Consider the following 144,179-nt stretch of genomic DNA (forward strand, 5'->3'; position numbering starts at 1 on the left):
TAAAGGTACGAGGTTTCAGAAGGACGGCAGCGAAATTTTGATATTTCTCTTCTGCATGTTGAGGGTCAGTAAGTGCAATGGCGGGAATATGTTAATAAAGTCTTGTTTATCGAGTTGATATGACAAAAGCCTGATAGGACACATCAAGTACACAAAAGAAAGCGTAAAAGCATCTGGACGTTATCACAATAGTATGTATTTGTTGATTATTGCAGGCCTTGTGTGTTTTATTTGTTTAGCTGTTTTATATGTTCAAACATTTGATTTTAAATGTCCTTATTGCTCACATTGTTTAGTCTCAGCTTTACTTTAAAGCTTCAGCTAAACTAGCACATGCTTTCTACACAGTGTTACATTACTAAGCAACAACTGAGTTTGTTGCTGGATTGAACCAATGTTTTGTTGTTACTGGTATTAGCTGATGAGGGTCACGGTTACTAGGCAACGGTTAGTGCAGTCTGTAGATATGCATTCTGCTCCTAGGGGGAGCGGAAAGGGGAGTGTGTATATGTGTGTGTATGGGGGGGGGGTCAAGTTTGTCTGAAAGGGGATTAATATTTTGAGAAAGAGCAGGCAGCGGGTCTGTCCACACTGCTTGTGTCTACATAGTTCACTCCTTGTTACTCCTCTTTGAAGCCTTTGTCATGGCATTTCACGCGTTTCCGAGGAGAAGTGGTGTTGGCCCCCTAAGATACCCAACATATATACAAACTCCACGGCTCACACAGTAACACATTCAACCATACCCTTTAATGGAAATGACTGAACACATGTTAAAGGAAGAGTTCACCTTATTTACGCGCCCTTTTGTCATTTCAAACCTTTATGACTTTCTTCTGTAGAACACAAGAAAGATATTTAGAAGAAAGATATTTAGAACCGAAAACTGTTGGTCCCCATTGACTAACATTGATTTTGTGTCCATACAATAGAAGTCAATGGGGACCAATGGTTTTCATTTACCAAAGTTTATCAAAATATCTTCTTTTGTGTTTTGCAGAAGAAAAAAATCTGGAAAGTTTAAAATGACAACAGGGAGAGTTAATGAGAGTTCATTTTTAGAGGTAAACTATTCCTTTAATAATAAATGTCATGTACGTTTGTGAAGGAGCACCAGTGCAGTCCTATTCTTTTGTGTTCATATTTCTATTGTTAAATAATATTTGATCAAAGTACATATAAATGGTGTAAGATATGACAGGAATGTATCGGAAAACTGCACCGGCTTTCAAAATGGATAATAGAAGAATAAATAGATAAATTACAACTTTCTTATCTTTATAAAAATTATATTTGTGTTCAAAAAGAAAAAGTGCAAGAGTGTGAATGTGAAGGTTGGTAAATGTTGACAGAAGTTTTGGTCAGGTGTGAATCAAATAGGGTGACCACATTTTAATGTAAACATGTGATTTCTGCCACAGATTTCGGTGTTGTAGTGCTTTTTACCCAAAGCTACAAGTAATGAATGTGTTTGGTGAATTTATAATATTAACTGTAATGTCTGAATGGAAAGTAAACATGTTTCTGAATAATGAACGTTTCCATCTGTAGCCAATTTAATTTCATGCACTCTTGCTTTATTACCTCCAGCGCTCTTTTTTTCTACTTCAAACTTGATTCTGTCCCCGTCTTTTTCCCACCCTATTGACCCTTTTCCCTTTACAATTCCCTCTCTCCATCTCTCTTTTCCTCCGTCTCTCTCTCCCTATTGATCGACACATAGTGCGCTCTGTTCTTCACTGTGCTTGCCTCACTTTAATCAATACAGATAATTGTCTGCTCTCTCTCTTTGGCAAATACTCTCTCTCTCTATCAATGAACCCCCTAACCACCCTAAGTCTGGGATTCCCCCTTCTTAATGACCAAAGGTAACGGATTCTCTCTCTTTCTTGCCATCGATTGCCGTGGGAGCGATTGATTCACATGTGTAAACATGGTGCACAGTTGCTGCGTTGAAGTCCCTTGAACTATTCCCATGTGGTTTGTATAGAGACAGACTCCTTTGGTGTTCGGGAACCTGTCTGGTTGGAAATTTAATTATTATTGGCATATTTGTCAGATCAAAGCATTTCTACTATGACTAGAAAAGACAGCCATGTATAGATATATTTAATGCATAATAATAAACATCATGGCATGTCGCATGCCAGATTCATTCTGCACCTCCTACATGGGCACCAAGGCTCAACATTTCTGGAATATGTGCACATGAGGACCGAGGAGATAGAACTCCATATTCCCCAAGGTCATAGTTCAGTCTCTGCAGGTGAGGCCTTTTCACCAAGGTAATAGAGAATTAATATTTATACTATAGCATGTATGATTTTTTGATAGTCAGGGTCAGGGGGTAGCAGAAAGCATTTTCTTGAAAATGACAGTGTTGTGCTGCAGTGAGGTGAGAGAGAGAAGGCAGAGAGGGACGTTGGCGCTCTTGTCTCGCCAAAGTCTGATTTAAAAATCAGGAATTCTGTGAAGAGGGAGATTATAGGTGATAGGTCTCATTCCAATGTGTGAAAGAAGGAAAGTATCCCTCTGGGATTTTAACAGTCAACAAATACACAGAGTGAAATGGCATCGGTCCACTGCCAGACACTATTCACAGCACCTGTCTTCAGTTCTCTATGGAGCAGAATGCTGTTTGTTCATCATAATGTGCATATGTACATGTGAAAGGAGACACTGTATGCACAAACAGATGTCAGAGTCCTATGGTTTCAACCGACAACAAACAAAAGTATTGTGCGATATTAAAAATGTAACAAATAGCAACAAATGAAAAGCGAGTTGAAAGGAACAAGAGATATCTAGGACTTCATGTTTATTCCTAGGTTGTTGAAATATTGATACATTTTCTTTTGCCATACGTCTCTGTTGGGAGCTTTCTCCTGACCAGATAATGTCTCTCCTCTATTTTCTCCCTCTTTCTCAGTCAAGCCTCAAGGAAGAAACCTTGAATTTGAATTTCAGAGGCAATGAAAAGGAGAGAGGGGGGTAGGGTGGGGTTGTGCTCTTAGGGAGCGGTCGTTGAGAAAGTGCCTTTAATGGGCGTCTGTGCGCTCTCCCCCTGCCTGGGGCCCCGATCGATACTGACTCAGAGCAATAAAGCTTTCCCCTGTCATCTCCACAGAATACCAAGCAGTGTGGGGAGAGAGAGAGAGAGAGAGAGGTGAAAAGCTGTTCCGCTAGCCAGACCGATTTCCTAACCCCCCAAACCCCCCTCATCTACCAGCAGTAGAGCCCTTACCCCCCCGTCCCTCGCTCCATCCCATAGTGCTCCTCTCCAATCCCCAAATGTAGTATGGGTCCCCTGTGCTGGCTCCAAGTAGCTTTTGATATCTCCCTGCGCTCAGGAGGAGTCAAATAAATAATGACAGAAGAAACTCTTATTTTAGTTATTATCACAAATACAGAGACAAGGATGGATAGAGTGACGGCCAAGTGGGGCATAAAAGGAAAGGAAATGAAACAATAAAAGAGGTAGGAAGAAAGGGCAATGGGAAATGGATGGATAGACAAAGAGAAAGAGAGAGCTGTGAAATGGAATGGGGGAGAGAAGGGGGAATGAAGTGATACGGGGAGGAAAGGGAAGGAGAGGGGGATTATGGGAGAAAGAGAGATGGATGTTATGATAAAGATGGAGGGTGAGCGGGAATATTGATGAGTAAGAATAACAGACAGGAGGCAGTGAAAAGGAAAAAAAAGTGACGGCAGGCTGGACAGAAGAGGGAAAGGGTGAAAGGGGGTTAAAGGTCAAATTATTCCTGTAACTGAAACCATTGACGTTTAATCACAATGACTACAATGACACTAAGAGAAAAGACAGAAATAGAGCATATGTTTGTTGATGGTAGCTCTAAAGTTCAACTGGAATTACCATTTACAATTTGTATATTTTAGTTGTTTGATATACAGTAAGCCTGTTGTCATGTGCAGGAGGGAAACCAGTTATAAATGATCCTAACTTCGTGACATGACGCGCTTTGCAGCTTGAAATAGTCATTAGTTGTTTAGTACACTTTGTTCATAAAGGGATGAACTTAGTCAGCAACAATACAGCAACAAAATGTGCCAAGGAAATATCCATCACACCATTACACCACCACCAGCAAACTGACCGACGATACAAGGCAGAGTGGATCCATGCATTCATGTACTGTACTTAAAAGGTTAAACAGCTTCATTACATTTTCAAGTTAAATCAAATAAGCTTTATGTGTCAATTGAACTTAAATTATATTTATGTATTTTACACTAAATTAGATTTTTTTAAGTCAGTTAAAAATAATTCAGTTCAATTTACTCATAAGGCTAGTTTAATTTAACTTTTAAAACAATTACAGTGTAGATAGCGAAGATAATCTAGTACCACTGTCAAAATGAGGGTGCTATACAATGCCATACAAAGGTCTCATAAAGAACCTATAGCATCCACAGAACAAGTGTTTTACAGTGGAAAAATATGTATAATAAAAACATATTATACATATGTGACCCTGCCTGTCATTTTGTCATATTATTGTTTTTTTTTACATCAAATCATTCTACATGACCTTTATGCTCATTCTGTCATACTAAGATTATGAGACTTGAGATTTCACAGGCAGGGTGACATCTTATAAACAGGTGAGAAAGAAATGGTTATTTTATGAATCTTTGACTTATAGGGACAGTTCACCCAAAGTTATCATTTACTCATCCTTGAGTTGTTCCAAATCTGTATAAATTATTTGTTGTGATGAACACATAGAAATTTATTTGGAAGAATGCTTGTAACCCAACAGTTCTTGGCCACCATTGACTACCATAGTAGGAAAAATTACAATGGTCATCAAAACTGCCCCAAAACTATTTGCTTTCCTACAATTTTCAAAACAAAGAAATGTACAAAGAAATGTTTCCTTCTATGGTGACCAAGAACTGCTTGGTTACAAACATTCTGAAGTCGGAATTTTCTTTTTTGGGTGAACTGTTCCTTTAAAAGATTCTTTGTATGACACAAAAATGTTATTTTATAGCATTGCTGCGAAAGCACTTATTTTTAAGAGTGTAACTTAACAGCTAGTTGAGCGACATGACCCATCCCTAATGTCACACCATCAGTTCCTCCAAAAAGTGACAGTGTGTCTGTGAATGTGTTTTGTTCTCCATCAGTGTGCAGTTGTTGTTTTGTGTTTGACAGCTCTGGAATCAGTCTGTCATTATGCTGCTGTCAAGCTAATAACATCTCTTCCTCATCCCCGTGAAAACAACAGTTTGTGTGTGTGTGTGTCTCTCATCTCTTTTGTCGTACCGCTTCCCCACCACCACCTTCTCCCCAATTCAATCCCTCATTTCGTCTTTTATTGGAAAAAGATGGGACAAATCCTTCATCTTCTCTCTTGTAATGCTCTTCCTTTATTATCCTGTGCTGCTGTGTTCTGATTACTTCTCCTTCGTCACCACAGAAGGTTGTCAACAGGCTACAAAATATTATACAAATACATACTTGAATCCAGTTCGGACAGCCATTAGCAGTAAGCGCCAGTTTAGTCAAATGCTTTAGCTTACAAGCATTCCCTTCTATTTCTTATCTTTCAAGTTTTCATTTATTTTCTCATCTCTCTCTATCTCCTCCTGTCTTTCTCTTTCCCTGTGAGATTTTACTATCAATTTTCCCACTATGCACTTCGTTTTCGAGTAACTCTCTCTTGTTTCCGTGTTTTTCCGTTGTGCCGTATGAATTCCGCTCAGCTCCCATTATTTCCCTCTCTACCTCTCAGCACAGTAATAATGCTACTGATAGATAGAGGCCTGAGTATGTGTGTGTGTGCGATTATTGTCGTGTCGGGAGTCAGAGGAATCGATCGATGCAGAAATATGAGGGTCTGTGTCAAAAACAATAACCACATATTCCCCAGACACACACACTTTTCTTCACACACAGAGATATTAAATATGCACACACATAAGAAAAAATACACATCCCTCACATGCCCAAATGGCCCATTTCAGATAGGAAACTTATCAGCAGAAAATAATCACTTCGTTTACCATTTTGCTGTCCGTCACAGGGGTAAAAACATACACATAAGCACAGACGCGCGCACACACAGACGTGAAAGACCTTTTGCTGCTGTTGCTTGGCAACGTCGGCCACTGACCAATCACAGCGCAGAGCAGTGTCCAGTGATGTCACGGCGTCTGCTGACCAGCAGTGAGGAAGGAGAAAGAGGAAACGATTGAGCAAATGTCTGAAACAATGTAAAGAGAGTATTCAAATCATTAGGTTGAATGATATTCTGTTTCACAGCTGCTGGAGCGAGTGGGAAGTGAAGAGAATGGACATACAGTATTTGTATTATTCATAGAGGTGTGGAGGTAGACAGAAGCCGGTGTAAAAGCTCAAAAGATGGACAGTGAAAGTAAGGATGAAATGAAATTTTTCTGCAATAATGGCGCTTCATGCACATTTGTTTGTTTTTAGAGGAGGAGAAACTAGTCTCATTCCTGACAAGAACTGTCCTTAGGAGAAAGAAAACTACTAAGTTCTCCACGTTAGTATGAGAGTGTATAGTTTAGCTTGAAATGGGTTCATATCTGAGCTAATATTGAGCTTCTGCTTTAATAAAACAATCAATATTGCACCTGAACTTGACAGCTTTGACATTTTTGTGAAAGAAAGTCAAACTAGTTTTGAGCAACACAAAGGATTTGTAGACGATAACTGAATTTTTAGTGCAACTTTTTTAACATATTTATGTATTTATTGGAAGTTGCATTTAAAACCCACTGGGAAATTGGGCTTCTGAGTATTAAAGACTGACGGGATTTGTATTCAAGTGAACATTATTGTAACTCAGGGCTAAAGAATATTTGCTGTGTGAAATAGTTAGTATCTAATCACTCACGCACACACAGGCGCATACAGCTGTGAGCTGTGACACCTTTAAGATTGATGGTTCTCTTGAGATCTGTGATTCGCTCTCTTAAACAGACAGCTGATCAGATAAATGTGGAAAGAGGAAGAGAGCGAGCGAGAGAGAGAGAGAGAGAGAGAAACATAGATAAAGAAAGGGCTGGAGATGTTTATTTGTTGTTCCCGTTTATTTTGAACATTTATTAAACAGCGGATGATTTGTGTGGTCACACACACCAAATCTGATGTCATATACACTCTCATTTGTAATTATTACCAAGATTGCTTTCCTAGTGAGGTTTCCATGGAAACCATGTTATGTGTTGATGGGGCAGCCAAATGGCCCTAGACCCCTGCGACATACCCTGTGTCGTCTGTGCTGTCTGACCTCCGGGGTCGTGAACTTTCACCCCGGCAGCCGCACAGCACACACACAAAGGCACACAGACTGTGTCAATGACCGTGAACCTGACACACATGACTCTTCTGGTGTTATAGCACGACATATTTAAATGTGACATACAATACAAAAAAGGGATACGAAAGACCAAAATGTTACATTTGTGTTACATTTGTTTATGAAAGTGTGTGCATTTATTGTCTAATAGTCTTTAAAATGAAAATTGGGTTTTCACATTAATTTAAAGTTATTTGGAAAGATTGAACCCTCGGAAACTGATGCTCTTCAATAAGATTGAAATATTGAAAAGAAATCCTCAAAGCGTTCATAAGATGTGGTGAACGAGACAATGCTACCCCCTGGTGTTAACCTTGCAGTATTGCAATTTCTTATATCGCTACTGTAAATCACTTGAGAGCGTTTCCAAATGGCCAGATATAATTAGCCATTACATTGTGCTCTACCCACTGGCGTTTATATATTTATTGTATATTTCATCATATATTTCTGTATGGCTGCCTTTATATATTCACTTTAAAGTTATAGTTCAGTACTTTCTTTCTTCTGCAGAACAAAAAGGAGAAAGGTGGTAACCGAACAGCGCCGGCACCCATTCACTTCTATTGTATGGACACAAAACCAATTCTAATCACACTTCTATGATCAAAAATGTAGAAAAGTAAGAATATAGATGATAATTATAATGTATGTCCAAACCTTTCAACAAAAACTGTATAACAAACAGTAGAACAGTTGAAGTCATGTAAAAACAACACTTTTGCTTATAATGCATTTAGAATCAGAACATGTTCACAGTCATTATTGCTTTCTTTGCTTTGTTTTGGGTTCCCACGGAGTGATTCATGCGCCAGTGTGGATGTGTGAGGTTGGAAAAAGCCTGTGAGCACGCGTCCTCATTCAGTATTTTCTCGTGCTGTGACAGATGTGATGATGTACAGTAGTGATACAAGGCATAAACGAGTACACGAGAGAAAGTGTGTGTAGGTCACCACAGGGCTCGTGAGCGACTCTTTCCAGCAGCCCCAGCACTTTCCAGCTCTCCCCCTCCTTTCACCTCTATCACACGATCTGTTTGTTCTTTCATCTCTCGCTCCTCACCGTCGTCATCCCACCTCTTTCATCCTCTCTCTTTAGCTGACCCTACTTTTCAGCCCACCGCTACTTTAGTTACTTCCTCCTGAAGTAAGTCAAGGTGTTGTTCGCTTTCCTGCCCTGTCTCTCGCCTTCCTCCGTCGGCCGCTTAGCATCACGTACTGCGTCTGATGTTTGGCTGATGAAACGGTGTGTAACATGCTTTCAAATCTTAAAAACCTTCAACATCGTAATGTTTTAATATGCGGTATGTTTACTCTGACCTGCTCCTCTCTTGCGTTCTCGGGGGCAGGAAGTGGAGGAACGGAGGGGGTGGAGGTGTGGGTGGGTACAGCGTAGAAAGGAGGAGACGGAGGGAGGGGAGGAGGAGGAGTGGAGAGTTCACCCCACTTATTATCAGTTTGTTCCTCCTTCTGGCCACATATTGAGACTGAAACAGAGAGTCAGAGAGAGAGAGAGAGAGAGAGAGAGAGTGCATGTGTGAGACGAAGACGAGAGGAGAGGACAACACTGAAGTGCACGTAGATCCATCAACATGACAAAGACAGGCCCTGTGGCATCTATGGATTATTCCCATATGTGGTTGCCAGGTATGTGTCCCGATCATCTGTGTGGTTGCCAGGTTGGTGTTAGTATCAGTTTATTAGATGGTTTCATTGGCAGGAATTGTGCCAAGTGCATTTGTGTTTATCAGATCAAAAAGGTCAACAGGGAGAAAATGAAATGTGTGAAGCTACATAAAAGCTAAAGTTTCTAAATATGACCAAATATAAAGCAATTTATCTTTCTATAGATGTATTACTTCTTAATGGTACAGTGCACAAGAATTGTAACTGAATTTAATGAATTCTTCTAATTCACTGAATCACATATTCTCCTGAACTGACCCCATTGTTTAAAAAATATATATTTTATATTATATAAAATAATAATATATAATAGGCCTAGATATATAGTTAAAATATAATATGCTACAATATGTTGCTTAAAATGCTTTTTGTATTTATATTGGATACATATATTTGGCAGTAATACATTAATATATTTAGATTTAATCAAAAAGTATTTGGATACATTTGTATTAAGTGTTTATAATGAATACACAAACAGGTTTTAAACGTGTTAGATTATGTTTATGACCTGCTATGTTCAACCGGTCCACATACAAAATTGTAAACTGGAGTTGCATTGGGCCATTATAGGACATTCACCTTTATGTTCCTAATATATTCAGCATGATATCATTATCCTAATGAAACAAACATTATTTCTCAGCAGAATACATTTTTGTTGTGTTTCCCTCCATCCAATATAACATTTGCACCATATTTTGATCCGCATTTCGTTAGCTCATTTAGCGAACATGATGAATATTTTTTGTACAAATACTCTTTTGCGACATTATTTTTAAAGGAGCAGTTTCTTTAGTTTCATCAACCTATACAGACATTGATGTCCAGACTACACTGCATTGAATGTATTGTAAATTGGTAAAATGTGAGAACTGATTAATGATACGACGATTGCAAAGCACTGTGGGTGAATTTGCTGATCATTTATGATGGCTGTGCATTTCCTACATAAGGACAAATAGGCAAGCTTGAGAGAGAGAGAGAGAGAGAGAGAGAGAGAGAGAAGAGAGGAGTTTATGAAGTAAAGGTTACTCAAGTGTGAGAGACCCTCTGGGAAACCCAGTGTAAAGTTCTTCATGGGTTTCCCCCATCCTTCAGCTCCAAACTGTATCTTTGACAACTTAGACTAAAGTTCTGTTTGGCATTTCTTGGCATGACAGACTGTTTATACTAATATAATGACAGATGACAGAATGCTCTGTCTGGACCATTGAGAGAAATCTAGTTGACTAACAGTGAAATGTTTGCTAACACTTGCTGTGAGTATAGATAGAGTAATGCTTTCCTGAGATTCATCTGTGTTTACCATGACATTAAAATTGTTTATTTGGCCTTCAAACATAGTCAATTTGACGAGATGTCAGTAGGCAGCATTAAGAGAAAACCTATACATGCATTGATAAAGATTTGTGATTCAGAATTTTGAAAGGTCCTCATTTAAGCTTTACTTTCTTAAAAATACTGTAAAATGCAAAGTGACTGTTAAAATAAGTGACTGATTACTGACATACGACGAGCGTGTGCCGCCTTCCCCCTAACTGACATTATGTGGCAAATAATGACATAAAGAGGTTAACATGCGTATTAAAGTCAAAATGTATTTCTGTGAATCTGTCCTAACCTCAGTATAAACATATTTATAAATCTGCATTACAATAATTGTGCTTGCCAATCATTTACAGTGTGTAAGCATTTTATTCAGTTTTATATTAAGAACACGGATCTGGTTTTATTATATCCATTCAATACAGAAGTTATCAAATGCAGAAGTTCGGAATATGTGTAAGTTTAGAAAGAAAACTGCATGTGTATGCGACTGTCTTAAGACAGTATGATATTAGCACTCTCAACTTTTGATAGTGCCTGTATGTGTATTAATAGCTGTAAAGGTTGGGTTTAACACATTGTGTTTGCCCCAGCCTTAGGGGAAACAGAGAGGGAAGTGAGACATTGACACCAAACCATCAAGCACCCTTTCATATTTACTTCATATGAATGATGAACTGCATATGTATTGTTTATAAAACAAACATTTGGTTCTGGACAAATAATATAAATAGTGTTGCAGTGCTTATTATTGAGTCCGAGAGAGAGCGTTATCAAGTATCAAATTAGTATAAAAACTAAAGCTTATACATGCTTTAAATTATGACCAGACGCATTTATAATCCAAATATGACATGCAAACTGACTCACAGATCAATCAGAATTTGTTCATTACGCAATCTTCAAATATTCTTGAATTTTCAACCGAAACTAATTTTGCAGCTTTTACCAGCAGGACTTTGTGTGGAAACCCAGAAAAACGTATTTTCTCTGTAGATAGACAAGATTTCAGAGGGGGTTTCCTTTCCGTTTTACTTCCTTTTCACCACTGGACACTGGATTTGATTGTCAGAGGAACTCGGCAATTCTTCAGCCTTTTGGTGGCTTTTACGCGAGTTACATAACTGATATTAGTGAAATCTGGTTTCCTGTCTAACTTTATCCGGGCTTTTATTTCATTATGCAGTGATCAAGCTACAAGTGTTTTAGTGTATTGTAAAAGTCGAGGAAGAGAAATATCTCTACTGCCCTCTGGAGTTTGATATCAATGGTCAGTGTCTAGTGAAGGTCTCAGTGCTTAATGTAGCAGTGAGGAATGAAGCATTGATGAAAGGAATGGATGAAGTGTGTGTGTGTGTGTGTGTGTGTGTGAGAGACAGATAGAGCAGAGCAGGAGGGAGATAGCAGCACATGCAGGTGGGCGATATTATTAGTCAGTCGTTGGGTTTATTTGCATCTTTCACAAAAGGGAAGTTACTTCGTTTCTGTGTGTGTCTTATGCATATGTCTGTTTGAGAGTTTTTTCTACTGTCCATGTCCTTAATCCTTATCGGAAACATGCACATTTGTGTAATTATATTTTGTTTATTATTTATTAATTATTTATTTGAATATGGGCAGAATATCATTATCATTACAATATGGTGCAATATTGTTAAAAGGCTTTTTATTGTTTATCATTTTTATATTAACAAATTAACTAACAAATAAAAAAAACTAAAATTCTTTATTTTCATACAGAAAGAATACATTTCAGATGGATTTAGTTGTTGGTATGTTTCTCCGCTGAAAGCCTCTTGGGGATGGCCCCATGGGGACGGTTACAGTTCAAAAAGAAGTGGCACATCTGTAATGCCATTACTATTAACTGGTTGTTTGATTAATCATACACAGACTCCAGTTTTTAAAGAAATATAAACTTGAAGCAAATATTTCTTTAAACTGTGTGCCTCTGTGTCCATTATGTGCTCAGGGTTCTGAAATATGGACAATATGATGCTATAAGAATGAAAACACGCATTAAAGAATGATGATTTTAGTGTTGTTGAAAACTCTACCAGGTCATCTTTCAACACAATTTATTCTTTTTGCGCTTTACAAAATGTTTAGGAAGACATTTATCAACCTGTAGAAATAGATGATCACTCTTTCTTACAACCGTTCTTCTCTCTCTTTCTACAGACATCAGAATGTCAAAACCAGTAGAGGTTGAGAATCCAGCAGCAGACTCTCCGATGGAGACCACAGGTGAACTGGAGATGTGATTTAGTCTGGAGTCTGTAAAAAAAGAGTGTTTAGATCAACATATGAAGAACAACAGTAACCCCCCCCCCTCTCTCTCTCTATCTCTATCTTAGACTCTGAGAGAAATGGCTCAGATTCTAATAATCAGGTAAGTGCACTAAAAATACAAAATTGGGGCCTTCAAACGATTTATTGCATCCAGAATGAAAGTTTGTGTTTACATAATATATGTCTGTGTACTGTGCACATGAATTTTGTATTTATAAACATATGTGCATACATTCAAATTAATAAACATATATATATATCATATACATTATTGGTAAATATAAATAAATACAGGTAAATATTCCTCTATATATGTATAAGAGAATGTGTAAATATATATATATATATATGTGTGTGTGTGTGTGTGTGTTTGTAAATACAAAATTACTATGCACAGTAAACAGACATATATTATGTAAACAAAGTTTTATTCTGGATGCGATTAATTGTTTGACAGCCCTATACAAAATGTAGATCACACTAAAAAACGACATAAATAAATACAAATATAAAAATATGAATTGTAAGTTATTCATATTTATTTACAAAGAATACATTGTGACTTTTATTAGTTCAATGTGTATGCTTACAAAAAAACTCTTATTTCATTTAATGCTTCATTGTGGCAAATTATTATTCATTTATTATTAGTGTTATTTTCAATCTGTACTCTATTTCGGACTTTCTCTCCTCCAACAGGTTCAGCCAATGAAAATCAATCCCTTCTCCCTTTCCCCTACACTGGGCATTGCCACCAAGGTGATTAAACATGTGAATGCATTTGCAGTTTCTGATCTGTTACTGAGTGGATAAGATGAACTCATCCTCATTCTCTGTGTCTCAGGCTAAGGTAGGAGATTGTGGTGAAATGTCTCCTGCTCCTGTACAAACTACACTTGCTCAGACGCCTCTTTCCCATACACAGCTGATGCTAACAGGCGGCCAGCTGGCAGGAGTAAGAGAAACATACAACTACACACACACACACAGTTCATGTTGTGTCATAATTCATGTGTGCTTATGCGTGTTGACCACTCTCCATACGTGAGCGTGCTTGCTTTAGATGTGCTTCCTTTCATCCGCTTCTTCTTTTCACCACATTTGTCTTTATCTGTCTCTCTCGGTCTTCTCTAGTTGACTGCACTTTTGCCTGCACAGCAACAACTGCTCTTACAGCAGGCGCAGCTCCTTGCCGCCGCCATGCAGCAGTCGCACGCGGCCCATGCAGCCAATCAACAGCAAGCACAGCAGCAGGCCGCTCAGACGCAGTCACACAGCCAGTCGCAGAGCACACAAGAGCAAACCGCCGCCCCCGTCCACCCTCCTCCTCACCAGCTCCCTCTTACTCAACCAATCCAACTCACTGCCCAGGTACAGCCAATATATGTTGCTGAGCAGCACACCTGTGAGGGAGAAAGCAATGAAACTGAAATAGCACTCAGAGAAACAATGTTTGTAATTGTATTATTTCTTGAAAAAGCATCATTTCTGTCGGTCTTTCAGGACATTCAGCAGCTGTTGCAGCTTCAGCAGTTAGTTCTCGTACCAGGACACACTCTGCCTTCACCTGCACAGTTTTTTTTACCACAACCACAGCAAGGGCAGCAAGGTGACTTCCTACTTACAGATTGTATGAATATCTTTCTTTTTTTGTGTTACACTAATTCTGGGGACCATTTTAAACAGGTGTCACAAGTTAGGTTAGCTATCGTTTACATTTGATCTATTTCAATTCTAAGATTCAATTCCAAAATTGTTAAAAATGAAGTCAAACATTTTGATATTAGCCTTTATTGTCATTTAGCGTGGTTATTGACTGGTTTACAATATATATTTCAAACCGTTCGATTCCGATTTCGAAGGATTTTCATTTCCCAACCCAACCAAAGTAATTTTGCATTGTTGCAAAGCAGCTTTACATACAATTAAGCAGTGGTTTCTGTTGTAAAGAGAAATAGATCAATTAATAAGAGACACAATATATGGTATTATAATACATGGGACTGTATATTACTGCAGTTTTTCTCAATGCTATGTGCATTGATGAAACTAAACTGGAATAAATACAATATTTTCATCCCACGTGATTTTAGTAATCAGAAGGCTAACAACAATACAAACAATTACAAAAGCACTAAAGTTTTAAAGTCAGACTAATTTGTTTATTTTGATGATATTTTTAATCTAAAGGTTGTGTATGTATGTTTCAGGGCTGCTATCAACACCAAATCTAATTCCACTACCTCAGCAAAACCAAGGAAACCTGCTGGCCGCTCCGCCCAGACTCGGTCTTCAAGCACAGGTACAGCATCTCAGGAAAAGTCACAAGCATGGCCGTAGCCAGCTTCACAGAGGTCCGGACCGCATTCCTTTTTTCATATTAAAAAATAAATCAGCAGTTTAAAACTCTTCTGAGTGTCTTGGTTACACATGTTTAATTATATATACACAGTGGCAGGGGTCTATACACAGTGGCATAACTACAGACAGCTGCACTGGGGCACGGCCCACATCGCAAAGGGCCCATTGCGACTGTCTGACTATATTAATATAAATCTATTATTTACCACTTTTGTGCTTCTGTGGATCGCCTGTTATTTAACACAGACCAGCGAATTTCTTATAAAATTATTTTAGGAACATCGTGATGCTTGGGGTCGCAAATTACACCTATACCATAGTACTTTGAGGAAACTATTAAAAATATTCCACAGAAGGGTCATTCTGAAAAAACTGTGACTTTCTGACTTAAAAGAATTTAATTCAGTTTTCATGCCTACATTTGAGGATTAGTATTCACCGGCATAATTACATTGTTACCAATAATAACGGGCAACTGGAATTATTTTATTTTACTTTTTATTTGTCATTGGTTTAACGCCAGTTACAATAACACCAGTGACATGCTTTTTTTCCAAAAGGATGGCCAAGTCACCTCAAAACTAGCATGATTGGGCACACTAAAATCTGTACATTATACCGATAAACATGTCTTTTTCCAATAAAAATCCTTCACCAATGACGTTTTTAAAGAACCACACCAAAAACCGACATTTTAAAAAAATATTCTAACTTATATAAAGGAAGGGGACACTCCATGTGTGTGCTTGAACAGAGCATCTTCCTTGTTGGTCTTTGACCTTTTAAGGTCTTACTTGCATAGTTTTATTCTTTCAAAATAAAAGTTTGTGTCACCAATAACACAAAATCAAAGGACAGATATATTTGTATTTGTATTAATTAATAATGATTTTGGTTTGCACGTTTATGCATATATTAAGCCCTATACTTGTGTTTAGCTGGTTGACTTCATTAAAAAAAAATGAAAAGGAAATGTTTATACACCATACAAAAGAGGAAGGGGGACATGTGTTTTCTCAAGTACAGATAAAAAAAGGTACAAAACTATAAAGACTTACATAACAATCATCATTATTAAAAGGTGCTGAGTTGTGTATTAATGGCTAAATCGGGTGTATTCTTTTTCATTTGGAAGCTTTTTACATGCCTGTAAAGTGTAGGGACAGGTTTGTGACCATATCTTGAAAATGACCCAGAATAGATCGTCTTGTTTTATTTCATAACATGTAATTTTCCACGACTCCCAAAAGAGGAGAAAAATACTGAGAGTTTTGACATATGTGACTGGCTGCTGTGGCCAGGCGCACGCACACCAGCATTGTGTTCGTGTGTGTTAGAGAGAGACGCACACAAAGAGAATTTTTCAATTTAATATAGGAAGCCGATAAGACACTCATTTTGGTTGGTCTAAATTAAATAGGCTAGCCACACAAATTCACTTGGCCTATAGGGTAAAGGTTGTGTGTGTGTGTGTGTGTGTGTGTGTGTGTTTTGTCTTGAGTATTCAAATAAATTCAAATGTGAAAAACTAGAAACTGCATCTCTTTAGTTTCATACAGATTACATTTCAGGAGAATATTTGTCAATTATTTTATTTAAAAGTAGTCATTTCAAGCTTTCTTCAGACGTATGTTTCATGTTTGTGTGATACTTCGTTGAGTTTCAGTTCATCTTTGACAACTGTTTCAGAAAGATTCTCACAGAGACAGCTGAAAGCACACCTTGTTTATAAGGCTATTTTTATCTTATTTTATACTATGAAAGCACAAATAAAAAGTAGACCATTTATAGTTTATAATGATGTCTTGCAGTAATCTATAGCCAAAAATGATGGAGTATTTTATTTGTTTCCGCTGTCATGGCGCGTTCCTCGTCCAGAGTTGAAAGAAACGTAGCCTAAGTTTCATATTTATGTTTGAATATTAGGCAATAATATATATATTTTTAATTTCATGTTGATAATGAAAAGTGAACAGCATGACATGTTTTTTGATGCATGATCTCACAGCATGACATTGTCAACTTTAGTCATAACATTATTTCCCAAAAACAAAATTGTTGACTGCTTGGTGGCTAGTGTAACGGAGGCCAGCGAAAGAGAGCTGTGCAAGTAAACCTGACTCCCCAACTTCAAGAGGTGTTCTAGTGACAGATGCTTAGTACCTACCTATCGGCCGTTAAAACACTATGTGTAGTATGAATAATTAGACCAGTTATTCTAGTCATTTTGGAAAACGACTAGTCACAGTATCAAGCCCTGTTCATGGGTATACGTTCATCATTTAAAACCATATTTTTCATTATATTTATTCAAGTTGAATGATGATCATTTTATTGGTAATAATAAGTAAAATTATTGACACCCCATCACGGACCCCAATCATTTTCAAAAGTGTAGAACACTTTTTTAAAGCAGTCACTTTAAACACACTTTACTTCGCATCAGTAGCTGAGAAGTGTTTTTTTATATTGATATATACCAACATATGCGTGCATAGTCATATAATTGTATTATACTGTATGACACATTAACATAATATACATTATGTGACAGTAGTATTTTTGACAGAGCAATGTTTATTCTTCAACACAGTAGACTCATGTATGTGTCTATTTGGTTTATATCAGAGAGACAAGCTTGCCGAGAGCAGTGTTACCACAGTAACTCCAGTGACCTCTCACCCTGAGGAACCCAGCGACCTGGAGGAACTGGAGCAATTTGCGCGGACGTTCAAACAGCGAAGAATCAAGTTGGGCTTCACGCAGGTACATCATCAATTTACATACATACATAAACGCTTAAAATAGAGTCTTACGTTTCTTTCATAGCCTTACGAATATTTTGTTTTTCTCTACAGGGTGATGTGGGAATGGCCATGGGGAAGCTTTACGGCAATGATTTCAGTCAAACCACCATCTCTCGATTTGAGGCGCTCAATCTCAGCTTTAAGAACATGTGCAAGCTCAAACCTTTGCTTGAGAAATGGCTCACCGACGCAGGTAACCATCACTAACAACTGCATGATATCATACAGGCTTTGACCAAACCCAAAGCTCATGTACAGGTCTGAGCATAAGGTGTTATTAGATTAAATGTAAATTATTGAAAGACTGAGATGGTGATTTTATGGTCGTAATCAAGGATTCTTTTTACTGCTCTGCTTAGAGATAATGTCGATGGACAGCACCCTGCCAAGTCCCAGCTCCCTCTCCTCTCCTTCACTGGGCATTGACGGTTTGCCTGGCCGCCGCAGGAAGAAACGCACCAGCATTGAGACCAATGTCCGCGTTGCTCTGGAACGCAGCTTTATTACGGTCAGAATTACATGTTTATTACATGTTTTTCTAAAAACATATGTATGCAACTACAGTAAATTGGCATGCATGTCCAATATACTATGTACACTTAAAAAGTCTTTGTCTTTAATTAAGATTTTTCATATATTTGTACTGGCAAACAAGATTAAAAATGTTTTTTGCAGTGTAGTACTGAAATTGATATTTTACTGCTATTTGGTATTGACTACTGAATGTTTGATATAATGACAATCCTTTTTGCAAGTATTTTTTATCAATCAATCACCCTAAATTTGTTGTTTTCTGCTCAGAACCAGAAGCCTACCTCAGAGGAAATCCAACTCATCGCAGACAAGCTCAACATGGAGAAGGAGGTGATCCGCGTCTGGTTCTGCAACCGCAGACAGAAAGAGAAACGTATTAACCCCAACAGTGCCACCCCTCCCTTGCCCAGCCAACCCCAGCCTACCTTGCACAAACCCCCCTGCTACAGCCCGCACATGGTACGACCCGGCTTGCGCCCTTGACCCACACCTCCAGTTCTGACATGGCTCCTGCATGAGCAGACATTGAAAATCATTCCCATTCACCCACCCTGCATTGCTTTGCCCTTTTAAAGCACAATTGTCTTAATTAATACCTTTACCCTTATGAAAATTGGTATTTATTATAGTAAAATGGTAGTAAGCATGCCATTTTCATAAACACAGTTTTACTAGAAATATCATGGTTATACGATGTATAAAAAATTGTGGTTACTATGAATAGTAACAATGAGTGCTTTTCCACCATCGCACTGAATCATGGCGATCCATGCCAGACGTTACGTAAATGGTTTCATTTTCCACCACAGGGTTGATAACGGAAATGTTTAGAAGTTAAACACAAACGCATCATGCACTGCCTTGGTAACACAAGAGACTGAGGTATAACACCTTTGCACGCATTTATTAGCATGATTCAACATGGTAGGCCAACTGAGCCGAAAATTCAGAGCTGAAAACTGTTTGTAATCTGTTGTTTCCAAGGCCGTTTTAGACTGTGCTTAGAACAGTTCGGCACGATGGTGGAAAAACAAGTAAATGAATATTTGCATTAAAGTGACCATAACTCAGTTTCTGCATATCTTATATTAATCTTGAGTACTTACAGAATAGTGTCGTACCCTTCAAATATCAGTGAAGTCTTTAGTTTGATCACATTTATAAAAGGCCGATGCAGCTGTACTATTTCTGATTACATGCGACGCGTGCGGGAATTTAGCTAGAGAGGGGGAAGCGGAACTAAAGCACGTTCGCACTTATTGCCAACAAAACACAGACATATTACTCAGTTTCACTTGCCGCGCGACTTACCACTTACTGCGGTTCATGTCCGGCATCTTTTAGAGCTGGGAGCGCTCCATCTATCAGTTTCAAACGATCTGCAAATCCAGCGTTATATCTACAGTTTATAAAACATTCATCACCCAAATGCAGTGAACAAACAAACACAGCTGAACTTTGCGATCATAGTGCTCTCTCTCACCTCGGTTGATGCATAGGCGCGCCGCATGCTTTTCCTAGGAGAATTGTCCAATAAGAGACTGAGGAAAGTTGTTACGAAACGTATTTTCATGTTCGAAAAAAACTGTCCGAAACCTATACGACAATGGGGGAATGTATCGAGCACAGAAATACAACTTCATACGTCCAACTCTTTTTTTTGACAAGTTGACCATGTTAAGAATCAGAAGCCAGCATGTTTAACATTGTAAATAAGTCAGAATGCATGAAACACTGTAGCATCCCGCCTTTAAAATATGGGTTAATTTTCATAAGCCCTTAAGCACTTTTTGAAACTAGTTCCGTGTGATTGTCATGATTATTTTGGGGGATTCAACCCCTGTTATTATTACTTATGAATGCATATTGCCTGTTTTCCCTAGTCAGTATACTTAAAGTTTGCATAAATGCTTTTCGCTGTTTGACTCCTGCTCCTCTTATTTCTGTCTTTTTCTTTTTCACCCTCCAATTTTTCCCCCTCGATCATATTCTTGTCTTCCCCTGCGTCCTCCTTACAGATGGTCAGTCAGGGTCCATCCCAGATGGTGACCAGTCTCAGTACAGCAGGTATGGTGCACACCTGAAAATCTGTTCGTTACAGAAAGACCAATCTTAAATCTCTTAATAATGAATAAGTCATTTATACTCTGTCAACCTTTTGTCAGTGACCACCATGTCATCAGTTTGCCCATTGACCCAGAGCGGGCCTTCGTTAAGCTCCACCCCATCTCCTGTTACTCCACCTCCCCGCAGTGACACCAGCCCCGCCCCTTCGAGTCACAGCACACTAAGTCTGAACACAGGGTTAGTTTCTCTCTTTCTCTCTCAAACATTAACATACACACGTGTACACCTTATAGCACTAACTCAATACTGCACATCATTTTCATCTTCTGCCTGAGAAAACGTAAGTGACTGCAGTGTCTGTGTGTGCGTGTGCAAATGTATTTTTATGTGTGTGATTTTGTCATCCGCAGTTCTTGGCATAAAAAGAATGGTGACGTTACTAACTACATCAATGATTTTGCTGCGAGTCTGAGGTGAATACAGCCAGCAGAGTCTGTCACACACGCAAATAAACTTACACACACACACACATAAACATTGTTTGTCAAGGAAGATGTAGATGATTTTAAATCCATTTAGATGAAATACCCTGCAAAAATAAATATGGAAAACATAATCAAATATTATCAATAACTGCTAATGTGTCTTTCAGCTCTGCTGTTATTCAAGCTGCACCGCATTAAGAGAAAGACTTCTTGCACTGTTTATACGGCTCTTAACTATGCTTCCTAATACTTCCTTTCTTTCCCTGTGTTCCCCTCCGTTTTCCTTGTTGTCTGTGTTTTTGGGGTGGTTATTTGTTTGTGAATCAGAAATACGATGAGGGGCATTAACGCGGGAATGAACCAAGCTCTTCTTGCCAACAACCCACTTGCTACTATCCAAGGTTTGTGAGACAGGGAGCCAGATAGAGATAAATTCTTTACTCTCAAGCAGAGCTACTCAAGCTTCACTTCATCATTTTTGCATCTATACTGCAGTCTCGGTTTGAAACATAAAATTGCAAGGTTACTTTACATACCTTCAAAGGGGTCAAATGATGTCAAACGTCATTTCCTGCAAAATCACAACCTGAGAGGTCAAATGATAAATCCAATCATTTCTGTATAATCTAATGATTATATACTTGGGTAATAACAAATAGATGGAACATGTGTCGTAGGGTGTGACAGCAAACATTTAGAAAAAAACTAACAATCAAGATAGATCTCTCTTATGATATAAATTTAAAGTTATATACTATTAATATATAGTAATACTATTAACAGTTTGTTTTCTACATTTTTGCTGTAACACCATAGAAGACATGGTACGGTTTATATGTCAACTACCCAAAATATTTACCAAAAAAGTCATATTTTAGTCAAAGAACCTAATCTCACATTTTGCATTTGGCAGATGTTCTTATCTAAAGCGCCTTACAGTACACCTAGTTTATACATGTCTTTATACATGTCTTTTGTCAGTACCCACTATTACTAACACAATGCTCTAAGTGAGCTACAGAGATGAAAAAGTTAATGATAAAATTTGTAGTAGGGCCATTTTTTATCAACTTTGTTGTGGCCCCTGAGCTTTCCAATGTTGAGTAGACCTGTTTGAGTGACATTATCTCAAAAATATTTTCTCCCTCCTCATATCTTTGTCGTCTCCAATCGAGTCTATATGTTGTCCTGCCTTTGCTGACACTCTTATTTTTATTTATCTCACATCTGTCATTTCACACGCTGCTAGGCAATTCATGATGCATGTTTGTTTCACTGACGTTAAAATATCTCTCAATAATAATGTTATATCTTTAAGTCTTTTCCCCTATCTGTCCTCCACAGCACTAGCAGCCAGTGGTGGCCAGCTGCCCATTTCCAGTCTTGAAGGAAGCAGCAAGGTTTTATTCGCTGGTTCTGGGGCCCAAGGAGCAGGTCTAGCCTCTTCTCTTTTCCTCAACCACTCCTCTTTGCTGCCCATGGCAACAGGCACCGGCATGGGATTGGGCGGTTCGGCTATCGCCCATGCAGCCAAAACATCATTCCCTCTCATCGGCGGCATGAGTCCCTCCCCTTGCTCAAGCCCTGCCTCTTCTTGCTGTTCCAGTGATTTGGTACACAGCCCACACTCGATGGGAGGGGCTAAAATTGAGTGACATTGCCCATAGGCCAATCACAGGAGGAGGAGAAGGAGGTGAAACCTCACCTGTCAACCAAAGCATCTTTTGATCTCCTTTCTCCCTTTCATGTCATCCTTCCCACTCTTTTTCTTCCTCTCTCCCACTCTACCGATACCAAAAATACACAGAGTATAAGAGGGGAGAGACGGAGAGACAGAATGGAAGGAGAAAGGAAGGAGGAGGAAATACCAAACCAAAAAAACACCACGAGGCTTAGCAGGACGCAGCCAAATACGTTACCTAAGAGAACTATTAGAGAGAAAAGCGCAGTGTGAAGAGGAGAATGAGATCCTTGGAATCTGTGTGCACCAAAAACAACAAAAGAACTTCAACTGTGTTGTAGACAACGTTAAGAGAGTTTCAACTCTCAAAAGCAAAGGTGTGGAGAACTGAATACCAAAAAGTATAATGGAACTTTTAGAGACTCACTATGACAAAAAAAACAAGCATACCAAAATATCAAATACCAAAAACAAACACCAAAAATACGGATGGAAAAGCTTTATTCAAAGGACCTGTAAATAGCCAACTGTCCAGGACCAGATCCAGTGACATGATCCAGCCATTTCTGAGCTCATCATCTACCATAAAATCCCACTTTCTGTCTTCTGTACATTTCACCATTAAATTGATTTTGCATTAGTTGTACATCATAACTAGTGTAGACTTTCTCTGGTTCTTTCTCTTTCTAGCTAATTTCTCGTATTTTACAGAAGGTAGCAGGTTTGTCATCTTCGTTGAATGTACATAGTATGGACATCATCATCATCATCAGTCTTATCAGCATATAGAGAGCAAGAGTTTCCATAGATTCATCCTGTGAAATGGATGCGGTACATTCAAAGCTGTACTAGTGACACCAATCCTCTCTATTTCTCTCTTTTTCTGTAAGAGTACTCATACCTGTAGTTAAGTGTAAATAATCTCTCACGTCTGTCTTAATAATGCTCATCGCATTTGTCATCCATCACACGTTTCCATTACCCGCGCGACCCTTTTGAATACCAAAGCGATTCATTCACACACGTTCATTATTCAAGCGACGCAGGAAGCGATTGGAAGCCCAGACCTTGGCAACCCCACCCACATATTGTCTTGGTGAAGAGGCTTCCCGTCCTCCTGCTTTCTTTACAAACCAAAAAACGACACTAAACTTCACAGCCAGCCGAACTTCCACTAACCCAGAAAGGAAAACCAAAAAACAAGCCAAATATCGGTGGAGTTTTGAACGAGTCGTTGTACAGAATAAACAGACATCCCTTCATGCATCTGGACCGAGGTCACCCAGAACCGTAGCAAGTGATCAATGCAGTTCCTCTGCCTCATGTCATTCAAAACTCTTTCTGGTCCTGGGTGGCGGGATCTTTGATGACCTCACTGAACTCATCTGAAGAAGATGTTTCGGGTTTGTTTGGGGGTTGGGAGGGTCGTTCTTTTTGGTCTTTTGTTCCGTCTGTGGGGGTTTTCCGCTTCGGTGTGTGTAGATGCTGTACTTCTTCATTTGTGTGCTTTCATTTGGGGAAAGGTATCTCATTTTTTGCGTTCCTTAATTGTTCCTATCTAGTTGTGTTAGAGACTCTTATCAGGTGGTTGAAACAATACTGTGAAAATTCAGTACAGCAGATAATGAACCAGGATAAACACATGCATCCAAAGAACCAAAGTCGAATATAAGCAAGCTTTAAAGAGAACCAAATATCATATACTCTGCAATTTCCATATTCTCATCCACCTAACCGTACAGTTGTATTTATATCGTGCTGAAATCTGTAGCAGGTTCAATGAGGGATGGAAACCATGAACTCACCGTAAAGTCCGAATGGGTCAGCTAGCGCTTCTATAGATTTCGTAGTAAATTATCTATGTTATAATGCTTACTTATTGCTAATGTGTGGAAGAAAAACATTGTGAAAAGATGAAAAAAATGTTGATATTTACTTAGACCAAAAATCCTTCCTCATCTCGCTTTTGAGTTCTTCGTGTTTTCTTCCTCCCCCATTTTAAACGAATTCGATTCTTATTTATTCTCCTCTCGCTGGTGTGCGGAGTTCCTTCATTTTGTAAGATTTCTTTAATATATTCCAAATGCTGTTTTGTAGTGGGTGTGTTTGAGGCACCAGATTGTATTACAATGTAAACTTCCTTTGCCAAGGCAACCTTTCAAACCAAATCCATCGACAAATGCAACCGTCGGTCCTGATCGACTGACCGCGACGGGTCGACGCTCGTCTTCTAAGTCCCTTACTGAGACAGCTTAGCCTGCGGAGGGGTAACCTATCAGGGGAAAAGCAGCACTGTGTTTCAACTGCTGAAATGTTGTGGTAGCTTTCGTTCACAACGTTGAAGTAACCTTCCACAGTAAAAGCATGCACTGCCATGGTTTGGATTAGAACGATGAGGAAGGGGTGAGATTATAATCTACAGAAACGTATCTTTGGACTGTTCACCTGTCTTTATATCTTCTCATGTCTGTCTCACCACAGAGGATGTTAGCCATCGTGTTGCTATAGTTACTGTTGTGAAGGCTACCATGCATGTATGTTGAGCGCAGTGCTGTCGTTAGCCTTGACCTGAAAGCTTTAAACAGCTACAAAACCAAAAACTTAAGGAGAGAAGAGATGGAGGTGTTTGGGTGGAAGGGGTCCCTGGGGGGAGAGCATACAGCAAAATATATGTATATGTATGATAGCCGGCGCTATCTCCATCTTCCTCTCTTTTGCTCTCTGCCTAGCTTCTCTTTTTCCTGTTCCTGCTTTGATTTTTTGTGTATGTTTGTTGTCTCTTAGGTAGAGAGTGTAAAAGAGAGATAGTTCCTCATATACCTCACGCTCTTCGCGGATAAACCAAATAGATGAATGCTTTAAACATTTAGAGAGGCGGGCCGTATTCGAGAATAGGGTACGGAAAGAAGCGTTCTGATTGGGCGGAGCTGAAGGATTATATGCTGAAAGATCATGAGTGGTGATGATGAAAGCCCCGTTGAGAACGAAGAACTCTGGTCTGTTCACTTCCTCTGCCCTGCACCAGCCCCTGGAACCACTTTTCCAGTCACTAAACATAGGGCATGATGTGATAAATATATACACTCATTGTGTATGGCTATATAAATCAGACGGGTGACTGTTGTTGCTAGGTGACAAATTTTTAGTCTAAAAATGGAGATATAGGAAAATAGGGGGATGCCACTTAAACGTTCCCTTGCATTTTATTCACCGTATAGTCAGGCATTGTATTGGTTATCTTAAAAAACTATTTTGATATGCAAGTAATAAACTGCAGTGTTAGGGAGCGTGTTTAAAGTGTGCAGTCTCTTAATGGCGTGAATCTCCAGAGAATGATACCAAAGCAACACCCCATTCTGAGACCAAACACAGCAGACACACTGCCTAAAAATAACTGTTCAGATTCTCCTATTCTCTTTTGTCATACTTTCTTCGGAACTTCATTTGTCATTTAAACATTTTTCATAAAGAGAAATAAACTTTATTTAAAACGTTGATAAATCCTGACCAGGTTAAGAGAACTGTAAGTTACAGAGCTGCTCTTGTTTTAGTCTTCTTACGATGCTTTCTCTGTATTATAATAAAAATGAAAAAGCTTCAGTCCAAAGGTGTTCGAAAATATTTTTTTTAAATAACAACGAACTTAAACACTTCTAGTTAAACCAAAGATCTACACTGACATCCTCAATTGTTTTTATTTTTGGTCTCTTTCCCTGGTCACCTAGCAACCCAGTTTCTGAAGGTACAAACTCAACTACTATACAAAGTAACACAAGGATAAAAAATGATCAAATGTATATTTTTAATAATCCATTATCTGGGGGAAAGCATCATGAGGATGATCTTAAAGTTGGTATGTGTGTGATGATTTTTTTCTTTGGTTAGTGATCTGTCTCAATCTCTTCATGTTCACTGCTCACTCAATGCATAAATGCGAGTCTGTTGTTGTTGTCTGTGTGTACATATATCATGTATGCATGTTACACACTTGGACTCATTTGACAAATGCGGTTATCTTGGTAGTGTGGAAATGTGTGTGAATGTGAGCGTCTGATCTAATGTACGCTGTCACATTTTTACCCTTTCCATTGGCTCTCTTTAATTTTCTTGTTATTCTTGAGTTGAGCAGTACTTTTTCCCTTTTCTTCTGTGTCTCTCTTCCTCCCTACGGTGACAGGTTAGCCTTTTGGTGTAATTATCTCTGAAACCAAAAAATTGTTGACAAATAACTCGCTTGTTCATTGTACAGTGTTGTTCATTTTAAGTCATTTTTGTAACTGAAAGTGTTTCACTCATCTGAATAAAAACAGTAGAGAGAAAAAGAACGCATGAAAATGGTGTCCTTTCATTGTGACTAAGATCCATTTATGAAAATGATTCAGCACTGCAGGGGTATACGTCCCGTTTATATGTTCAGAAACTTTGTCACCTCAATGTGACCGAATATACAACAGACCCTATGATCTTTAGGGCCTTAAGATCGCGGTTTCACAGACAATTGAGGCTTAGCTTGAGACAGGACTATGCCTTTGTAAATTAGGATATTTAAGTCGTTTTTATAAATATGTCTTATAAAAACATTACTGGTGTATATCTTCAGACAAAACAATGGCACTGACATATTTTAAGATACCTCGGGCAAGTTATTTTCATTTAAGACAGCTCAAACATACAGTATTTATAATAATAATAATGCATCCTGTAACCTACTTGATAGAGCATTGTTAGCAAGGATCATGTGCTTGATCAAAAAATTGAAATTAATAAGAGATCTTACTTGACCTCAAGTTAAAACCGCTGTTTCACGTTTGACCACTGGGTGGGAGCATCAGCGTTAACTCCAATCCGTTCTCATTCACATGTGTGAATCATCAATACCAGTTTCTGCCTCCACATGGCACATCAAGTTAGTCACCCTCTCTTCCCCTTCCCTCACTCCCTCTCTCTCTACATCCAGTTTCTCTCTTTTCTCCCGCTTTTTCCACTTTTCACAGTTTCTCATTTGCTCATCTGACTCATAGGACATCTGTTCTTTGCCTTGCAGTGTGTCCTTTAATTATGTTTTGCTCCTCTACAATCCAGACTGTTAAAAAATCATGTTTTTTAAAAAGAATTTTACTTGAATATAGATGCAGATGAACTGCAGGTCTTATAAAGACAAATATCTAACAACTTTAAACCAAGCGAAGGTTTAACTTAAGGTTTAAAAAAGTGTTTGATTGTCAATGTCAAATCAACGTTAAATGACATTAAGTAAAATGTGCAATATGTAGTAGTATATGTAATGTTTAACCTCATTTCAAAGTATGGTTATACATTATATATGGTATATTTTTAATAACTGTAAAAACACAGTGACGTTTTGTAAGGTAAAATTTCATGTAGGCTATTTAAAAATGACATTTTACATGTGCTAGTTCTGTAAAATAAAACAGTATCATTCTGTGAAATGTGTGTTTTTCAGAGTCACCTATAAAGGGCAATTACAATGATGAATACTCCTTGTACATGCTTGTTATAAATCAATACATCCTCAGCTTTTACTAATTTTAATGTAATTCTTTTGCCTATTTGCACTTGTGTTGTCCACAAATTTCCAAGTACCAAAATGCAAACTAAATACGATTTTGTCAAACATTATCACAGAAACTAACTAAACGTACAGTATGTGTGCATCAGCATGACCAGCTAGCCCTTAACTTGTTAACTTGATGCTGCCGTTCAGCACCTTTCAGTGGAGTGCAGGAAAAAATGAAGAAAAGCTGCAATGCAGACATATGAGAGACATTAACATTAAAGGTCCAGTGCATGAAATTTCAACGAATGCCTCCCTCTACCCCTCCCCTTTGAAGCACTACGGTGGCTGACACGATGTTTTCACGTTTTCGCTTTTTTACCGAAGGAGATAACGTATTAACGAAACGCGCTTATGTCGTTAGAAATTGGACAAAACTGTGTGTGCGTGTAAACAAAGCGGATTACGCAAATCTCTAATTTGAACACAAAAAGCAAGATTGTGCACATAAATTAACACTTGCGAGTGGAAATAACAAACCCTCGAATCACAGCAGATCGCTCGCGCACAGTATTGACTACACGCGCAAGTCATTTTGAGTACTAAGGGGGCGGGACCTCCCGTTGCGATTGGCTGTTGCTGATGACAGAACAGGAAAGATGGCAGAGAATTGGGAAAAATAGGATGGGCCGTTGGTGAAACCGCAGTCTTCAGCATCCGTAAGTAATAAGAAGTTATTCTTCTCTTTAATTTGTGTGTATTCTGCCTTTAAATGTCTTAGATTTTCTGTATTCTTTTTTGTTAATAACGTTTAGTATAAAAGATATCACTTTTTAAATGATGTCATATATCCTTATATGATATTGATATAGACTTTATATTATTTTACGTGTTAAAACCAAGATATTTGAGCATGTGAAAGTCTGCTTCCTATTCCGACTGTGGAGGAATTCCTTCGTCTGCTCAGCAGAGACAGACAGATGACTGTGAATCGAGTTGATTTGTATTTTTTGGTTTCAATCATTTTTAAAGATGCAATTTCAAACTTTGCTTATCAGATGACGCTACTCTCTCATCTCAATTTTAGCCCTTTTTTCCATCAAGTTATATTTTAAGACTAACCCTACCTACTTTCATGCATTACATTTCAACATAATTAACATAATTGTATGTTATATTATGAACACTGAATTTATGAACACTCCAACGAAAACACTGGGCCTCCTCACTTTTCACAAAAAAGCATTGCGCCGCCCCCTTTGTGCCAAAAGTCATATTGACTTTGCCTGCTCTGATTTGCTGTCATTCGAGAGTTTGTTATTTCCACTCGCAAGTGTTGACTTATGTTCACAATCTTGGTTATCGTGTTCAAGTTAGAGATTTGCGTTTTCAGTGTGCTCGAGAAGCTGTAATCTGTTTGCGCGATGTGTTTACAGGCTCACATAGTTCTGTTCAATTTCTAACGCCATACAAGCTCTTTAGAGCAGTTTGTTCGTTTAGGGCTACTGTTGAAACAACATGGCGAATTCAATGTAAGGGGACCCGCAGTGTATGTAGATAGAAATAGCTCATTCTAAGTAATATAAAATTACACTTCCTGATGTAAGGTATTATATTGCATTTCTGTCAATAGATCTTTCAAAACAATTACACATTGGGCATTCAAGTAGGGCTAGTAAATAGTGATTTTATAAACTAGAGAATGTCGTAGAGACATTGGGCCAACCACTTAGCAACACCTTAGCAACCAAACAGAAGAATGAAATCCAGTTTAAGACTTGGCTTTTCAAAACCCACTAACCCACAAAACCCAGTCCAGCACATAAAATAAATGTGATCAGTGCTTTTAGTCCCCATGAGCAGTGGGGTGTTTACAGATTGGTCACAGGATGCGTCAGTCATTTCTGCTCCCACTCACAATCTGCCTCGGTCAGACTTTACCCACCCACTCAGAAAGACAGGTGGTCAATCTGTCACTTCCGCGGTACAGGTGTGTGTTTGTGTGACCTTACAGCAATGGACCCGAGAAGGAACATATGACGACGACAATTCAGGTGTGTAACAGGAGCACGGTAAATTCCACAAACATGGGGCTAGAACATATGCTCTTTTGTTTATGTTAGATTAACAAGCATAACACCGTATCTTTGTCTTGAAATCATGTCACACAGCAATTTAACAGTAAAGGAAATTCTCACACCAAGGTAGACTGCAGTCTTGAAAGGAAAGGCAAGAGATATTAGTGTTTTGGTTGATTTTCTCACACAATAACAGAAATTCCTTTACGCTACCTGTCTGCTTTCACACCCTGCCCTTAGCTGCCGCACCTGCACAAAGCTAACACAAATTTGCAAAAGTATTCAACACATGTCAAATTATAAGCAGCTATTGTTATTCACAGACAGAACACACACATTATCAATAATCAGCATAACAAATCACACCTGTCATAAGAATATAAATGTCAATATGTAACAGTTTCATAACATGACAGAAACTTCTCCCACAGTCAACTTACTATCAAAACAGCTGACCTAAACCCTCTTACAATAAGCATTAACTCTATACTAATCTAGACTGTAAAGAAACTTCAAGTTCACTCAATTTTCACATATTTGCCATAATTGAATAAATGGCTGTAAAAAACTTGGGTGTAAAACCTGACTTTTTTTGGCAACCCAAGTATTATAGTTTTTTATAGTTTATTTTTACAGTTATAGTATACTTGTAAGTGTAATATTCAACAATATTTGGGACGTAATTTGCCCTATACTTTTTATATAAGACAGTATGTACAACTGTGAAAAAGTATTTAATAGGCTACTCAGTCAAAAATGTAAACACAACTAAAAGACAAGTATAATTAGAATACCGCTTTACACTTTAAATTAAAAGATTAAGTATTGGTGCAATATGAATATGTTATAGATTTATATTAATATATTGTATTATATATCTTTTAATATAGTATAAGTAGATAAAAAGTACACAGAAGTCAACTTTGTCTCTTTTTTTTGTGAATGTCCACCTGGAGTAATAAATGTTTCGCTCAAGAGTTGAGGGTAATGGACCATCCCTTCCAGGTTAGAAATCCAGAGCTTTGGGTTAGATTGTAAATCACATCGCACCAGCACCTCTTCTCAATAAAACGAGAATGAAACGCATGCACAAATACACAAACAAAACTAAGAAAACATGGGGGTGTCCTACGGTACACATGGACTTGATGAGTCACTAGGAACATCTAGTGCCCGCAGTATAATTTAATACCTACACATATTTCCCATTTCTGCGATTAGCCCACACACGCACGTACAGTAACACTCATCTGTCATAGCATGTTTCTCTCAGGCTACATTTACAGAAGATACCAAAGTGAACACTTACAAATAGCTGTAATACTAAACATTTTCTGTGTCGGGATCTAGTTTAGTATCACAGAACAACAAAGTATGGACCTCTGAATGACAACCAAAGCTGATTCATTCTGACATACAATGTCTTCTATTTATGAAATAAGCTTTTTTGCAGGATGGTTTTTTACAGGTTTCAGGATACACCTTCTGCATCTTCTATAAATCTTATACTGCTGTTCTCTCATGTGATGGGAGTCTGGTGGGTATGGACCTCATAGATGTGGGTTTAGAGCAATCTGAGAAATATTTGTAGCAGAAAAATGTGGACAATGATTCTGTCTAGGTTTGGTATCGTCAAGGCCATCAAAGAGCAACACCGACACCAGCGATATATTCTCAACTGTCCGTTGTTTCCAGAGTGGAGTTTTGCTAACTTTGCAACCACATGCCCTTTCTCCAAATGCCCGCCCTTCAAGGGCATGTCAGCCAATCCGCTGTCAGCTAACCTGACTAGACAAAATGATTCAAAGGCTGAAAGCGTTTCTGACTAGTCCTGTGATTGGCTAACACAATCATGGGCTGACTATGACTATTTGATGCTGTTTACACATTAGACAGTATAGCGATTTCACAGGACACTTTAGAGATACATCTGTTGGGTGATGTGTGATATTCCAAAATCCACAGTACATAAAAACAAGACTTTTTGCAAAGTAATTAAGTAACATTTAATGAACAGAGTTCCAGATCTTTGATATGAATCTAATCCAGAAAACGCAGAGATCCATTTTTGCATATGGTATGTCAAAACCCAAGAACCATCTCTGATCACTATATGAAGTTCAACAGCTGTCAGCGCCGCCGTGACCCCGGTTTATACCCGTCACGCTGCTAAATCGGACCTCCGATTAGCTCCACGCCTCTGAAATGACAGCTGTACCGGATCCAGACCTGTTCGCAGCCAGTGCTCTGGAATGCAGGTATGAAAGCTTGTTCGGAGAGATGAGCCGTAGTGGAAACCGCGAACCGTGCCAATAGGAAGAGTTTGTTCCTAAGCGAGATATCGGAGACACTATCAACACACAGTGTGGGCCTAATATAGCAACTGACAGAACTCTCTTGCTCTCTCGCCCCTGCCTCTCCCTGCTCAGATATCACAGGCCTGTTACTCCGAGGGCTGGATTTCAGGGTGGGTGTACGTTGAAATCTAATTCTGTTTCGCCCATCATCCAATCCGATGTCACTTGCTCGTCAGGCCTTGCAAACTTTTTGCTCCTCTTTTCTTCTCCGCTGCCGTTCCGTTTCCTCCTCGCGACGTGAACCCCCGATCTCATCTCTCTCTCAAACCTGTTCTCCTGTCTTACCCAGTGTCTGTCCTTGGCAGAGCAGTGTGTGGTAATCCTATTACTCTTGTTCAACAACCAGCTGAGAGAGAAAGAAAGGGAGAGCGAGCGAGCGCGGGAGGGAGAAAGAGAGGAGGCAGCGTAGGGGGATTGTCAGTTCTGTGTTACACTGGTGAGAAGACAAAAAGCAGTTTAAACTATGGAACATGACCCTAAAGACGCGGCAAAGAATTAAGAGAGAGGGGAGGGGCAATAAAGGGAGATGATGAGGTTTTTGACAGTTAGAGCGCCAAACTTAAAAGTAAACATTGATGACAAAAGGCCACTGACACGCTCGTTCTCACTTGTTAATGAGGTTTTTGTCATCTGTGATCATCACACTTCATTGTCAGCAGTTACTTCATTTAATTCATGTCACAAAACATGAACAATAAACAGAAACTGAGGTTGTCAAGCTTTAAGGATGTAGTAAAGAAGCATCATGAAAGTGGTCCATGCGATATGTATTGTCATATGATAGCATTATTCAAGGAAAAGGTCGAAATTTATGTTGTAATTTACTGATAGCAACTTGACCACTGTGACTTAATTACTGCTTTTTCAATAAATTGTTCAGACAAAAAACTAAAAAGGTTTTTGGAAGTTAGTGAAGTTAATTTGTCTCAGAAGAAATACTTTACTCGGGATGATATGATAAAAAAACACAGACCGCATCTCTTTAATATTTAAATTATGACTTGACATCAATGAAATTAAATTAGAGCAAATGGAAACTATTTCTACTGAGAAAAAGACCCAGAAAACTCACAAATGCCACAAGAGTTTCAGAAGCTGAAACATACCAACTTAACTCAAGATTTGTCAAGTCTGCAATCTAAAGTCAATGTTATTGAAGATCTCAACATGAACTCAAATCCAGATTATTTCACCTATATAGAACAATACATTCATTTGAACAGTTACTGTATCTTACCATTTACATTATAATTTGTTTTGTGAAGCACTGTATGCTCGGGCATCTGTCCGTCACTTTGATTTAAATGCTGATCGTCTCATAAAACGAAACAGAGAAAATGTTTTGTGTTCGGTGGGTGAGGGGTTGGAAAGGAAAGGGTGATTCTCGATTGTCACGTTTTGCTGCAATTGTGCAACTGTGAAACTTTCATCCGCTTTTCATTTTCATACTTGTACTTAACTACAAATAACCACATGGGAAGACTATTACAGAATCATATTTGGTCAGTTTTTGAAGTTAAAAGATGATAGAAATATTGGATCAGTTAAACGTTTTTTATAAATGCTTAAATCAAAACATACAAATAAAATGCCATATAATACAGTAAATCAAACATCTAAAATAAAAATCATGTTGCGGATCAGTTAAAGGTCTGGGGATTGGTTTTTCCGATGAGTTTTGTAGACATACATAAATTATGCCTATTGATACATTTCTCAACAAAACTATCATTTATGTTTGATAATTTAAGATTTGTATTTTATTACTTTAAATAGATACGTTTGATCAGCCAGTACAGGAAAGGTAGATAAAAAGTGCCTATAAATAAACAAATCTTTCAATGCAGGCAATAAGTAATACAGGTTTGGAATGACACGAGGGTGAATAAATTAATTTACATTTTAGAGTGAACTATCCCTTTAACAGTAATAATAAAGAATAAGTAGGTGTTCAAATGTTTCTTCCCCAGTCACTCCAGTACTTCCCCTGTCTGCTGAGAGAGGTGGATCTGGTGAATGCAGGTAAGCTTGAACATAATCAGAACCGCAGAGGTCAAAAACTCATCTGTCAACTCATACACAAAAAGCGTGGGAGAATGTGAACAATATGGAAGTTTTCTGAGAAACCGATAACCTTGAGCTTATTGTGCTTATCGAGTGACAGACTCGACATAAGTCCAGAAGTAGTGAATAAGTCGGAATGTGGTGGAGAGCAGGTTGATTGCGTGAAATAATGGTGTAGATGAAGAAGACAACACAAAAGTGGAAAAAGAAAACCCACAAGGCAGAAAATAAATTGTGTTTATCAGTAAGCACGACACATTGACAACATTACACTTCATAACAAAAAACATGTAACCAAATGCAATGACATAAAATCAAGACACTAACAAATGCATGACATTGTGTTTTCATGCTTTTCTATGGTTAACCTTCCTTTTTCATTACCTACAGGAGTAGCCCACTGTTGTGATGGTTTCTGCTTTAGCTCACGAGGAAACAGAGACAGGGGCAGATAAAGAGCGAAGGATTTAGACGAAATTGTGAGAGAAGGGAAATGGAAAAAGAGCTAAATTATGTGTAAACACAAGCGTAGATTGTATTTATTGTCCATATGGTCGAAGGAAATTGCCCATCCCGATAACTGCTCTGTTTTCTTTCCTGGGGTAGGGTGGGGGGTTGTCTCGGGCAAAGGTGACAGCAATGGATATTTCCAAAACACACATATACACACATGTTCACACGGTGTGCGGCAGCAGCATTATGGAGCTGAGATGCTTATCTGCGCCACGTCTGTTTCCTGTGACCAGAAATGACTGCTGACACACTACAGCATAACCAGCACAAATAACAACAAGAAGCACAATCATGAGAAGCCCCACAACGGGCTTTACAAGTCACAGCACAATAACACAGGTTTCCTCTCGCAGGACATTGTACAATTGATCAGGTTAAAGCTCGTGAAGGCACACGCCATCCTGTCAGTCACAGACTTGGGAAATTTGATGAATTTAGAACAACAATCATACGCATAACACTGCACACTTTAGGTTTTTCCATGAAATGCTGTCATTAGGACCACCAGAAGAGGATCAATGTTACATCGTTTGTCCATTTTTTTGTTTAATATTTTTTGAGTCCGGCTCTCCTCAGTCCCCTGTTATCTGGCACTAAGGATGCACTGATCTAGAGTCGGAGATATGCTACACTGCTCATGGGTGACATCACATTTATTCTGGAACTACTCTTCAGTGAGGTAGTGAAGGGGGGGTCTTTTTATGGTTCAGGTGCTCAGCTTTAAAACAGGATGTCTGCGCTTGAGAAGATGGATGACACATTCAAATCATACAGGAAACAAGCTAACAAATACACACACTTTCTCACACAGACAGTGGCACTGCAGCATCCATGTATACTCTCATTGGTTTGTGGTCATAACCTCATATGTTTCACTGGTGATTTTGAAAATTAGAAGATGAAAAGAAAGTGCTTAGGAGTCAAATAAAATGATTCTATTTAATCTGTCTCTGATATTTCAGCGCTTAAAGAGATAGTCCACCGAAAAATAATTGACTCAACCTCATGTCATTCAAACCCCGTATTTGCATTAATGCATTTGGCAGACGCTTTCATCCAAAGCGACTAACATTGCATCATCCTATACAATTGTTTCTAAGTATGCGCAATTCCCTGGGATCGAACCCTTGGGCGTTATTACCACTGATCTACAGGAAAGCTATATGTCAGTGTATGAAACGACGCTGTATGTTACCAACGTTCTTCAAAATATCTTCTTATGTGCTCCGCAGAAGAAAGTCATGCAGACTAGGACCGACATGAAGTTGAGTAGCCGAAATGATAAAGCATTTACATTTTTGCATTAACTAAATATCTGTGCTCCAATTATAAACAAATGAATCTTCATACTTTTCATGTGTTAAATCTATATGGGAGGTTTTCACATGCAATTCAAAACTAAAATGAGCATAGGTCATGTGTTTCACGGACTGACATTTGGCCATCCATAATGCACAAAACATTTGCTTTTGTGTTTGATACAATTTCCTGAGTATAGTCTGAAGATCCCTTTATTTAATAAAAACATCCTTGTTTATTCTCGTAAATTTCTAAAATGACCTCTTGAGGCGGTAGGCAATTATCATTAAACGAAAGAGAAACTTGGCTCATTATACAGAAAACCACTTGTTGCTTACGTTAAAGGGCGTGATGACGCTGAATCTCGGTTCTAACGGCCTCGTCGGCCGCGGATGTGACGCCATCATGGACAGCGGCTACGGCGGTCTCCATAGCGACGCCTCGTGCTGCAATGACGCCAACTCGTGGTGAGGGGGCGTGACTCAGCCAATGCCCGAGTCCCCCCTTCACCCGTCCGTGTGGGCGGCCCCGTGCGGCAGCAGCGAGCGAAACACGACACCCGAGAGAGAGAGAGAGAGAGAGAGAGAGAGGGGAGAGAGAGAGAGAAATGGGGGAGGAGACAGAGAGTAGTTTCAGAATAGGGAGAGTGGAGGAAGGAAAAAAAGTCGGTGTGAAAGAGAGAATGGGAAACTGACTGGTATACTGCGAATGGCGAACCTCGGCAGAGCAGATGACAAACTAATACAAGGAAAAAATGTTGCGAAGATCATCAACTCGGCATAGGAAAGCGCACATGTGACAGCGAGACGCGGAGCGTGTTGGGATTGTACCGATCGTTCCCGGGACAGACAGGAAAGCGGTGTTTCGGAACTCCGTTGCGCCCCGTCCCGTGGCGCTAGCTGAAGTGCAGAGCCACTCTTCAAACTCAAAGCTGTCGGGGAATTTTGAGCGATCGTGTAAAGAGGACGATCCGATAGGTGATCGTACAGGAGGGAGCAACAGGAGCGCAGAACATTTGACAAAAGTTTGGCCTTTCGGAGACGGGGGTTGAGGGAGAGGCCGACTCTCGCCGCTGTTGAACTGACAACTTAACCCAGTTTACTGCGTTAGGGTCTGCGAACTTTCAACATGAAAACCCCGGGGGACTCGGGTAAGTTACCCAGGCATTCATTATCATGTGCTGCCACAACTTTGGCCACTGTGTAACGTACTACTGTATGTAAGTCACTATGTTTGGATTTTACTATGGTAATCTTGAGCACAGGGTCTTTATTGTTTGATAACAATGTGACAAATGTGTTCGAGAATGTGGCGTGTTACTCGCTTGCAAACTGACTTTTGCTTTTAAAAGAGAGTTGACAGGGGCAGGCAGTTAAGCGTAATGATTAGGTGTTTCCCCAAGATTTATTACCTTGTCATGCCACATGATTTGCTACTTTGAATCTTTTTGTTTGGTTTATTTGCCTTTTGTTTAAATGATTGTGTTCATTTGTCCTATCGTCTATCGAAATATAATCTATTATTATCGCAGTCATATCACCACAACTAATAATAACGCACGATAGATTCCTTTAAAAATCGGAAGGGTTGTTTATAGAAAGTCTTACTGTGTCAGTCCAGCCCAGTATGTGTTCTTTCTGATAACTAATGCTCGCAAGGTTTGCTTGCAGTCTTTAAAAGTTTCTTTAAAACAATGACTGCTTCATTCCTGTCTCCTGCCAGCAGCGCAAGACACCAAACCGGTTTAATGGCTGCAATGTTCATAGCGCGGCTTGCGCGCTTGTTATTTGCAACATTATAATCAAATATCTAACACATTTCATTACTCTTTCTTTTTTCTGTCTGTCTTTCTTTCTTTCTGTCTTTCGTGTTTGGCCTTGTCAGCTGTGTGAAGATCTAGCGCGAGCTTTGAACGAATTTCACGGCACACTCAAAATGGAAGCCCGCTGTTTAACGTGCGCATTTAATAGACTATGACTTCGTTCATAACTTCACAATGGCTTTGGTGTTGTCATGATTTCCCGTCATATCGCACACGTTTGATATAAATGCTTTCCAGCAGCCCGGTCGTTTTCATAACCTTCAATCACAGTTAGCGTACTTGCCCCGAGTATGCAGTTCGTAACATGTATGCACTTGTCCAGCATGTACCTGTTACTGTCCCGCCAACTAGAGCAAGTTTCAGTAGCAGTGTTCAGAAAGCCTTTTGTAGCATATTCGGGAATCCATTCTCTCGCATTTTCTCTCTCCCAGGCGTAGTTATTTCGCTCACATCACGACTTTCTCAGTGTTTCCACCCCGCCACCCACGTTGCACGAAGTTTAACGGACTTTAACTATTACATTACAAAACCCCAAAAGGTCCTGTTATTATCAACAGAATTGTATGCGTTTGGGAGCGCGCGCGCGCGCGGACTGCTGGTGTTGCATCACAATGCAGACTGTGCTTTAGGATGTGGGTCCCGTGTAGAGCACATGCACCAAGGGTCACTCACTTTTTAAAAAGAACCGTAGACTGTTTTTTAAACTTAACTTTTTGCAGTCTAGTGTTTTCTGTGACCTAAAACGAAATAAAGATAGTACGACAGTTCGCAGTCGTCTCGTTTAGAAGATCCGAGGGATGCAACCATGGGAAAATACACAGTAAATGGACATATCTGAAATCACTGGCCTGCTATTAAATGGGCTGTAACATTCATTTTTTATGTGGCCAAAATAAAGATGAATAAATGTAGATTAATAATATGCGCAGTGAAACCAGTGTTAATGGGATACTTCACCCAAAAATGAACATTCTGTCATCATTTACTTGTTCCAAACTTCTTTGTTCTGCTAAACACACAGGAAGAAATCTGGAATATTGTCAAATCCCCCCTCCCATTGACTCCCATTGTGTTTATTTTCTCCACTATGTCAGTAAATGGTGGGTGAGATCTGACATTCTTCCAAATGTATACAGGTTTGGAACAATCTAAGGTACAATTTGAGTAAATGATGACAGAATTTTAGATGATATCCTATTCTATTCTTTAAATGGAGTGAATTTTAAAACAAAAAAATTCTAAAAGCAAAACATTTATGGTTAACCTTTCGACTTGCTCTGCAAAAACTTTTACATTTTCATTCTCATCAGGGTCTGCATTTTAAGAAATCTTTTTCAGAGGATAGATCTTCTATACACCTTGATGTCTGATGACTTTCTGCTGCTTTGCAACAATGCAAAGTTGTGAAAAGCGCTACAGCAATTTATTTGAATTCAATTGAATTTTGGAAAGTGCCATTTTAATCTATTGTGAACTTGGGAGTGTGATACATAGAAAGGGGCAAATGCTGCTTTGAGTCACAAGCCAATAACTACTACAGGTACCTTGTGGTTTTATCCGTCTACGGCAGAGCGGGCCACATTCTGACCTCGATAGTTACGAGGTGAGCTTAGCTGCTGAGTATGCAGATTAGCGAGCAAGTGTGTGAAATAAGAAAGATACAGTATCGAGTATAGGATGTGGTTTTTAAAGTGCTTAACTCTATCAGAGGTTTGTATCTTCCTAGCCTGTTTTCTTACCTGCAAACACCCACAGCAGTATAAATATATAGCTAGAGCATGTAGAAATCGTGAGAGATTCTTTTCTGTGAAAGCCGTGGTTTGTTATGAGAACGGGACTCGACAGCAGTGTTATCCTGCATTATGATATGTATGTGTATGTCTGTCAGTCGTCATAACACTGACGCTATCAACTTCATCAAAATCCCTGACCACATGAATCACATTAGATAAGAGGTGATGCTCTATCAGTTCCTCACTTTCTGACTGCCGCTTTGCATTAATTCAGAGAACGATTTGTAACTTGTGTCTACACAAATAGGTCTCACCTGACCCTGTCTGATCTCGTTTCCTCTGTAATATCTGAAAGTGTCTGTGGTTTAAATCTGGTTAGGCCTATAGGCGTCCACAAATACACATGTATTTTTATAAACAGAGTTTTTCTTTCTTCGTTTAAAAAAACCCTGCATTCACACGAAACGTCAAAACACGCGAAAAAGCGCTGTCAAAAGCATGCCAAACCAAAGCGATATAACCCTAACCATTAAGTCGTGTTGACCAATCAGAATCCTGGAATCTGATGTCTAACAAAGGAGATAGCGTCACGCATTCAAACGCCATACGCCAAATCACTGGTTTCACCGTCTTACATGACAACACTCAAAAAGTTAAAAAAAATCTTCACCCAGGCAGGACTTTTCTAAAAAGTTTGGTTTCAGTGATCGAGTACTGCGTTTGCGTGTGGACGAAACTGCGCTTCTGAAAATACCTGTGTTCGTGTGGACAGGGCCTTAGTGTTTATCTAGTAGTGCTTGGTCCTGAGTGGCTTATCCTGTTATTTATTTATATTATCTTCTGCAGATATTTTGAAGAATAGTGGTAACCGAACAACGACAAGATCCATTCACTTGCATTAGTTTTGAGAGAAACAGAATTTTCATCCCTTCAAATGGTCAAAATCTGTATTTTCCAGCTAAACCTTTAGCAGGGTTGTGAGAACTTAATCTTTCAATAACTTTTGTTTAAACTGAACTTTTAAGGATTCATCTTTAATTGGTCATATTTGCTGTTTATTTCACATACACTGTTGACACATTATGCATCCATGCACAAGGAATGAAATAACAGTTTATGTTGTTGCATGCATATAATAACAAGTGTTTAGGTGCATGTTGTTGTTCGCTCTCTGTATGCCGGTTGCCATGTACTGGTAATAGATTGTTAATTTGGAACAATTAGCAGCCCTTTATCGCTTGTTCGCATTGTCACACAGGAGACTGTGCGCTCCATTTTAGTTGGTGTTATGCAGCCCCTCAGTAGTTCAGGTCTCTCTGGAACCAGTTCAACATCAACAGCCACCTCTCTGTGTGTTTACATGCTTGTGTATCCTGTTCAGCAGTGTGTGTGTGTGTGAGTGTGCTTTGTATTTTCCCTACTGTCTACTTTCCCATCAGGCCTTTTAAACAAGTGCTCCGTCATGCTATTTCTGTGAACACAAATGAAACCCCTGAACGCGCCTGTAAATGTCACACGCAGAGGCTGGACCGACGTAAACGCCTGAGACCGTATTAAAGATTTCTGCGGTACATCATGTGCCGTAGGTATTAAAAGATGTCAACGTTTTGTTCCCGCTCACCTTGGGAGAAATAGTCCCTTGATTTGGGCGCATCGGGAATAAATGTTTCGCTGGAAGTGTTGGGGTGGTGTGTTTCTAGGGATGAATAAAGTCTTCTGGGGTTGAACAGTATTTTGTTTGTTTTTACCCCGTGAAAACAATAAGAGTGTGTCTAGTCCAGCAGGGACACAGTGGTTTGTGTGTGTTTGCCATGTCAGTGGATTATGGGGGCCAGCGTAGAATACGAACGAAAGTGTCCATGTGTTCGAGTCATTTATGGACTGACAGAAGCACAGAGACCCCTGTGTATAAAAGGGGGGAGGGTGAATATGTGTATGTATGACCCTGACCTAATGAACTTCAATAGCTGCTCCCCTAACCCTGCATTCCATCACACACCCCTGCCCCCGCCAGTCACATGCCAAGCAGCCTGAGGGCCCGATGCCATCTCCTCTATTTGTGAGCGTATATCAGTACTCTAGAGAGCGTATACAATATGTCAGCCCTGTTTCATTTCCCTATCTAATTTCCTACGTTCTGGTGTGTAATTCCCCATTTCTTCAAATCAGAACTACTACAGATTTACACAAAGGTTCCGGTTTGACGTTGTTATCAAGGTCAGATGTCCTCACTTCATCATCTCACCAGTCCTCAAGCATTAAAGCGGCCATTAAGTCGAGGGAAATGACACCGGACCGATTGGCGTCAGACCGGTTATATTACTTAATACTAATAACAGAAGCATTAGTCTTGCCTTTTTATATTGGACCAAAATTTGCAAGCAGGACTTCAAAGGATGTTTCATAGAAGTGTTTTAGAGGTATGCGCACACACGCACAATATCAGTGTATTACACAGAACAGCTTTCAGAGCCGATGTCATGGCAGCTGTTACCCCAAATTCGACCGTTGGTTATCTTAGAATGTGTGTAGCTGAATTCTTATTACCAGCTGTAGGACTGTGATAAAACTGAAAGGAATTCATCTCTGAGTGAGAATCAAACACTACTCCAAAGGCTCTTCCTCTTCTGTTAGGAAGGCCTTGCCCCTTTTTCTGTGTATTCCTTTGGACGGAGATTATTCAAAAACTCTGGAATAGTGACATCACATACCCGGGAAGTAAAGGGCTGTAGTCCGATTCCAGCTGTTCTCTGTAGTCCTTGAAAAGCAAATTCTGGTAAAGAGAATATCTCGCTTGGAATTGAACTTTGAGCTTTATCATTTTGCAGATATTATTATTGCTCTAACAGCAATATTACACACTAACTAAAGTTTGAAAATTGGCATCACAGGGAATGGCGCCTTTAAAGAAATGTGTTGAACTTCTGCTTTTTCCCTAACATATAATATATTCCCTAACATTACATATAACATGCAATATAATACACATAATATGTATAAAGGTGTAAAAGGACCTTACATTATGAAGCATTATGTTTTTATTACTTTTGAGTGAGTTATTTCTATCTACATACACTGCGGGTCCCCTTCCATGTAATTCTCTACATTAGCCCTAAACGGACAAACTGCACCATAGAGCGCGTTTATGAAGATTATGAAGATAGCATTCACAAAAGTTGTATAACAAATTTATGATTCATAATTATTTGTATGTACATGGAATTTAAGCTTTCTTGATCTATTTATATTGTCTGTTCGTCTCATTCTGAGTTGAAGGTACGTCAGAACTGCTGTGAATACGTGTGTAGTAATAAAAATATGAAATAACCATGGAATCTGAAATTAACAATGAACTATAAAAGTGACATTAACGGAATTCACAAAGAAAGCTCACCTTTTATCTTAAGAAGACATTATGTCACCATTCACCACATATGAGATTTCACCTTGACTGATTCACAGGCTTGCAAATTGTGTGACTGGACTGGTTTAACTGACTGGAAGCACTGGGACAGGTGAAAGGTTATCATGTCACTTTACTTTTCACTTATATTATTCTATTTAGGCTGTCACTATTTTATTATACCTCTGCAACAGAAAAAAAACATTGTCCCCAAACTAGAGTTCGACCGATTAATCTGGCCAATTTGGGGATTTTTAAATGAATCGCCATCAATATTTTTATCCTTGTTCTTAATCTAGCCTTGTATTGTATATTTAATTGATTAAATATTATGCTACTTGAGAATGTGAGTTACCTTTTGGAACGCGAGCTTTCAACCACATAGTTTAGGCTACATGTATGCACAGGAACCAAAACCTGGTGACGAGCCCAGCGGCTAAATTATTACCGTGGTCCACATTGTATAGCTAGATCAACTTTGACGTTATCAATACTGTTTCTGTACCAGAGAACTTCTCTCCAACTCACAGTCTGCAGCCATGCCTTGTTAAAAGACTACATTTCTGGCTAAAACGTGCACATTCACTTTTCTGCTTAGATGTTCCTACTTTTTTGGTATTGAGATGGATTTTGGTCCAAAAAGCATCCTTCAGAACAGTCTCAACAGAGAAGGTGCTTAAATGTTTTGAGCAATGCAATGAATTAGACTACTACTGTATCTTGTACCCTGCAATAAACACTTACTCAATCTTTCTCAATCAAGTGCATTGACTTGAAGAGACATGTCTTCAATAAATGATTTATATAAGCAATAGTTTATATCACTTCTTTTTACTTCACTGTAGATTTTATGAGATAAGGGTGGAAAAAAGATAACCGGCCAAACAAATCGACCAAAAACCGGCCGCATATATTGGCCACCCTTGATTTAAAAAAATCTGCATCGGCCAAATGCAAATAAGAGGTTACACACTTTCAGTTGTTTTATCTGTGAATGTACATTTGTGTTTTAATGGCATAGTAAACGTTAAGTGAAAATCTTTCCCCCGATTTTTAAAACCTCTCTCGCTTTATCTGACCACAGTTTACCCTGGCTTTCTATTGTGCTTTCAGAGAAACCTCCATTAGCCTGTTATTACACTTACTCATAATTGCATGGCCCATAGGAGAGTTCAGACATCTGGTTTCACTCATTCAGGACAATGCTGAAGAGTTGCAGTCCTATAGACTCGATATATATATATATTGAGCAAAGTTTATTGATTTTGAATAATGGCCAAAGTGTTGATATTGACGGACAAGCCATTGACAACCGATAATGGGGCAATATTCTCATGGTTCAGCAAACACTCCCTCTTTCAACACCGACAGGCACGCTCTCACCCCGGTTTGTTCCGCGGACCTCCCACATTCCTGCTTAAAGCTTAAATCACTGCAGCCTGTGTGGCATTACTTATTCCAGGAAAAGCTTTCTGCCAAACGCACGCTCGCTCTCTCGCTCATTTACTCAAACACAACTCTTCTTGCGGCATGCCTGTACGTGCGGATGTACACACATACGTTTAGCTTCTCTCTCATATTTCTGCCATTAAAGCTGTGTTTCTGGACTGTTTTCAGCCATTCCTGATAGTTTTTGTGTGGATGCGGCGGCTCATTAGCTCTCAGCTGCTGTTAGACAGCACGCTCTGGGTTCAGACTGTCATCGGGTCTAACAGCTTGTTTGAACCTAATGAAATTCAGGCCGATGTGAAAGAATGCGGCGCTCTCCATGTGTGCAAGTGTGTGTGTCTTTGGAGAGAGAAATGTAATACAGGTAGTTTACAGTGCCTGCATTGTCATGAGCGTGATGCTGCGTAACACCTGCTTCATTGATAATGATACGAGCGTGCATACACGTGCATGTGCAAACAGACCATAACATAGTAGAAGTCGACAGATGATTTTAAATATACAAATCAACAGGTTTGTGTAAGATTTAAGCTTAGGGATTTCAGGGAACGGGAAAAAAATATTATGAGCCTGCCTGGCACGAAATCAATGGAAGTCTATGAGATGTCCTCGCTTGTATAGTGTGTCTGTGTGTGCCTGTGAGCTTGTGATAATGCTGATCAAATAATAAAATGAAAGTCAAACACCTTTCTTTTCACTTCATGACACACATATACAAACTACTGAGTGTGTGTGTGCTCGTGTGGTCAACTGCCGGGAATTCAAATGCTGTCTGGCGCCACTTGAACACCCACCCAGCCCCCCTCCATCGTACCCCGTCCCTTTTCCTTCTCTTCCTAGGAAGATCATGTTCTCTCCTTGTCTCATACTCTCCGCATGTGTTTTAACCTGTTTGTGAGTGTATTGGAGTTTGTTCTGAACTTTGAACCAGTTTGTCACCGGCATTTACTGCACTCATTTGTAATTCATCAGTCAGGCACACCCTGGCTTTGTGTGTGGTCAAGGGATGGTCTTTGCGTGTGTCAGACACGAACAGAAGTGTGTATGCTTGCGCACCTGTGCAATAAGTACTGTTAGTTATATAGAGGACAGGTGGGAAATGTTTCCAGGGCTGCGAGGGGAGAACGGCCGATCCACTTGCTTGCTCGCTGTGTAGACGCAGTATTTGAGTCGCGATATTCTGTTACACGTTCTCGGGAGGCTCTGTTTACATCGCTGACTGGATTTCGGGTGTCACATCTTCTCTATGAAGATTTTAAATGATGCTGTCGATTGGATACGAGTCATCGTTCAGTTAAACGTGTGGTTGCACAGTATGTGAGTCTGTACAGATTTGGCTTTAGACGGTTTTATAACAACAACATAAACAAAGTTACTGCACTTGCACGTTTTTGTGGCCCGAACTTAACGTAAAGTACACATCTGCAAAGAATAAACTAAACTAAAAGGAAACTGAATAACAAATACATTTAATTAGCTAGCAGGTTAAAAGAATGTCTACTAGGGATGCACAATATCATTTCTTTGGCTGATACAGGTTTTAACAAAAAACTCGTCCGATACAGGTATTGGTTAATTGCATAGTACTTTACAATGCAAGCTAGTTTTGTCTGCATTAAACAAACTTGACTAAACGTGAATTGGATCACTTTAACATTTTAAGAGAGGCAGAAGTTAAGATCAAATAGAATAAGGCAACATGGGAATCTTCAAAGGTGATTTTTGCTATCCAATATTTTCATATTTGACTTAACATTGAACATTTCTTTAACAAACTTAAATACATTCTGTGCTGTTGCTATTTAATTATTTTGCATGTGAGTGTTAAGCTCTCCGTCAGAGCGTTTCATTGGTTGAATGTACTGAAAGAATACGCGTCAATTGAGTCAAAATGAGCCTTAATGAAATAGTAAGTACATGGTCTTATATTCTCTGTGTTGCAATAATGCATATCCAGTACTTACTGTACTTTTCTGAAACACGAAGGTAACGACGTGGTTTAATTTAATTTTAGGGTAAAGTGAATAATGTCAAAACAGTTAAATCTTTGTAACCTTTGTAAATTAGTTAAACCAGATAGATTTTAGTAAGGGATATATCGGTCAAAAATGTTTTGCATGAAACCCAAGAGTTGTGTGAGGGTTCAGTTCAGGTTTAGAAAATATCAGTAGCCTGGTTTGAAAATAAAGTATCCGGGTATGTGTTAGATGACCTTATTAATATAGTAAAACAAACCCGTGTGTGCGCATGCGGATCAGGTTCTGACTATAGTGAGGGCACTGATTCTTCCCACAATAATAGCATTCACCTAGATTGTGACTAACATAAACATTCTAACTAGTGTCTACGTGGAAATGTGAAAATGCAGAAAGGTTTGTGTGGAACAAAAATATAACTAAAATAAGTGGAAAGTTCCCTTCACGATAGAAAAACCAACATGTGTGTGTATGTGTGTGATACGTTGAGAGTTTTGTGTTTCATAGTGAGCTACGAAAGAGTGTGTGTTCCTGTGAGGCAAAACCTTTTAAACCATCGATTTCACCTCCATTCTGCCACTCTTCTTACACACACTCGTATAACCTCTCTGTCACTAATCCATGCTGGAATACCCCAGTGGCATCTCATCTTCCATCACTCTCTCTTTCTCTTCGTCTTTTCCCTCCGTCCTTCTCTTGTTTTTAGGGCGGGTATTGGTTGAACCCGCTCGTGCTTTGAGAGCCAGTGGCATATGTGCTTTGTCATCACTTTTTCTGAACACTTTCCCATTCGGTGCAACTCTCTGCATTTCCCCTCTGTAGGGTGCGACCTCTCGGCATATACGTCAGCAAACGAAACGCTAAAGCTCTTAATGCTCTTTCCCTCCTCAACTTATGCACATGGACATACTGTATAATGTCCGTGCTGTTGAATAATACATGTGTGATTGGACCGAGAGCTGCTCTATTTAGGAGACCCTCCTCATCAATTGTTGATGGCATGTTTGGCCATCACAAACAATTGAGCGCGAAACATCTCTTCGTTCTCTCTTTCATTTCTGTGGCTCTAAGCAATGTTGATATTCTGGGCTGAAGATGACATCAGCTTTAAGCTTCTTATTTGTGTGATCTCTGGCCAAAGTGCTTGCCTCATAATTGTTTTAACTGTGCCATATTTAGCCTCAGACATGGTTTGGCTGATTATGCAATGCTCACACGAATGTGGGCCAGATATTGAGAGACACACTCGATTATTCTCTACATACACACACAGAGGCAGGGCAGCTCAGGGCTCGCCTGCGTAACGGTGTGTGATTGTTGTTTTAGGGGATTAAGGTTTATAACGGAGCGGGGCAGGGACCGAGAGGCCCTGAGCACAAGTCTGACACTTTGGCCTTCTGTCTCTCACAGCAACAGTTGCCCTGTGTCACACTGTGTGTCATTTCTCTGATACTTTTATTTTGTTCTAGTGTGGTGTGTAGAGACAACTATATGTGAGCCATTTGCCTGTTGATTTCGAACAAAAACTAGCACTATTGTCTAGGGGTGTGATGAGACACTTATCTCACAAGACGAGACATGAGATTGGGTTCACGAGAGAAGACTTTTAGATTTTTAGACTTTTAAAAAGAAATCCTCATTGATGAAATATAAATTGAAAACATTTTCTTTTTTTCACCTTAAAACAAAAAATGCATAAAATCACCTTGTTCTTTATGAAACAAATTAAACTTGTACTTTAAAGAATTATATTATGCAGTAGTAAACAATATGTAAATGATGCTAAATGTTTTGTCTCAAACTTAACTGACTCGGCTGTAATTGCACAATAAATATGCTTTGTTTTCTTAACAGGCGCAGCTTTTAGTAAAGAGCTTTGTCTGTTTTCTCTATATGCTTTTGCATAGTGCTCGTGTTAGCAGAGGTGACATCATATCATGTCAATCCTCCTTCCTCCACTCACTGAACCCTCACAGCCTTCGGAGAAACAGTTAAAAACTGCATAAACACATATGTTTTATGCTTACATTGCACATATGTAAGAGACAGATGATCCGTTTCTGAAGAGGTTTGCCTGTGAATATGTTTAAAATAACTTAATGTGAGCTTGCAATTGCTATAGTGTAGGCCTACATGTGGGACAGTCAGCTCGCCCGCTCCCCACAGGATGGAAAATCACATTGTCTTTGAATGGCCGGTCACTGTAGCTCACAGCACGCACATACTTTGTGCAGTTATTAGTGTGTTCTCTACAGTAATGAAAACAGGTATTGTTTTTTTTTTCGATACCGGTGCCAAATCGATACTGTTAAAATGGTAACGGAGCTTAAATGGTGACTGTGTTTTTTTTTATCTTACCTGTGTTTGCCAGTTTTGTGTGTATCAGTTCAACAAAGAAATGTTCGAGGATCTGCAGTGGGGTTAAAGGTGTTAGTTTGTGTGTATTCGAGTGACTAAGCAAGGTGTTTTTTTCGAGAACCATAAACGTTCATTGCCTCTTCCTGGGTAATGTAACTTAATGCCTGCTGACGCCGTGTGTCTGGCTGTGAAGGTTGATGTGCTTTTGGTGGGATTCCACTGGGTGGGGTACTGACAGGTCATTTTCCATCCCATACTGTGTGTATTGCTCCCAATGAATGTAGATGATTTTGCTTCTTATCTATGGCCAATGGACTATACTCTCTGTGTGCGTGCGTGCGTGCGTACGTACTGATTCTTCTAGTTACGTAATACTGTTCACAAGCAGCATGTAAGAGGGTTGTAAAATCTAAATCTCTTTCACTCCCTGTTGTACTGATAACCTGGCGATTAGGTCACATCTTCACACCCTCAAGGCATTCTAACTCAATAAGACTTTTTTCTTGAAGAGTATTGCAGTCGAAGAACCTGCGCGTAAACCTGAGGCTTATATTTTTCCGGCAAATGACGGTGACGAAAGCTCCCGGCATCCTATTGGAACAAAACAAAGAAATGCTGCGTTCGTCACCGGAACTTGCCTGCGTCAAAAAAATGATACGTGGTATTATAACTTTGACTGCATTATTCTTCAAGAAGAAAGTCATATTCAGTTAGGATGCCTTGAGGGTTAGTTAAACATGGGGACATTTCTTTGCCTCTGTAATATCCCTTTAATGTTAAGTCTTTGAAAACATCGTATTGATTAAATGTCTATTTGTTGTTTCACTTTTCTCATTATTATATCATTAATTTTTGATAGTTTGTTTTTTAACTCTATACGCAGGAGAATGTGAAGATGAAAATGGCACAGTGATTGCCTTTTGCAAGGTGTACTACTGTTATATAATTTTCCTAATGTAAAACCAATAAGTGTTTTATAGTCTCATCCAAGTAATGAGTTACAAAAATAATTACTATCTACGACAGGAGTATAGTTCTTTTCTATTGTGTAATGTTTCCTGGAAGTCTTTCTCAGAACAAAGAATCATGCAGATAGTACATTTGTACAAAATGTAAATAAAACGCAGTGTTTATTTTTGTACACTGAGTTGACTATTATATTTTCTGAGGGGTCACCACTGATGATGAGTGGTTGTTTTGATTTTCTATGTCCCAGTAGTTGATGCTCAGTATTCATGTGTTTTTAAATGACTGAGGATGGTTACATCATCATTGACTTGCATAATGCAACATCCTTTACTTTCTCTTGCTGAGCAGGGTCATTTTTGCTTGAATGGACTCAAGGGAGAGGGACAAAGAAAGACGAACAGTGCGAGAGAGAGATGGGGAAGAGGACACTGACTGAGAGAGGAAAATGGGACAGGGAGACACATAGGTGGACTTAGGCACAGGGTCTGAAATAGAGAGACCTTGACAAAAAGCAGGTGACAGGTGAGAGAATGACAGGGTTATTGAGTTGGAGAGACAGATAGCGATCGAGAGCGAAAGACAAACATCAGAATGAGAGGAAGATAGATGGATGTGGCGAGATCTGGACTCAGCACTGATAATTCAATCACTTTAGTCATTAATGTGCTATGTGTGTGTGTCATCTAAAGACAGTGATACACACGCGGCAGAAGATAAACAGTGAATATCTGGACAGTCTGAAGAGAGACTGAAGTAATACAGTGTGATCACACACACACACACAGAGAGACGTGCGCAGCGGCTGTATAGCAGTTCTCCCGCAGTGTCAGTGAGGTGAGTGTTACGTAATGATGGAGCAGCAGGACTTTTATCAGCTTCAGCAGATCCATTTAAGCAGCTCTTAGATACAGAGTGCTGTCGTCCTTCTGCTCACCACCACACTACCATCACATAGAGACACGTCTGCATATGTGTGTTTGTGTGATGGTGACAGGCGGTATCTCTGCATGTTTCCCAAGCCTGTGCGTGTTTACCATTGGACACACACACACATGCTGTGTGCAGTCCTCTGTACCCCTTTTACACACGAACACAGACAACATGTTTTATGGGGTCTAAATTCTTTTATGGTGTACAAACTGTATATCTATCTCTTTACTATAGCCCTAAACTTAACCCTCACAGAAAACTTTCTGCAACTTTACATTTTCAAATAAACTATTTATTTTGAATTCTAAGCTATTTTTCTCATGGGGATCACAAATGTGTGGATTCACACACACACACTTAATTATACAAATTGGGACATTCCATAGACTTAAAATACAACCAAACAATTTTTGCACGTTTTCAAAAAAATACTATATTTTATAGAAATTTTACAAATGAGGACGTTCACAAAAGAGTTTCCCTCACTTTTGGGGTACACTTTTGTCCCCAAAATATGGATAAATAGGCCAACACATACACAGAGATCTTAAAGGCCCAAAATGAAAATTCTGTCATAATTTACTCACCCTCAGACAAACCTTTATAAAACCTTTGTTCTGCTAAAAACAAATGAAGATGTTTGAAAGAATGATCAAACCGATCTCATCCCACATTTACTGCTGTAGTAGGGAAAATAAATACTATGGGAGTCAATAGGAGATAAGATCTGTGTGGTTACTGACATTTTTCCAAATATTTTCCTTCGTGTTTAGCAGAACAAAGAAATGTATACAGGTTTGGACAACTTGAGGGTGAGTAAATCGTGACAGAATTTTCATCTTGGGTCACTTTAACAGCTGAACACATTTTGTTTAAAATCTCTCTCTTTTTGACATAGTTCAGTATATTTGTGAAGCATTTTTTAAGATTTGGTCCACTCTAGGATGGCCAAACCTACACACACGCACACACAAACACTCTTCCCGATCTCATATTAAAGTTTCTTACCAACTGTAGGACTGAGAAACACTCGTAAGCCTCTCTTTCTTTTGCTTTCTCAGATTGTTAGCAGATCTGTGGTGGACTTTTTCCCCTCTGTCTAAAATTAGAGAGGTAGAAGAATAGCAGGAAGAGAGAAAGAGCAGGACTGAAGGAGGGGGGGTGGGGAATGGGGTGATGGAGATAAAGAAGAGGGAGTATTTTTGGCCGTTACACGTCACACAGACGCAAATCAGTCTGTCGTACACAAACAAAGATGAGGAAGGTGATAAAAGCGCTGCGCTCTGACAGGAGGGGGGCCGCTGTTTGTGCGGACACTCGTGCAGAGGTGTCACCTTTAAAAAGACACCATTTGTGTTTATTAAATGAAAATTCGGCAAGCGTTTACTCAGCCTCATGATTTTTCCGTACGGTAAACCCGTATGACTTTATGCATTTGGAAGACAAAGGGAGATCCTTTAATGACTATCCAGTTAGGTGGATGTACTGTGACTCACTTGAAAGCAAACAACTGTGTCGGAAAATCATCGGGTAAAAAACTTTAAAAGTTGTGAATGGCGCTGACTACAGGTCTAGTTTGTGACATAAAGTATAGACATATTACTATAAGATTGAGAACCAGAAATTGTCCATGGAACACACTTGCGTTTCTAAAATAATATGATTTGATTTATGCTTTGTTTGATATTCTCTCATGTAATTCATACATCAATTTACACTTTTTTTGCGGCCACCAAAACATACCACGTTACACCTTTGTCACCAGTAAACATGAATGTGAAATTATAAAATTTTCCTTATTTTTATATATTAAAGATACACTTGCTTAGCAGTAGATGTGTGATATACAAGCCTGTCAGAAGTTTTTTTATGTTACAAAATGAATGAAACAACAAATCATGCTATTGTGGAGAGTTCCAGCATTAAACCATCAGGAAGCATTTGCATTTTTTCGTCTTGGGGTGTCAAAATATACCTTTTATAAACACAAATCTTGTTATTGTGATCCTACTTACTTCACATAATATTGTAAATACTTTCAACCCATTTAAAAAAGACAAACACAAATTCAAGATCCATTGACTGATAGCATTTATTTATTTCAATTCAATATATATTGTGATAGTATTGTTATCATAAATTCTTCTGCCCGTGATGATCGTGTAGTGACAATCTCATATCATGACAGCCCTAGTTCAGTTAGAACCTGTCTGTGTATGTTGGTGCGTTCATGTTGCCCGCTTTCTGGCATGTCAGATGTGAGGTCAACAATGTTTTGTGTGAATGTTTTTATTAAAACTATTTTTAATGTGGACATTAAATAAGAGCTGCTGTGCATCACACATCAGGCCACCCGCAGAAATGTTTTATACGCTGAACCTAAGTCACATTTCTCTGCCTGTGTGTTTGTGTTTGAAGACCCTGCAGAGTCCGCTCTCTTCCCAGCAAGCTTAAAAGTTGAGAGTTCACAAAAAAACTAACAAATACCTGTTGCTCGCGCTCTCTCTTTCTCATTTTTCTCTCCTCCGGAGGCTTCGCTTATTTCTCTATCCCCCAACCTCGCTCCTACCTATTCTATTTGAGACTCGGCACTCTGGTGAAAGGATTAATTGTCGTTTATGTTTTATATCTTGTTCTCTTCATTTCTAGGGGTTTATTTTTAGGCCTGAAGTGTCTGGTTGCTAGGAGACGGTGTCCAAGAGAGAGAGGGAGGGAGAGAGGACGGAGAAAGCAAGGGAATGGAGGAGAGAGATTGTTTGCGTTGTGAAGGCTGAATTACAAACACGCTCACGCATTGAGTCAGCGCTGACGCAAACACACACACACACACACTGCCTGTTGCTTGTTTTTCTTTATTATTTTTATCACTTCGTGCAGCTTAACGTTTATGCGTGTGTGTGGCATCCATTTGTGTAACTTTTGAAAGTTTGTGACTTCCATCAAATGTGATTCAGATGAGAGGAAAGTGACATATGTTGTACAGATGTCAAAATCTCTCCCTCTCTCTCCCACACACACACTCGTGTTCACACACACATGCAGGAAACAGAGATGTTGTTGTGGTGCAGAACAGTTGCTAACTTCCTGTACCGCATTGGTGACACATTCCAGGAAACACCCAGTCACACGTACGAATACACACGCATACTCGCTTGCTTTACTGTAACTCTCTAGAGCGTTTAACCCATGCGCTTCTGTTGTACATTTGACTTTCGAACTCGCTGAAATCATTTTGACTGACAGGGACATAATGTGTCATTGATGCTACGTCACTCGGCCCAGCTCTAAAATCGTTTAGCTTTTGCTTTAGCAATGTGACCTCATAAACAAAGTTCAACAGGGGGCGGTCCTGTGTCCACACAAACTAACACAAACGCTTTGAAGTCTGAGCTGTGATGCCTCAGAGGGTTAACTTTACTCGCAGTTTCTCACCTACCAGTTGGAACATAAACACTTACTGAGAGCCTGGTGTGGGTTTGTGTGTGTGTGGCGGTTTGGATATTCTTGTGAGGGCTAAATGTTTGAAAAATGTCTTTACAAATTTAGTGAAACTCGAAACTCACATTTGATGTAGGGTTTAGTATTTGAAAGGCTCGAAAATAGACCAAACCGTGTTTTGCTTTTATTCTAATAAAATCAGCAGGATTGTGTGGGGGTTGAGGGGTATCGTAAATATTCTTAATATTTATGTTAATTATTGTCTATCAGACGTAAAGACTAATATCAGAATTGTAATTCTGTTTATTGGTCAATTAAGTTGTGCTTGCAAGAAATGTCTCTGTGCTTTGTTGTAACAAGTAGTCATGTCTTATCAGGTGCTTTTGATTGTAAAATCTGTGTATACGTGTGACAGAGAAAAAGAAAAACGAGTGTTTGCATGACTTTAATGTTTAGGGTTTTGAAAGGTATGTTAGGAAAGCGAGAGAATAGACGGATAATGAGTAGAAGAGAAGGGAGACAAATTTACTCTCCGCTTTGGGACTCTGCTCTCCTCTGAGTCCTTATATTTTGCACATACTCAACTCTCATAACACATAAAAGGAGTACAGATTTGGTTTAGGTGGTCCTCGCTAGTTAATCGTGTCTTACCATATAGTCAAATGTTTATGAAAAAGTTACTACTATTCACATATGGTGGTTTGGGAAAATCTCAATAGCTTCAAGCTAGGATGAAACCATTGGAAGACTTTAATAAACATGTGTGTGTGAAGGACACGCTTTGCTGCTTAAAGGAGTAGTTCACCAAACATTACAAATCTTCATTGTAACAGGCCTGTAACGTTTTCTTTATCGTTATCTTTTCGCTGGAACGAAGAAAGAGATGAAAATTTTTGCTTGCAAAACACATCACAACATGACGCAAAGTGTTTGCCGTCTTTTATGTCAAACTTAGCACCACACTTCGAGACACTATTCACTTTGAATAACGTGCAAGAGTCAAATCTTGACTCATTTACTTTGTTTCAATCTTTTAAATACAATGAAGTGCTTATCATCTACTTTTTGTGTTTATTGGGGGGGGGAAAGTCACATTGGTTTGGAGGTTCATGAGTGTGAGAAAGTGTTTTACATATTTGGGCGAGGTACTCCAGGTGCTGTCGTGTTTCTGTGTTAAGAATTTGTGGAGAAATTAGGCAAACATTTGGTATGTTTATAGATTTCCACCTCTGCCCTTTCTCTCTTTTTTCCTTTGCAATGTTCCTGGAAAGAGCTATACATGGTTGTTTAGAAGTACTGGACTGTGAAAGAGAAAAGTTGTTTAAAGGTGTGAAACCTTGTAACTTGTCTGTTCTTTCTTTCTTATTTTCTTTCCTCGCTCTCTCTTTCTCCGTCTCTCTCTCGCTCTCTCTCACTCTCTCTCGAACAATAACCCCAGTGTGTTTGCTTCTATTTTTGGCGCTTCAAGGCCACTGCTAACCCCCCGGTCTTATTTCTAAGTTCTCCAAGGCACATCACAAAACAGCACTCGCTCTTTCTCTCACACACCACATGTTTGTATGTGTCTGTATGTGCGAATACAGTGTTTATGGTGTGATTATAATAGCATTGTGCCATCCTCAAGTGCTCATTCATCTATTCTAATACATTTTAATTCATAAGTTTTAATGCACTTTAATTCTCATTTCCGACATGCCTCTCTCTCTCTCTCTACTGTACTCACCGAGGGAATTCTGCACCTTGTGACAATTCTGCTGAGAAATAAGCTTTGCCGTTACTAAATATTTGCATGGATATTGCCAAAGCTCGCTTGAATTTGTTTTAGATCATTAGATATGATGTTCTGAGATCTAAAACCAGTTGTCTTCAGGAAGAACCACATTTATAATGAAATGTGATGTGGCTTCAGTTTATTTCGATTGATTATTTATTTTAATTCATTATTTAAATCTTGGTCCATCAATACCAGTTTCTCACGAAGGCACCGAAATAATGTACTTAAAATATGTATGTTAAAGTATGTTCTCAAAACTAAGACTTGTAAACACACAACAGAAGTCGGTCTCAGCAGCCCATCCAAGCACACAAACACAGTGAGAAGTCATGAACTTTTGACACGCAGTCTTCTGAATGTCTTCGCTGTGCTAAAATCAGCCCTCACACTTACCTGTTAAACCAACGATGATCTCTCCTTACAGTCAGCTATTTACTATCAGTTTACATGACTAAACACACACAGTCTAAGCAGGGGGGTAAGTCCCACGTCCAGCATTTTCTGTCCTGTTATATTCACAGATCGAGTGCTACTGATATCACAGGAAATGAAGTTCTGCTCATCTTGTGCAGTCCTATTATAAATGGAAGAAAAGGCCTCGGCACACCAGAATGTAATTCACTTGATGTATATATGAATCCTTTTTCCAAACTCTCTTTGTTGGCCGATTCTATGTGAGAGAAGGATTAAGAGCTATCATTATTTGTTCTCTTTCCCTTCTGACAGCTCTGTGCTGCCTGACAGAAACTGCTTCAGGAACTTTTTGATAAGTTATTTGAGTCTCTCTCTCTATTCTGTTCAACTTTCCGTTCAAGTTCAGAAATGGATATACAGCAGGAACAGTTGAAACTAGGATTATTTAAAAGATATGTCTTCATGCTTTTATATGGTATGTCATTTTTGCAGTGCGACACACAAATGAGTTTCAGGGGTCCTTCAGGTTACGATGTGTCATATCTCCCAATATAATTCAAATTTGTTCAGTTTCAGGTAGTTGAGGTTGCCTAGCATTTGGTGAAAACATGTTTCTGATCAACTTCATTTTTCTCTTTCTTTGTCACTACACAGAGCTGAGATAAAGTCTTCCTCACATACTCTGAATTCTTTAAATACTTCCTATGTAAAGACTTAAGTGCAGGAGAGTCCAGAGTCTACAAGATTTACAAGATGAATCGATTCCTGAGAAAGGTGGGGGGGGCAATTTGACCTGAGTGACAACAGACTACGAGAGGAGCTATGATCTCATCCCTCTCTCTCTCTCTCTCTCTCTCACCCCATCCCCCTTTCCCTCTTTTTATTGTCTCCCTATCCCACTCCCTCCTCAGGCCCCTCTTCTTGTCCTCCTTGTTCTCTTCTTTCTTTTCTCCTCTCTCGATCTCTCGTCTCTTTGACATCTCGGTTTGTATTTTCCAAGTTCTTCTCTATTTCATAATTTATGAATAGGGTACAAAACTGAACCTAAAACAAATTTTCAATAAATCATCTCAGGTCTTTTAATTTTTTGAAACCCCCTCTAAAAAGATCTAGAAGAGTTAAATATTACGTTTGAGGTCATTTGAATAATATTTAAATAATATGTAAGATTTAATCAAATAAATTAGTTATTCACATTCTATAGTTAATTAAATTATGATATGTAAAAAACATTTATTTTTATATATTTTTTATTTATACAGGCAAATGTGTTGGAATTTCATTGTTGGGTAGACATCTGATGTCTAATAGTTATCACAGCCAAACATTTAATTTGGGCTTTAAAAGGTCAAGCAAACCAAACTGTAGCGTATTTGTAGAAAGTGCCTCTCACAATGCGACACACACTTTAATGTTCCAGGACAGAGAGAAGCCTATCTCCAAAAACACGAAGGCTGTCAGGCTGTTGCATTATTGATGTGGTGTGTGTGTGTGTGTGTGTGTGTGTGGGTCTATCTTCTCTCTTCTGTAATGGGGATCTAGTGTCTTCCCCTGGGGTGGGGCACAAAGAGAGGGAGAGAAAGAGGTGTATTGGGGGGGCGGAGGTCACAAAGGTTAAGTAGGGTGGGGGATGAGGTCATATACTCTCAAACAGCACACCGTGTTATTAACACACTCACACAACTTGTCATATTTGTGTCTTATAAAGTGTGATGTGCCAATATTCCAGCAGAAAGTGATCAATCTATTCAGACATCTAAACGCAGACATGACAACATTTTAGAAACGATAAGATTTTACATTTTTTGATGGGCGGGGCTAACCAGCACAAAGCCACAAAAAACAAACGAAAACCAAACGATTAACAAAACATCCATAGTCTTGGTCGGTGTGGTGTCAAAGCTGGGGGCGTGGCCTGGGGTGGAGTCGGCGTGGGGGAAAGCATTCTTTCCCTCTTCATTGGAAGTGCTTGGCGTTAGCCAGTATGGTCTACATAAAATTACTTTTTCCATTCAACAGAGCAAGATACATAGAAAAACCGAGCCATATTGGGTGGCAGACTCCGTGCAGTATCTGTGACTGAAGGAAAGACCCAACGGAATGGCCTTGAGGTGTCGGTTCGCGACATTTTTTATACCAGATTGAGTCTCCAGCTAGGCGACAACTGTAATATCAGTTTCCCAGGGTCATTCAGCAGTCTATATTTTTATCCTATGTTTATTAAAGCTATAACATAAAAGACTAACGTGTACATTTTATGCACAGTTTAACTGTAGCACGCAACGGTTTCCACACAGAAGTCCATTATAAGGAAACAGCTTAAGGTTGCTCGAGGCAGCGATAAACTAAGAACACAGAATTTTCTGTTATTATGTTGATGTTTGACATCAGTGGTAAAGGAACTTATTTCATTAGTTTTTGTGGCCATTCCCAGCTATGCCGACCAAGCCTATTCGCTCGCCGCAGCTGGTTAGGACAAGTTCTCTGATTTACATGCAACAGCTTTATAGCTTTACCCCGTCACGCTGGTTAGGACACAGTGTAAACATGTGTGCACAACTAATGTTAGAGTCAGGCTTTGAGTATGAGCGTGTTCCCATGCTGTGGAGGATCGGTAAATATAGAAGTTTGTGCGTCTGAACACGGGCAGGTACTTCTGAGAAATGCTCATGTTTAACGTCGCGAGTGCAAACGGCCGTAAGAAGGCATTGATATTGAAACCTTCTCTTATGATTAATACTTCGCACAAACACACACAGACGGTGCCTGAAGAGGTTTCATCCTAACACATGAGCTCATTGTCATTACAGTTTCACTACATATGGAACAGCCGCCCACCTTGAGACTGCCAACAGCAACCAGCCGTGCCATTGACATCAAAACCTGAATCGTGATGTTTCTGCATGAATTGAAATATGTGTCAAATTGTGACAATTCGAATGTGGTTGAGTGAGTTTACATCAATGTTTTTTATGTGTCCTTCGAGCAGTAACTGTATCTGTTTTGGCCTTTTGTGTGTGTGTGTGTGTGTGACTCATGGAGTCTCTTCTTCATTGTTCATCAGGGAGTTTGACAGACATATTGAATTTGGCTCAGACTTCTTAGCAAGGATCCTTTTCATGCGTGTGCACGTGCGTGTGAGAATGTGAGCTTTGAAACCAGATCCCTGTCTGCAGTTTCTGAAGACAGACTTCGCTCTCTGGTGCATCGTACATTTGACCTCTTCAAGGAGCAATCTGATGGGCCCTTTAAAGTGTGTTTGTTATATTTAGAGAGATGGTTGAGGTTACATTTCATTGTATTTCTTTTCTTTTGCACAAGGTTAAATGTTTGAAGCTCATTTACTAAAAAAGTAAATGCATTGCCACGTTTCCTCTAACAGGGTTCCTGTTTAGGTTGTTGACAGGTAGAAACAGGAAAAACAGGTGACGGTGTGTGATGAGTCAGCAACAGGAAATGAGTCGTCCGTTTTCTAAGAAGAGTTGTTGAATAAAGTGCTTTGAGCAACGTGCAGTTGATAATGTTTAATAGAGACGAAACATGAACATGAAGACCTTAGGAAATCAAAATAGGACTTTTGCTCATTTTATTCCACATTTGTTAGCGCTGCCTTCTACGACTAAATTAATCTTTAGCAGATGTACGCGTTTAAAATGTGCAGTCTTTGTCTTGTGGGAAAATGTAAAAAAAAATGATGACTCATCTTGCACTATGCAGATTGTTTTATCCAATCAAAATTGTTCTCATGGTTAATTAAAGTCTACAAACTTTGATCAAAATATACATTTTAAATCCAATAAAGGTCTCTTTACTTATAACATACGTTTTGTAAGTGTAAATAAAAGATAAACACAAATAAAACACAAATAAAAGATTTTCAAAAATCACCTGCATTGATAACATCATCTGATGCTAATGTTTTTCAGATTGGACAAATATCATCGTATTTGTCAGCCAATAAGCCAATAACACTTGTCTGCAATCACCCAGCGTCACAACAAAACTTTATTTGGTTTGACTATAAGGTTTGTTTATGTTGTGAAAATACTCTGATTTGAGGAGAACATCTTTTTGTTCAGTTTTGCAGGAACTTTCATAATATAGTCTAGAACAGTGGTTCTCAAACCCCTTCCTAAGGTCAAAAACTCTGCGATAACGTCATGTCCGAATGAATTATCCAAGTAAATTATTTGTCCTTCTGTATACATCTAAAGCTGCAACAAAAGTGATTGTTTACTTGCCACGATCACTGCTATTGCTTCTCAGCGTACAACACGAGATGCTTCTTCTTCGGCTGTTGTCTTGGTTACACAAGCAACACGAGCGTGGACACTGACGCCTAGTGGACAGTGACGCACAAGTATAACGAAAACCGGCACGTTGCCTACGGTGTATATTTTGACCTTAGTGTGTGTGTGTGTGCGTGTGTGAGACTGTTAGGAGTGTAAAGAAGGTCAGCTGTAGACTTTACAGCCGTTACCCCATCTAACCTTAATCAGTCTCAGCCTCAGCCTCACCTGACCCTTCCTGAACCCCATTTCACCCTGTTTACCCTCAGTGACTGGACACCACTTCTTCTCACTGCAACCTTTTCTTATCAAACCCAAAAGCTTCACAGGAGTAAGTTTTACTCCTATTGTCTTTGGACAGGGAAATCACCCCTTAAGTGTCATACTTAGGGGAAAAAACTTAAGGTGCTTTATGCAACCAGGCCCTGTCCTGTAACTGCCTAGAGGTGTATGATGTTATGGGTTGTGCCAATATAAGTTTTAGCAGATATGATGGTATACTTTTTTCTCTGCTGATTGTTGGGGACAGTGTTAAAAATGTTGTGCAATAAACATTTTAGTTATTTCAGAATAGTAATAACAGTTTGCCATGCTATATACAAAGGAATAGTTTGTAGTTGTAGTTTACTAAATGTAGTTTACCTTCAAAATGAAGAAAAGCGTGGGTCCCCATTGACTTGCATTGGTTTCGTGTTCATACAATAGAAGTCAATGGGGAGCAACGGTTTTTGTTACCAAAATGTTTCTAAATATCTTCTTTTGAGTTTTGCTGAAGAAAGAAAATCTCACCAACAAGGTGGCTAAATGATGATAGAATTTTCATTTTGAAGGTAAACTATTCAGAATCTGGCATCAAACATTTTATTGTTGAGTAGATATGCTAGTTTTGTACATCACAGATGATCAGCTATACCTTGTGAATTCTTGCTGATGAAAATCATGGTGTTGATGGACAACCAGTTCACCCAATAAACAACATAAACCAAAAATCATCAGGACAAAAAAAGATCCAGCATCTGATCTCTTCTTTTTCTCTCTCTCTCTCTCTGCTTCCGTAGGGTTAGCATTCCCAGACTGGGCCTATAAACCTGAGTCCAGTCCTGGCTCCAGACAGATCCAGCTGTGGCATTTTATCCTGGAGCTGCTGAGGAAGGAGGAGTATCATGATGTGATTGCCTGGCAGGGGGACTACGGGGAGTTTGTGATCAAAGACCCTGATGAGGTGGCCAGGCTATGGGGCGCCCGCAAGTGTAAACCTCAGATGAACTATGACAAACTCAGCAGAGCTCTCAGGTAATAATGTGGCACTTGTGCATTTTTTGTATGCATTAACTAAAGCGATGTGATGATATTATTCACAAACTGTTGACATTGAAACAGAACATTGTTGAGGAAAGTTTCTGTTTTAGTAAAGGTTTGATCTTTTCGAACATGACTTAACAGTTTCTTGTTGTTTTTTTGTAAATGATTACTTTGTAAGTCATTTGAATTTGAAACAATGTACAATACACTTATTTCAGTCCAAACCCCATTTGAGCAATCTGGGTTTAACTAAATTTGGCACACAATGGAAATAGCTCATGGATTGCCTCTTATTAGGTTGTAACTTACCTTTCGGGGAGATCTGTCACCACTAAACCAACCCAACCCAACCAAAGACTCTTTAAAGGAATAACTCAATCAAATATGAAAATCTCACAAAATGTACTCACGCTTACATCCAAAACATCTGTTCGTCAAGTTTTCAGAAACAGATTTTGACAACAGTTTGTTAAAATTGACTTTTTCTTAGCAAAATATAACATAAAAAGTAGTTAATGGACAAAAATTTATTAAGTGATAGTTCAACAAAAAATGGCAATTCTGTTATCATTTACTCACCCTCTTGTATGACTTTCTTTCTCCGCAGAACACAAAATAATATATTTTGAAGAATGTTTTTACCTGGTCCCCATTCAATTGCATTGGTTAGGTGTCCATACAATAGAAATAAATGGGGGCCAGTGCCGATCGGTTACCAACTTTCTTTTGCGGAAGAAAGAAAGCCATAAAGGTTTGAAATGATGACAGAATTTTCATTTTTGGGTGAACGATCACTTTATTTCTACAGCTTTCAATTGCCACTTTTTGCTGACCATCCCATCATATCTTGGCCCATCTCAAACACGTCAGATTCTTTAATCATTTACTATTTAAAAACTAAACCCTTTAGCACAGATTTAGTTTGGCCAATGAAGACTAAAGTCTATTTCTGTTCAATCTAAATGGAGAACAGTGTCACACTGACCAGCTTTTGTGTTGTTTTATCGGATTGACCCTCGCACTGGTGGAGTTATTACAGTGCAGTCTGATCTCTCTGTAATCCTAGTCTCTTTACCTGTACAGGATCTGATCTCATTAGAGGACAGACAGGTGAATGTATTCTAAGCGCTGGCTGGCAGGGGGACAGATGACAAGTTTAGCCTCCGCTGTATTTCCGACCTGATCTGCATTCGTTGCGGTTATAACTTTATTTTGGTCTCTGACTTGGCCTCTTTAAGAGATCAGCGCTGATCCTAAAAACGGATGCAGGGTGAACTTTATTTGAGAGTATTCTGAGGACAATTAGTATTCTGAGTGATGTCACATAAGGCTTTAGCGTTGGATGTAATCAATCATACTCTCTATTGATTATAGTGCACTTAACAAACCACTACAGTGGATGTGATGTTTATATTTTTGGTGCTAGATAATGGAAACAGGACTTTGAATGCACTTTTGAGTAAACAATTATGAAAATGAAGTTTTGTTAATTTCAAATAATTTCCAGGCACATCTGATAAATACAATTTGTATTTGTGTAGTATCTATGAAGTGTTAGCATGTATTTATAGACCACTTCACAAAACTGTAAGTACTGGTCCACCTGCCAGTTTAATTTTTTATCTTACATGTACAATATAGTAACACCTTAAAGATACGTTTTGATTCGGTTATAAATGTTCTGTGGGTTGATTTTTGTTTTAACATTTGTGAAGTGTTAAAACTGAAACAGGAAGTTCTTCTGGAGTGGACCATCATTGTTTACGTTTTCAGAAGTGGTCTATTCTCTTAAGGTGTGAAGACAGACTATGAAACATAGAAGTGGAAACATCTCATAGTAAATTATTAACCCAGTGTTCGTGTATTTTTCCACAGTCATCCAGAATACACTCTATTACAATCTCTTTGGTAATCCAAGTTATACTTTTCTTTTTGTATTCTTTTACAAATAACTGTTTACCGGCTGTACTGATTAGCTTTTTCATTAATATCACTGCTGTGAGCGTGTGACTGTGTGAAAAGTTCATGTGACCATAGCGCAAATTGTAGCCATGTTGTTTTGACTTTTCCCATTCCAGATTGACACAAGCTGCGTTTCCATTTCCCTTCAAAAAGAGCAAATTTAAATAGGGCATTGAAAATACGGCCAACGGAAACACGTCAATTTCGCAAAGACTCCCATGTATTGTTTTTCTGGCAATACGAAAAAGGCAGATTTTGCAAAACTGCTAAGGAAATACTTATGCCGTATTTTTGCAGGTTACGTGTTGTAGGAAAAAGTCACATGACCAGTCGCGGTATATTTGGGTAGAACATTTGGAAAGATAAGATGTAAGGAATTCACATTAAGTAATGTATTATGTGATGGCCCAAATGCAGGAAACGAGTGAGTGCAGTGTGGAGATTTATGAGTAACAGTGAGGTAATATAAAAAATATAGGGAAATATAGACATTTCTATTCAGTAGGTGGCAATATGCACCTCTAACGTTTGTTTGCAACCTGCCATAACACCAAAAAGATGAAGTATGGCCAGAATGACTAAACGCAAGAAGAAAAAAATAAACTTCAGTCGCATAACAACAGTTAATGGAAACGGCGTCATTCCGCAATATTTTTAATCAACATTTAGAAATTATCGGTAAAGTTTTGTGCAGATCTGTAATGGAAACCTGGCTACAGACACAGTGTGTGTGAGTAATGAAACTAGAACCTGGTCATTTTCGGATTGGGGTGGATTCGCTGTCAGGAAGAAAGCCGATCTTTTGATCAATTTTCCTCAGTCCGTTCTAGGCTGGAAATTTTTGCATTGCCCCATCTGAGGGTCAGGCGGCCTCATATTACTTCTTATTCTGTCCCCGGATTTACAGATTTTGCCAACATTATGCTGGATTACACTTTTACAAATCTGAACAGATTTATAATACTAGGCATCACACACTTGCTGACTTATTGAAAATCTCTTGCTGACATTTAAAGGCACATTACAATCATGCACTTACAGTGGGTGTCTATAAGCAAGCCATTCTGAAGGGTTTAGCAGTGTAGCTTAAAGTGTAGCTGTTTAAGCACTTTTTCATATTCATTTTTTCCACTAAAAGGTATAGATCTAAATCTTAGCTGTATTCCTGCTGAAGTCAGAATTCACATTAGTCCCAACATAATAGCAAAACTGTACATGATAAAAATGCATTTTAATGCATTTACCAAAACAACAGAAGTGTTTTTTACCAGCAGGCATGGAACAACCACTGAGCCAAGCCAAGTCTTGTAATAGCTGAATATGGGAAATGCCAGCAGTTTCTCGCATAATGATATCAATGAAATTTCAGTGCACTTAACAACAGACCAATAATTCACAGAGCAAAACCACATTGTGGTCGGCATATAAACCATATTTGTCCTTGCTGCACCTAAACCCATATTTAACATAGTCTGTTTCTAATACATTTATAACATATGACACATGAAGTCAAAAACAAAAGAAAATCATATATTTCTTTAAGTTACAGAATCGGGTAATTTACGATCTAAACGGCTGTATGGTAAGCTTGCACTGTTCTAGTCACACGAGGTTATACAGGCGTTACAGATTTACATTCCTGTCACTGGATTTTAAAACGTTTTTGTATCGAGGCTTGTGTTGTGTGAAAGTTACATGGCGTCCAATATTGAATATGATCATTACACAAGATATAATTGTGCGCAGGTAAAGCTACAGTACGTAGTGATTTTATCTCCCTAATGATGACACAAATTGTGTTTAAATCTTGTGGTTATACTTTTAAAGTGGTGTGTATAGTAACAGTTTCATCCAGTGCCCTTTAGACTTCCATTGGATGCGCTTTACTGTAAAACCCAATTTGTTTTCCAAACATAATTTTCTGTCTGTCGATAGAGCTTAACTTGAACATTCCTGTAAAACAGCACATATTGAACGGACCGCACTTCAAGTCTCTTTATGTTCCGATCGTATTAAATGTGCCGTCTGATATCTGCTTTTCTTTCTTCATTTTCTCATCTCTTCTTGATCCGCTTTCTTCTCCCATCTTATTTCCAATCCTTCAATCTCTTCTTCACGATGTCAATGACTCACTGTCGTTCCTCCACATCTCCACCGCCTCCCCACCCCACAATCCCACACTGCACTCCTCCATCTGATTCATACCTTCAATCTGACACTTCAGAACTCACAACAGACCTTTCAGAATGAACCCAGCACACTCGTGACTTACGGTTATTCTGACAATTGCAGCTTTTCAGGTCACTCTGTGACATGTATTGAAATTGTGACTAATGCCGCTGAGCTCTAATCCTAACTGGAATTTGACTTGATGTTGGCCGAGTCGGGTTGTTGTTTCAATGATGTTTTCCTGTGGACGTCCCGCTGGGACTTTGGCTCATCACCTTCCTGACACACGCGTGTGGAAACTCCACAAAAATGGAATTCTATTGTCCCGCTGTTGATGTTCCATGAAACATCAGGACACAGAGACATTACAAGTTTCCCGTCTGGCTCAGTCCATGGCGGACCCCCAGCCACACGCTCCCCTCCCTCGCCTTATCTCATCCAGCTCTTGTTAAAACCTGTTTGGGACATATTCAGCCACAGAAATCACTGGAGCTAAAATCCACAGTGGCTATGCTAATGCTTTTTCCTTGGCATTGAAATTGCAAATGTAGTCATGTGATGGATTCGAATCAAGTGGCCCATTTTTCTTTCCTCCTACTATTGTTTATTGTGATCCCTTTCTCATTTCTCATTCTTCTTTTAACTTCGCTCTTAGTGCAACTAGTGCAGCTTAGTTTACTTTATCATATCAGAGCCGTAGAAATTGATCATGTCAGTGACAGACAAAAGAAAATGTAAGGGAATAACATAGCTTGGTTTCCATTTGAGAGCCCGTATGGACTTTATGGGTATTTTTACGTTGTTCTGAGTTTACATTTGGCCAAATAAAATGTGAAATCTCATAAACATTGTATTTGTTAACATTAGTTATTAATGGACCATGAACTAACATAAATAATTGACATTATAGTTACATTTCTTTTGTTGTGACCATCCAGTCCTGTCCAGCTCAGCCGTCATTATAAACTTGACTTTATTTTGATGTCAGATGCCCTCGATGCAATCATCTGCATCAGAACCGATCTAGTGTTGATTGAAGTGGTTGACCGTGATTCCTTCTTCACTCTTTGGAGATTTGATTAAGATTGACTGCGCGTGTGAGTGTGTGTACTCGTGGAAAGAGTGTGTCAGAGGCCTTGTGCTACAACAGCCCTCTTTGTTCGGAGGAGGATGACGACATGTGCGTGTGTATGTGTGTTTGTGGGCAGCCTTGTGTCTTATTGTCGGGGACAGAATGAGCTCTTTATTAGCTCGGTGGGTGGAGATACACACACACGCTCATGTAACACTGACACACGCTTACACGCAGCGCACAAAACATGATGTTTATCTCTGGCTTTTCAATAGAGCTTATGGATGGACTGGATCTCACTGCACGTTCACCATCCGCCCCAGAGCCACGCAGGTCCACATGCACAGCCCCCCAATCATTAAACATTTTCTGTCCCCTTCTGCTTCATCCTCTCACATTACACACATGCACACAAAGCTGATTGTAAATGAGTTATAAAACCTTTGGCATTTTAAAATGTGCCCTATAGGATATGGTCATATTTTGTTCTTAAAGTATAGCCAAGTAAAATAATTATGTGTATGTTATTTTCAAAATAGAAATTGTCGGTAACGTGGAGATTTTTTATGGAAGTTTATGTGGACAGGTATTTGTTGTGTAACTATCTCACACAGTTGGTCAGTTTAGTGTGACAAGTACAGTCAAATACACACAACAGGGACAAAAGCACTTCATCCTACTTCTAACTGATAATCCTCTCTCTCTCTCTCTCTCTCTCTCTCTCTTATTCATTCTATCCCTTGTTCAGACCTGATTTGCGAATACCAGGAATGGCCATAGCGTTTGTTTAGCTCCTCTATTGCCGTCAATTACAGAATTTTTGCTCGTAGAGTTTTTAATAATCTGCCGTCTAATCCAAGACTTTACTCTGTGAAATCTGATTGTTTCCTGGAAACCTGCTCGGCTGTGCCACCTTAAGTCATTTAGTCACCAATGGCAGTAGTCATTTTATCTTCAAAGCCGTAATGATATTGCTAAAAATTTTGATAATTCAATTACATGTAATCATATTGCTTACAGTTTCATTTAAACCAGCCTGTGTGTGTGTGTGTGCGTTCACAGTTTATAAACAGATGTGTCAGTAAATATTACAAAAGAAGGGTTCTGACGCTCAAAGAATCCTCTCTTTTGCTTTGAAGTCAGGTCAAATGCTCTTTAAAGTGTTGGGTGCACATGCAGTTGTATGTGGGGACAGGGGGAGAAGAAATACTGCCTTCACATTGTGTATAATGTCACAGAGTTTATTTACCTGTAAATTTTCATATTTACCAAACATTTGCAATTATGCAGGTTTTATCCAAGATTGTCTCTCTGGAAAGTGCAAAATGTAAGTGTTGGTTTCAATCTAATTTGCTCATGTAAAACCATGGAAAAAATGAAGAGACCACTCCAAATTTACCTTTAATCAGAATTTCTGGATGTATTGTGGCAATTCCATTCCAATGTCTGTATAATTTCAACAGAAACAAATGTTAGGAATGACATAATGTCACCCAACAGCAATGTGGATTTTTAAACCGATCCTAAAATAATGTAATACATTAATGTAAGCAGTATTGTGTTGTTTAAATATATATAAGAACATCTGTGCAGTATTTAAAACATTGCATCTTTTTTTGTCATTTTAGACCAGTTTGCACTAATAATATTTTGGAATTTGTCATTCATTTTTGTGAAATGTCCAAAGAATGAAAAACATGTACCTTTAAAAGGTAAATTCTGATAAAATGTGAGTGGTGTCTTGCACAGCTGTAAATATTTATACACTGGTTTTTCCGTTGAAATGCTGTTGAAAGGGATAGTTGACCCAAGAATGAAAATCTTGTCATGAATTCCTCTCTTTCTAGTTGTTCCAAATCTGTTTAAATGTATTTGTTTGGTTGAACACTGGGAAAGATATTTGAATGAGTGCTTGTAACCAAACTATTCTTGGACCCCATTGACTACCATGGTAGGAAAAGTACAATGGTAGTCAAATGTGCCCCAGAACAGTTAGATGTCCAATATTCTTCAAATACCTTCATTTATGTTCAACAGAACCAAAAATATATATAAAGTAATTTGTCCTACTATGGTAGTCAAGGGTGTCCAAGAACTTTGGTTACAAGCAATCGTCCAAATATATTCATCAGATAGTGTTCATCAGAATAATGAAATATATGCAAATTTTTAATCACTGTAAGGTTTGTTAATGGTGACAGAATTTTACTATACAACTATCCCTGTGTCCACGCTAGAAAGCATCTCTAACAATGGGATTTTCTCATTCTCATTCTAATTTATTTTGTATTTTTTAGATATCTTTTAAAACTAGAATTTATTTTTATTCTAGTTTTAGGAATTGAGAGCTGTGAACCAGCCGTATTACTCACAGATGATTTACACATGAGTCCATCTGTCTAAAATAGTTCACGCACAGATTGAATCAGTCATAGCAGTTACTGAATTAACATCTGGCTTACTCAACCACAGGTCATTCTTTTTAGTCATGTCCTACTCAAAATAAACCAAGAACCAGTATGGTGTTGAAGGGATAGTACACTGAAAAATGAATGTCCAAAAAATCTAATTTTGGTTGACCTGTCTCTTTAAGGTTCATGAGACCATTCAACCAGTGTAATGAGGTAGCATAGTGAAAGTGACCAGTCCAGAAGTAGCTATATAACATGATAAACTATTGATAGAGTCAAAAGTAACAATAATCCTTAATGCAGTCATCATAAGGAACCGGAATTGTTAAATTCCTGGCAGTTCCTGTCTTCAGACGTCTGTGACATTCACCGAGGTGGATGAAAGTGTCTCTTTGCCTGGCCTGTTGATGTGTATGTCACAGTCCAGGGTGTCATCAGAAGAACATCCCTTCATCTCGACTCAACATCCTCCTCTGTGTTTGTGGTATAGCTCAGGTTATTACCGCCAGCCAACAGTGCAGAAGTAAGTGGATTGCATGAGTTGGATGTCTGTTTGGTAGGCATGCTAATCCACAGCTGTCTCAAGTATATTAATATCTCACTGCGTGAGTCACATGATCACCTGCTTCCATCTCTGCCTTTGTTAATAATTGTATTTAAGGTGCGATCAGTTAATTCTGCTGTGTCGTAACAGGCTTTTCCTGTTCGGCGGTTCACAGCACACAGCAGTAAAACTGTAATGCTTGTCACCCCCAAAAAAACAAGTTTGATGGTTTGAGAATGTTCAAACACATTTACAAATGCGTACGTCTCTTTCTAACCACAAGTCTGTATCCGTCTGTCTCAACTTAATCTCCTACCGACACAACTGTCTGAACTCTAAACATACACACACTCAAGGTTGGTAAATATATATTCCATGCTTATTAAAAGCTACGTGTCAGCGTCTTTCCCAAAACATGCCATTCACTGAGAATTATGGCTGGCAGGTTATCAAGTAAAAGATGAATTGTTGTCGAGAGGGATTCAAACCATACACACAGACACAGACTGTTGTGCAGGTCTCTAAGGAAGATGCAATGTTGTTGAAGTTACATAAAGGGATAGAGGGTTGTGAGGCAAAGAGAGAGATGTTATGTAAAGAATGACAAAGGTTAATATATAGATAGGAAGAGAGAGAGAGAGAGAGAGAGAAAGAAAGAAAGAATGGGATTATATAAAGAGATTAAGAAAAGATCATTTATCGGTGGGTTATAGTGTTATGTAAACATGCACTTGATTGACCAAAACTATCCTGACAGGATCTCCAATCGCACAAATAAACACATTAAAACATCTTCATATGTATTTAATTTTTGTCCTCTTGAGTGACTGAAGAAACTTGGCGCTGAATGTTCAATTTTGTCCATTGAGTTAATAATACAAATAAGAAAATAACATATTACAAATCAATAAATAAATGTAATACATTTAAAAATATAAACATATTATGAATTCAAATAATAATTAAAAACAATTTTAAACAAATGATTCAATAACTGTTGATTAATTTTCATTAAAGTAAATGTATCAAATAATATACAATAAAATATTAATCTAAATCATTGTTAATATAAATGTAAATATTAAATAAATTGTTATATTATAAACAAAACACAGACTGGAAGTTGACTTCGGGCCAGCGTGTGCGTCCGATGAAACCGTCTATAATAAAAAAATATTTTTTATTTTCAAAACTTCTTGGTATTTACTTTGATTTTGTTTTGCTTTAATGACAGCAATCGCTCAAACTGGCCTGTACAGTTGATATGTTTCATGGTGTGATGTATTGTGATATATTTCAAAAAGCATCTTTTGACTGGAATGGAAGCAAATCTGATGTTGTTGACATTTGCTTTGAGATCTATAAAAAATATGTCTTAATCATTGTATGGCAATATGTTTTTATTCTTATTAAATGTCTGGTTTAAATTAAATGCCAGATTTATATACAGTACTGGATCATGTAACTAATAAGTCCCGTGTTTCTGTGTGCAGGTATTACTACAACAAGAGGATTCTGCATAAAACTAAAGGAAAGCGCTTCACCTACAAGTTTAATTTCAACAAACTGGTTCTGGTCAACTATCCTTTCATTGACGTGGGGTCTGGAGGTACAAAAACAGACACACATTTCAAGTTTATATTTACGGAATATAATACACAGCTAACGTCTCTTCATCTATATTCTCTTCCCGCAGGAGCTCCTGTTCCTCAGAGTGCTCCACCAGTGCCTACAGGTCCCCATTTCCGTTTCCCTTCATCAACTCCATCTGACATGCAGGTGTCAGATGTGCTGCGTTCCCCCAGCAGCGAGGAACTGCGCAGTCCCGGGATCTTCAACGCATCCCGTCGCATGGGCCGCGGGTCCGTCTCCGACTGCAGTGACGGAACTTCTGTCAACTCTGAGATCGAAGAAGGAAATGGAGGAGCTCCAGAAGAGAGAATGGCAGAAAGAGTGGCCGAGAGAGGAGCAGGTGGTTTCCGGAGTGCCGTTCATCCACGTCTGTCTCACGAGGCTATGTTCAGAATGTACGGTGGACCCGGAGGTCACAGAGGTCACCGGGTGTCAGAAGTCTCCGGTCACAGGGTTCATCCTGAGCCTCTCTCACCCTTCACCGTTTCGCCTCTGGCCGGTCCGGGAGGTTCAGGCTTGTTGGCGCCTCCTCTCTCCCCGGCTCTCTCCTTGACCCCGGGCTCTCACCTGACCTACACCCCGTCCCCATCCCTGTCACCCATGCCTGGCTCCATCTTCTCCTTCAACCCAGAGGACATGCAGCGCTATCTGCAAGCTCACAACCAGAGCGTCTACAATTATCACCTGAGCCCTCGTGCCTTCTTTCATTACCCGAACATCATCATTCCTCAACCTCAACGGCATGACAAAGGTATACACGGACCCCAGGGCTGCGAACGCGGCCCAGCCGAGAGACCCTCGGTGCTCAACAGCCATCACTCCAGCCTCCCCCCGCCACACGCTCACCCCGTTCACTCGCACCTGGCAGAGGACCAACACCATTCCTCCTTCAAGTTCAAGCTACAGCCTCCACCTTTGGGCCGCAAGCAGCGTGACAGTCAGGGAAGACAGGGATCACTGTCCTCCACGTCTACCTCTGGTCTGGGATCCTCCTTATCGTTTGGTAGTGACCTCAGCTCAGCCAGCGGATCAGGACTGGTGTCCAATTCTTCCTCAACTGGCTCGCTAAACAGCGCTGGGCTGCCCAAAATTAAGGTTAATGTGAATTACACACAAAACTAAAATTTCTGTCATCATTTATTCACACTCATGTCATTCAAAAGTCTTTTTTTTTGTGGAACACAAAAGAAGGTATTTTGAGAAACGTGGTTTTGAATCCACACAATTGGGGTTTATGTTGTTTGGTCACAACATTGTTCAAAATATAATCTTTTGTGTTAAAAGATTAAACAAAAAGAAAAAAAGAAAGTCATACAGGTTTAAAAACACATGATGGTAAATAATGAAAGAGTTGTCATTTTTAAGTAAACTTTCCCCTTAAGGCTAATTCACACCAAGTTGACAAAAAAAAACACGTGTATGACACATGGTAAATAGTTGACACGAGTCTGAAAATGTACAATAACCTGCAACAATCCATTATTGTTTCATGATAAGGTTATTTAAAAGATAACTTCACTATTCAACAATGACCATTATCAGATTATTTGGATGTTTTTGTAAGATAAAGTTTTTTTTGTTACTTTTGTAACCACTCAAACACTAGATGGAAGTTACCTCAATCTTAAATGCACCTTATTATTTATTTTTGTCTGATATCACCATGCTGTTATCATAACTGAGATATAAAATACCTACCATGATACTGTTTTAAAACTTACATGCGTTTTCTCTCTTTCTGTACAGGTCGAACCCATATCTGACATCGAATCAGAGGAGGAGGTTGAAGTGACTGACATCAGCGACGAGGAGGCTGATGAAAGAGATGAAGAGTTTGATGTTTTCCCCCCTCGCTATCATAAACATCATCACCATCAAAATCACCATCCTCACAGCCGAAAGCACCATCAGTCCAACGGAACTGACACCCACCCAGATGAGGACTTAGAGGAGGACGTTTTCAAAGCTCCCGCCCCTCCACCCTTTTTCATCCCTCCTGCCTCAGGTGAAGGCCGCCGCCTCAATGCTGTCGTAAAGAGCGAACCCGTAGAACCCGCGGAGGCACAGCTGCCCCCCGGTGGGCTTCCGCAGACACAGTCCCAGTGTATCCCTCTGAAGCTCAGGTTCAAGCGACGCTGGGACCAGGACCAGCACATGGAGGAGGCAGAGGACAAGAAAGTGAGAGGAGAAGAACAGAGGAACAGAGAGGCGGAGGAGAACGGGAACGGCAGTGGAGAGGCAGAGAGTCCGCCTCCTCCTGCTCACCACAGGGTTAGCGCTGAGCTTCACCGCGCCACGGCGCAGCTGTCACTGGAAAATAAGGACTGCTGATACACGACAACGTCGCCTTGCGCAAAACTGCTGATGGACTCGCGCTCACACGTGAATCTTTGTAGATCAATGACTGCTGATTCTGACAGACAGCTTCCTGGACAACAATACTGACACATACACTTAGACCCTCCTACTTTATACCCTCTTTCATCTGCCTCCCTTGACTTCAACCGATGGTCTTGCCAGCGCACGTAAATCTGGTACATCTCAGTATACCGATGATGTGGAATGAGTTCACCCATGTGCCCCAGTGACCCTCAGGAGTCGTGAACTTTGACCTTTGGCACTAGAGAAAATTGTATATTTTTAAATGAGATTTTATTTTGCAAAGTGCCTGTGAGCTACCCCTCCACAAACACAGAGAAAGCAAAGGGATGCGGCAAAGACGGTTTGCTAGAACGTGGTTTGATGTTTATTTCCAGCAGCCCAGCATTATTTTCCTCAGTGACTGACTATGATCAAATTCTACATGATGTGGTGGTATACAAATGCACAGAAAGTCACAAACTTTCTCTCACAAACACAAAGACACTGTTTGAAAACCAGCCTGGTCAGAAGTAAGAACCCTCAGGGACGAACCCCCAACACACACACACACACACACACACACACAGATATAATCCCTTCCTTGTTCCCTGTATGAAGCCTGAACAGATTGTGTGTCACAAGTGAGCATTTGTGCAGAAGACTTGTGTCCAAATGCATGTGTTTTTGGAAACTTAACTGTGTTCTCAGGTTATGTCCTTCCACTCCTGTCCAAACCAGCTCACCTTTAATTCGTGTTCTCTTTTGTCAAATCTCTGGGACCATACCTGAATTTGTTTCATTCTGACATGAAAACGTTTCAAAGACCACACACTCAAATCTCTTTAAATCAAATGATCGTATAAAGTGGCACACAGGAGTTTCCCTTGTAAAGTCTTTTAATGCAAACAAACCAGCATTACACACACACAAAGCATGTACAGTGATAGTAAGATCTAACTGTTTTGGCATTTCATGCATTAAGAATGTGTCTGCTTGTATCCTTATGAACTACCTGTAGGTGATAATTCTGGGTCTCGATTTATCATCCACAGTCATTTTGTAATAATAGATTTGATGTTTATGAGATCTTATTGTGGACTGGGGGAAATGAAAATCCTTAAACTCAAACATTTAAGTACTAACTTATAAACAGGAAGGTCACACACGAACTCCGCCTATGCCTTGTTTTAATAGCATGTCTTTCAGATTAAAGTAAAATAAATTAAATATTAAACTGAACAGAACAGTATACACTTAATATACCTTTATCTAATGTGTTAAACATACTGTAAACTTGTTGAAAGCATAGCATTAACAGATGTATCGGTTTCAGGGGTTTTGTAACATTTGGTTTGGAGGGGAAGGTTGACTCTTCTCCTCAGGGATAATCCCATTGTTTGGGTGAGGGAGGAAAAACGCTGCTTTTTTACCAAGTTAAAGGAACAGGTCACCCAAAAATGAAAAATCTTGTCTTCATTTACATTAAGTCTGCAAAATCTGAATCTGCATAAATGTCTTTGTTCTGATGAACACAGAGAAAGATATTAGGAAGAATGCTTGTAACCAAACTTTTCTTACCCACTATTGACTACCATAGTAGGAAAATTCCAAGAACCGTTAGGTTACAAGCATTCTGCGTTTATCGGAAACAAAGACATTTGGAACAACTAGAGAGTAAGTAAATGATGACAGAATCTTTCTTTTTGGGGGAACTTGTCCCTTTAATAAATTGTAGGGTAGAGAAGGAAAAAGCAAAATAGTACACAAAACAAAGCAGGAAAGCTGTGTACCACAGACTATGTGGCACGTTCGGTTCTTTAACCAGCATGCACCTCCTCAACATCCTGTTCTTACTGCCACAACTGATGTCTGGGTGCTCGTGTGTTGCGCGTGCGTGTGTGTGAGAGAGAGAGTTTTCGTTAGAGGCTCTATTTGCATAAATGTCTCTCTTTAAGTCACTGAAATCTTGCTTCATGAACCTCATAAACCCGTGTGCACTAAAGCCCTGTGCAGGACTGAGCACAGGAACGGCAGAAAGACATTTGTGACGTGGCCAGTCAGGCACCCAAGATGGTGTAATGGTTTTCTAGTCACAGGAAGAAAGTTATCTCATGTCTGAAGTGTCTCTGATAGCTATAATGAGACATTTGACAGAGTAGGACTGTTTCTTATAACAGAACTGGCACAGATATCGACCTTCTCAATGTTTTTTACTCTTTCTAGCTGCCTTACTCCCCCTTCAAACCAAACCCCTTGTACTTTCTTATGGTTTTGAATTTGGTCTTTACCACTTGTTTCACGCCCCAGCATACCTCAAAATGTGAGATGTGGAGATGAGGTGAGCAGTATTGACGGGCGCAGTCTCTGCTTCTGAATGCCCACATTTGCTTGGGCACAAAGTGAGTGCTTTCTTTTTCTTTAAGAGGGGAGATATTTATTTAGGCTGCTCATTGGTTGTCCAAGGATGTTACTCGCTCAGAATCACAGCAACAGATGATGTTTTGTATTTTATTTTTTTACCCAACTTGCTCCAGTTTATATCTCCTCTCTGATGTCATCGTTGCTGTTAATCATAATTATTATTAGTTATTATTTTGTTGAACATTGTAGTCACGATAACTTTGTATGCATTACTGTAAAAGATCCTTTGAAGAATGTTTCTCCCCACCCATGCCCTCTCGCAGAGCAACCCGACAGTGTGTTTAGTGTAACATTAAATATGTGTATATTAACGTAAAACCGCGTCTTTAACATGGGTGGAGATGTGGAGAGATGGCGGATGGAGGAAGGGCATTCTGGAGATGGGCATCTGATTTTGACCTCAAGTCATGTCATGTAGTTGTTATTTTGTAGTGTTACTTATTTCTTGCTCCTGTAAATTTTTTCATTGGGGGATTGTATGATTTTAAAAGATATATTGTGTATTGTTTTATTGTGTAAAGTCGGTATCTTTCTTTCTCAAAATGTATTTCTGTGGTTCCATAACTCATAATAACAGGTTTAAATGCCACAATGTAACATTTTATTCCTCCTTTATTCATCTTTGTGTTCTTTTTTGAATTGTAATTAAAATGTAATCAGGGTCAATTAAACTGGTTAAAAGCCATTCTGTTCTTTTTGAGTTTCTACCACATTTGAGTTTTATTACTGCAAACAATTTTCAACACTCTTAACAATAAAGGTTAATGCCATATATGAACCATTTTTGGTTCCACAAAGAACCATCTCTGAAGAAACCTTTTTCGCCAGAAAGAACCTTTTGTGAAACAGAAAGGTTCTTCAGATGCTAAAGGTTCTTTCAAGAACCATCTCTTTTTAACCTTTTTATAAACTGAAGAAACCTTTTTCACCACAAAGAACCTTTTGTGAAACAGAAAAGTTCTTCAGATGTTAAAGGTTATTTTATGGCATCATTAAGCATCTTTATCTTTATGACTGTACCTATATATATATATGAGTGTGTTTTCAAGCTTAATAGAAGTTTTATACAAACTTGTCCACTTAAGTAGATATTTCAAACAATTTGCATTTCAAAGATAGTTTTCCCAAACTGCCTGTTGATGGAGAATATTGCATGTACTTTTTAAGACTGACCTCTGCTGTCAGAAGAGCAGAAGTACAAGTGTTTGCATCATAGTCAGCATTTATTTTTGAGAAATCTTAGAAATTGATTTGATTGATTTACATACACATACTGATAACATATATGATTGAAGCAATACTGCTAATTGGAACAATTATTATTTTTAGTATTTTGGTAAAGTATGTCTGTTTGATTTGGTGCATATTGGAATATGAAGAGCACAATAAAATACATAAGACAGAATGGAATAAAGATTTACAAACAGAGCCAGCTTACATATTGAAAATAATTGAAAAGATTTGTAACCGCTATTGTAATTTTATTGCAAGGAGCCATTGCATAGATGTGTATTTTCTACTAAAGAGCAGTACTCCTTTTTCCACTTAAAGGTATTTGTTTTCTTGTTTTTCTTTTTAGTAGCCCGATTTCACCTTGCCGTGTTTTAAAATCGAGCGTGGTCAGGTTCAACGTCAAAGCACCATTTTTAACGTTAAACTTGACATTGAATCATGACCTTGTTTCACGTTTCATTAATCCATTTCTGTAACATTTTATTTTCCACTGCTTATTTAATTTACAAAGATCAAATAATCTCCATAATCATCAAGCATCAGCTCCATCCGTTCATTCAAATGAATATGAGCACAGACTGAGTAAAAACAACTTCGGGATGCAGATTTATTTTATTTTAATCAAACCTTTGGTCATATTTCTGGTGAATGAGATGATTTTCGTCACATTCTCAGTATGTCGTCCCCTTTTACTTATATTATCGCCCCAATCATTTGTGCATATCAGGAGGTAGATGAGGGAACACAGTCCCCTCTGGCGCAGTGGGAGAGTATAATGGAGGGATAGAAGTATGACAGCTGATTGACACAGCATTGCGGCGCCAAAAGAAGGGGTCGATGACATCATGGTGAGGGTCAGGTCAGAGGGCAGGACTCTGGGTAGTGGAAGACATATTAACGTGGAACTTCAACTTTGAGCAGATAGCTACTTGGTTAGTGCTGACGTTAAATATTTAATGTAATTATTTTTTGGTAAGTAAAAATAGCTTTACTTGTTAAAGTTATTTTACAAGTATTGTTACTTGTACCCCTTCTATATTGGGTGTGTGAGCGGTTTGTGTCTCAAAGAAACCCAACAGGGGTCGCTGTGCATTGCTTCAAAATTTCAGGATGGCGCTGAAGTATCTTATTCTGTCTGCAACAGCGATTATGTAACGGGTTTTGGCATCACTGAGAAAATTCACACGAACGCTCATTCCCTAAACGTCGAAGTACGTCTCTATGCGTCAATATGTCGAGAAAAATGAATTTCCATACTTAGCTAAATTGAACGCACGACGAGATGGAGCATTATTTGCATGACTTTGTAAATCAATGTCTGAGCCTCCACGGTGTTTCCCGTTTTAAAAGCACACTACTTGTTTTGCACTGTGTCACGGCCCAGTAGTTTATATTGGTTTCATCCGTCACTGGTATGTTGTCCTACTACGCATCGAGCATGGGGTTATGCGAGTACGTCAGGCCACGCCCCTGCCGTCCAGCTGGTGGCAACATGGGCGATGACTTCATCGCTGAGTTTGATCATTGGCTCGTCGACGCTCTCCCTTTGGCCAATCGCGCGCCGGTGAGATGACGTCACCCCCAAATCCTACAAGGATTGCATGGATGGGGCGGGGCGCAAAGGCACATACGTTAGAGACAGCCGGATAGCGCGCAGTGATTGGTCCTCGCGCGCGAGGCGAGGGGCTGTTGCTGAGAGAAAAGAGAGGCAGAGTGGAAAAAATCGTAAGCGAGAAAGTCAACAGTGTCCGTAGTAGACGCATCCCGTATTCACGAGCAGAGTGGTGGGAAAGTGGGAGAAATAGTCAGAGACGTGAGGTTAACCAGTTCGACGTAATTTTGCTCGTCACTTAAAACTAGATATTTAAATATTTATTTCGAATTTCTATACATTATTTGAATATTGCAGACAGTATCGAAACGTACGACGTGTTCAGCTTGGAAACACTTGTAGCTTAAGAGAAGTGTAAAACTTTAGTCATTTAAGGGTGGCGTCTGTGGTAAACATGCACCTTTATTTAGGGAGCGAAGACTCGTATTGCGTTATTGGCCAGCGCTTCTTGAACACTGCCCTTGTGCCCGCCCACACCCTGTTCCTATGGTTCCCAGCGCACTCATTGGATACTGTAACTTTTGGAGTGAGAACCGGCTTGCTATCTTCTTTCATTCTGATTGGCCCACGGCGCATGCCACTCAGGTGGAATATTCCACCGAGAAACGCCTCCGAGTTTGTGCTGTCACATCCATAGGTTACTGTATCTGTCAGCGCGCTCTGATTGGTCAGGCGGGCCAGCTGTTAGTGGTTCATTCACCATTTTGTGACTGTAGTGAAAAAGGATTCGTATAGTTTTTAATCCGTGTCTGAGTTGATGTAGGGAGGGGGGCAAAGACGTTTAACGGAGGACCGACATAAAGTGAAATCCCCGACAGAAAGAATACATGGACGGACGTCGCACGCCACTTCAGGCGAAACGAGAGACCCCATCTGCAATTTGCGCCGTAAATTCATCGGATAGCACGTATTTTCCTGTTTTGGTGAGTTGTTATCACCCCAAGGGGTCCGCTGCTAACGGTAGTGGCAATTCGTATTTAGAGATGTCTGTGTGCGGAACGTGTTTTTTGCAAAAGAGAAACGGAGTGCAAATTACCTCACTGCAATAAATATCAAGGAAGAACCTAGAAGTAATAGGGAGGGGGTGGGGTGCAGAGTTAAACTTTGTCAAATGTTTAAAAGACATCGTTTAAGCTTTTGAGTCATTTGTCAGTTATCCCTTCCCGAAATGTTGCACGAGTTTGAGCAACTTGAACGGAGCAGATTGGCACTCATCCGCGGCGTTACGCACTGGAAGGATTACGCGAGTTCAGCTCGAGGAAGGATCGCGCCGCCTATAATACTACCGAATAATAACGCGCAAAAACAAACAAATGAAGACTTCACTCACTAAGAGATCGTTTGACTTGGGCATACTTCACTCGCTGTCATCAGCTTACTTTCTCGTGACCTACCAGAACGGCGCATAAAGGTGGATCATGTGCAACTTTTGCTGCGTGTTCGTCGTTATTGACATGAACAACAATTTGCATAGTGTTTTGCACGTTCGCGTGCGTGTGTTTTTACACGTTCTAAAGCTTTCTTTTGTTCTCTTATAATGTCCTTCTCGTCTTATTTTGCGGCTCACAACACCGACTGTTGCGAGTCCTTGGCATAGTACTACTCCCGTGACATTGCGAAGCACTGCGAGTGATAGTACTACCACCGGCGGGTTCCGTGCGCAGTCTGACGGTATGATTTTCACGCTTGTGCATTATTTCTACGGCCCGCCTCGTAGTCCGTACATTTTCGGAATGTGTGCTTTTAGACTATGTCTCTTAGAGCCTTTGATGTGAAAAGCAGTTGTTTTTTAATCATTATGTAATAAATATTTTAAAAGTATCGTTCAGTGTTCACGGCCTTCTTGCCCAGAGCTTGGCACCAGTGGATTTTTAATGTTGTCTGAGATTTTGTCATGAGATGTGTGGTATCTTCAGAGATGTATCTTGTCTGAAATTCATGCACTTTGCTGTTAGAGAGTGTCTCGGTTGCGAGATGTTAAAATCATGTAGCATTATATTGTTTTAACTGGTTCACAATAGATTATTTTACTAGATTTGTACAACTGAGGACCTTTGCTCTTTTGGTTTTACAAATGTAATTCCTTGTGTGACTGATTTGGTGAGGTGCTGAAGGATAGGTTGTTGTTTTGGTCAGCATTATTCCTACGTCATTCAGTCCGTGTACTGCTTAAGCGTCCATACAGCTCGATGGCTGGCACGCACTTGATACACACGTTGACAGTAAAGCCTGTAAAATGTTTAGGTACCGATTTCGAAGTGTGCGAAGGCTCTTGGAGTGGATTTTTAGGAGTGTGTGAAGTGTTCGACAGCTGATCTTCAAAGAGTGTGTTATGTGTCCCTGATCTCCCTGTTGTGCGCCCATCTCTTGACTTTCTTCTATGTTACATGTTTTTGCTGTTTCATGTGTGTGACTGTAACATCCCCTTGGTGACCCACTTTAGATCCAAATAAAGCAGGTAATATTGTGGGAAATTCTCGGGTTTGGGAAGGAAGTCATTGCACCCATGCATGCCCGAGCTGCACGACACTGCACTGCTGCAGCCCTGCACCCTCCTCCTGCATGCCCCAGAATGCACATTTGGAGAACAATTTGTGAAATTAGCACATCGATACGCGAAATCTGCGTGGATACGCAGTGTGTTGCTTGAAGTGTGCAGATGCTAAATTGAAAAAAATTGCATTGTGTTGTATGGCATGTTGCACCGTTGTGTTTTTTTCTCTTTTTGCATGTTTATTTTACTTCGTAACACTGCGGTGAAGCAGTGCACTGTAAGATATATTTCCCAATTAAATCCGAGTGGTGTGACAGGCTGGCATACTGGCATCACAACTACAGTATGTGTCATTCTGTGTCTCCCTTTTTGTTACCTAGTTGCACATCAGTCTCAATGTCTAAATAAATATATATATATGCATAATTGAGATTTAGATTTTTGGTTGAATGTTGGTTAAAGCAAAGTCTTTTAAGCAAGCAGTGGCTCCCATGTAATGACAACTGGTGCGCTGTGAGAAGCGTATGTGTGTGTATGTGATGTGCATAAGCTTTGCGTTGCTTTGTGTCGCACATAATAAATACTTTGGATTAAAAAAAATCTTGATCATAATGCCTTAAAGACCAAAATTCTGTTTCAACCAGGGTGAACTGAAATAGTTCTTGCCCAATTAATTTACAGTAATAAATGCACAGACTCATGAAGGTAATGACTATTATCGAAAAAGGAAAAATGCTTTGGTCAGGTCTTATAAAAGGGAAGTATATGTTATTAATTCTGAAATAAATAATTTGACCTTTTAGGATCAAGGAGGCCATTCAGTGACAGGTGAAGCCATCTCCATTTATCAATTTAAGTGAGTTTCTTCTGTTTAAGTACAGTAAGGTCGAAATGTGTAGAGGCATTTTAATGTTGGGGAGAATCAGGAGGACGTGTGTTACGGCCCTGTTCTCAGAGACCTGTATATTACACAGAGGCTTCTCAGAGTATGTGTCTGGATTGAATTTATATGGTTAACGTCACAAGTTTCTCTTGCTTTAGTTGCACCTTTAATACAAGTATCAAGGTAATAGTCAAAATGCTGGCTTCATTTGACCAGCTGAAGGCACATCCAGAGGAGTCAGACCTGTCACAGTCACGCAGACTTTAGATCGGATAGAAATAATCGACTGGAGTCAATTTTGCATTTGTTGTTGCATGCTTTATTGATATAATTTCTCAATATATTATCATAGCTATTTTAAGTTTACTCATAATTAAACATATAGCCAATTGTTGAAATTGTCTATTCGATCCTTTGGTAATTCTTTTATAATTTACTTGCACTAGAATATTATATTTTCGCAAATAAACTATATACTATATTAATGTATGTATGTATACTAATGCTTAATATTTTGACAACTTTATGATGTGCAAAGAATTGCAAAGCTACATTTCATACATTAGATATGTAAAAAAATCTGAAATATTTATTTAAAAGCAAAACTTGTCTATGCAAAATACCATGGTTGAAAACTACGTCTAGAGCTGAGATTATAGTTTTATGTTACATTATAAATGTTTCAAAGTTTTCAAGTTTGTAGATTGTGCTGTGTGACGTTGTCTATGGGGTTGTCAGTTTCCTGAGCAGGAATTTCTAAAAGCAGCTGGGATCTCTGAATTTATGCAAGCTTAGCACCACATTTTAACAGAATGTTTAATCTTCATGGCTGATGAGGTTATCCCATTAAGGCATATTATTGATGTGATACATTTCTGATCATGGTATTATTTGCTTTAATGTATTGATGCAATAAATAAATACATTTAAAGCCATAAATAAATAAAAATTACTATACTAAACATTTTATATTAATATTAATAAAGTTAAGACAAATGTAAGGATCATATTGGCACTATGTCAGTAACTTTGCTTATCATATACCAATGATAAAGAAGACAACTTATTTTCATGGTTTGCAAAAGATTGTAATACACTTGAAGTTAAAAAGTGGCTTGCAATATGTTTTTATGCTTTTGTAGAAATTATATATCAGCCTCACATTTACAAGTCACATATCATTCAATTTTATTTTCACATTAAGACTGTATAAATTATTATATCAACTCATTTAATCCAAAATATTAAACATGGGCGACCCCGAATATAACGAGTAGAAAAACGACTAGGGTAATGTAAACACTGCAATACACAAGTGACTGCGTACTAAACTTACGCCACTGATTTCTATATATCACTGTTATGTGCGATATCTGCTCCTGATCTCCCTGTTGTGCGCTTGTCACTCGTCTCATTTCAGTGTTGCATGTTTTTGCTGTTTCATGTGTGTGAATGTAACATCCTCTTGATGACCCACTTTGCATGTAATATAAATGAAAATGGAAGGAATGGATGTTCTTTTTGAACTGGAATTGCCATATATTGCTAATGAGCAGAGCCGTTGGATTGATCATGTAGTATTACAAGTCATAATATATTAGCAAAAATATTAAACAATATTTCCTTAACACAAAACAGAAAGCAAAAAAATAATTTCCTGTGTCAGGTGTGGGCCCTTTTTGCCGTTATTTACTTCAAATGATTTCTTTTTGACTCTCTGTCCAAAATAAAACTTCCATTTTGTTAAAAGATTGCCAGGAGTCTTTGACATAATAGCAAGTGAATAGGGGAATATATGTTAAATTTAACTGAGGACAGAAACAGCAAAATTTTATTTGTTCATATAACAGAAAAACTCCCCAGCTGCTACATAACTGATAATATTATGTTATAAAATTTACTCTGAATTTTGGCTTGATTCTTGTTAGTTTAAATGCTGACTCATATGTTGGATTTTAAAGCATCTGGTGAGCAATTAAAATAGTTTGTAGCGATTCCCAAAAGAACACACTTTGAACTTTGACCCTTCACAAAACCATCAGAAATGTAAAGAATAGTGTATTGTTGCATTTGTGAAAATCCAGAATTTGAAATAAACCACAGTAATGTTGTCTGCGTAATATGTCTTGTATTATTGAGCAAGAAATGTCACTTCATTGCAAATAAACAGTTCAGGGTCATTATGGACAGAGAGTGGGTGTCTCATGGAATGACTAAAAGAAATCCCCGATTCTCCTTTTAAAGCCATCTCTCACAGGAAAATCCTCCGCATGTATTGTTTGTGTGGGAGTGTCTCTTTGCACGTTTTTTTGTGAGTGGGTGGGAGTGTGGAATAGTAAAGAAAGTGAGAAATTGAGTGAAGGGGAGTGTGATTTCACACACGTGTTTGAATACGAATGAATGAGGACTGGTTAGTAAGCAGCGACGGGTGTAATATGTGTTTATTTGTTGGGGAATCAAAGTCTGATTTTCACTATGATTTTAATAGCAGCATGACAGTGCATACTAAAAAAAGTAGGCCTGTGTCTGTTTTATGTGTATTTGTCAAATGTACTGATGGAAGGAGGATGATGAGGAGGATGGGAGGAGATGCACACAAAAAGTTATATGATCAGCTCACTTTCTAGACATTTCCGATCGTTGTACGGTCGAGAGCATGTCATTTTCATAACATAAATATAATGTTAAATGTCTGGCATATGCAAAACGCATAAGGTCTGCATTCTTTGTCTAGCCGTTTCTGTTATTTTCTGTTTAAACCATATATTATTTTTAAGTATGGTTAGTTGACAAATCTACCGTACATGTGTCCTATGGTGTCCCATAGCAATAGCTGTTAATAACATATTATTTTTATATGATTAATATTTATATTTATAATGTAAATCATATGAGAGATATTGTTGCTGTCACACCATTACGACACATTAACGGTATATTTGTCAACTACCCATACCCAAAAATAATTCTAAAAGAATAAACTAAAGTAAAAGTGACAGCCCAGCACATTCATATACTTATAGCATCTTCCCAAACATTCTATGATGACAGCTGCTTGTAAATCTATCTTGTCTTCCTGATTCTTTTTCTTTTTGTTTCAGGTTTTTATTTGTGAGTGAAAGCAGTACTAAAAACAACCTTGAAAGAGCCCATTAAATGTTAGAAGAAAAGAACCACAAAAGAAAAATAGAAATCATCTAAAGTTGCCAAACTGAAAAGATGAGGCCTCCCAAGAAACAGAGAGGACGCTCTCCCTTATCGCCAAGAGGAAAAGGAGCAAGAAAACGTGCATGCAAGCTTGATGGACATTCAGGAACTACACAGTCCGCACTTTCACCCCAGAAACACGCTCCTCCTAAAGCAGACAGCGGTCAGGACAAGCAAATCAAGACTAGCAACATCCCAAACAGGGTGGGGCTAAGAGAACAAATAAGAGAAAGGACAGTGGAAACACCGAAAACTGAGGAGAACATTATTATAGCGAATAAGACAAAAAGCCCCAAGAACATGAACACAAAAAGTTTAACAGAAAACACAGACTCAATGAAGAATGCACTTGAAAGCAATGCACATGAAAATTTACACAGTAATAGCACAGACGTATGTATTACAAAAACACAAAACTGTACTAGCACAAACAGTAAAGGTAGCAACCAACATGCAAACAGCACCGCTAGCAATACACAAAACACAAATACCACAGCCAATAGTTTAAATAAAAGCAACTCTATCGGTGCCAACCACATTTCCACAACACCTTCCAGTCGAAAAACAGCCACTTTCAAAGCCAGGGTGCCCAAGAAGAAATACATGTATGAACATCAAGCTTCCAGTACCTCCCCCATTGGTTTAACCCTGTCAACAGCTCCACTCACACTTTATAGGAACCATCTAACTTCATCACAAACCCCCATTACTCAGAACAGTACTGCTGTGCTCAGAAATGATGTGGCTAAAACAGATCGGTTCAGTTCTGATCTGGAAATTAGTAGCAGTAAAGAAATAGTAAAAATGGCAAGCACAGAATCTCAAAAAGGAGATGAAACTTTGGGTAATTTGTTGAAAAGTGAAATGCCTTCTGCAGGAGAGAAGGTAGTTCAAACAGTGGAAGCAGATGGAAATGGGGAGCAGGCCCCAAATTCGGTGCGCTCATCATCTACAGACACAGCCAGTGAACACTCTCTGGATCTAGAGGTACTTGAGCCCTCTGGCATGCAGCTAAGTTCGGGCAGTAATGTAAGGATGTCAAAAAGACTGACGGTTAACAATCCAACCCTGCCTGTACTGAAAATTGAGCAGGGAGGCTCTTCGGCAATAGCAGAAGCTCTAGCTAAAGGACTGAAAAACCAAAGAGTGCTAGCACGAAGGCAACCAAGATCTAATGTAAAAGAAAGCGAGAAGCCAATCAAGGAGTGTGTATTTATTTGCGGTGTGGTGCGTGGGTCCAGTAGAGAGCAGCTGAATGTAGAATTGCAGGTTAATGGAGAGAGGATGCTGCTCTCATATCCATTTCATACATTAGTAAGTCGGCCACACCAACCCATTGACCTCGTTTTAGACGCCCCACCCCCAGGCAATGAACCTGTGGAGGTTGGGACGCACGTTTGTGTGCCTTATGGAGGAGATAAAGTTAAAGAGTGCTTCAGAGAAGGTGTGGTGGCTCAGGTGGACTCTCAGTCAGGTGTTGCATGCCCCTACATGGTGCTTTTGCAGGAGGAGATGGAGCAAAATAAAGAGAGGTGCAGGAGTGAGGAGGCATCAAGTATTAAGACTATATGGGTGGCCCGCCAAAACTTGCGTCTCCTTGTTCCGCCATGGGATGGGGTTATGAAAGAGAAAGAACGAGAGGAGAGAGAACACATGGAGGAGATGGAGGTGGAGCAGGAACTTTGTCAGTTAAGCGAGGGACTGGATTTGGGAACTGCAGGTCTACTCAGGGAGAACAGCAGATTCCCATCTCCAGGGGTTCATCACTATGAAAGCACACATCTTTCATCTTCCACTTCACCAGCAGTTGTAATGGTAGCAAAAAATATGGTTAGTATAGCAGCTCGGAGGGATAGTGAGGGATCAGGGAATAGGGAAAGAGTTCAAGACAGGGAACATGAGCGAAAAAAATTGCAGACCCCAGAGGTGGACATGGAGGTTTTGCAGCTTAACATGGCACCACTACGAGAAGTTGGAGGATCCTTAGTCTCAGGGGGACCTAAAGGGGGGGCTAATCAGCACAGACAAATTCTTTCTAAACCTCATGGGCATTCAAGTCCCCTTACAGTGGTGCGAGGCATCTCTGGGTCATCTTTAGGAAGTCCCCATCCAACCCCGTCACCTGCACTTTTAGGGTCTGATGGAGGGATCTCTCACCATGTGCCACCCTCTGTGCCTCCTTCCCCTAACTCTAGGGGATCTTTGACACCTCTGGAAAAAACTCCTACACCTTCACAGACCTCCACCCCTATTCCTGGGAGTTCTGCCTCATCTTCTGCTTCTTCCTCACGATCAAGGACTCCTTTGTCAGCTAATCAACAGAAATACAAGAAGGGAGATGTGGTCTGTACGCCTAATGGAATCCGTAAAAAGTTCAATGGGAAACAGTGGCGGCGCTTGTGCTCCCGGGAAGGTTGCATGAAAGAGTCCCAGCGTCGAGGCTACTGTTCCCGCCACCTTTCCATGCGCACCAAAGAAATGGAGGGAACAGTGGGAGAAAGAGGAAGTGGAGGAGGTGGAGGGAGCAGCTCAGGGACGGTGACCCCGTCAGATCTGCGGGGTCGTGCTAGCAGTGAATTTGATTGGGATGAGACTTCAAGGGACAGTAGTGAGACAAGCAGCCGGGGTACTGACTCACGGCCACGTCTTGGATTGCCATCACTACTTGCTCAAGATTTCTCTCGCTTTGACTTTGATGAATGCGAGGCTGCAACAATGCTGGTATCCCTGGGTAGCTCAAGGTCTATAACACCCTCCTTTTCACCTATATCAAATCAGTCCCCATTCTCACCTACACCTTCCCCATCTCCTTCACCACTTTTTGGTTTTCGCCCCGCAAACTTCAGCCCTATCACTGCCTCCCCAGTCCTTCCTCCCCGCCGCCACAGACAACCCAGTGGTACCAACACTTGTACTGCAAAACACGGAACAGGAGGTCTAGAGAGGGACAAGGACAGACAGATGTCTGGTATTGTGCCATCCTTCCACACCAGTCTGACCTTCACCGTACCTATGAGCCCAGGCAAACGCAGGACGGATGCCCCACCTCCCTCAATTTCACTGTCACAAGAATATGTGAAACCTGATCAGGAACAAATCAGTCATGACCCCTCACTTGTAACAAATGTCTGCATCATAACTCCTCAAACAACTACTGTCACATTCCCCCAAAGACTTCCTTCAACCACTGCCTCTTCCCCACCAGCTTCTCCCCTAAGCTTAGAGTCAGGTTCACAACAAACAGCTCATCAACCTTTGAGGGACTCTCCAGTAATAGTGAGAAATCCTGAGGTTCCTCTTATAAAGTTTACAGAACTTCCACTGGCTAGAGTTGCAGAGGTGGACAGGACCAGTTCCACAGAAAATAACCAAAACGGTGTACAGTCGGTTACAGGACTACAGGTTCCTGTACCAATCAATGCTGCTTCAACCAATGGACCAGTTTTACTTCAAAACCCCACCTCAACTCTTGTTCTAGTGTCTACTACCGCTTCCATCCCAAACAGTGCTGGTCTACCCATGCAATCCAGCGCCACCTTGGCCTGCATATCAGTGCCTAGCCCTGCCCCAGGGCCTGGTCTCATTGGTGCAGATTGTGGAGGAGGACAGGATAAGAATAGTCCGGTGATGGTGCAGCAACCTGTCCCCTGTCATCCGGCTCCTACTGCGTTGCTGCCGCTCATACTTCCTACAGAGACCCTGCATCCTGTGCCATGCAAAGACATCATCATGGGGCGGCCTGGAACTGGTAAGAGAATTCTATATTTACATTTAACACAAATACCAGTAATCCAATGGTGACCCTCAAGACTTATTAAAGTTATTGTGTTGTTTTGATGTTTTGTTTTGAAAACACAGCAGAATATGCCACATCATATAGATTCAAAGAAGGTTTAAATAAAGACATTGAAGAGAGACCTTTGTTGTTTTTTTTTGTTTGCACACCACAGAATGTCAAAGCAGATTTCATGTTATTTCGAAAGTGTTTTGAAGACTGTGCTATCAATTTCAAATGTTTTTACTCATTATTTGAAGTACCACAGAAGACTACAAATTGTAGCTTGACACATCTATTTAAAGCATGAAGGTCTAAAATGCAAACACTGTGATACCAGTGAAGACATTGCTAATGAAAAGGCACTGTGAGATCAACATTATGCTGGGTGCAACAAACAATTAAATGTCAAGCATTTATACTTAATTCATAATATTACAGTTGCAATATTTTGTTGTAAAAAGGGTTACATAATTGGCCAAAGTGAATGGGATATATTCTAAAATCTAGTATAATTATGAATTCAATGTTTTTGATCGTCATACAAATAATCATATTAGTATGCTGTTTGATTCAAATGGTTTGAATATATCAATCCACAGTCCCTTCCACTATCCAGAAAATTATCCTCTGCTCCATAAGAACGAAGAAAAGGTCAGAATCAATGTCTGACCAAATTGTTTTTTACAAAAAAAAGGCAAGTAAAATTATCATGCAGGAAAATACAATGTGAAAGGGAATCCTTGCTTTTTCAGTGCAAAATTTAGAATGAAAATTTAGACCTGTTTGTGGTTACCATTCTTATAAAAACTAAATAAGAACAAATAAAGCACATATTAAATATAATCTGCCTCATTCACACATCAGGTCACATTTGTTAAAATTTGGAAAAAGCTTTCCTGTAGCTCAGTGGTTAGAGCATGGCGCTAGTAACGCCAAGGTCATGGGTTTTATCCCAGGTGATTGCACATACTCGGATACAAATGTATAGAAAAATACTATGTAAGTCGCTTTGAATAACAGTGTCTGCCAAATGCGTAAACGTAAATGTAAGGGACCTGAAGTAACATATTATATTAGATAGACCCAGAATTTCTTCCTATGGCCTTGCATGATGACAGTTAAACCATATAACTGACCTTGTCACAGGCATCGATTTCCTACATAACTGTGTTGTTCTACTGCGCTTCCTATATAACTTTGCATGCTAACTTTTTCCTACACAATAAAATGTTTCCAAATTAATATTTAAAGTCAATTAATTTACTTGTTGTGAGATAAGCAGAATAATGTTTTTTGTAGATGGTTTTTTGTACTGTTAGCAGAGACTTTTTGGAAATAAGATAGAATAGAGAAGTCTGTTATTATAAAATAGCCTTTTTCTAAATATAATCCTTGTTTAAAGGTATTCCGTGTATATCTGAATGACCAAATCCCATATCAAATTCCTTTTTTCACATGTAAATATTTTAATCTTACATTTGTGTATGACATTTTAATCCATAGAAATTTAAATGGTGATATTTATATGTTTTTTATCAATATACAGATTTTTGTGTGTGTTTGACAAGCAGGATTGTAATATAGATTGAAAAATACTTTTAATAGATTAAAATGGTTCCCTTGCATTATTTCCCTGTTATTTTACCAACAATTCCTTATTATTTAACACAAAGCTCAGTTCCTGCTGATGAAAAGTAGTCCCACAACATAATGCTACGACCAGCATACCTTACATTTGGACATGCTGTTTTAGATGGGGAGGCAATGTTAGATTTGCAACACACATTTTGAACTGTGGCTTAAAAGCTCCAGCACAGTCTCATATGACGTTGCAACTGGGTAATTTTAAGCTTTTCTGAACAACCAGATGTTACCCTTTTGTGTTACCCTTAAAATAGAGTGCTATGCAGAGATCTTGACATGGTTAACCCAGGCGCGTGGATGTCACTAGGGATTCATAGTGACCTGATCCAACCCCCTCACTGTCCCTAAGAAAGGTGACAGACATGGGTAAAATTTAGGATTAATCAGGGTTTCCGCTATGTACATTAGCCTAAGCGATGGCAGACAGGCCTGCCTCTCTCTTAATTATTTTGCCTTCAATGCTTCAAAATCAGGTCGGGGCAGACACAGGCTAACGCACAATAATAATCTACTTGTCACCATTACTTTGTACCCACGTTCTCACTACACGCTGTTCTGTTGTCAATAAGCACACACGATGGTGCTGCCACCGGCGTTTACGTTCTGTCCGTTCTCTCTGTGTGCTGCTGCTAGCCTGCTACGACTCCTGACCCCGCCCCAGGGTCATATATGGAGCTATTAGCTGCCTCAATTGTGCCTGTATTAGCAGTAACCATATTGATCAAATGCCATTGTCTATGACTGAGCTCATGATTGGACTGCATAATTGCCACATAAAGGCAATGAAGAGATTAAAAACAATCACCTTGTTTTTTCAAAAAACAAACAATGTAGGTATTCTATGCCTGTTGACTTTTGTGGCAAATTCGTTTTTTATGTGTGTAGCTAGTCTTTTGCACTCAGCAAACACAGCAAAATTGGAGAGCATGACTATGCAATTAGGTGAGTGGACAGAGGCAAATAGCGAATTAACACAAAAAGAATGGTTCCATAAATCAAAAATTTATTTTCAGGAAATAATGATTTATCTGGACTTGCAGGACTAAATTAGGGTCCTGGCATAACATTATCATCTAACCCAATTACTGTATACATTGACTGAGGCAAATTTACTGATTTATGTTTTAATAAAACAAAAATATTTTGCAGAAGGCAGGGAGTTTTGGTGGGTGATAGGCATAACAATACAAATAACAGTTTGATTATGCATTGCTAGTGCTGATAGGTTGGCCTTTGTTCATTGTTGTTTATCCATGATTTCAAACAAGAATCCTCCAATGGCTTTTTAGTGCAAACCATTAGCCCCAATTACGCAAAATAACTAAATGAGTTGAAATAATTTGCTGACAGCTTGGTCCCCCCAGTGAAAAAATCCCATCTGAGTTCACTGGTTGACCCGTTCTCACCTGCTGAATTCTGTAGATAGTTCAAAAGTGACTGTTTTTTACAAGTCCTTTTGTGCAGAGAATTTTTATGTTCAGCCATTTCCAGATAGTGTTTGGATAGTTTGATGTTACTCTAATAATTGAATCAACAGTACCCAGTGGGACATCCAGACACTTGTTTTCCCCTCTTAATGTATTCCAAAAGCATTTGTTTTACTTGTAACGTCTTTGAAATGCTGTTTAGCTTCAATTAACCTAGCTGTCTTTCAGATTCACAAAATGATCCAGACACTTGTAGTCGGTATTTTAATAGTTAAAGGTTCTAATGTTTTCAAAAAAGCCAAAATACTAACCAAAGCATTATTTTGCTGTTAAAATATGTTTCTAGATAAATCGATGGCACATCACAAAAAAAAGTTTCAGTGCTTAAGAAATGAAAAAATTACAGATAACTAGATTTTCAATACTTGTGAATGTGCAATCGATGAAAATTAGAGTTTTAGTTCACAGTTTGAAACTATATTGAAACTAAGGTGCAAATGACCACTTGTTTTTCATTAATTATATTATCTACTTTAATAGGGCGTTCCATTAGATTTGCTGGTCATTGCTGAATATAAGCACTCTGTTCATGTTCATTACATGAATTCTCATTTGGGGGAAAGTCAAGCAAAGTGACAGGCGACTGAATTTTGTTTAGCATTTGTGATGTTCAAAGGATTAAGAGAACGTCTCCACACAAACCCTTAAAATAATGTTTTTATGGCATTGCATAGTTATTTTTGTTTTAATCTTTATTCATAATTCATGTGTAATTTTGCAAGTCTGAATTATGTTTGGAAGTCACTGATTGACTTTTCACTCGTCTCATGGTCTGTTCTCACTGTATGTGTTGACAGTATACAGACATAAAAACAGTGTGGACATTCTGTAGCTTGTATTCTAGTGTTATAAAAATCAAATGTCTTCCTGTGTCTATTGATAGATAATTTATTCAAATATTTAATTATGTGTGGTGGTATGTAATTAGCTGTGATCAAGAGTGTATTTTTGTGTGACAGAAGGAAATGGAGAATGTCTTGCGACATGGCAAGAAGGCCTTTGTTCAAATTTAGCCCTGATCTTGTAGGGCTGCCTTGATACGCAGGCTTATGAGAAGGCAGAAATGGACATAAACAGTAAGAAAACATTTTTAACAAAATTGCAGACATGCAAAAAAGCAGTACCTTCATTTTTATCTTATTATATCAACCATATGTGCAACATATTTTATTTAAAGGCTTATGTTATTGTACAGTTAGATTCGCAGGCACACACAGGGTTATTCTCACAGTTATAGTACTCCTTTTAGCTGTTAAAACAGTTTTTGAACAGTTGTTTTTGCAGTACTGCTCATATTCATGAAAGAAAATCTTATTTTTTGTGTTAACATATGTTTGTCTGAGGAGCCAGCTGAAAAGTACGTTCTTAAAATAGTCAAAAAAATGTAGGAAGAACTGCTTTTTATCTGCGTGCAGACAGTTTTGCATTACAGTCGTGTTTTAAAAGTATCCTTAATTTATCATTTCTGTGTCTGTGCGTGTTCCCAAACGTGTTTATTAAGCATACTGAATTTGGAGGTTATCAGTAAAGATATGATGGTCCAGGTACATCTTGAACTATTACTTTTCTTCAAAAGTTAAACACTTCATTTAAATTAAACGTACATATAGCATGAAGATATATTTTTTACATTTGTTTATAAGGATATGCAGGATCATCCAGGGAAACCATTTACAATATGTTTAGTCATTGTGACAGTCCTGGCAGTTATCACAAAGAGTGAATCTGTTTTTAAGTAAGGATCAAAAACTAAACGACACAGTCTTGGAAATCTTTTTTCAAATATTGTAACAAAAGTAATGTGTTCTCTAAACTAAGCTGAGATGTGCAAGTTAAAAAGAGAATATAATAAAAATAATATAACTTTATTTAGAGAGACATTATCTTAATATCACTGTGTTTAAATAATTACACTGCAGAATTGCAGCTGCTTTTATTCCAAGGTCATATCAACACATTGTTTATCATTGTAGCAACTCCATACATTCTATATTGAATTTGATCAGTCTTAACAAATCCACACTGCAAACACAGATGTACAACTCACTACAGATGATACAAACACCATATATCTTTTTTCATTATTATTTTTAAAATGCAGGCTATTTGATTTTAAATGCAATCGGGTTGTACTTTTACTTATTACAGAGCAGTTACCGTAAACATCAGTTTTCTGGTTGCATATATTTTATTAACTTATAAAATTATAAACAGTGTTTGCTTTTAATTCCTTCTGAAAGCTACAGCACAGGTACTTTTTTACTTAAACATTAAACCATCCCTTTAATTATTTATCGAAAATGTTATTGATGAACTACAGAATTTTAGTTATATGTATGTCTCTGTCGTGTTTGAGCTTAGGACCATATATGTATGTGTAAGGTTGCCATCTGTCGCATGTTTATTTTGCAGTGTATCCAAAACCTATATCCAAGAATCACGTCTCCCCTTTAATCTTTCTGTATGCATAATGTCATTTGAACTCTCTCTGTTTTTTACACTCACCCTCCTATCTGTGTGTCAGTCTTTCGACTGTTCTCCGTCACCTGTTTCTCTTTTTATATCTCTCTCATTTTCTGGTGCAGTGCAGAAGTATCTCAGTTTTCCCTCTGATCATACGGTTCTCAGGGAATGCGAGCCGTCTCCCCTCATGTAGGAGGTTTCTCCATGACAAACACGCATATGTCTTAAGATAGCGTAGAGAACGCAACATTTGTAATTTCTATATTTTAGTGCCATTATTCATTTTTCATGCTTGTATTTATTGAATGTATGATTTCAATGCTTTATCTCAGGGGAAATCAGAAGATTTAATCAATGTATTCTAGACGTACACATACATTCACACAAGAGCCCCCCATCCCTAGCTGTAATCTCTAAGTGCGTGGTCGGTTTCAGTTTTTCAATAGGATAGTGCTGCCCCCATGTGAATAGAGTATGGCATTACAAACACAGAAGAGATGGACAGTTTCATAACTACAGTACATATTGTTTTCTTCAGTAGTGCATTTCATGCATCTGGGTAAGAATCTATCAGACTTTGTGAAGAAGAAAAAAAAGAACAGGACACATAGATGAATTAGATTGATTCGTGAGGCACCATTCTTCGTTTCTACTATCCTCCATATGTCCTTTGGAAAGTAGCTGGAATACTGGTACTGACAGATGGCAGCAGTGATATAAATATCTTACAAAATGCCAGTGTGTGTGTGTGTGTGTGTGTGTGTGTGTGTGTGTGTGTGTGTGTGTGAGGATGGTACCATGCCCAGTGGTCACCAATGTGGCATGAGTAACATAACCCATAAACTGTTACCATGGCAACAGGGAGTAGGCTCTGAGATTATGTTTTAATGACATAAAAACAATGATTAAACGAGAGAGGGATGGGGTTTTGAGGATGGGGCGTGCAGAATTAACCCTGTATCACACAGGGCTTAACCAATCTACACGAGAGAACTGTCGCATTTAACTAATTGTCATTTTTGATTATTTTGACAGACTTAGTTCATTTATTTAGGCTCACGTTGAACGAAATGTAAACCTCAAAGTGGTGGATGACTTTATATTTTTCAGTCATTTGAAATCAGCATTGAAAGAGTTAAGAACTTGTTTACTATAATCATACTCTGAGCTGGTGGTTCTCAGCCACCCCCTATTGGCTGTTGCCACGAGCTCAGCGCAAGCTCAGTGGCTGAGATGGAATTAAACCCCTCCCATTGACAATGACATTATGTTCTATCGAGAAGACATGTATCTTGACACAATCTTCCGTCATAATAACGTCTGTGGATTTCACTACATGAGCTGAAGTCGAGTAAATATCTTGACGCAGAATCACTCACGCCCTTCATGGTCCGTCTTACTTCATCTATTAGAAGATTTTTTGTCTTTCTATGATCATCTTCCCACATACAGTGAGTGGGGCCCTGTTTTCGCAACTTTCACAACTCCCTCCTCCCCTCCTCTCGATAGAATGACTCTTGTTCTATTTTTACACCCCTGACTTGCACACTTTCCCCTTCCCACCCATTTTCCCTCTCTTTTCTCAAACATTCCAGAGCCAGTCATTTTTATTCACCCACTCTGAGCGTCTTTTTGTATGGTTAATAGTTTCCGCTGGGATATAATAATAATATGCGGTTAGGTTGATCGCTGTGTACAGCTTGGCTACGTTTTCTTTTCTCTTTCTCTCTCTTTCTTTGTCACACACAAATATTCCTCAATGTCACGTGACTGTTTGAGAGGGGACTGTCTGATACTGGGCACAAGGCCAATACCCCTCTGCCCCATACAAACAAACTAGTCACTGAGCTCTCTCATATCAGCGCACACACATAAACCTACTCACAGACACACTGACACTCATATACACTGTGAGCATGCCTCTGTCACGCTGGCTTAGAGCTGCATGCACTGACAATAATGGTTTTGGACAGTCAACTTTGTCTGCGATATCATCACCGTTAAAGTAATAACATTAATAAATAGTAAACCGAGAAGGATGGGGGGAACTCACAATGTTGTTTGAAGGACGAATTGAACAGATTTGCGGCTTCATCAACAGCCGCATGGTCTAAGAAAAACTAGTAATGACAAATCATATTTCTTTTCTGTTTCATTCACTCACCATCAAGCTTTAAAGACCAAAAAAGCCCCCACTTTTCCATTCCTGGGGGGCAGTGTAGCGGCCAGGTGTTCATAGCCGCTAAAAGAGTGGGTAAAATGTGAATTACAGTGGAGATTATATTGTATTTGTTGGCTTTTCTTGGTAATGTTGGTCTCAAATCGTGATTATCATGAAAACAATACATGTGCCATTAGTGTGAAAAACTGCTTTAAAAGAGGAAATGACTTTCATTAGTTAGATAAAGACATTGCTGTGTGCTTTGTCCAATGTAGGAACAGTAAATCTGTATCATTAAAATTATTTTATTACTGACAACTGTTTGTATGTGTGCCTAAATTGTACCAGGCTTGTTTAAACGAATCACATCTTCACTTTTTTCATCTAAAATAAGGTTTACTTGTATTTCTATGGCTTTAGTGTGGATACCAATTTTAAGAGTATTATACAAAACAGTTAAGAGGAAAACTTCACCCAAAAATGAAAATACTGTCATGAATGACCAAGCCCACTGCCTCAGAACTGTCAGTTGCTAACATTCTTTCAAATATCTTCCTTTGTGTTCAACATAACAAAGAAATGTATACAGTTTTGGACCATCTTGAGGGTGAGTTAATGATGGCAGATTTTTCATTTTAGGGTGGAAGGATTCTTTTTACATGTATGCACGTGACAGACAATTACAGTGCATCCAGTATCTGCATTTTTAGCAGTATGTGTATGTGTTGCTCATTGCCCCCACTTCTCTCAAATGTGCTCAGATAATATACATTTTAAACTGTCATGATAGAAGTTTGACGAAGTGGATTTGGAGACGCCTCGTATGTCCTGTAGTCCTATTCATTTGTGTGCTTAATCCATCCCAAAATAACTCCGCCTTTGTAACCCAAAATAGACGCAAAACCCGAGATATAAAAAGTACATGATATGACACGCTGCGCTTTTTGGCAACTACAGTAGCGCAGCAGCTCAACGTCACAGTGGTACAAATAACGTCACGCCCCAGATTCTTGGTTAAATATTCATGAGCTCGTTTTCAGCCGTACAGCCAATGAAATGACAAAAAGCGAAGAGGGATTTGCATATGACTTACATTCCAACGCTCGCTCGGACCAATCAGCGCAGCGGATTGTTTTACGATTGGCTGCGTCGTAGACCAATGCAAAAAAGCATTCGGAGAGTAAAAGGCGGGTCACGGGCTGGGCGAGGTTGACACGCTGATAGAACGAAAGAGGGCAGCCTACTATACATCAGGAGGAAGAGGGAGGGAAAGAGAAAGAAAGGCTTTGCGAAGCAAGTGGGGAGCGAGAACTCGAGGCAAGAGTCGTGGCCAATTGAATGGTGTTATGATACAACTGCTTTTCTACTACGAACACCTACGGAGTAAACTGGGAGGAGCACGCAGGGCGCCGCGGGTCGCCTCGGGAAAAGTGACCCTGGTGCAGGAGAACCACACTGGACTGTACGGGCTATTATTACAATTCAGAGACATCATTTCAACACAACAGCATTGCGCCGGATCATCTCTATCCAGCTATTCTTCTCCGTTTTTTGTTTCCTCTCGTTGTCCGTAGTGGGTTAGTACGCGGCGGGGTCGGACCCTCTCGCGCAGTCGTAGAGCATTTTGATTTGGACTTGTTCGATGTCAGATGGCGAGGTGTTTAGTGGTCGATTAGCCTTTTGGATGAGACTTATTGAGGCTGGGCTGTGCGCGAGGGAGGGGGTGTCGGAGAAGGCATTTAAAAAGAGAAGTCACGGCGTTGGTTTAACTTCAGTTTGAGCTCAAACCTGCTTCAGGTTCTCACAAGATGATTTAGTCATCTTTAAAAGAGCACGACTGTAATGCAAGATAAAGGGAAGAAACACAAAAAGAAGCTCTTTGCGTTAAGTAATACATGTTTAGCGTGTGGTTGTACAATCTCCATTTTCTTTGATGTAATACAAGCTGCTATCTTGGATATAGTCTTTTGAAGTGAAATAAGGTGGGAAGTGGTGTTTTAACAGGTATACACCACAACAGAAAGAATAGCACATTGTGCATATCACAATTACAGCTACGGTGTTACAACGCTGTAACTAATGATTGTTGATCTGGAACATTGCACAGTTGGACATCATTGTTTGGGTTTTACGTAGGTTGTCTTCATCTTCATTAGTAGTGGCAGACGCGGATCGGTTGTTCCTCATTTAAACCTGTTTGCTTTCCGTGTAGTGTTACAGTTTTAAACCGTGACATGAGGACAGGTTTCGTGGTAGCTCTCGGCGGTGCGGATGCGAGACCAGGGGCGTTCCCGAGGGGACGGACTCCTCTAGAACTGTGCTGCTGAAACTAGGTCCGAATCTCTAATGCAGCCCCTAAACCATCCAACCAAAGTGGCAATATCAAATAAGTCCGGTTGTCGCTTGCATACTGGGCAGGATGTGATTATGCGCATGTCAATCATATGAAGGGAAACCAGGCGTTGTACACCAAACTGATACATTTAAATCAGATTTAAAACAGGATGTGGATCTGATAATGTCGTTCAGTGACAACCAAGATGGAACGATAGTGACCACGTGAAAGAGACAGATATGTATAACATGTGGCCTTTTATCGATCATTTGATGCGTATTATTTTCTTGGCCGATGGTTAATTTTTGGATCTAGAAAGTCGTTTCCGATGTGTGTCGCAACCCAAAGAATAGATTACACTCGCACTGCGGTGTGGTAGCATTCCCTGTTCAACACGCGCAAATGACCATGCTAACTTGCTAATCTGGCAGACTTGGGCTTCCCATTTTCACGACGAATAACGGAAAAAACGTTTTCACGAGTTCAAACATTTCTCACTTGATGTCAGTGTCGTGCTGTAATCCTTTTATAGCGGTAATATATATATATATGTATATTTGTTGCCAAATGAATTATTAATCGCGCCGTTGTTTATGTAAAACCCCTGGGCTGAGGTTAGCTCAGGTCGCGGCTGTTGCACTACTCGAGTCCGAGGATGACCGAGAGGCCTATGTAACCCCTTCATCGCCGCAGCCATCCGTAGATATAAACAAGCTCAGACGTGGAGGGGGGGCAAGCAGGACCAAAAACAAACTACATCATCCAAATGAAACCAAACCCGTATCCGCCTATCGGACCACAGCAGCGCGTTCAGTGTGTATATTAACGTTACTTGTGTACATTAAAGTGTTTTAAAACAAAGGTCGTCATTAGTTTTTAATCTCGCGCGTTCTTTGAGGTGCGGTACACGATCAGCTTTTTAACATTGTCGGAGCCAATAAATCTGAGGAAACAGATAGAAGTGTTAAAAAACTCAAAAATAATGTTAATGCATAACGGGCACTGCAAGGCAGAACATTTGGTACCAACGTGAAGAAACTAGTAGACGGATATTGGCAGCATCGATTATGGCCGCTTATTTTCATCGCTGGACTCAACATCACCTGTCTGGGAAAAGCATCATGTGGATACTTCATTTGTGATCGCAAGAACTTGTCGTGATTCATATCGGACGAACATTTGTAAACAGTACATCTATTTAATGGACAAACTACCCGCTTGTGATCGTTTTCTGTGAAAAAAGTCAGCAAGGATCATTCTCAATCATGTTTTCATCGGAAAGCCCGCAGTATCTTCGCCAAGGACTCAGCATGTTTGGTCAGTCTTGCTCAATTTGTCTTATTATGTTATTTATTGGTAAAAACGAGCTCTGTTGTAACCGCAATCTAATATTATTGAATTGTGTCTATGTAGTTGTATTGGTTTGTTAAAGTGCAGGTAAATATTGTTCAGGAGTCACATAAATCATTGATCGTTTGGCTCAGAAATACCTACTTAAATTGTCGCAGGAACAGCATTATCGTGGGTTTTCTGTATTCTTGATCTAGTAGTGGTGTTAGGAGGTGTTTGATGAATTCTGTCTGTGTTTATGCTTGTTTTTAACGAATGACACCTCTGAAATAGTACAGTGCTCCAGCAACATGAGTTCATTGTTGTAACATTTAGTCATTTTAATATGACAGCATTCATAAACAACAAGAGACTTAATTTTGAGTGATGCCATACAGTTCATATGTCTTCTTTATCTTAAAAATATGATTGTTTCCCTCTCCCATCTTTTGATGATTTACTATCATTAATGTATTATAGAATCTGTGATTTTATTAAAATGTTGATACTTATGTATTTAATATTTTTGCTATATGCCTCATTTATGAAGCTTGTTAGTTATGTTGTATAGGTTTGTTATTGGGGTTGATATTGTTTATTGGTGTTAATGTTGCATTAAATGACTACTGTGTTTTTTTCTGTAGTGTGGACTAATGTTGAGCCCAGATCAGTTCCAGTGTTTCCTTGGCATTCATTGGTCCCTTTCCTGGCACCCACCCAATCAGATCCATCAGCTCAACCTGGTGAGGGCCAACAAACTGTCAGTCATCCACAGACAGCCTCTCTGAAAAAAGGTAATTTACTTTGCACCCATTATCTGATTCTAAAATTAGCCGAAAGCTATTTGTCAACGTTTGGGTTAGATTACAGAAAATATTTATATGCTATATTAAAAACATTGAGGAAGCATATTTCCTGGAATGGTCTGAACCTTATTATGTATTTGGTCTCCTCGATCACATCTGCAGTGAGTCTCTGTAACTCTATCTGCTGTAATTCAGCCATTAACCCATCCAACGAGTGACCCCAGGGGTTGCCAGATTGGAGGGATTCATTAAAGATACTGTAATGAATAACACAGCTTTTGTTTTTCAGAGTCTCAGAGTGGGTCAGTTCTGAAGGAGATTATAGCGGGAACACCAGTCCCTTCCTCACGCCCTGCTCCCTCGGCCGATGAACTGCCCCTGGAGAGAGAGAAAGATGCGGAGAGGGAGAGACCCGACAGCGAAACAGAAAGTGACGTGGATGATCCGTGAGTGGTCTAGTGTGTGTGATGTGTCATTCTTTTTTAGTGTTTTGTTGCTCCGTGTAGAAACAGCTGCATAATGACATCACACAGACAGAGAGAACGAAAACATTCCACAATCTATTGTGTGTGAATGACGGGTGCAAACCAGAGGCTTTTACATTAATATCATCTGAATATGAATATTCTCATTTACTCCCTAAAATATAAAAACGTATTCATTTTGTTATTATGAAGTATAATTCTTATTAAACGTGTATCACCCGTTACTATACTGTTTTTGCATTGGAATGTTACTGACATTTGTGAAGCATCCGTCACTTATATCGTATGGTGGATATTACGGATATATTTAAGCACAGCGCTTTCTGTATCGGGTGTAAGTAGCACAACAGCTCAGTGCATTGCAGTTTTCAGTAATTGGCTCAGCTCTTTCTGCTGTATTGTTTCACGGCACAGTGAAGGGCCCTGAGGGTTTCTGTGAGTGAAATTGGTGGATCTTTTGGGCTCGTTTTTGGCCACAGCAGCGATACAGACATAACAGTGTAATAATTATCAGCGGAATAGTAGCAGAACAGTCCATCACCACGATCATGTGCATTCAAGCAGAAATACATAATAGGCTGAATCTTAACAAAATCTATGAAATTAATTTAATTAAATATCTCATAGTAATTCTCGCGGGCTTCACACTTGGAAAACCAGGCAGCTGTAATCGAGCGACAAAAGTGAAAATGCATTCTTTGTAGTGCTACATGTTAGAGTCTTTGAAGGAAGCGAGTAGGGTTGTATCAGCTATGAATAAATAAACGTACATGTACTCAAGACTACATTATTTTGTGCATTAAAGAGAAGAGTGCGTGTGAGAAAGAAAATAGCTTTTTGTAAGTAAAGAACAGAGATTGAGAGAGCGAGTAAGCAATGTATGATTAATAGATGTAGATGGAAAAAATCTATATAGTATTATATGGCGACAACCTTATTGTTGGGCTGATGAAAATCAGCAGGGAATTCATTAAATATTTTACTGATATATGTACAGTATCATGATATGCTAATGTTAAGATACATGTGATGTTGTTTTTGGATTTGAGGACATCTGTCGTTTTTATTTTTGCACAAACACTGATATTGACTGAAATCCAGATTTTTAGCAGCTAAACATGAACAGTATTGTAAGGCTTGGAAATCTAGGTTTTCTGGCAGCCTTAACCTTTGGTCACATTTCAAAATCGATTATTTCAAAGCGTTCATTGACTTTCTTATTAACCTGCTTTCTGCCTGATTCTTCTTTTTATTAATGAAAATATTTGATCTTTCTCCAGGTTTTTCCCTGGTGTTCTTCCTGATCCGCCAATCTCTGCGTCTCCTGGAAAGCGTAGATCTCAGTCCCTCAGTGCATTACCCAAAGATGACAAAACCAGTCCCGGCAAGGTACACATTTCCACATACAGTGTCATTTTCTGTGACAACGAAAGATCAACTCATTTTGTCTTACCCTCTTCTTTTTACAGAGGGAAAAAGATCACATCCGAAGGCCCATGAACGCATTCATGATCTTCAGCAAGCGCCATCGTGCTCTGGTTCATCAGAGACACCCAAACCAGGACAACCGAACGGTCAGCAAAATACTTGGAGAATGGTGGTATGCACTCGGACCCAAAGAAAAACAAAAATACCACGATCTTGCATTTCAGGTTGGCAGAACCATCTTACACTTGTTAGATGCATATTTAGACACAATTATAGTTTCCATTAAGCCCTTGCGATCTCTATCTCCATTAATATTCTCAGGTGAAGGAGGCACACTTCAAGGCACATCCTGATTGGAAGTGGTGTAATAAGGACAGAAAGAAATCCAGCAGCGAGGGGCGTGGTGTTCCAGGGGGGAAAGACATCCGTGAGAGAAGCATGTCAGAAACCACAGGTATGGAACAAACTAAGAAAGTTTATTACTGCACACAATGCTAGTGTACTTGAGTATAATCTGTTTATAATATCTGTGTTTACAAATAATATCAAATTCTTCCTTAAATGCTTTTGTAACTATTTCAGAACCTCCAAATGTTTCATTGGGGTCTGAGCATAAAGGGGTTGGGCACTGCATGGTGAGCGTGTCCGAGCGCGGTGGAGCTGAGGGACACGGTCAGCTTCCCCGTCCCCGTGCCTTCTCTCAGAGCGCCATACATAATCTGGAGAGAAGCGAGAGAGGCAACCCACAGGCTCTGGCTGAGCTCGCACAGGTATTGGACAAAATCTCACATAAACTGCATTATTACAAAGATTCACGCCTGACCCACTGTTATGGTTTTTGTAGATGTGTGGTGATGGGGGTCAGGTTTCTGGCCGGGGTGCTCTCTCTCAGTCGCAGAGGGGGGTGAGTGAAGACATGACAAGTGATGAAGAGCGTATGGTCATCTGTGAGGAAGAGGGAGATGATGATGTCATAGGTGAGTCATACTTCATCATCTCTGGTAGTTTTATTGGTCCTTAAATCTGTATGTTTTCTAAAAATAAGTGCTGATGTAATCCCTGATGATGGCAGTGTGTAATTCTGGTTTTAATGGCTGTTATTATACGTCATGTGTTACTCAGAGGACTCATACCCGGCAAGCTCCATTGACCTAAAGTGTAAGGAGAGGGTGACAGACAGCGACAGTGAAAACGGATCTGGAGATGAAGGAGAACGCAAGGTATCAGATTTGATGGCTTTTTTTATCCGTCTTATCTATGTAATCTTGTTTTACAACTGAATTGTTTTAAGGAAAAATACGGGGGGGGGTTAGGAGGGGTCTATTGACAGAAATGCAATAAAATATACAAAACTATTTCTTCAGAGGTGTATAAAGACCTTACGCAATGAATCATTATGTTTGTAATACCTTAGAATAAGCTATTTATATCATACAGAGCAGGCCTACATACATGGAATTCGCCGCCATGTTTTGTACAGCAGCCCTAAACTGAAAAACAACTCTACAATGTGCATTTCCTCTCCCTCTCCCCTGCGGTATAGTGGTGAAACGGACGGATCGTGCTCCACGGTAAAACGCTCTTTCTCTCCAGTTTCTGGATGAGTATAATATTAAATAAACAATGATCCTCAAAACTGCCCCGTCACATGGCTAATATTACAACAACAAATCTTGGTTCTAACAAAAAGAAAAACCAATGTTACTTACATACTGATCCGAATCAAAGCAACCTCTTCTGGAGTGATCTTTAGACGATTTTTCTCTCTGCTGGAAAGTATCTACATAGATATACAGTTGGTAAAATAAGTATTGAACACATCACCATTTTTCTCAGTAAATATATTTCACAAGGAGCTGTTGAAATGAAATTTTTACCAGATGTCTGTAACAAACCAAATAATCAATACATGCAAAGAAAACAAATAAGTTTAAAAATTAAGTTATGGATAATAAAACAGTTGCCTGTATGCACACTCACCACGCAAGACTCCGTTGCTGAAGAAAAAAGGTTGAAGTTCGATTAAAATTTTGCTGTACAAGACAAGCCTGGAAATACTGGGAGAATATAGTCTGGTCAGATGAGACTAAAATGTAACTCTTTGGATGCCATACTACACACCATGTTTGCAAAACACTATACCAACAGTAAAGTTTGGAGGTGGGAACATCATGGTGTGGGTCTGTTTTTCAGCATACGGCACTGGCAAACTTTGTATAATTGAAGGAAGGATGAATGGACAAATGTACAGAGACATTCTTGATAATAATCTGCTCACATCTACCAGAATGATGAAGATGAATTGAGGGTGGACATTTAAGCAAGACAATGATTCCAAACACACAGCCAAGGAAACACTCAATTGGTTACAGAGAAAGACAATAAAGCTGCAAGAATGGCCCAGCTTGAACTTGAATCCAATAGAACATCTATGGAAAAAACTAAAGATCAGAGTTCATAGAAGAGGCCCAAGGACACACCTGAGCAATGCATGCGACTAATTTCTTCATACAGGAGGTGTATTGAAGCTGTCATTACCAACAAAGGCTTTTGTACAAAGTATTAAATAAATTTCAGTTAGCTTGTTCAGTACTTTTTCCCTGTCTCATTCCATTTAATTATACATAACCTAGTTTGTGAACTTATTTGTTTGTTTTCTTTGTATGTATTGATTATTTGGACTGTTACTGAGATCTGGTGAAAATTTTACCCGCTGTATATGAGTATCTCTGCTAAAAGTCTTAGTAGCGCCAGTCCTAACGAGTCTCTGCTGGAAAGTCTTCGCTCCTGCCTGACTTTTATCCGTCTTTTTATACTTATATATTACATAAAATAAAAGTTCTGTGGACTTTCTACAGTCTTTCTAATGCACGCATGATCTCTTTGCTGCATCCACATGAGAAGACACGGCAACATCTTTCTGTACTGTGGTGGACACCGTCGTATTTGGACTGAAAGATTTGTTGCAAATCTATAATACAACGCTAGGGGCCGCTGTAAATCAAAAACTGCGCCTTTAAAGGAATAGTTCACCCCATGAATGTCATTAATATTTGTGTCACATGACTGATAACTATGTTTATTTACACTAGATACTGTAAACTTAACTGCAAATGATAGCAGGCATGGGGATATTTGGAGAGTTCGTTTTTTATTTTTATGAATATACCATATATTACATAAAACAAAATGTGTATTATTTATTTACAAACTGTATAGTGACATTTAGAACAATTTGTCCTCGGTAAACAACTTCAGTATATTTCCTAAGTTAATTATTAATGAATTTCACAAAAAGCTATTACATTTGTATTAACTGGGAAAGGTTCTGGATCGTTGCAAATGCTTTTTTAATTCTTCGGTTTCTCTTTTTGTCCTGCATCAGAGAGTTTTTACTCCAGTGATTTGCTCCTCGTCGTATGGTCCTAGTCATGGTCGCAGTGTGTCTCTGTCCTCCTACCCCACCTCCAGAAGATTCAACGATGCTCCCTTAAAGAGGAAGCGGATCATAGAAGGAGGTGATGGAGAACGAAGGGAAGTTGAAGGAAGCATGTCTCAGTCTCTCCCCCAGTCTTCCGTGGGTCAGTCCATCCTGGTCAGTTCTGGTGGGGTGGTATCCTCAGTACTAGGTGCAGTGAGAGTGGCGTCCACCGTCGTCACCAACGTGGTGCGTCCGGTCGTCAGCACGCCAGTGCCGATTGCCAGCAAATCCTCACACGACTGGAAACTTGCTCCACCCCAGACGCAACTTCTCCTCGGACCCGGCACCGCAGGAAATGCGTCGACACCTGCTGGAGGGGGTGGGTACTATTCCTCATCATCGCCCAGTCCTTTAAGTGCATCAGCGGGTCAAGGGGGACTGGTGACTAATCTAGTCTTGGGAGGTACGTTCCAAGCCCCGCCTGCTGTACAGCTTGTTACACCTCCTCAGCAAAACTCTGCCTCCCCTGCGTCGGCTTCACTTACTCATAGTAATGGTCCACTGCCCCTGCTGCAGCCGCACATTCTGCCCTCGGCCTCATTAGTGCCCTCATCAGGCCAAAAACCGATAACACAGGTTCAGTACATTCTACCTACCCTATCAACCAACAATCCCAGGAGCTCGTCCTCTCAGCAGGCCAGTCAGCCAACCAGTATCTTCACCCTACCTACAGCTCTTCCCACTCATGCCTCCCTGGCTAATGGGAAGCAGTCGGGGTATGTCTCCAATCCTGCCGTGGGAATGGTCAGTCCAGGAGCTAGAGGTGAGAATTCATATACTATATATATATATATTACAAAAATGTGTTGAACGCTTTATATTATTATGTATCAAACTCTTTTTCAATGTTTCAGAGCGTTTGGGTTATATGCACTTACTGTTCTCTATAGTTGTGCCAGATAAGACAATGTGTACAAGTCTCAGTTTTTTAACACTGTCTTTTTTTCTTCCTGCAGTGCAAACACAGTCACCAGTCTTGCAGGGCAAGATGCTGGTTCCCATGGCAACAGTGCGGGCTGCTCCTGCCCCTTCTCATCAGTTTCCCTTGATAGCCCCTCCTCTTCCTGTTCAGAATGGAGCACAGGCTGGAAGCAAGGTAAGATGTCAAACATAAAACGTTTAAAATTAACCAATAACATAAAATTAACATTTGTGTGTAATTAAAGTGACGGTTACTTGTAAGTCTAATCTCTGCTCTCCATCCAGATCATTCAGATCGCTCCCATGCCTGTTGTCCAATCGCAACTACCCTCTGCCGGACAAGTGCAACCTGGGAGCCCGTTCTCTGTTACTATGGCAACTGCTACAGTGGTCGCCCCAGGCTCTACCCCGTCTCAGACGGTGCTGCTACCGCCCCCACCTACAAGGTATAGCAAAAACACGATAGGCACACTTATCCTTACCTAGGAGCATACACTAACCCTCCCTCATACCACTCCTAAAGCACTGCACCACTAAAAAAAGAACCCTGACTTGCTTCTCTGGCTCTGAATGCTGCTTGATATTGTGAATATAACTTTCTCTCCCACAGAATCACTTATGTACAGTCCACTCCTGGGGTTCCCTCTCCTTTGCCATTTGCTCCCCCAACAACAGGCTCCTCCTCTCAGACTGCTTCAGGAACGCCTGGATCGGCTTATGTGCCATCGCCCATGGCAACTTTTGCAGCCATTGCTCATTCAGGACAGACTTTGGTGCAGCCACTGATCGCAGGTCAGTTTACTTCATGAACATTATTTTGATTTTGTTAATCGTGTTTTCCACTTTCAAACACGATTTTTTATTTGATTTTCTAGGTCAGCCATCACTGCTGGCCCCAGCCCAATCTCCCGGTGCCCCTCATGCTCCAGCCATCACTGCCATCTACACTCCCACAAGTGTAAATTTGGCGACTGGGGTGGTGTCCATGGGCACGGTGTCACCCAGTTTTGTGTACCCAGTGTCTAGTCCTTCTAGCCTATCCCCCCACATTCTTCCTAAACACACCACAACAACAACCTCTGTGACATCTGTGACCTCAGAAAGGCAGGGGAACGTGCCATCAAACTCTGAGCGTCAGTCGCACCAGGACCGGAAGCATCCCGACGGCATCTACCCACAGTCCTCTGACAGACAGCCAGAGAAGGTCTCTCTCTCTCAGAGTGAGAAATCGTTCCAGGTCCCCAGTAAAACCAGCAGCTCATCTGCGCCCCCACCAGGCTCATCAGTGCCACTGCAGCCTGGGAGCCCTGCTCCACTCTCTCATTCTGGTATGAGTGTACATGAAGAATCAACAAAAAGAGCTAAAGTTCTTTTCTTAATAGTAAGTGATAGAATCCGTCTTCTCTCTTTCAACAGGGAGTGCTCCTGGGACTCCAAAACTGATCACAGCAAGGCCTCCTCAGAAGGTAAAAGCCACAGTGGCCAACATCCCCGTGGGCAGCTATGATGGAGGAGGGAGAGGAAAAGAGAGAGACAGGGAGAAAGAGAGAGAACGAGAAAAGGATAAAGAGAGTGGGAGTCGATTCACATTTGACATAGACAAAGCAAGTGAGACGAACTCTCCTGCTGCCGTCCCACCTGAGGAGGGGACAGTGGAACGCACCGCCCACCCTGGAGTGGAGGGTGGTGCCACCAGCGGGCTTGGCAAAGAGGCAAACGTCAAAGAGGTTGGGTCCAAACCTGACTGTATTGTCACCAATAAAATGGTTGAATATTAATTGAGTAGTTTTAAAATAACTTTTTGTTAATTTATATGTATTTATTAGTAATTTTGTATTATTTATTAATCATTCTTTGAGATAAAAAAATCTGACATCTGTGAAGCCAGTTGTGATAGAGAATGAGTAAGGCGGCCTTTATGAGTAACTTTGTCACTCTTCTCACTTTTTCAATGACCCAGGCTGAATGGAAGGACTCCCGCCCTTCCTCTCCGTTACCTCCTCCCTCTGGATCAGATTCTGCCCCACCTCAACCTCCCAGTGATAACGACGCACCACCCACTAAAAAAGTCAAGGCCCGCCCTCCACCACTTAAACGGCCATTTGATTCAGTTGACAGGTGTGTTTCATGAAATATGACATTTTTATTGCTTTATCCTTACTCATCTGTACTCATTACAGCATATGTTTGTAGGAATTTATCTCAATGACACGAATCATATTGTGGAGTCTACTAATCTGAGTCTCAGACAACTAGTTTTATGTTGCTAGGTGACCACCAGACCAGCTGTCCTGTCAGTCAAGCATTATAGCACGAGCGCTCTAGTTGCTGTTAACTGTCATATTTTCAGAAACTTTTCAAGCAACTGTAAAGTTCTGTCAGCACATTGGAAGGTCCGCCTCTCCTTTCATTTGATTGGACAATAGGAAATTACGTCAAGCGCTTTTCTGCTCAGAGTTTAGTCAACTTCAGGTGCTCTTCAGGTGCTTAGAGCGCTCTACCAAAAACGTGACGTGCCTGGCGTGCGAAACACTCCCTTCCAACTGAAACAATCAAAAAACGCGTTCTGTCTCCTTAGTATTGATTTTGACTTTCTAGTATTAGAATTGTTTTTTAGTATTGCTTTAATGACAGCATGCTCTCAATCTTCAAAAAAAAATATTTTTTCCAATTAGTATTTGAAAATATTTCAATAAAAATCTTGTGGTCCTTTTAGAATCAAGTAATCACACATCTTGTACAAAAATTTGGTGTTACATTTGGTGACCTTGACAAAATAATGCAATAAGTTATTTCTTTCTTCATTTTATATAATAAGATGTTAGACAAAAATCCTATATATACGTTTAAGTCCTAGATATTAAGTGTGGTTTCATGTTTACAGGGTCCTGTCAGACGTGTACTTTGAGGAGCGCTTTGCAGAGCTGCCTGAGTTCCGGCCAGAGGAGGTTCTGCCCTCTCCGACCCTGCAGAGTCTCGCAACCTCCCCGCGTGCCATATTGGGCAGCTACCGCAGAAAGAGAAAAAACTCAACCGGTGAGAGTAAAATTCAGTATAATGTATATGTTAAATAAAACAAAATAAAGTCCTGTCTTGTGTGTATCAAAATAAAAAAATTAACAAACCCTCAATCCTACTGTATGCAGACCTGGACTCATCCACAGAAGATCCTATCTCTCCTAAAAGGAAAAGCCGTCGCAGATCCAGCTGCAGTTCAGAGCCCAGCACACCTAAAAGTGCTGCTAAGTGTGAGGGGGACATTTTCACCTTTGAAAGGCCAGGTAATGTATTGTCCCCATCAAAACCTTTTTAAATGATTATCTTATTGGTTGTCCCAACCTTCTCTTTCTCTCTGGTGCAGATGAAGAGGATATGCTGGGGGAGCTAGAGTTTGATAAGGTGCCGTACTCCTCCCTTAGGAGGACTCTTGATCAAAGGAGAGCTCTTGTCATGCAGTTATTTCAAGAGCATGGATTCTTCCCCTCAGGTGATGAATATACTTGTGTAGCAGTGTAACTCGCACACAGTAGAATAATGACCTATTAAAAATCATTTTATTAAAAACAAATTGATGTTATGGAACAATAAGATTCATTCGATTAGATCAGTCATGGACCAGATCTGTTTCAAAAAGCCGGAGGAAAGGTAATTACAGTTTATAAAAATATAATTATTAAAACATTTTTGTTCATTAAAATCAAATAATTGAAAGATCTAAATATGTTCTTAACAAACTGAAACTGAATGAATATTAGAAATGTTGAACCATTAAATTCATTAAGGGGGCTTATTTCACGATAACAGCCAGCTGCTTGTACATTATCCCGCTTATTACTCGGTATTTGCCACATGAGAAAAAACTGGACATGAAATATTTTATTAGCTTATTTTTACAGAATGCAGACCTTCCGCGAGGAAATGCCGTTTACTTTTGGTTTTATGGTTAAAAAAAGAACGTTCAAACTTCATGAACAGGCAATGTAAATATAATGTCATTTATGTTATTAAAAGTATTTATATTTAATTTGTCAAAAAAACCTGTCAAAATGATTTGCTGCATCCAGGTTACTGTGTGTTGGTTTTGAGAGGTTGTTATCTGAGAATAACGATCCTGCAAATGTCACGAATTGTCGTGTTAGTTTAGATTTATTTCCAGTTATTACAAACAAATCTAAACTAAAACGACAATTTAAAATGGTAATAAAACCACAGTTAAAATATAAAATACTACAGTGACGCTGGTATTCAAAACATTTCAGGTTACAATGTGAACTGTAAAATTTTGTAAGCTACAAAGTTACTGACGGTTTATGGATTCTTGGTTAAAAGAAGAATAAAAGTCATATATCATGTCTAGGAGCATATTTTATCAGGATTTTCTGTGTGCATAATTCACAAGTAGCAATATTGCATTAACAGTATTATGTAAAGTATGATTAACAGTACTAATGTACAGAGTCCAAGAAACTGAGGTTGTCAAGAAAATAATAAAAGTTAAAAAAATGTTTTTTACATTAGACAATTAGCAGTAAGCTCTCTTTCAGTTTCTTCCTGACTTATGGTTTCTTTCTCCTGCCTCTCTCCCTCTGAATCAACAGCTCAAGCTACTGCTGCGTTCCAGGTGCGATATTCTGACATCTTCCCCACAAAGGTGTGCTTACAGCTCAAGATCCGTGAGGTCCGACAGAAGATCATGCAGACGGCAGCTCCATCAGAATCGACCGCCTCAGACCCCTCTTCATTACCGGGACCTTCCGGGGCAGCGAAGGAGGCCGGCGAAGGAGGAGGGATGGATCCGCTGGAAAAAGAAGCAGAGCGAGATGTTGAGCAGAACAGCCCAGAGGAGCCCAGAAACGCAGGCGATTCACAGGACTCCACCAGATGAGGTTATTGGACCGCTGGAAAGAAAGTTTTGAGACCAGATCTCTCCCATCCATATCTGCATCATTAGCATTCTCGTCTCTGTTATGACCAGTTCTGAAGGACGTAGAGAGAGAAAGCAAGAGCAGACATTTCACGTAAATTGAGCAGAGGGGAGATGCCTCAAAACCGTTTGGGGTGTGGAAACCTATTTCCTCAGTATTTTATGTTACTTAAGAGACCTTAAAGATTTCAAATGACTTATCAATTTAAAGACAATTGCATACGCCGCAGTGCACCGTCTTGAATATACACACTTGAATTTACAGCATAATATTAGTCATTAGGCTTCCTTTGGATTTTGAGGATTGTGGGCTAGTCCCTGTATACCAGTGAAGTCGTGCTGCTGAAGTCTCTAGAAGGCGGGACGCGTGAAGGCACCCAATCCCTTTCAGACCGAGTTGTGTTTTTATGGCCTGATTGGCAGTAGCTTGGCTACAGGTTTTTTAATGGCTCGTGAGTTACTGCCGGTCATTGTGAGGCTGGCCTCCATTGGTCGAAATTAAGAGATAATGAAGACTTTCATATATATTTTATTTTCTTCTGTGGTGTTTAGATTTTTGAGGACTTCATGGATAGCTTTGTTAAGGCACTGAATACCTTTAATGAGGGACTTGTTCTGAACTGTGCGCTGCCATTCGAAAACCTTTCATCCTATGATTGGCTGTTGTGGTTGTCAATCAAACTGGAGTCATTCCAAAGCTTCTGATTGGCTGGCCATGAAGGAAAAAGGTAATGGAAGGGAAGTCAACAGGCACATTATTGCCATTGATTTAAGTTTTTCCATATATTAAGAGATTCCATGTATTTCAACATTTCTTTCCCTGCCTTTTTTATTCAACTTTCATGAGCTGGTGAAGCACGGAGCAAGGAGAATTTACTATAACAATTTTATTAACTTGATTTTCAACATGTAATTCTACAAGTTATGTTATAACATTTCTCATTATTACTGTTCTTATTAATGTTTCGTTATTGTTGTGGATCTGATCCTATATATACTGTATTCCTATTAATATACTCTTTCTTTAGCAGAATCAGAGGGATTGACTGTCCCTTTTATAGGCACTTCCACTACTTTCTTTAACATTATAGTGAATTGTTAACATTTAGGTGTTTTTCTCCCTAACCAGGAAGTCATTACATAGGCTTTTGTTGTCTGACACAACCAAGCTTCTTTCTGGAATACACACATTTCTTAAATGCACCACTTACATTCCTCCCCTTCCTCATTCCTCTCTGTCACTTTATCATTCTTTCCACTATCACTTTCGGCTGTGAGGTGGGACCGAAGGCATCAGTGGTGACCTTCTCCTGCAGCGCTGGTCTTTGTTGTACATTAATACAGAAGAGTCCAAAGACTCGATACCAGAATAAAGAGCATCACTAAAAGAAACAAAGCCAGTGCAGAAAATGACATTGTAAAACAAAAGAGAAATAAATATGATTATAAACTTTTCTTACTGTGTTACTTTGTTTGGCTGATTTACATATCCAAGACTTTATACAGATAAGCTCTACATTTGTAACTATCTCTCATTATACGAATAAATAGATGTTCAAAGTAAAAAAACAGACTATTTTTACTTATAATATAATTGTTCAAGTTAATAGTTTGTGTTTGTGTGTGAATGATGTTCTAATGACCAATCAACAAGGTTCACTTTATATTTTGTGTGCACTTAAACGAACTGTTTGGCTGCTCCATTTAAAAAAATACTTTGCATACTTCATACACCCACTGACTCAAGCTATCGGTTATTCATCAAAGGATGGGTAATGAAAATGTCTTTCTTTGTTCATCTGGCCCAAAATGAAGATCTTTTAAATGTGAGAGGACAATGGACTAGATTGCCACTTGCCAAGCTTAATGGATTATATTATAGTTTGCGTTTACCAAACTCATTCGTAGCCTTCAGAACTCTTTAAATACACTGCACAACTCACGTGGATTCATTTGATTTAATGATGCTTTTGTGTTTTAGAAGTCTTTTGAAGCTTGAGGAGAGGCAATCCCAGACTATCAGCATACTGCAGACTATATAGTGTTGTAAGAACTGCACACCTTCAAAAACCAATCCAAGAGACGAATACAAACTCTTTAAATTTATTAACACCTCAAAGTCATCATACTAATGATAAAAAAATGCTAGAAATAACGTTCAGTGTACGGACAGAGAGGTGTGATACTGTATGAAACACATTTGACCATCGCAGTAATGACCTGTCAAGTGGTTCTTGAGTCCTTAAGCAATCATTTGCCGTTTCTGGTACATCCTAAGAACTGCCGATCAGAATGTTCAATGTTCAAATGTTGGTCGACAGCCATCTTGCCACAGACTGAAATCTCTTCAGTTGTGTGCTCTAGGCTGTCACAATCCACACTATTTCTGCCCACCTCTTGGGAAAAAGAGAAAATATGCATGAAAACGGATCTGAGAGAATCATTCGAGTGGGCGTTTTGTGATACACTTCAATGGAAGTAAATTCAATCATCGTCTCAGACAGGTTACTTCAATCAGTCCTAGCATCACTTCTGATTATCTTTTTCTGTCATCTTCCAGTTTTGAAGATGGTCCCTAAAGGCTGCTAGAATGTTGCATGATGCTTCACTCGTTTCACATTAACTGCATGTTGTCAACAGTGATGGTCTCCATGTTAATGCCGCCCTCCATGGCGGTGTGGTACAGCTCAATGGCCTCTGCCAGGTCTCCACTCGTCTCTATAATGGCTATTGGCTCCCCAAACTCATTACACATAATAGTTGGAGTGCCTTGAGTCTGAAATAGAAACAAAAATCTTAGTTTTACAAATGAACTGTATCTACACACTGCATTTACAGACCTATACTTGCATACATAAGTACCAGCTGCCTACCTGTGTCAGGTTAGATGTCTGTATCTGATAGACTTGGGACTGTCCGAGCTGCATCCCCTGCTGGCAAAGCGCTGGTACTGCCGAAGCAAGATCTATCTCAGAAGCATCCACGACAGCAAAGATTGCTGTATTAGCTTCTGCACCAGCTTCCACATTTTTCTCTGAGTCCTCTTGCTTTTGAGTGCGATTGTGGGTCTTACGATGGTTCCTAAGGTTCGATACGGTCCTGAAAGTCTTTCCGCATTCAGCACAAGCATGCGGCCTCTCGCCGGTGTGTGTTCGCCGGTGTTCTGCCAGATGCATGCTTTGCACAAAGCCTTTGTCACAGAATTCGCAGCGAAACGGTCGCTCGCCCGAATGCGTGCGAAGATGCTCGCGCAGGTGCGTGTTTTGACGAAACCGCTTGTAACAGATGGCGCAGGGATACGGCCGCTCGCCAGTGTGAACTCTTTGATGCAGTGTAACACTTGAGGCAGAAACAAATAGCTTTCCACATACTAGGCAGGGATGGGACTTTCCAGTAGAGGCAGAGCCTCGAGGCCTGCCAGGACCGAGGCCGTGGCTTAGCTGGTGCAAGCGAAGATTTGCAGGTGAGTTGAGGCGCTTGCCACAGATAGGGCAATCCAGATTGGGTCTTACTGTTGAAGTGGTGTGTTGTTGTTCAGCCCCGTCTGTCGATTGCTGCTGACAAGATGCTGCTTGGGAATCTTGAAAGAGGCTGTGTGGGGCTGTTAGGTTGGGATGGTCCTCCAGGCAATGCAGGTCTCGTTGGCGTTTCCGCAAGAACCCTTCAGAACAGTGCGGGCAGGGGTATGGTGCTGGTGACCCCGGGTGGTGAAGAAACCGATGAGCCACCAGTTTAGCAGGACGGATAAACGAGGCAGAGCAGTCTGGACAGGGCAAGGGCTTGGCATTGCCGTGAAGATGCTGACGGTGTTGACGGAGATTGGAAGATTGGCTGAACGCTTTGTGGCAAATGTCACACCTGTACGGACGGACCCCTGTGTGCGTGAGTCCATGGCGGGAAAGATTAGCAAGAGAGGAGAAGGTCTTTCCACACACGCTGCACTGGAACGGACGCTCGCCAGTGTGAGTGCGCAGGTGGTTCCGCAGGTGGATCTGCTTCTTGAAAAGTTTCCCGCAGATGTTGCAATTAAAGCGTCTTTCAGCGGTGTGAGCTGTCCTGCGATGTCGCAACAAGCGGACATGGGAGGAGAATCTTTTTTTACAAGTGGGACACGGGAATTTTAGATCTTCCTCTCCAGCAGGATTCTCCAGCAGGCATTTACTTTCCTGCTTCCCGCTTTTTTCCACATTGCCAGTAGTTGAATGGTTTGGGTCACATGTTTGCATCTTTACTTGATTTTGGGTTTGCTCTGTGTTTGAGAGTTTAGCATGAAGTCCGTTCTCTGATGGCTCCGCAGACGGGGGGACCACAGTAATACCTTCAATGACAACAGGACCCGTTTCATTGGGACCTTTCACAGGAGACGTTGGCAGTTCTTGTCTGTCTTTCTTCCAAGCAGCCTCTCGTTCTCTTGCTCTTTGGATAATGGAGAGGGATGACTGCTTGGCCAGAACAAACTACAAAGGGGAGAAGTTAATCCTGTCAATATGATTCTATTGCCATTCATTTAATTGTTTGCTTATTAATAAAGGAATAGTTCACCCAAAAATAAAAATTCTGACATAATTTGCTAACCTAGTTGTTCCAAATCTGTATACATTTCTTTGTTCAGAAGAACACAGAGAAAGATATTTGGAAGAATGCTTTGACCAACCAGAGTTGGATTTAAAATAAAATGTTTGTTCGGTTGAACACAAAAGAAGATGTGTATAGATATTTTCAAGCAATACTAGGGTAATTTTGAAAAGTCAATAAGGGCCAAGAACTGTTTGGTTACAAGCTTTCTTCCAAAGAGTGTCAACAGATATAAGCATGTTAAATTTAAGACCATTTTAATGTCACTTTATATTAAATTTAAGACCAAACCTGCGATGGACATACAAATTCTAATACATATATATTTCATTTAAAGTCAATATTTCGTTCATAAGGTAAGTAACAATAGCCGTTTATTTTGCGGAGTATATACACATCCAGCCGATTGTAATGTTAACCCTGCTTCGCGTCAGGCCCCTGTGGGGTTTCCTCTGCAATATCAGCGGCTGTACATTAACCATTACATACAATATAAAAACAGTGGAAAAGAACCTTGTAATCTGCAGGAGGCCTTTCACATGCACATTGCTTCCCTCTGTGCCTGTGTGATTCCACCGACCTCGGTGTCCATACAGAGTTTAAGACATCTCCAAAAAACTAAACAGTTTGCCTCGTGGACATTTCCAAGCACGAGAACTCATCGTTCTAGCCATTTTATATTGTTCACTTATATTTGAACAATTTAAACTAGCTAGGATGCCGAAAGCTAGCTGTACTTCAACCTGTGTTCTGTGACCTCAGCTCTCCATGATGACTCAGACACTATCGTGGGTAGAAAAGTCTTAGGTCTGTTCAATGATTTTAAACAGTCATTTGGCCATCTGACGGAAAGATTTTTGCCTAAATCTGACCCAAATATTTAAGAATCTGAATTTAATACTTTTTAAGACTTTTAAAGGCCTTATATTAGGAAAACTGTATTTAAGACTTTTGAGGTGTCTGTCCAAATAACGTTCTCTGTGTTCAACCAACAAAATAAATATATACAGATTTGGTACAACTAGAGAGTGAGTAATTCATGACAGTATTTTTATTTTTGGGTGAACTATTCCTGAAGTAAGTATTCTGTATTCTTCTGCCACACTAACTTTTAGTTTAAACTAGCAACAACTTTTAATGGAGCAAAAAGTTTCAAAGCATCTCCTTCATTAAAACCAACTGTTACCTGAGAGTCTTGCACCACTGGCTCACGGAGTTTGTGAGTGCGGCGATGGTACAGGAATTTGGTCATGTTAGTGAAGGTTTTGGCACAAAACGGGCATCTGTGCAGTGGTTCAGATGTATGAGTTTTCCTAAAATGAGACAAAAATAAGCATTCAGATCTAGATTTTGTGATGAGGAAGAACACAAATCCCAAGAAATTTTGAATGCGTGTCAGTACCTGTGTATCATAAGTGTCATTTCTGTGGTAAAACCATGCCCACAGTCCACACACAGAAAACGTGCCTCACCCGAGTGTGTGCGCATGTGTGTCTGTAGCGACACCAATTTCTTAAACACTTTATCACACTCCGGACACTCGTGAGTTCCTTGCTCATGCACCCGAATGTGTGCCGCAAGCCGATTGGCTGTGGTGAACGTTCTGTTGCACTCCTCACACTGAAGACTGCTGGGAGACGCAGGAGATGTCAGGCCCTGACCATCGGAGCGGGTGGCTTGTGCATACCTCCCTACAGTTACTCTGCCCCCTTTACTGCCCTCTTCTGATCCATTGCTTCTTCTTTCGTCCTCCCGAGCCACAGAGCTGTCTTCATACCCCACCATCACCCCAGTGCCCCCACTCTCCTTGTCCTGGCCTAAGAAGTGCTCCCCCTGGTGTTGAAGAAAATCCTCTGGTGTGCTGAATAGCAGATTACACTCAGAACATTCATAAGGATGGATGATTAAAATTTCCTCTTCTTCCTTCTTTAACGTGTTCACCTGACCCGAAGCCGGAAGAAGGCTCAGAGTGGTCAGGTTGTCCAACCTAATAGGATCAGCATGTAAGAGGGGGGCGAGGAGTTTGGCTTTGCAAAGGGAACTCGAGGCAGTCCCATCAGCAATAGCTTGGGCAGAGCAGAACTGTAGGCGGAGCATAGCGGAGGAGGTGCCAGTTAAGGAAGCGTTTGCCGGAAGTAGCACAGCTCTGGCAGGGGCTGCGGACTCAGATGGAGTTTCTTGATTTCGAAGAGCCTGAAAAGTAACCACAGTTGGTGTAACAGGTGCCACCAAGAATAACAAATTGTGTGGATATCTGTGTAAAGGTGGAACAGACCTGGGCAAGGGTTAGTATCTGGCCTGCCCTTTGCTCATCCAGAACAAGATTCTGCACATTGTGCGACTGAAGCTGAGTGACCGAGCCATCCGGCTGAAGAACAAATTCCTGAATCAGAAAACAAGAGAAATTCAGACACAGCAAAGAAGACCTTCGCAACAGTGTGTTTACGTGTGTGTACTTACAGTTTCAGTACTCAAGGTGCTATGGGTACTGCTTCTGCTATGTGACTGCCTGTGTGCCATCCAAAGTTCAGGTGTGTCAAAGAGAGCCAGGCATTCCAGACACTGGTACTGGATTGGCACTTCCCCACTGGCACCACCCACCTCTGTGACCTCACAGAGCTCTGAAAATAATGCATTAGCTCAATTACAAAAATGTGTTCCCACATGCACAGCACAAGCTTTAAAGCCATGTCAAATCCACACACTCACCCTGCCCTGCCTCCCTCATGTGCAGCTCCTGGTGTGCCAGTAGTTCATCTGGATTCCTGAGGATGGCTCCACACTCCAGACACTGATACTGGCTCTCTCCCGTCTCATAATCTTCATGGCTGGGCAGGACTTCTGTTTCATCCCCTTCGGCTCCAGTGTGGATCTGCTGGTGCACCAGCACGTCTTCCAACGTATTAAAAAGCTGCTGGCACTCACTGCACATATACTGATGCTCTATATACTCCTGGTCACTCATGGTAAAGCAGGCAGGAGGTAATATGCAAAGATGCGGTGCTGTGTGACCATAGGTAGATGTTATGAGGCACAATGACTGAGTTCAGTACACATTACTTTGCCAGATATGAACCTGTAACCTGAAAAAAATACAAATATGTCAGAATACAATAGACACATGTATACCCCCCAAAAATGTAATTGACATGTATTGATTTAGCAGACATTTTATCCAAAGCGACTTACGGAGAGTTCACGGAGCAATAATACAAAAGGTGCTAATACAAAGTTATTAAATTCTGCTTAATTCTTAATTCTGATTGGCTGAGGAACGTTCAAAGCGTGCGCATCTTTTTCTGTCAAACGCACACCTATGAACTAGTTCCAGATCTGTCGACCGAATTACAGTTCGCTATCACTGCGCCAAGTTTAAACAACAGAAAGGTTATAGTGAAGCCTACAGGCCATCGCCGCACACAGCACCCTGCTCTTGATCTGACGTTAATAATGGAAAAGTTTACTGTTATTGTGATCTTGTTTTTTGTAATGCTGATGACACAAACAATACGAGGAATACATCATATTCTTATCACTGGCTTTTCTGTCACGTTACCGCTCATTCACTCACTCTCACACACACACACACACACACACACACACACCCATCACGTAGCCTGCCTCCGAGTCCGTTCGCTCATGGACGCTTGAAATGAGATGCGCAAGAAAGTAGTCCTACCACCAAGAGCATTTACAAGACGATAACATGACAAACGTTGACATTAAACATTTGAACATTGTCCTGTGGTGTGGTAACCGTGGTATAAGCGGAATAATTGACTCCGGTCTGTACAATCCAATGCAGCATTACCCCCTCGGGCTGGTCCACAAACTTTCGAATAATTGAACGGCCCGTCATCAATAATTCCTTACTTGATAATACACATTAAACTAGTCATTTTATAATGCTGGTCATACTGATTTCTCATATTTTAATCTGAAGACTATGAATATATGGGTAGTTGACAAATTAATATACTGTATGTGTGTCCTAGGGTGTGACAGCAAAAACTGTTAATAATATGATATTTTACATGATTCATATTTATAATGCAAAATGGCATAAGAGATATACATCTTCTTTGTTTGTTTTTTCGCACATTAACGGTATATTTTTCACTAACCGTGTTTAAATGATAAAATATTAATAATACACTACAATAATATTAATAATATGTGGTAACAATGATTTTTTGTTGTCTTAATATTATAATAATCTCTCTCTCTCTATGATATATACACTATATATACACTATACTTACTTCAATAGTAACACCACGACAAATAATTTTACCACATACTTTTATACTATGACGTCATTATTAATATTTCTATTTTAGTCCACATTTTTATGTTAATAGGAAATGACAGTGTGCGGGTTTTTTTTGGTTTGCTTTATATGAAGACTGACCCTGACAAAATAAATGTATAAACATACACGGTGCTTACCTTGTGGCGAGCAGTTGGCGGCGCTCTACAGTTTTTGCCAGAGCTGACGGAGCGCACCGCGGTCTCCTGAGCGAGTCACCCCGCTCCACGGCGGTCGTCAGGCGGCGCTCTTCACTTTTCCCCGCAGGTCTAAGAGCGCTGAGAGAGGCCTTCTTTCCCCCAACCGTTTCCGAGCCTTTCTTCGCGCGCTGCAGCAGGGCGATCCCTCGTGCTGCTCTTCTCTGCCCGGCCTAAGCTTTCCCGTGTTTAGAATGCCTTTCTTACCGAAACGAAGCAATAATATTCTGCGCGACCTCCTGTTTGTTTATATATTTTGATATAAATGCGATCATGGACGTGGAATTGCACCGTTTGTCTGGCCTCTGTTCCTGGCTCTGTGCGCGCTACTCCGCCTCAAGGGGGTTCGCATGTGGCTCGAGGAAGCCGGTGATTGGATGAACGGGCTGTCTGTCAAACTAAACGTCTTGATGGACAGCCTAGTGGTTTGATAATACTTATAGAGTTTGGCTTCTATTATATGAAATGTGACTGTGTTAAATATGGCGATGCACTGGATCAGACAATTAAAAAAGATTTTAACGCCTCTTAACAATTTTATCAGTGAGACTGACCCGTTTTTCTCAACATTCTCTTCTCGCATAGACAATCGGATATTTTTTATGTCTGGAGGAAATAACATCAAAACGTTGTTCATTATACCACATTTGTAAACTGAAGTGTCGATAAAAGACTTCTAAAAAATATTCTAGTGATATGATCATAGATTCATACATTTTTCTGTGATTTAATTGACAAGATAGATAATACAAATAAGAAGTAACTTAGAAGTATATTTTTAGATTTGACAACTTCGTATGCACTGTATCTTATGCTATTGAGCTGCTTTTGAATGTGAATAAAATAATAAATGTATACACTGTATTGTATTCTGAGCTTTGCTTTATTTGATTAGACTATAGAGTGAGGTCAAGTTGTACATAGCCAAACCGGCTTCTATTTTAGATTTGTGAAAACCAGATGTGTCATACGTGTGTATCACATTATCTTAAGGGATCTTAACGAAAATGTTACTGTTAAGTTGGCCTATATTCTTGTATCATAAATTAATTTTGATTGAATATTTTATTCAGCAATAAATGCAACGGAGCCTTCGAATCTTGTCATGAATGTTGTTGTACTTCATTACCCAGAAGACACGCGCACAGAGCGTCACTGTGCGTCAGCTCCAGTCGTCCAGCCACACAGGAGAAAGAGGAGGCACTCAGTCAACGATACGATACTTCAGCAATCTTTATTTTGTAACGATTGTTTTAGTTTCAATTGACATATTCAATACGCGTCTGGGCCAGTCTATCAGTACACCAGTACACGTCTACCAGTACCCCCGCTCTGGCACATTTGCAACCCGAAATGAGCGGCAGCGGGCGGCCGAGGACTAGCTCGTTTGCTGAGCCTCCGGTGGTCCCGGGAGCCGCTGCAGCCGCTACTGGAACAGCCGTCGCCGGTGGAAGCTCTTCAGGAAAGACCGGGGGCGCGCAGGCCTCAGGCGGGAGTTCGTCTGGTTTCGGAAACTTAAAGCTGGGCAGTGAGTATCTGTGAATGACATTACACGACAATCACAATAAATGTGATGTTAACATATTAGTAAATGACAAATTGCCGGTCCGTGTAGTATGATCTTCGTTATTTTTTCTCATTCTTTTTCAAAGATCGCTTTAACCTACTTTAGGCGGCTAACAGGCTAGCCGCTAGGCTAACTTGGGCTTGTTTTTGTAGACGGATCAAGGGCTTTGGTTGCGCTAACTACATTAGCTCGACACTCTATCATAGAGATGCGTGCTAAACACATCTGTTTAGAGCAAAATCGGTGAATTGATCGGAACTCTTTAGAAAGCCAAATTAAAATTTTCTGTTAAATAATGCAATTTGTAGTTGCCTAGATGTCCAGGCGCCGTTGAATTTCAAGATGTGCTCGCTTGCTAACAAAGCTCGGTTAGCCCTCGTCAGTTTTGCATCCTCTCACCGTTTGTGTCTTTATTTGACTTCAATCTTTTCATCTGTATGTCTCTGGATGTATTCAGACGCATCTTTAATGTTCTTATCATTACTTCGATGGGGAACCACACTTCCAAGCAAAATAAAGGAAGGCTACGTCGTTTTTAGCTCAGACTCTGTAATTGAAAAACAAACGAAATATTCTAAATCAATACAACATATCATACGGTTAGCGATTTCGATAATCGCATTGATTAGCAAACACACATCCTGTATCCTTATACAAGCCTATTTAAAACACAATTTCTATTGAGAAAATGTTACCTCTATATATGGTTGAAATACTACTTTTAATATGATTGCTTATCTTAAACACAGCAATCACTTCATGTGTTGCTATATAAACGATTCCCATTGATTGTTATCAGTTAATATCAGTGGATTTCCAAAAGCAATGGTGCTGACTGCTTGAGTTCCATGAATTGGTGATGGGTCATAAAAGGATCAGTTATGTCAATGTATGACTGTAACCCACAGAATACAGCAGTCATTTCTGTTTTTGTGCCTCGTATTTAATGGTTTGGTTAATGTTTGCCATCAGTTCAGCATAATAAATAGCTACAACTGAAATGATAATTTTGAGATTTGCCAATTCCTGTTGTATTATTTCTATGTTAGCGCTATGGGTGCCAATCTAAAAAGAAATTCTCCCAATAAATCATTAACCGGTTTCTGTCAGGTGGAGAAATACTGTCTGCTTTAGTCCAGCAGACAATAATATTGCCATATATAAGAATACCATAGTCTTTTTTTTTGGTGAATTTGTCATTCCTTCTCAACATCAATCAATACGGACAGTAATTGACAGACAAATCATGCAGAAATACATTTCTCAGTCTTCTCCACCACCTTTGTTCAAACAACCTGAGGGTGTGTTCCTTGTGACAAGCTTTGCACTGTGTTTCATTGTGTTTTTCATGATCAGTTTATTATGAATATGTCATGGTATGAAACTATTTGGGATGGCTGTTGAATGTGTAAAGAACACAAAGCATTTATTATAAAACAGAAATACTTGTTTCCAATCCATGCTTGATGACTGTAAAACACGAAAGAGCCAGGTAGGCTAGCTGCTAGAGCGTTAAAGTATATGGTCAAACTTACATAAATCCTTCATGAATTTTTGGAAGGCCTTTTTTTTGCGAGTCATTGTTTTGTATCTGTATGAGGATAAAAGCAAGTTAAAAGAGAAAAAAAAACATGATCTGCATTTCTGTAGTGGTTTTCTTATTCCAGTGGTCAGATCTTTCCTTGAAAGGCTCTTACACATCACTTTTGTTTGTTGCACTTGTAGGAGATAGCGGGAAGGTGACGACAGTAGTAGCCACGCCAGGTCAAGGTCCTGACCGCCCTCAGGAGGTCTCATACACAGACATCAAGGTTATCGGAAATGGTTCGTTCGGGGTGGTGTACCAGGCTCGCCTCATTGACAGTCAGGAGATGGTGGCCATAAAGAAGGTGCTTCAGGACAAGAGGTTTAAGGTAAGATGTATGCTCCTCATTCAATATCATGCAAGTCCAAAAAACTGTCAGTACACTGGTTATTTTGTTGATTGCCCAAAAATGTTTGCAATTACTATTCACATTATTAATTGTAAACCTTTCTCATAACTCTGAAATGAAACAAGTTTACTGCATTGTGAGTGTGTAGTAGACGATTGGAAGAACAGATTGCTCTGTTCCACTAATGTAATGTAAAAAAAACACTTACATCGAATGCATCAGAGAGGATAAATGTTTGGTTTTCAGGTTTCGTCTTTGCTTTATTCACACATAATGTCCTTCTCCATAGAACCGTGAGTTACAGATAATGAGGAAGTTGGACCACTGTAATATTGTCAGGCTACGCTACTTCTTTTACTCCAGTGGAGAAAAGGTTTGTGTACTTTCCTCAAATATTTCTTAAATTTGATATGTTTGACATTGCTATAATAATTTGATGAACGCAGTATCTCTGTTAATCTGCAATCGCTTTTCTCTCTCTCCTCAGAAAGATGAAGTGTATCTAAATCTGGTGCTTGATTTTGTACCAGAAACGGTGTACAGGGTGGCACGCCACTTTAACAAGTCCAAGACCACCATCCCCATTATCTATGTCAAAGTAAGTCTGTGTAATGCTGCCTGCCCGCCTTTGCTCTGCTCATAATGTACATGCACAATAACATCTTTCTTTCCTTCCCTGTCTCGCCTGTATCATCCACCCACCCTTCTTTTCTCCCTTCTCTCGCTCACTCTTTCTCAGGTTTATATGTATCAGTTATTTCGCAGTCTGGCGTATATTCATTCCCAAGGTGTCTGTCACCGAGACATCAAGCCACAGAATCTCCTGGTGGACCCAGACACAGCTGTACTCAAACTGTGTGACTTTGGCAGGTGTGTGTCAATCAGTCATTGTACCTGCTGGCATGTATATATAGAAATGTATTTATGTGCGTGATGTAGTATTCTGGCCTCTCAATGTCTGTGCCTATTTGGTGATCACATTTTCCTGCATGCAGCTTTTTTGTGTATGCTTTAGTTAAGCCATGTAGTGGCTCAGGCACAAACTATTGGATTTTGAGTTTGCTCCGACTTCAGTATTGTTGACTGTGTATTTAAGATTTGAGTGATTCGTATCCTAACTTGCTGTTGTGTAACTTTGTGCTGAAGCCCTGAAGTCATGTTTTTCTTCACCTGTACTGGCACTGTCAAGCACCACAAGAAAATACTGTTCCTTGCGAATTGAGTAATATTTAGAAAAGCCATGCATTGTTATTGAGAAATTACGACTTTCTGGGTTTCAAAAATGTTTTCAGTGTAGCTTGTAAGACTGTAAAAGGCTGTTTATTCATCATTCTCTTCCTGGGTAATTTATCGGAAGTGTTCTGTTTGTTTTTACATTATTGTTATATAAATGCTTCAGCAGATGTGCAAGACTGTCTCTGTATGATGTTTTGTTTATCATGCTGGTGATAAATATGTGTGGGTAAATCCACAGTTGTTTGTGTGTCGCATTCATATATGGACCACAACATAATAAAACTTGTATACCTGCATGTGCGTGTGAATCTGTTTGTATTCTTTCCCAGATTCTCTGCAATCCCCCATCTTTTTTTATCTCCACAGTGCTAAGCAGTTAGTTCGTGGGGAGCCCAACGTGTCATACATCTGTTCGCGGTACTACCGTGCCCCTGAACTGATATTTGGAGCCACAGATTACACATCCAACATCGATATCTGGTCAGCTGGCTGCGTATTAGCAGAGCTGCTGCTGGGGCAACCCATATTCCCCGGTGACAGCGGAGTGGACCAGCTAGTGGAGATCATTAAGGTAAGGGAATAATGGATTTGTGTGCATTGCTGTGTTAAGGCATGGGCATAAAGTTTGTGAGAGTTGCAAATCTTTCTGTCCACAGGTTTTGGGGACCCCCACAAGAGAACAGATCAGAGAGATGAACCCCAACTACACAGAGTTTAAATTCCCACAGATCAAAGCACACCCTTGGACAAAGGCAAGTTTTTTTTACTACAAACCTGTGATGGTTAAACGACTAAAGCATCTCTCAGTTGTCATGGGTTTGTTTTGTATCCCCCCCAAAAAAATGTCAGCAGACACTGCTTATATTAATCCACAAAGCTACAGTTGACATGTCATGTTCATTTTGTGTGTGTGTGTTTGTTAGGTGTTTAAGCCGAGAACTCCCCCTGAAGCCATCTCATTGTGCTCTCGTCTGCTGGAGTACACACCGGTGACGCGTCTCTCACCGCTGGAGGCCTGTGCACATGCTTTTTTTGACGAGCTGCGCCAACCAAATGCCCGTCTACCCAACGGACGAGAACTTCCCCAGCTCTTCAACTTTAGCCCTGTGGGTGAGTTGAACTGAGAGAACTGCCACTTCTTTTCAGCTTCAGCCCTCTTTCTGTCTCTGTGTTTTGAAATGCTGGTGTGTAAGATACAGAGTCCGTGTCTCGAAATCCAGCGAGCTTACTTATCTAAACCTGCCTACATGTATCTACAGCCATCTATTACCCATAATTATTTTAAGTAACTGATCTGGAATGTTCTTCATATGCAGCAACTTAATGCCACTATCAAGTGATGTACAAATTGCATAAAATCTGTATCTTTCTACATCAGCGAATGCTTTGAGCTGTGATGTCTGCGTAGGGTGCTGTTTTCTTTGGGTTCATTAGACTTAAAGCTAAAGTCTAATTATTGGTGCTTCTGTAATTGCTTAAATTATAGGAGTCAGTTGCTCCCCATTCAATTCAAAAGCCAAACGCAGCAAATAGATGATAAAACAGCAATTGTTTAAATTAATTCTAACTCTCCTTTACACCATTTACTGAATAAGTAGAACAAATCTCCCTAAGCTGTCTAACATCCTGCACGAGAGTTTTTCCAGCTAACAGAGCCTCGATTTGGGCCACATTATTATTATTATTATTTCAATGCCTGCCACCGATTTCCCTGCATCGATGGTCATCTAGGACATTCAAAAACTCAAATACAGATATGACTCGCTAACCTGTCTGTCTGTCTGTCTGTCTGTTGTTCTGCAGAGCTGTCTATCCAACCACAGTTGAACTCCATTCTCATTCCTCCCCATGCTCGCTCGCAGACAACACCTGCCTCCCACGGTACTGAATCGTGCACATGGTCGCTGTCTTTGATTTACCCTTCATCTGTCAGTCTGATTATTGAATGTACGTTCAGAGATTTTTAACTGTTTGTGCGTGTGTTTTTCCACAGAGGGCAGTGGTTCGGATGGTCCAGCCCAGTCAAGCTCTGCACCGGGACCCTTGAGCAACAACACCTAATTGTTCCCTTGACATAACTGCTATCACACAATGTTATCACCCCTCTCTTCTCACCCCTGCTTTTTCATTCCTCTCTCCTTCTTGCAGCAGCTCCAAACGTCTCTCTTGCGCCCCTCTCTCTCTCCCACACACTCGTCACCTTGCGTTCTGTGTAGTCATCTCTTTTTGCGGATCGAGTGTGGAATGCCCAAATGACATTGGTCATCTGAGGAGGAGATGATGAGGTTGACTAAAATCAGTATGCATCGCAGCTCAAGGCTACAAGTGGGCTGTTTATTGTCATCATGTTCATCTTTAGGTTTGAGGACAGGGAAGGGCTTGTTAGGGCGTCTCTGCCCCCTAGTGGCAGGAAGAGCACCGCACAGTTACTGCTCTTTTTGCCACTTCGATATCATCCATTTGACATTTTAAATGATATCCAGTTTTTGCGCTCATTTGGTCGTTTAAATTTGATTTTGTTCTTAACTTTGAAACGTTTTAGCTTTCTTTGTGTTCTTGGACAAAAGCAAGGACCCTGATGTGTTTTATGAAGAGGTGAGCATGAGATGTCAGTGATTGAATCCAGATGTGCGTCCGCTAGTGTTTTTCTCTTTAAAAGTGCAGACAGACGTATATGAGCTAAAATGAGTGTCTTAATATGTGTGTATGTTTCCTGGTGTTTTAAGTAATCATTGCACACACACTTTTGTGTTTTAATTTCTTTTAAAGAGGTATTTGGATAAACTGAGACAGGGTTGTCTGGGTTTTGTTTTCAGTTTCAGTATAATTACTTGATGCTCACTTTTACATTAGTTTTTTTGGGCATGTACACACACACAGGCAAATTCCTTCAATAGTTGTTTTAGGAATTTATTTTATTACAGTTGTATATTATGAATCTAAACCTGTGTGTGAGTATGTGTTTATATACATTTATTTTCCCATATGTACGGACGTACGTTTTGTGGTTTTAACAGCAAGCACACTCGGTTAGAGCTAGACACACCATAAATCCGGCAAAACACGTAGCAAATGAGACCTTTGCGAATGGAGCTGTTTGTCTTTCACTTCTTCCATCCCTCTCATTGCTAATATGTAAATGCCATGTACCTTTTATTTTGTTATTTTTGTTATGGTTATTCTGATGTCCTTTAGATTTTCCCCCCTAGTGGAGTAGTGCTGGTACGAGCAGACGCCAGCCTTTTTGCTCTCGCTCTTCTCGCCCATTCTTTCACTTTCTCCTGTCCCCTCATCATTCAGCTGTATATAACATTTCATCCAGCCTCTCTATGTGAAGAGAGGAAAACAAAACTGAACAAAAGTTTTTACCTCTTTCTCTTACTCTCTCTCTCCTCACCTGCCCTTCCCCTCCTCATCAGTGTTAATTCTGATCCTTTATTTATTGTATTGCTGTCTGATTCCGATTTTTTTAACAATCTGATGGGGGAGGGGTTTATGTATGTGATCTCATGGGTATAATGTTCATATCTCAGTCTGAAATATCTTCTGATGGAATGTTCTGGAAAGGGCAGGTTCACACTACCACACACAGGCTGCTCGGGCCATCAGTGGAAAAAACGACGAACGGTTAAAAGGAGAGAGAGGGAGAGATAAACAATGTTTTTGTTTGTTGGTATAAATAATAAACTCATTATTAAAGTTATAAAATGTTTCTGTGGGTTAAATTCTTGTTTTTTTAGTGTTGTGAGTGTGACAAAAATGTTCTCTTTAACAACACTATTTCACTTAGATTAATAGTTAGAGTAACATATTACATGGCTATGGTAGATTATTTTGATCTTTTTAAAGATAATATATACTCATGGGTTTAATGCAGAGTTGTAATAGTTTGGTTTTATTAACTGATTAATTAATCAAACTGCTTTCCTGTGGCTCAGTGGTTCGAGCATGGTGCTTGCAATGCCAAGGTCATGGGTTCCATGCTAAGGGATTGCACATAGTCAGAAACATAAAATGTATAGAACAATACGATGTAATTCGCTCTTAGATAAAAGGGTCTGTCAAATGCGTGAATATACTTTAAATTATTATTTTAATTTATCACTTATATTTAGTTTATATTGGTAAATGCATGTGTAATTTTATGATTTTTTATATTCGTTTATTTGTTATAATTGTAGTGCTTTAGACTTATTTCAGTTTATTTCTTTGGGCAACATTTTAATGTTTCTTTAAGTTTTTTCCAATACTTTTTACCTTTCAATATTTTATGTTATTTATCAAAAACGTTTTCAAAGTTTAAACTTACTAATTTGTACGAAATACTAAAAATTTCAATCTGTTTATATTGCTCTTAACGCATTTGCAGCTGTAGTTCATTAGATTAAAATGCCATGTCACTTGTATTATTTACTTGTAATATTTTAGATTATTCATATTTAGCCTGCCCTATAACATAAAATAAGCGATTTTTTTCACTGTCATGCCATACGACACGTTAAACAGTTACATATTAATTTGTCAACTACGCAAATACATGCTAATTAAACTGTATTTTTCTAAATGAAAATGGGGGAATGCAATAGTCCTTCATCTAAAATGTTCTTCAAAAAAAACCTGCTGTTGAACCGCGGTGCCCCAGTAGCGCAATAGTACGCTCGACTAATACGAAATTCTATTGGTGGAGTTCAAAGGTGCTTTGGGCCAATCACGCCGCGTGTTGTTGAGACGTTCCAAATAGCATTTCTGACAGAAACGAAAGAGAAGGCCATTATAGGTAAGTTGTTTATTTTATGCCACTGCTCTAACGTTACTGTAGTTAATGCACGTCTACCTAAGGTGCCTCCCATATATAAACAGCAGAATGTCGGAGTCTCGACTGGGGGAGACATTCATGGTTTACTAACGCGCGAAACCGCCAGACTACCACCGAAGAAGCGCGTGTAACCCTTCTTCGGCGCTTCTCGCTCTTTGCACCTTCAATGTTTAAGTGCAACCGAGCACACGCAGTGGCTGTACTTCCAGCGGTTTTTAAACTAGATTAGCGTAACTCCCTTAACATATCTCATGTGTTTGCCGTTGTTTTGGGAGTTTATACTAGCGCTAGTAGGCCAATAGAGCCTGTTAGCTAGGAAAGGCTGTGGCTGTTGACTTGCGATGTTAGCCTGCCGGGTAACGTTAACTTGTAGCTGATAACTGACACCGACTGTACAGTATGTAAAGACATCATGCTAATAAAGTACTTTGCAGCTGATTGACTAACTGACTGTTCGGTTTGTTTAGGATATAACATACAGGTTTACCAGCAGATGAAGGTACTTAATAGTCATGTACGTTAGTTGTAGTACATTAGTATGTTTATCTGCTGGTGTATGTAACGAATATACATATATAATATTCTATTAAACAGCTTAATTGCGCTGTCATTAAATTATATATTTGTCATTGGTCATGTTGAACTTGACTGACAGTTCTGTGATTTCTCTGACAAATGATGCAGAGTTTGTTTAGTCACAGTTTATACATCGTGTTGCACTCGGCCCCCTCGTTTTAACACTGTAAAGTACATTTCGCCTGCTTTCCGCCACTTACTGAGGTCTGCATTGTGAATCTGCCACACATTATTCACTCTTATTAATGAAATTTAATGTTTTAGTTCTTATATTTAAAGCGTTTTCAAAATTATTGTGATTCTTTTATAGTCCGATTTTTACATAATTCCATTAACAACATTCAAATAGCTTTTTCGGTGTGTTGTATTATCTGGAAACGGCTGGGTTGATGCCTAATAGCTATCTATCTGTCTAATGCTTCAACAATTTTGTTTAATGTATAATGGAAAGTAAATTTTTATACAGACGGTTTCAGTTGTAGGGGCTGTCATTGTTTTGAATCAACAGAAGGCGCTGTTATTGAAGTCACGTGATGATGTTTATTTATGCATTTTTGTTTTTATTATCCATTATAACCTTTGCTCCGTTGTTTTTCTTGTTACACTGTATTATTTGTGTTTTACATAAACTTGTTCTTTTGTGCCTTTGCAGCCATGGAGTCCTCTTCAGTGTATATGTGCTTCCCCTGTTATCGGGAGTTTCCTACACTGGAGGAAGTGCTCGCTCATCAGGTGACCTGCACTGCTGAGAATCCCCAGATGCTGACCAATGAGACGCCTGTCGAGGCGGCGGCCGCAGCTGCAGGTCTTCCACAGGTATAGGCTCACGGCCACGTCACATGACAAACAGTCTCTTTTCCCTAGGGGTTTAGACAAAAGAAAATCATGTTTTATTAATATTCATTCAATAATTGTCCTTTGTGTGTTTTTTCTGTGTTATGACTAAATAGGTCCATTCACATATTCAGTCTAAAATAAAAATCTGTAAAAATGTTTTCTTATGCTCTGATTCCCCTTGAACTCCTAACTATAATTATCCAAAATACACTAAAGAGTTTGAAGAGCAGCTCCCAGTAATCGTGAATAGTGGAGTTAAATGGAAATGGGTAATTTTGAGGATAGGTTTTTTTGGTACAACTCCTAATTTGCCTCTCACCACAGGGGGGAAATGAGGCACTTGAGATTCTGTCTTTCACGCTCTGATGTTGATGTACTTTCTATTCCAGTTGTTATGAAAACAGCCAATACTTTACTGTTTTTATAATGATTGGAGTAGCGCTCTTCAATCTAGTTATTAGTCACAGCTGCAATTTAAGCAAGCTGTAAATCTCCATTAAAACCAAGTGAATCAACTGAGAACATTGCATTGTCACGTACAAAGCCACTTATAGAACTATTACTTCACATTAAAGGTTATAGTTTACAAAAAATCTTATAATACTCGCCCTCAGATTGGTCCAAACCTGTATACATTTCTTTGTTCTGCTAAACATAGAGGAAGACATTTGGAAGAATGTCAGTAACCCAACAGATCTCATCCCCCATTGACTCCTTTAATATTTATTTTCCCTACCATGGGAGTCAATGGGGATGAGATCTGTTTGGTTACTGACAATTTTCCAAATATCTTCCTTTGTGTTCAGCTGAGTAATCCTGAAGGTGAGTAAATAATTGGGTGAACTGTGAACTTACCTTTAAGGTTTTAAGAATACTGTTTCAAATATAATTTTTTATCATTTATTATTTAGTTTTATATATTTTAGTTTAAACTGTTAACTGTATATTGCTAAATAGCAATTTAGCAACTAAATAGCACACACCCTATTTCTCACAAATATTGAATACTGACGTTTAAAAAAAATCTATTTGAAATTCCCGAGGGAACCCGTGCTTGTTCCTGTAATTTTGGACTCTGATATAAAGAGCTTTTTGTCTCTTTGACTTTGTTTTTATATCTCAATTTCTTGTCATCTTGTCCGAACCATCCACACTGATATTAAATGTTGTAATAAGCGCTGTCCATTGGGTTTGTGGCTGTCCTCAGTCAAAGCGCCTGTCCCTCTGAGATGTCTGCTCTGCTCTTTATACGCTCTTATTAAGATGGCTTAAGTGGGTGCTTAGACTATTTAAAAAAGATCACATGGCCAACGTGAACGGTTTATGCCATATTAGTTTAATAGGATGTTGTAGACTGTTATGTCAGATGACTGTAAAGTGAACCACACCACCATGCCCTTGGTAGAAGCTAATTTATTGAGTGTGACGTGAGTTAACGGCTTGAGTGTGTTTTGGCGCTCACTATCGTCACCATTAAAATTAAATTAAAACATTTCTATCCATTAATCACGATTGATGCTAACAGTCATGGAAATTCATTAGTCAGAGGGGAACCCTGAATACAGTTGTACAAAATCAAATATGTTCTCTCCAGGAGAATCGTTTCTGAAAAAAAGATTAACTAATGATTATCATTATAGGAAATGTTTATCTGCTGATTGATGTGGGCATTGACCAACAAACCCTTACAGCTGTTGCTATTATGTGTCTTCAGGTTATTTGTGTTTGTATTCTTACCTCTCACTAGATGGCAGTGCAGTCTGTTTCTGAGATCCAGATGCAGACGACAGTGGATCTGTCTTCTCTACTGGGACAGAAGAAGATTTCTCCTGGTGATGCTCCACGTGTTCTGTACCAGTGTGCCGACTGCGAAGTTCTCTTTGACGCTCTGTCACTCTGGCAACAGCACCGAAAGACGGGCTGTTGCCTCGAGACGGGACCTGGTCCTGGAGAAGTCCAACAAGAATATCAGGAGAGTGGCCAGGAACAACCTGCAGATGGACAGATGGTTGTGAAAGAAGAGCAAGCTGAAGTAAACAATTCCCAACAGTGTGTTGCAATAGGAGAGGTTTCTGAAGGAGTCGCGGAACCTGAGGTCTCCCAGCAGGGATTACCGAGCAACAGTGAACCCAGGGAACCTCCAGAGACCCCAGCACATCAGAACAAAACCTCCGTAGTGCACATGCCCGCAGACCAGAGCCCACCAAGACGCAGACGGCAAAAGAAGGACAAGCCCCCTTCCAACCTGCTCTGCGTGGAGTGCGGCCAGAGCTTTAGTCAGGTTTCAGAGCTTGTGACTCACCGTAGGGTTCAACATAGCTTAAAGGATGCCATCCATTGCTGCACTGTGTGCGGGGAGGGCTTCATCAACACCACGCTGTTCCTCTATCACCGCAAACAGCATCGCACAGAGGTGGAGAACGAACCCAAAGAAGTCCCACCGACCATCCCACAGCTCTCCACAGCCTTCCTGGATGCCTCAGGTGAGGGACTCTTGCTTTTAGCAACGGCCGGCGAAGGACAGAGTCTAATGGAGGTGACCACTCTGGAACAGGCTATAAATGACACCCCTGCTGCACACGTGGAGGTAGAGCTTGACGGTAATGAGATAAGAGGAGAGGAGGTTCTGCAAAGTGAGCAGGAACCTGTTTTTGAAGTCACTATGAAAGAGCAGGGTGGCGAAGTCATGGTGGAGAAGATCATGGAGCTGGTGGAAGAGGGCGCAGGGGTAAATGAGGAAGAAGGATTGGAGGTCGCTGTTCAGATTGAAGGACAGGTTTGTGAAGCAATGGAGTTGGAAAATACAGTCGAGACAGACAAATCTGTGGTTGAAGAGAATGAGGGAGAGGCGGAAAGTAATGCAAAAGAGGAACCTGTGCTGACTTCCTCCTCGGACACTGAAGGACAGAAGTTCCTCTGCCATCAGTGTGGATCCTGTCTTACTAGCGAACAGGAGTTGGCAAATCACCGCAAGGTCGAGCATGGTCTGATCCCGGCGTTGCACACTTGCACGGATTGCGGGGCTGAATTCATGAGCACTACACAGTTCTTGTACCATCGCCGGGAGCATCGCAAGAACCCACTTGCAGGACAATCACCCACTGCTGGGGAAACTTGCAAGCTCTACCCAACTTCAACGGTCTCCTCAATTGCGAAATGCAAGGATGGCATGCTCCCCAAACAACCAGGTCAGACTGAGTGCAACAACACTGATTAGCTGCAATGAATTCCTTAGAGACTTAACTAAGTAGGATATCCTACAGGCTCAGCCATTCCCCAAGATGTGATTCGTGCATTTTAATGATGTTAAAAAGTGAGGCGAGGCGTTTAACTAACTGATAATGGCACTTTGTTATTATGGTTCTTGGCGGTTGAAAGTCAAGGGGCTCAAGTAAAAATTTAAGTAACCATGAGAAAAATACTTTCTTTACTGTAACTTATATTAAATGTAGCAAAATTAATAGTTGTAGAGATGAATAGTTGTCGGTTACCAGGATTAACCAGGACAAAAAATATTTCTTTGGGTGAACTATACAAGGTCGTCATAGAGTGGCCCAGAGGGGTGCACAACACAACAAAATAGCCTGCAGCTTATTATTTGCAGCTTGCTTTGTCCTGCAGTTGGCAGTCGCAAAAGTAATTTAACAATCTGGGGATATAAATTTATGTATTAATTTCCTTCTACATTAACAAAATATTTCTCTTATCAGCAACGGCAGATGCTACCATCGAGGCCCCTGCCCAACTGAGTAGGGACTGGTCTCGCACCGCTCTGCCTCACAAGTGCCCCCATTGCGGGGAGGGCTTCACGCGCCGCAGCCTGTTGCGCGAGCACGTGTCCCAACACACGGGCAAGAAACTCTTCAATTGCAAAGTCTGCAATAAGAGCTTCCCTTCTCCTGCCAGTCTGCTGCGTCACAACCTGACACATGGAGGATCCCGTCTGTACAGCTGCTCCCTCTGCAATAAGAGGTTCTTCCAGTCAACCTCGCTCAAACGCCATATGCTGGTTCACCAGGCGGGAGCCCCGGAAAACAGGGTCAGAGGCAGGAGAAGAGGTAGAATGCTAACCCTGGGCGACGGGCGTCTGCACACCTGTCCTGAGTGCCCAGCCAGCTTTAAGTCTGAGTCCCAACTGATGAGTCACAGGTGGGCATTTGAGCATTCTCCTTGGCTTTTATTTTCATTTATTTGATTTGATTCGTTCAGGCATGGTCACAAGGATGACTGATGTTTTGTTTTACTGTCAGCTGAGATGGAAAGGTACATGCGGTGAGAACTTGTCATGTTGCAATGTCTCTTAGGATTTGTTTGCACTGACGTTTAGCAAGTGTTGACATGTGATCCATTTGTTCAGGAAGTGTATCAATATCCGGCGTAATGTAGTGACGTGAGGTTCAAAATGATACTGAGAGACTTTGTGAAGCAACAGCTGGGAGTAGCTGTCAGTGTGGAAGGAGATGAGGGCAAACTGATAATTTTGCCTCTGCTCACATCTGTCAGAACTCTCGTTGCCACGCTGAACTGACGAGGCGAACAAGAGAACATTCTGACACATGATTTTTGCGCATTCATGCATACACTGTGTCCAAAAACGATGACTCGTACACTCATTCACTATTCATTACGTACTAAAGGTTACAATTCACTAGCATGAGAAAAAAGTGAATGAAAACCAGTGTATTCAGACTCTAGACAATGTAACATGCTTCCTATGACATCCCACATCGAATGAACTCTTTTAAGCTGACCTAAATGCATTTCCACAAACATTCCAAGTATTTTAGGCATTAGAATAAAGGCATTTATAAAACTCTTTCTTAAAGGTTTTTTTGGAGGATCTTTTGACAGATAATATACATATGTCTTCAGAGGTGCATAGATAGACCTTACACAATGAAGCTTTATATTTTTATTACCTTCAAATGAGCTATATCTATCATTGCGTTTCCCCTTACATTGAATTAACAATGTTGTTTCTGCAATAACAAACGGTCAAACTGCTCTACTTTTTCTTTGATTGGTTATTTTCAGTGTGATAGCTGTCGTCTGCATGCCCACTAAAACAGAATATATAGTTCTCTATCACCTGATTTAGGCTCAGATCTGTTCAACAACCAGAACTGCAGGTCTACATAGTTACTGCATTATTCACCATCATAATATTTGTCTGATAATTCAAAACCCTATTCACAAGGGCTTTCATTACTGTATTTCTCCTGCTGTTCAGTTGTGTATAGGAGTAAAACATATCAGTGTTGCATTTGTACAGAGCTGTTATCTCCATATCATCTGCTGAGGTTCTTGTTTTCTTCTTGAGCACTGATACGGCTAATGAAAACAGAATGCAGATAAACTGTTCATTTGTTTATAACTAATAAGCTCATGTTAATTGTCAGTAATTTTATTGGGAAATACACGTTTCCCCAAGTCATTTTAGTGAGGTTACTGGTTTAACATGACACGTTCATGAGAGACTGCGAAGTAAATATGAGCAGTAATTACTGATGTCAGTAATAATTACAGAGGACGCTGGTGATTTTAATCCCATGTGAGTACGCCTTAAAACATGAGAGAGAGGCTGCCACTCACCTGCTCGCATATTTTTAATGAAGAGATGCTGTATTTACAGATGCTTTATAAGTGTTCTCTATGTGAGTGCATGATTAATCCATCTGAGATTGTAGCAAATTTGTATGTAGGGATCGCCTCCGGGATCACAGCTGTTCATATTCACCCTCTTTCTGTTTTCTGCTCTTCCAGGCTTCTACACACCAGCCACCCCTTCCCCTGCGAGGAGTGCGGGGAGGCATTCAAACGCCGCAAGGAGCTGGACCTCCACTCTCTCATCCACCAAGGTCAGTTTGAGCAATCCCACATTTAGCCCTTTGTCCTTTCGGAAACATGCTTACCGTCTTGCACACAGTCCAAAATTAACACTCGCCAAGTACGAAATGCAGATATAAGTTGGCGTTGGTAAGTCAGTAAAATAGCTACTCTCCAGCTGGCTTGTACTAGGAATTACAGAATAAATACGTGCTACAAAATGCAATTGCTGATTTAATCTGATGTAATCAAAGAGATACCGTGTATGAAAAGAACAGCCTACAGAGGAAAAACTAATTGTGTGTTCTTTTGTTAGCACATCCACTGAAATGTGGCAGAAAATTCCTGGCTGTAATCCACTAAAGCAAATTAATGAATTAATTACTTTGGCACAAACGCTTTGGTTTCACTGGCTCATTTATGTAATCACGATTGAAATGATGGCCTTTGCTGTTTGCTGCAAAGTAGCAGCTAAATAATTGATTTGTCACTAGGGCAAAGTAAATATACATTTTGAAAAAGTCAGTAAAAGTTAGTCAGTAAATGTCTCCCCTCCATCGCCGCTGGCAGGTGAGTGGAGTTAATTTTGGAACCTGCGCACAGCACACTCATGCATATGTACACAAACACAGATCTTTATTAAGTGGTCCATTTAGTTTCCCCAGCGTCCACCATCTGCGTTAATGATTGTGTATCAGGCCACACACACACTGACAGAACTGTCAGACGGACGAGCTTTTATTGAACGGCTCAAATAAATCGATGAGGTCAGAGGTCACATCGATCAGGATGGGTTGTGTGTGTATATTGATAAGATCAGCTGCTGATCACTATCACCTCCGATCTGAGCTTCTAGCACAGATCAGTCCAGAGTCGTAGCTCTTCCTCACCAAAACAGAGATTGAAAGGACCCGAATAGATTTTTTTATAGGTGTAAATAAGAGAGAACAGGGTTTGTTAGCAGAAGCTTTTAAAAGCCTGTAAAGGTCAGTGTTGCTGAGTCACAGACAAGCAGTGTGAATGCTTAATAAAACGCTCTGCATCTAAACATCAGCCGCGCAGTCACATCACCCGTGACCCCCATAAAGGGCTGTTTTTGTTTCCGCGCCTGTGCTGTGCGTTCTGTGAAATGTCTGTTTATCAGCGTTCCTCTCTCTGATTAGTTCACCGTAAACAAGTGGCATCTGGCTTTTGTGTATTCGTGTTTGTGTTGCACTCTCTGTTCCCATCTCTCTTGCTAGAGTAGGAACAAACGTGTTGGTTTTTCTCGCTTGATAAGAAGCCAATGATGTGTTTTGTGTGTGTGGATGAATGTGTGCATAAACATGAGTGTCTCCGATGTCCTGTTAATTCATAGCAAGGCAGAGATTGTCTGTATACCTCTCCCTTTCTATTCTTGTAAATAAGTGCATTAGAGATAATGCATAATAATGCAGGGTTGCCAGATCTGTGTAACAAAATCCGCCCTAATGTCCCCAGCACAAATATCAAAACATTTCCAAATATGAGACCGCTGTACCTAAAATAATATGTTTTATAGTCACAGTAATGCATTGTTGTGCACAACATTTCTCACAAACCTTATTTCACCTTACACAACTGACATCCGATGAACAAAATATATTTACCTTTAATAAAAATAAATCAGCCACAACAGTTTAAAAGTAGCTAAATGCTGTGGGATATCTAGAAGTTTAATTACTTTTTAGGATTTCTGCTGAAATGAAAATATTTTATTTGTATTTAATGACCAAAACAAATCCTAGAATAAGTGGCTGACACTTACCCCACTCTCTCCTGTTTCATGCATTTGGGTGTCAAGTATCATGTTCCCAAAACACTGCTATCGATCTTTTTTCTGTAGATAAAGAACCGAAGACGTGTCCTACCTGCGGCTCTCAGTTCCTCAATCAGACAGTGCTGGACACGCACATGCAGCGATGCACTGGAGAGCCCACGGTACGCCGCAGGTATAAGGGACAGGGAAGAGGGAAGGTCGGGGGTCAACTGGAGTGCGATATGTGCGGTCACCGCTGTGTCACACAGGATGGTCTCGACCTGCACCGGCTCTCTCACACGGGTCAGACGCCACTGCGTTGTCCACTTACCCCGTGCAGACGACGATTCGCTTCCAGCTCTGCGTTGGGGGAACATCTTTTGGCGCACTGCCGCGGTGCACTGGGCAAAAGAAACGCCCCGCGCCGTTTCTCCTGTGAGTTCTGTGGGAAGGAGTTTGCCTACGCATCCACCTTCGCTGTTCATATGAGGACGCACACCAACGAACGGCCCTTTGAGGTACAACATTCATAGTTTCTTAATAAATATTATTTTACGCTCATTAAATCAAAACATGATTTCCTTTAGAAATAATTTTTTAAATATTGCATATTGGTGGAATGGCCTGCCTAATAAAGATTTAAATATTCAATCCTTCCTAATTTTCTCCTCTTTTAGTGCTCTCATTGTAGGAAGCGTTTCCGGCAGCTTCCACACCTGCAGGATCACGAGCGCATTCATAGCGGCGAGCGGCCTTTCGCATGCTGGGTGTGCGGTAAAAGCTTCAGCGTAGCAGCGAGGCTAACAGAGCACGCCCGCGTGCATAGCGGTGAGCGGCCATACGCCTGCCCTCGCTGCCCCACTGCCTTTCGTTCACGACCCAACCTTGACAAACACATGCGTCTCCACGCCAACGACCCCACTGACCCCAACGCACCAAACGTTCTGGATGATGATGCAGCCGTACAAACTATCCTCTTAGTACAGGAGTCTGCCTCTTCCTCTCCACCCTCTTCCGCATCCGGTGTGCCTGTGGTCCAGGAGGGCATGTTTTTGTCAGAAGATGGCAGCTCATCTGTGGTCTTTCTTCATCCTAACATCGGTATGCCCACCATCACCGTGCCAGGCATTTCAGTGCCCTCTATGACTGTTCCAAACATCTCTGTGGTGGCAGGTCAAGATCTTCCTCATACAATTGAAGTTATCTTAGAGGAAACTGTGTAGAGGGTAAAGTCAGATTAATGCAAGAGGTAGATTCAAGGTTGGAGAGGTGCGAATGTAAATAAAATATGAATCCTAATTTAATTCTGCTTTTTGGGTGGAGTGAAGGCAGATTCAGCATTGCACATGTTTTCTTGAAAGATGGCTCTTTAATGAGTAGGATATATTATTGCCTTTGCAATAATAAATACACAGTGATTCAGCGACTTTAACCTGGAGAAAAGAAAAAGCTAAAACATATGTGTTTTTATATTTAAATTTGCCACTGTATGTACGCTTTGATTTTAGCTTTGATTTCAAGTGTTTTATCTGCCTTGAAAACAAAAGGTAGCCGATAAGTTGTGGTGTTTAATTTTAATAAAAAGCTTGAGCCTGTTGGGTTGGTACTGATTGCTTTGACTTAACAGTTTTTTGAAAATGGTTTGGCTTTTGTAAATCTAGGTTACTGCTTAAAGAAGTCTTTCCCGCCCTTACAAATTTAACAGGACATTGTGCCTTTTTGACTTATGCAAAGACCCATTGTTCTGATTTTACTATGGGTAATGCCAAGATCGCACTAGACTTTTGTCTAATTTTACACATCATAAATTCCAATGTGCTCACAGTTATTATTACTTTTGTTATTTTAAAGCTGTTTCGTACAAAGTGGGATTGCACAATACTTGTATTTTCTGCGTTTCCCTTTACGTACATTAAGCATTTGGCAGACGCTTTTATCCAAAGCGAATTACATTGCATTATCCTATACATTTTACATTGGTATCTGCAATCCCCTGGGATCGAACCTACAACCATGCGTTGTTAACGCAATGCTTTTAACGCAATGCTCTTACCACTGAGCTACAGGAAAGCTGAAAACCTAAAAAAGTTTAGAGTTCACAAAATTGACCTTTGAAATGCATCAACATGTACTTTTTTGCATGACTGTGCAGTTCCCATCTGCTGCGCATGCATGCGTATAAATGGATGGATGTACTTCGTACTTAGTCGGCACCATTTTATTACAACCCCTAAGATATTTACTAACCACTTCTATTATAGTCATTTTATTACAACCATATATTGTGATATCACACTAGTCGTGTTTCATTGCATGACCCCTTTAGACAAAAAAATTATGTGATCTTTTGTTCTGACATTAAAAGCTTTTCAGTGAACTCAAGACATAAATAAATGATCTTTCAGATTTAGGTGTAAGTGATGACTGCAGTGGAACCAGACCCTACAAATCTCCCAATGAATTTTCAAAACTTGAATTGGGTTTAAGTTGAGCTCCATTATCTCTGTTCATTGGGAGATACAAAGAGAAATGGGTCATTACTGGACTTCATACTGTTAGCCTGCGCTCGGCTCTTGCTCTCTATTTGCTCAGGTCCCATTCAACTCCTCCCCCACACGGCTACTACATCATTATGATTAGTCCCATAGATGATAGACATTGATAGCAAAACACCAACCCTGCACTAAATTCCCAAACAATCACACAATCATATCTTCCCCAGCTCATTAATTTACAGACTTTGACTAGCAATTACTGTGTGACCTTCATGTAAATGGACAATTTGAGATGCACCAAGGGTTTTCCTTGTAGCTGTTGAGCTGCTTTGGGAGACAAATAAACGAGAAAATCAGTACACGATTGTGATCGATTCTACCTTCATTTTTGACATCTTAATTGTCTCTTGAGACCCTGCGTTATGTTATGAAAAAACATTATCAAATAAATTCTAGCAATATATGGTAAGTGCAGCTGTCACGATGTGATTATTTCTCTACAAGACTTTTGTGGT

The 144,179-nt window shown here is 39.8% G+C and overlaps 6 protein-coding genes across 13 annotated transcripts; 5 read left to right on the forward strand and 1 right to left on the reverse strand.

Annotated features, from left to right (window-relative positions):
* Window positions 1–8,827: 8,827 nt before the first annotated feature.
* On the forward strand, window positions 8,828–23,245 carry pou2f2b (POU class 2 homeobox 2b). Of its 3 annotated transcripts, XM_079469588.1 has the most exons (16): window positions 8,861–8,998; window positions 12,548–12,613; window positions 12,724–12,758; window positions 13,358–13,417; window positions 13,503–13,613; window positions 13,793–14,029; window positions 14,162–14,267; window positions 14,869–14,960; window positions 17,648–17,785; window positions 17,878–18,019; window positions 18,186–18,334; window positions 18,628–18,819; window positions 20,379–20,427; window positions 20,526–20,664; window positions 20,838–20,900; window positions 22,257–23,243. In XM_079469588.1, the coding sequence occupies exons 1-16, from the start codon at window positions 8,944–8,946 to the stop codon at window positions 22,297–22,299; spliced, it is 1,677 nt and encodes a 558-aa protein (XP_079325714.1). In that variant the 5' UTR covers window positions 8,861–8,943; the 3' UTR covers window positions 22,300–23,243. The 3 variants fall into 3 exon arrangements, with proteins under 3 accessions (XP_079325715.1, XP_079325714.1, XP_079325713.1); XM_079469589.1 differs by lacking the exon at window positions 13,793–14,029 and having other exon boundaries at window positions 8,828–8,998; window positions 22,257–23,245; XM_079469587.1 differs by having other exon boundaries at window positions 13,793–14,267.
* A 13,795-nt stretch (window positions 23,246–37,040) lies between these two features.
* erfl3 (Ets2 repressor factor like 3) lies at window positions 37,041–77,533 on the forward strand. The gene is made up of 5 exons (XM_079470268.1): window positions 37,041–37,569; window positions 62,033–62,267; window positions 71,928–72,043; window positions 72,131–73,161; window positions 73,813–77,533. The coding sequence occupies exons 1-5, from the start codon at window positions 37,548–37,550 to the stop codon at window positions 74,395–74,397; spliced, it is 1,989 nt and encodes a 662-aa protein (XP_079326394.1). The 5' UTR covers window positions 37,041–37,547; the 3' UTR covers window positions 74,398–77,533.
* Window positions 77,534–79,788: 2,255 nt separating this feature from the next.
* cicb (capicua transcriptional repressor b) lies at window positions 79,789–115,081 on the forward strand. 2 transcript variants are annotated; one of them, XM_079468643.1, is made up of 21 exons: window positions 79,789–80,616; window positions 86,172–90,025; window positions 102,119–102,268; window positions 102,570–102,726; window positions 104,046–104,154; window positions 104,235–104,417; window positions 104,515–104,647; window positions 104,776–104,963; window positions 105,038–105,170; window positions 105,316–105,413; window positions 107,579–108,437; window positions 108,631–108,770; window positions 108,881–109,041; window positions 109,206–109,387; window positions 109,471–109,923; window positions 110,012–110,322; window positions 110,556–110,713; window positions 111,480–111,631; window positions 111,742–111,876; window positions 111,957–112,082; window positions 113,194–115,081. In XM_079468643.1, exons 2-21 carry the CDS (start codon window positions 86,290–86,292, stop codon window positions 113,478–113,480), a joined length of 7,851 nt encoding a protein of 2,616 aa, XP_079324769.1. In that variant the 5' UTR covers window positions 79,789–80,616; window positions 86,172–86,289; the 3' UTR covers window positions 113,481–115,081. The 2 variants fall into 2 exon arrangements, with proteins under 2 accessions (XP_079324769.1, XP_079324770.1); XM_079468644.1 differs by lacking the exons at window positions 79,789–80,616; window positions 86,172–90,025 and adding an exon at window positions 99,022–101,462.
* Window positions 115,082–115,463: 382 nt separating this feature from the next.
* znf526 (zinc finger protein 526) lies at window positions 115,464–122,938 on the reverse strand. Its single transcript, XM_079469596.1, has 8 exons — window positions 122,544–122,938; window positions 120,804–121,177; window positions 120,555–120,715; window positions 120,370–120,477; window positions 119,497–120,287; window positions 119,281–119,407; window positions 116,393–117,976; window positions 115,464–116,295 (listed from the first exon to the last, which is right to left on the reverse strand). Exons 2-8 carry the CDS (start codon window positions 121,057–121,059, stop codon window positions 116,134–116,136), a joined length of 3,189 nt encoding a protein of 1,062 aa, XP_079325722.1. The 5' UTR covers window positions 121,060–121,177; window positions 122,544–122,938; the 3' UTR covers window positions 115,464–116,133.
* Window positions 122,939–123,740: 802 nt separating this feature from the next.
* Window positions 123,741–131,092, forward strand: gsk3ab (glycogen synthase kinase 3 alpha b). Its single transcript, XM_079469384.1, has 10 exons — window positions 123,741–124,128; window positions 125,893–126,080; window positions 126,391–126,474; window positions 126,589–126,699; window positions 126,841–126,971; window positions 127,704–127,908; window positions 127,994–128,089; window positions 128,261–128,447; window positions 129,141–129,218; window positions 129,331–131,092. The coding sequence occupies exons 1-10, from the start codon at window positions 123,954–123,956 to the stop codon at window positions 129,396–129,398; spliced, it is 1,323 nt and encodes a 440-aa protein (XP_079325510.1). The 5' UTR covers window positions 123,741–123,953; the 3' UTR covers window positions 129,399–131,092.
* Window positions 131,093–131,969: 877 nt separating this feature from the next.
* On the forward strand, window positions 131,970–144,021 carry znf574 (zinc finger protein 574). 5 transcript variants are annotated; one of them, XM_079469905.1, is made up of 7 exons: window positions 131,970–132,114; window positions 133,382–133,545; window positions 135,314–136,754; window positions 137,277–137,715; window positions 139,330–139,424; window positions 141,257–141,687; window positions 141,847–144,021. In XM_079469905.1, the coding sequence occupies exons 2-7, from the start codon at window positions 133,384–133,386 to the stop codon at window positions 142,390–142,392; spliced, it is 3,114 nt and encodes a 1,037-aa protein (XP_079326031.1). In that variant the 5' UTR covers window positions 131,970–132,114; window positions 133,382–133,383; the 3' UTR covers window positions 142,393–144,021. The 5 variants fall into 5 exon arrangements, with proteins under 5 accessions (XP_079326031.1, XP_079326032.1, XP_079326034.1 ...); XM_079469906.1 differs by lacking the exon at window positions 131,970–132,114 and adding an exon at window positions 132,155–132,652; XM_079469908.1 differs by lacking the exon at window positions 131,970–132,114 and adding an exon at window positions 132,266–132,550.
* Window positions 144,022–144,179: the final 158 nt, after the last annotated feature.

This window comes from Barbatula barbatula, assembly GCF_947034865.1.
Source record: "Barbatula barbatula genome assembly, chromosome: 12".
In the NCBI taxonomy this organism is placed as follows: domain Eukaryota; kingdom Metazoa; phylum Chordata; class Actinopteri; order Cypriniformes; family Nemacheilidae; genus Barbatula; species Barbatula barbatula.

What these genes read in the sequence shown, in the direction of transcription:
- erfl3 (XM_079470268.1), top strand. Translation starts at nt 37,548, where the DNA reads ATGAAAACCCCGGGGGACTCGG. An exon ending in CATTGACGTGGGGTCTGGAG is followed by an intron (nt 72,044 to 72,130) that starts GTACAAAAACAG and finishes CTCTTCCCGCAG; the next exon opens with GAGCTCCTGTTCCTCAGAGT. An exon ending in CTGGGCTGCCCAAAATTAAG is followed by an intron (nt 73,162 to 73,812) that starts GTTAATGTGAAT and finishes CTTTCTGTACAG; the next exon opens with GTCGAACCCATATCTGACAT.
- pou2f2b (XM_079469587.1), top strand. Translation starts at nt 8,944, where the DNA reads ATGACAAAGACAGGCCCTGTGGCATCTATGGATTATTCCCATATGTGG. An exon ending in GCTCAGATTCTAATAATCAG is followed by an intron (nt 12,759 to 13,357) that starts GTAAGTGCACTA and finishes CTCCTCCAACAG; the next exon opens with GTTCAGCCAATGAAAATCAA. An exon ending in GAAATGGCTCACCGACGCAG is followed by an intron (nt 18,020 to 18,185) that starts GTAACCATCACT and finishes TGCTCTGCTTAG; the next exon opens with AGATAATGTCGATGGACAGC.
- gsk3ab (XM_079469384.1), top strand. Translation starts at nt 123,954, where the DNA reads ATGAGCGGCAGCGGGCGGCCGAGGACTAGCTCGTTTGCTGAGCCTCCG. An exon ending in TCCCCATTATCTATGTCAAA is followed by an intron (nt 126,700 to 126,840) that starts GTAAGTCTGTGT and finishes ACTCTTTCTCAG; the next exon opens with GTTTATATGTATCAGTTATT. An exon ending in GACAACACCTGCCTCCCACG is followed by an intron (nt 129,219 to 129,330) that starts GTACTGAATCGT and finishes GTTTTTCCACAG; the next exon opens with AGGGCAGTGGTTCGGATGGT.
- znf574 (XM_079469905.1), top strand. Translation starts at nt 133,384, where the DNA reads ATGGAGTCCTCTTCAGTGTATATGTGCTTCCCCTGTTATCGGGAGTTT. An exon ending in CATGCTCCCCAAACAACCAG is followed by an intron (nt 136,755 to 137,276) that starts GTCAGACTGAGT and finishes TTCTCTTATCAG; the next exon opens with CAACGGCAGATGCTACCATC. An exon ending in TCCCAACTGATGAGTCACAG is followed by an intron (nt 137,716 to 139,329) that starts GTGGGCATTTGA and finishes CTGCTCTTCCAG; the next exon opens with GCTTCTACACACCAGCCACC.
- znf526 (XM_079469596.1), bottom strand. Translation starts at nt 121,059, where the DNA reads ATGAGTGACCAGGAGTATATAGAGCATCAGTATATGTGCAGTGAGTGC. An exon ending in ATGACACTTATGATACACAG is followed by an intron (nt 119,408 to 119,496) that starts GTACTGACACGC and finishes GTCTCATTTTAG; the next exon opens with GAAAACTCATACATCTGAAC. An exon ending in AGACATCTAACCTGACACAG is followed by an intron (nt 116,296 to 116,392) that starts GTAGGCAGCTGG and finishes TTTCTATTTCAG; the next exon opens with ACTCAAGGCACTCCAACTAT.
- cicb (XM_079468643.1), top strand. Translation starts at nt 86,290, where the DNA reads ATGAGGCCTCCCAAGAAACAGAGAGGACGCTCTCCCTTATCGCCAAGA. An exon ending in CTACCGCCCCCACCTACAAG is followed by an intron (nt 109,042 to 109,205) that starts GTATAGCAAAAA and finishes TCTCTCCCACAG; the next exon opens with AATCACTTATGTACAGTCCA. An exon ending in AAGAGGCAAACGTCAAAGAG is followed by an intron (nt 110,323 to 110,555) that starts GTTGGGTCCAAA and finishes TCAATGACCCAG; the next exon opens with GCTGAATGGAAGGACTCCCG.